The sequence below is a fragment of the Uloborus diversus genome, chromosome 2, assembly GCF_026930045.1.
Source record: "Uloborus diversus isolate 005 chromosome 2, Udiv.v.3.1, whole genome shotgun sequence".
Classification (NCBI taxonomy): domain Eukaryota; kingdom Metazoa; phylum Arthropoda; class Arachnida; order Araneae; family Uloboridae; genus Uloborus; species Uloborus diversus.
In genome coordinates, this window is record NC_072732.1 from 124,478,863 (window position 1) to 124,596,759 (window position 117,897).

The following is a 117,897-nucleotide window of genomic DNA, read 5'->3' on the forward strand; positions in this document are numbered from 1 at the left end:
TATACATATATCTACTCATATATGAACATGTTTACTCATGTTTACTCGACACGTATACACTCGTGTATACCCGCATATACTCGTGCATATACTTGTTACTACAAAACTAACCGAAATATACAAATATTAGGGTCATTTGTAACGGTTTTGCATCGATTTTTAACTATGACCACTCTTTCCCACCCCACAGGGCCGGCTCTAGTAGTTCTGCCGCCCTAGGCGATATTGACAAGTGCCGCCCCCTACCCTATTGAATAAAAATAATGATAATAATAATGTAAAATAAAAATATATTAATAAAATTAAAATAATAGTAAAGTACTTAAAATTAAAGTGAGTTATAGTTAAATTCAAAACTGGGTTTTGCATATCCAAACACTGGTACACACTTAGAGTTATTTTTTTTAGCATTGAAGCAGAATGAGTTCCATGGAGCTGAAACAGATATTCATACTTCAAAAATATTTCAATTTCGGAATTTGCCGCCCCTAAAATCTGCTGCCTAGGCTGCCTACCCCAAGAGCCGGGGCTGCCACCCCATGGGGTAAAGTGGTCATAAATACAAATGAAGGTGTTATAAAACTACTTAAATCAATATTTTTTTCCTTGAAATTTATTAACCGTGTTCTTTAATAATGCAATGTAAAATAATAACAAAAATAATTGAACTGTTTAAAGAATTTTATATTTTTTTATCCACCTAAGTTGAAAACTTGCGATTTTATGACCACTTTACCCCACCAAACCCAACTGACTTTTGATCAGCATGTATATTTTTTTTTGCGAATGTCTGATCAACAGTGGCTTCCTTGGGAGTTGATATCAATAAAAATATTTCAACTCAGTGTGCAGAAAATGCAGCTTCTAGATGAAGGCGAAGCAAAATGCTTTTTTTTTCTAAATACGGAAGGATGATTCTCCAAAAACCTGACATTTTCCAATCCCAAATATTTTTAAAATGAAAAAAAAAAAAAAAAAAAAAAACTTGCTCTTTGTTAGGAACTTATTAAGGGAAAAATGGAAGGAACTCACTTTTACTATGCTACATCCCTCAAAACTGGGGTCAAATTTTCACACACCAGGTGAGTGACAAGCAGTAAGTTTCATCGAAGGTTATCAAAAATTAATTGTAATAGAGAAATAACTGTAATCTAAACCAAAAAGTATGTTATTGAACTATAAAATACAATCTATGTAAAACCTCTCTTAACGGACATTCCCTAAAAACGAACATTTCTTCAAGTCCCGATCCCTTTATATACGTTTTTCCATATTGTTCACTCTGAATACCTTACACACCGAATAGTGGAGTTATTTTAACAATATTTTTTTTTTTCAATTGCTGGACTAAAATTCTAAACCAGCAAATAAATAACAATTTTCGCTATAAGTTTTAGTTTTTGTTATTTCCAATTCCCTAGTTCAGAAAAGTATTTACCTAATTCTAGAAAATAGTGCTTTAATTTATCTAAGTCAGAAACTAAAAGCAACTTCATTTACCTATGCGAGCAACATTTAAATTAAAAGAAAAAAAAATGTATAGCCAAAAAATCTCTTTTTGAAAGATTCGTCTAAACAAGAAAAAAGAAAAGGAAAAACGATTTAAAAAAAATTAATTTGAATTCTGAAATTTTGAATTCAAATTATGTTTTTCGCAATCACGAACTGAGATAGGACCCTACTCATTGGAGTTATTGTTTCTAGAAATGGCTCCTGTCACCCCCAAGCCTGCCCCTCCTCCTGGGCGGTTACGTGTGCATAGTTGTGTGTGTAAGTGGGTAGGCTTGTGTGTGTGCGTAGACCTGTGTGTATGCACATAGGCGTGTGTGTGTGAGTGTGTGTAGGATATGGTCGCCTCCGACCAGGAGAAGCGGATAGCTCAGGACCGGAGCAGCCGCGCAACGCCGCCTGCAGAGGACGGTGGGCGGTGGTGCTGCAGAGGCTTCTGGTCCAAGCTGAAAAAGGCACGGACCTCAAAAATGGTCAAGTGAGAACAATAAGCAATCGTGATTGCTCAATAAATATAATTTCTCTACTGCTACATGTTTTATTTATCGTTTGCCAAATTCAGTTTTTTAAAAAAAATCAAAATCTTATTTTCAAAATAATGTTTTGGAAATAAATTTTATTCCACTAAATGTATTGCGCTATAAATAATGTTAAAGAGTAACCTTTTTTCGACAGGAGTATGACATTTTTTAGGGACAGGAGAAAGACATTTTCCTTGTAATTTGCCTGTTGCGTAAGCCCAGAATTATAATTAAGCTAACTGATGTTATTTTTCGATTCTTAATTCAACTACACACTAGGATAGTTATTTTTCTTTTATTTAACACGGACATTTTGTCCTGGAGAATTACAGCAAAAATGTTACATACCCATTTTTGAACTTCAAAGTTTTAGTAAGAACAGCAAACAAATCATATTAACTCAATGCTCAAGGAATCTAACAAAACGGTGATAATTAACAGTGTTGTAGCGCAGAAAATCAAAAATTCATTTTTTTTAAATATATAATAATTGAACTTATTTCTAGGACAGGAGAATGACATGAAACCTGGGGACAAACTTTAAAATAATGTGCCTTGATTATTTGAATAATTAAATTTATTTAAAGGATGTCATTTTATACTTTCAAGTCTGCGTAATTTAATACTACTATATAAATTTGTGCAATGTTGATGTAATATATTTAAAAATTTTTAAAATTATCTTTGAGAAACGAATGGGGACACGTCAAATGAGTGACTTTCCGGCTGTTCAAAAACTTTTGTAGGAAAAAATAAATGAGTTATTGTTTTGATAAGAATGGAATAACATCGGAATAGTCATTCCTAACTATTAAAAAAAAAGAAAAAAAAAGTAGGTCAAACAATCCTTGTGTTAGGCTCCTGGGACATAATATTGTTAGAACTTCAGAGAATCACCGGATGGCTTTATAAAACGCTATTTGCATTTTGAATTCGTTCTATTATGATACAGCATCCTTGTCATAAAAAATTGTATAAACACTTGTATATCAGCTTTTTACACACGATTTATTTTTCTTCTAGAGGAAAAAAAACGATTTTCATCTGCAGTTGATTCGAAAAGTAATAATTTTATTGATTTCTAATTCTGTAATTTTTTTTTACTCTTTCAGAAGAAATTTTTATGGGAAATTTAAATGAATTGCATAAAACGCAAAATTATAATTTCACAAAAGAATCTATTACCTCATGACACAAAATAACTTATTCAAGAAATATGTTCAAAGTCTTCAATACCAAATCTTTAACCGATTCTCGTGAGAGAAAAAACAAAGTCCTTTCTCAGTCTCATGCAACAATTTCCTACTTGGAGATAATGTTTCATTTCATGTCACCTAATGCGTGTAACATTGAAAAAAAAAAGATGCCCAATAACAAGGCATGAAACGCACTGCAGCATACGTGATGAAGCTCACGAATGCACTGAGACTTAATTGCTGTCAAAATTTACATGATTGCCGTCTGGAAACATTTATTGAAACATCCTACTTAACGGACGGATTCGATATAAATCGATGCGAGACCCGACAGCATCTCATTTTCCAATACGGATGAACACCATCATGGTTGCTCTTGGTGCTCTTAATTTCTTGTTCCTGGTTATTGGAGTGTCGAGTGCGGCAAGTGTTAAAGGTAAGGATATTGTATCAAAAGATTAAGACCTTTACAAGCTTCCTAGCGGTAACCGCACGGCTTTGCCCGTAGTAGAAAACTAAAAGGTCATTTGGTTCGCCTGTATATTTACAAGTAATGGATGATAAATTTCTCTTAAAAATGCTATGTTAATTTACTTGACAAGAATAATAAACGGGGCTCAAATCTGGGGATTACGGTGGCTATTTTTGAGCTCTAATAAGTCCGGAAAATGTGTCTTGCACCAATCTTGAGTGTCTTTAGCTCAGTGTGCAGGTGCGGAATCCTGTTTTACGGTCCATCTTTTGTTTCTAAAGAACTTTTGCAAGAAAGATAAGACAACATCTTCAAAAGTGCGTTTGCGATATGCTTATTGATTATTCTTAATCCCTTGATCAACAAAAACAAGTGATATTTTCCCACTAGCACATATCGCACCCCAAACCATTAAATTGGGGTCTTTGACGCCGTTAAACTATGCGAAAAGGGTCTTGGAGAAAAGGGTGTGTGCTAAACCTCATGAAACTTTGGTATCCCTAAAGAAATTCTCAAGCAAGGCATGGGATAAAATATCAGTAAGTAAGTTGCAACCCATTTCCTAAAAATTTGTGAAAAGTTTAAAACTCTGTATTAAGACTAAAGGTAGCCACTTCGAAAATCTGTAAATAAATAGTGGACGAAATAATGTACTCTCTGACCACGGATTGTATGGAAAGACAAACATCCGTTTTACAGCCGGAAATGGGCGAATCTGTTATTTTTTAGTGATGCCAGCTTTTGCAGAAGCAGAGTCTCATACAAATGAGCAGAATACCGGCATTAAATTTTTACTCTTCCCCCCTTATTTAGATAGATTCGTCTTATCTGGACGTTTGAAAATTCTATATAATCCCGGTTGGACAGTATTCATTTTAATTTGGAAATTTGGTCTTAATATTTTAATCAGCACTAAAATTATAATGTATTATGTGTGTCCAAGTTATTTCTTGTCACCCTGCATATGATTCCTAACTGAAGCAAATATGCTCATGAAAAATATATTAATAATTGTTTTAGATACTACAGCATCAGGTCCGTTAATAATTTCTCCTTTTGAAACTCCACTGAAGAATTATGGCGTATCCTTATGTAATTTGACCTATCTTGTTTCAAATTCATTTTGCGAATATTCTTACAGATGTCGACAATCAGGGGACCGCGAGGGACCTTCGACGGGAACTGTTCCAAAACTACGACAAGCTAGTTCGACCAGTTAAGAAGCCTTCTACGAGCATACCATTTTCGGTCGATCTGGCTCCTTTACAACTAAATGCAGTGGTAAGAATTGTTTTTAGATTAATTAAAATTGAGTTTTAAAAATGTATCAATCATTAGTTACAGATATTAAGAAATCTGTTTAAAACTAAAAAATCGCCCGTCAAGATATGATGGGTGAAAATTGCTTCTACATTTGAACGAAGCAATTCTCAGTTTGATGATATTTTGAGAGTTGAAGTTTTTACTCTAACTCCAGTGGATTAACCCTAAATCTAGATAGCGTTCATTGTTGACCACTTTTTCGTTTCTTCATTCCCCTGAAATGACACAGACTTACCAGTAAAACAGTTAAGTTACCGGATTCAGATTAGCCTTGTCACAATAAAGCCTTTTCCTGCATTTTAAGCATTGCCAAAGCACATTATCAAATTATCACGGCGTGGCACGAGTTTCATTGTTGATGACATCAGGAGCGTTAGTCGATCATTGGCTATTATTTATATGAGGATAGCACTCCAACAAGTTTGTGTATGTAAGAAATACGCTGCAGTTGAATTCAGTTTCATATACTTAATAAGAACCACACGAATAGTGTAAAGATGGGAAAAAATAGGTAGCAATCAAAAGCATATTGAGACTTTTTTTCTTGCAATAATATTTTTCTCTCGTGCCCCGTTTTATCAAGATATAAGTTCATAAAGTATGCCGAAATTTTAAGATAAGTGCCAAATTTAAAGACTTGGTGAGAAACTGAAGATACCAATTCCTCCCCGACTTCCAGCACTCATTTGGCTGGGAGTACTATTGGCAAAATTAAAATTCCTAGAGAAGTTTCGTATCGAAGAGAGTCCAAGTGTCTCCATCTAGTGAGAAAACTGGGCTCAAAATTCTCGTGGTAAAAAGTATTCGTCGATAGTGATGCTCCGAAAAAGAATGAATGCTATATCAGGGGATCGTACTAGGTCTGCAAAATATTGGACCTTTAACGCAGCCCCACTGGAAAGAAAAAAAATTCTCTTCGACGATTTTACTGCCTGCATGTGGCTGGACATTTATCTGGAAAACATGTGAAACGTGTCTTCCACCATTCACTAAAACTTGCTAAATGTGGCGACTTTTTTTTAAATTTCGGCAGACTTTAAGACTTTATATCTCAATAACGGTGGCACGAGGGCTAATAACTTATGCGTTCAAAAACATGTTTTAGTATGCTCTTTTATTAGCAATTTAGATTTTGTTTTTCATCATCACAATACTGTATGGTTTCCTTTTCAGACTCTTACGCCCAAGCTCTTGGCTAAATTGAAATCCTAGTGCAATTTCACAAAAAAAAAAGCAGCCCCCCCCCAATGGAGCGATTGGCGCCAAAATTGAATCAACGCCTGTTTACATTGGACTCACATTTGTTCCAAATTTCAACCGGAACGTAGCATTACTTCTTGAGAATATGGCACTCACAATGGAAAAATAAAGAACGTTCGATTGCACCACCCCCTTTTCAGCTGTTGACGCCAAAATAGAATCAGCTTTTATACCCTCTAAGGGCTACATGTCGATAAATTTTCGTTTGACCGTTTATTATTTCTTGAGATATAGCAGTCACAATTGACGACAAAAAACGTTCTATAGCTCAACCATTGTTTGAGTTATTTACACCAACATTGAATCAGCACCTATACCTGTTAGGGGAAACATATGGACTAAATTTTGTTTGTTACTTCCTAGGGAATAGCAGGCACGCATAACTCAAGAAACGTCCCATTGCTCCACCCTCCTTGTAGGAATTCGCGCCAAAAACCAATGGGCACAAGTTGACATAGAGGCACATATGTGTACCAAATTTCGTTCGATTTCATGCAGTAGTTTATGCTGTAGCGCGACCACAAAAAACTGGTCACACACATACGTGACACACACACACACACACATTTTCCAAAAATAGTCGAAATAAACTCAGCACACCACAAAACGTTCGAATCCGTTAAAATTCGAAATTCGAAAATTTGCACGAATCCAATACTTTCTTCTGTATATTAGATGTAGAAGAAAGTAAAAAAACAAAACTTAACTATTGTTTGCTATTTGAGTACTAATTTTGCTTAAAATGTTTTATTTTCTTGGAATTACTAAAACAACAAAAATTTAGATTGTTGTATTCAATTTTGAACTTTAAAGGCTTTTTTTTCAGAAAGGATGTATGTATTTGTATATTGCTAAAAATAGTGATTAATTACAGGATGAATACAATCAAGTCATTGTTTTGGACAGCTGGATGAAACTGGTAAGTTTATATTGCCAGTTAAATGGAACTAAGTTTGACTGCATATTGTATTTACGTTCACTTTAAAAGACTGTATCAAGAGTAATCATATATTTCAAGAAGTGTTGAATACAAGATTTAAGAAACGTGGCACTTCTAATGGGGTTGTTTAATTCAGTCAAAATTACTTCTTTTAGTCACTGAAATTGATAGAATGAGTAAAAAAAAAAAATATGGACCCAGAAAATACTTTCATTTCCCAACAGTTATTTTTTAATTAATTTTTTTAAATGTTCAATTTTTCTAACAAAGCTTGGTCTTGATGACGTCACAAATGATGCATTTTGGCGCATCTTTCTACAGCATTTCCACGTTATGATAATCAAGAAGCGAATTAAACATTGTGCTGTACTCTTGCTATCAACCATATCGTTACCAATACACGTGAGTAAAGATGGGAATTAAATATTTTGCTCTGTGAATGGCAATACTGAGTGACATTTCATCATTTGTGATGTCACACGACAGAAATATAAACAATGGAAGCGCACCGATTTAAGTAATTATTTAAAAATATTAAACTTGAACAAATTATTTAAAAAACGGTCAGATCCTATATTTTTAAACATGCTCATTCAGAAAAAAATACTTTTAAAATTTCGGAAACGACCCCATTTGCGAGAGTATTGATAAAGTTATTTCTGTTACGAAATGCTTTAGGCAGGAACAAGTTGAAGATTTTATTAATATTAAAATTTGTTTGTAAATAACATTTCTGTACAAGTATTTTGCGCGATAGAAAACACTAGAAAATTGAGCTCTCAAAAAATTTCGAAAATGTTTCGAAAAGTCACATTGACTTTAAAAGCACGAAACAAAATACATTAAATATAGAAAAAAAATCAAACGCAAGAAAAAAAAGAAAAGTTGAATCATCAACTGTCTATATAGAGTAATTATTTTGAGCTGCGGCAATATAAAACAAGAAAAAAAAACGACAAAAAAAGTTGTGAATATTTTTAGAGATGAGTGAATAAAATTAGCATTCTTGCATTATTTCATATTGCATTACTATTAAATGAGTGAATGGAGATTCTTCAACGCTAAAACGTTCTGAATCACTCTGTTTTTTGAATCCAAACCACGAGTTTTTCTTCGAAAGAAGTGAAATTAAGCGAAAATACTCATCTCAATCAGACCTAGATTTCATTGGAATTTTCCCACGTTTTGAACAAATTACCTTATTACGGCTAGCGATTTAAGTTCTATTATTTTTTTCTTCCGAGTTTAGCATTTAGTTTCGCAGTTCATGCGTATATATTTTATGCATATATTCTTTCTTTTTTTGGGGGGAATTTTCAACATGTTAGCACTTTTCATAAAATGTTAATTTATTTTTAAACATTATTATTTTTAAACTAGATTTCATTGGAATTTTCCCACGTTTTGAATTATTTTTTATTTTTTGGTGAATTAATATTTTTTAAATCGCCGAATAAAAATTAAAGCTTACATATTTGTGCATAATTTTTTGAAAAAAAAAAATTGAAAATTGACCAAGAATATTTTGAGTTATAGCAATTTGAAGCAATCTCATAAAAAAATCAATAGATTTAAGCGATTTTTTTCTTCAAATATTTAAGTTATGAGTTTGCTTATTAAATAATGGGAAATCAATGCAAAAAAATTTCAAAACTCTAAATTGTTTAGAATTTTTTTTTCAAAATGTATCTAGGACTCCCTTACCTGTTAAATATTAAGCTCAATGCACATACGGTGAAAATACAAAAGTTTCTTTAAAAAAAAACTTTTGGTTTTTAGAAATGGAGCGATGAGTTTTTGAAATGGGACTTGGACGATTACAACATTACCTCTTTACGCCTTCCAGCTTCTGAAGTTTGGAAGCCTGATCTGGCTCTCTACACAGGGTGTGTGTGTTTTCAGTTCTTTAATAGTTTATTTTCTTCTAAAGAAAAATGCTGTACTCATATTTTATCTCCAAATTTAACTTAAATTAAAATGTACTTTTAAATGTATGCTTTTCAATGAAAAAGGTTAACCTTTTAAAAATTCACTGTAAAAAAATTCCGAAACATCACAGATAGTGATTGCAATACCGGTAAACCGAATACCGGTATTTCAAGCAATTTTGTAATTTCGTAATACCGGTATTTGATGAGGTAAAATACCTGTATTTCCGGTATTAACTGACAATAATAAATATAGTTTCAATTAAAATATTTTCAATTTAACTTATAAAATATCTACTTTTCTAAATGTATATTTCCTTTTCCATGATACAGAACCAAACTCAATCTATTGATATAAAAATTTGGCTTCAAAAGCACAAACTAATAGAATATCACTAGTCGACCCGTGCGGAACTCCGCACTGTGCTTTGAATCGTTTTATGTGGCAAATCACTCTTTACAAATTTCAAGGAAAGAGCATTATGAAGAAGAATCGAAAAAAGTAAACAGGTTAAAGTAAACGGAAAAAAGTAAACGCACAAAAAAGACATGTGATTTGAAGACAGCAGCAAAACCTCGTTAAATACAACGTTGTGATAATGTGATCACCTCCCACTTTTTGGTTGCACGTATTTTCAAGGCAAACATAAATACCATTAAAAGTAACTGAGTGACTCGTGAAAAAGCAGTAATTTTGCATGTGAAAAAACGGGGTGGAAAATACAATCCTGCCTAGCCTCTGACGGAAAAAAAGAAGCATTAAAGATATATTTATTGGCATGGATTCGAACTGGTGCCATTCTGATTATCAGCAAGTCTCGCCAACCAACCGAGCAATAGCGCGTTCGTTTTCGAATGCTATTCATTGAAGCAATGTATAATAGAAAACAGCAAAAAAGCTTTTTGCCAAAAAAAAAAAAAGGAAAAAAAACCCATGCGTCTATGTTTTGTCATTAGCCAGCATGATACGCTTTAAAATTATTCGTAAAACATGGAATTTAATTAAGAAATGATGAAGTGTTTTCATTCTTGAAAATTGATACAATTTCCTTCAGCAGGCTTCTTTAACCGTTACTGCTAGAATGCCAGCACATGTTTTTTTTTATTCGAACACTTAAAAAATCAAAACCAGTTGTAATAAGTCCGTTTTTTAATGTAATTTTTCGAACGTAGACAAATGCATTTTTTTCCCCACCGAAAGCAGAGAAGTAGAAAATGATTCTTTGCTTTTGAAGTTGATAATAATTTTAATGTTTTACATCGTATTCGAATAAATGGTTAAAGGTTTACTGGGTGAAAGTCGTAATTCCAATTTGGCGTAGTATTTTTTTTATTTATACGAAAGGTCGAACACTGCTATTTAAAAAATCTACATTTCAGCTTACAATGAAAAAGTTTTTCTGCACAAAAAGGATTCTTTTAAGGTCTGAATTTTTCTAACACTTTTTTTTATGCTTATATTATGCATAGTTATGTAAACGGAGTCAAAGCTTTTTTTAAAAAAAAAACACCCTTTGAGATTAATAGTCAACTTAACTAAATAATAGCATTACCCTGCATAAAGGAGTCGAAACGCGACGGAGCATTCCCGTCGCATTTATTTTATTGCCTTACGTGTGTTATCTGTTGCATGTTATGAGTACATGTAATGCGTAATACTAATCCACATTAGCTTTAGTGGCGGACAGCCCAGGCGGGCCCGAAGCTCAGCTGGTTTATAGCCGAACGCTCTACCGAAAAAACTTATCAATTTAACCGAACAGCTAAGTGCAGTGCTTTTAAGCTTCATAAATAAATAAATGAATAAATGAAAAGGGTAATTGTGATTTTCTTTCTTCCGAAAGCGACGCAAAAATTTGGAAATTTGTATTAGAAAGAGAACACCGGTTAAAAAATAATCTGTGTAGGAACTACAGGCCGCATCAATGTTTTGCATCAGATGGGCATTTCCGAAAATTTTATTTTATAGACAGCCGTCTCGATAAGCTTTAAAATGAGTGGGGAATTTCTTCAAGAAATAAGAAAGATCTCGCATACCGACAGAAAAATTATCCACAGAAATAATATATCAGATAAGATATTGAAGGGAAGTGTTTTTATTTTTTAACAATTTATACAATTTGTTTTCGCTGTTTGTTTGAATCGTTATGGCTTAAATGGCATTCAGAATTAAGTAGTCCTAATCAAAACTGAAATTGAAATTCCTACCTCATTCTGTCGTGTTTCTTTCCGGGGAGAGCTTGCTTCTTCGAGACATTCGAAGTGGCTGCAATTCACGCCTTATTTCTATTGAAAAAACTCACTATATATATATATATATATATATATATATATATATATATATATATATATATATATATATATATATATATATATATATATATATATATATATATATATATATATATATATATATATATATATATATATATATACGCGAAAACGAATAAGAGAAACTAACAAGATCAAATTTAGTCAGGTTTATCATAAATTTCACACCAAAGGGCTAATAATAAAAACCAAACATAAACCTCTCCTGATCAAGAGAAACTAATGTTAATATTGGAAAAGTATCGTCTCCCGGAAAGAAATTACAAATTACTGTATATAAATCTTAAAAAAAAGTTATAATAATAATACACAAAATACAAGAGAAATACACGCAAAACGATACGCAAGAGATCGAATTATTTGAAGATGAAGGACTTCTAGACTAGGAATGGAGGTATATATCGCGCATTGCGAACGGTACCTGCGTGAATTCAGAAAGAGTATTTTCAACTGTAGGAAAGTTGAGCACTAAATGAGCTTAGGCTTAGAGATAATTCAATAGATGCATTATGTTTTTTACTAGTATTGATTTTTTTATTATGACATTTTTTCCTTCATTTTATATTTGTTCACATTACATTTTCATAAATAATACCATTTTTGTACAAATTTTTCAATATGGCAATAAAACAATATGTTTTCAAGCATTTTTTGAAAAATTTAAAATACCCGTGAATAAAATTTTAAAATGTGATACCCGGAATACCGGTATTAATATACCGGTATTCCGGGTGTCAAATTTTAAAAATACCGAATACCGGTATTGAATTTTTAGTCCGGCATTGCAGTCCCTAATCACAGAGTATTTCCGAGCAACCTTCCGGGATTTCACGGGTTTCCACCAGTTTCCAGTGAAAAACATATATTTTTACGAAAACGTCACCTGAATCGCTAGACGTTTCACGGGTACAGACTTCTCAGCTTCTCACTGTAGTGAAAACATCTTTAGCTACCAGTGTTGATATATAAGTTTTTTCGTTAAGTGTTTCGCTTTAGCTCAGTTACTGAGTTACCTTTTAGATTGACTGAGTCTCAGAGAAGGGCGAAACTCTGGATACCGTAGCTTTGCAATAAATGCAGGAAAATACGCTGTCCGATATTTGTTTACAATTCTGCTTTAGCTCCGGCCATATTTGCTTTATTAGCTTTCTTGGAAAATCAGGAAAGTTTCAAGATACCGCTGTCAATATATCTAAGTTGTCTCTGCTCGTTCGTTTTTTATTGCAGAAACATTACGGGAGTCCGCCCGCAGATCGCCAATCCGCGTTTTATTAAAATACTAGCAAAAATACACGGCGTTGCCTGGGTCAGGAATAATTGTGAGAAACAATCGCTACTCTCATTCGTTTTCTGTTTTAACTGAAAGAACTCAAAACACACCGTGTTGACGTGATTAAAAATCGAGCTTGTTCCTTACCTATAAAAGTCAAATAGCAATAAATGTAAAGAAAATATAGTATTCAGTTAGAAACGAAAGCACGACATTTAAACATATGAAAATTTGATAAATTTCCAAAATGTGGAATTTCACTTGTTTAAAAAGATTTATCAGTTAATATTTCTTTCTTTCTTTTTCTATTTATTTATTTATTTATTTTTTTTAAACATCGTTTAAAACTTTTTCTATACGGCTATTAAAATACAAATGGTTTTAAAAAATATCTCCGCCCATAATCCCACTATGCTTGCTTTAGTTATTTTAGGAAATTTCAATTATTGTGGGTTCTTGATGCGATTAAAAATGTTACCAAACTTGCGGTAATTGTTTTGGGATACCTAGGATAATGTTCCCCCTCCCTACTTTGTAAAAGTGTCTGTTACTAATTTTCGTCAAAGAGATATTGTTGCCAAATACTGAGATATTTTTGGTGTCCATAAAATGATGCTAAACATATTCTTCCGAAATAAGTTGTAAAAATTGGCCAGTGTTTCAAATTGCGCACAAAGACAAACAAATGGAGGTTTTTGGGCTGCTTATACATTTGCCTAATTTAGTTAACGGATTATTTTACATTTTAACAAGTTTTAAAGATTATTTTAATTGGAATATTTTGGTTATATGGAGAAATGAAAGCCAAAAAACACTATTACGTAGTCTTTGGCTGCAAAATCAACGCCAGTTGAAAAGATTGCCTTACGTTATAATTGAATCGATATGAATAATTATTACTATGTTCTTATTTCTATGAAATTAATATCTATATTAAGTAACTGATTTTCAATTGTATATTTGATGCATAAACTCGTTTGTAAGTAATGAACTTACACACATTTTGAAAAGCCTCTCTCAGAATAGGAAAAAATAATCTTTTCTGCCTGTATGTTAAAGCCCAACTGGTCAAAATCTCATCTGTGATTGAGAAAAATGGATGTCATATTTGAAATCAGCGCATCCAATAGAAAAAAAGTTACTCATTACCGTACAATTACTTTTTCATGACCCGAATTTTGCAGGCCTGTGTAATGTTATACAATAAACACTTTCTATTTTCAAACTGTTGCCAAAATCAATTGTCTTTTTACTTAGCACCGTTATCGATTATTGGCATAGATGAGGACAAAAATCCTAAGAAAACAATAAATTTCATGCTTGCTCCAAAAAGATTTCATTCGAAATTTTCATTATGATTACTATTTATATTGCTGTTGTAAGGCAACGAATTTTTGTAACAATGGGTTTTATATTTAATCATTTAATGGGGGAAATCACATGAAATTTACTTTTTTCCATCATAACTTTTTTAAACTAAGTTTTTTAGGAATAAATTATAGCCTAGGTTGCTTCCTGATAATGTAGCTATCTGTGGTGAAGAAATGGTTAAAATCCATCCAGCAGTTTTGAAGCTTACCCCGGACATCCAGAAGTAGTCATTTACGTATATAGATGTCACAATGGGGTCGTTTCCAAAACTAAAAAAAAAAAAAAATGAAAGAGCATACTTAAAAACATAGGATATGACCATTTTGTGAATAATTTGACTAAGTTTAATATTTTTTTAAAAATATTTAATCGGTGCAGTTTTATTGTTTACGCTTCTGCCTATGACATCACAAATGACGAACAACCATTCACTGTTGCCATTAACCAAGAGCACAATATTTAATTTGCTTCTTTGCTCACATGTATTTGCAATGATATGGTTGATAGCAAGCGTACATCGCAATATTTAATTTGCTTTTTGATTATCATAACGTGGAAACGCGATAGACAGCAAGCTTAAACATTCAGCGCGGCAATGGAATACGCGGCAAAACTCATCATTTGTGACGTCATAAAGACCACGCCTTGTTTGAAAAATCGGAACTTTTAAAAAATTAATTAAAAAATAACTGTTGGGAAAATTAAAGAGTTTTCTGGGTCCATGTTATATTTTTTTGCTCATTCTATCAACTTCAGTGATTAAAAGTAGTACTATTGACTGAAGGAAACAACCCCATTGAAAGCCAATGTTTAAAAATCCCGGAACAAAATATATGCGTGAAAATATTCAATCCGTTCCGATAGATAGAGCAATTAAGGGTTCTTTGGGGCACAAACATTGATGCAGATTAATTTCCCGTATACCAAAAGGTTTTTATTTACAAAAAAAAAAAAAAAAACTTGCAAACCTTAAATATGTACTGGCAAAGTCTTTTTCCAGAACTGTTAACATTTGAACTAAGATCTGGTAGATGATTTAACTTAAATTAAAGCTCAATTAACAGGTCTAACTATCCAGAAATTCCGTGTCTATCACAGTAAACACCGAATATGGTGTTTTTGGAGTCCTATGCATTACTTTCGTTTCTTTTAGTATAAGTCCAAACGCACGAAATTATTTGCATTACTTAAGTATAAGATAAAGTCACACCATAATTTAAAAAACTCTTCAATTGCACTTTTTGTAATGCTCTGAAATTGTAAATTTTATTACAGCACGCCAGATACTTCTCTCTTCCCAATCACACATACCCAAGTACTAGTATACAACAATGGAGACGTTCTTTGGGTCCCGCCGTATACAATCAAGTCAAGATGTCCAATGCCTGACCTTAAAAAGAATCACAAGGGCGTCATCGAATGCTGTATTAAATTTGGTTCCTGGACTTACAGCGAAAACGAGCTCGATTTGCAGTTGCTATCGAAAAAGGTAATGTTACTACAAAAAAAAAAAAAAAAAAAAAAAAAAAAAAAAAAAAAGCACACTTTTACCGCTTACTACTAATTATTTTATCTTCTATCTGTCTGTTCTGGAATCATACATTTCATCAAGAAATTATCTAAAATTGTCTCATTAGAAACGATTAAAAAATGTGATATTTGTTTTGAAATGAAATAAAAAAGTATCTCCATTCATAGTGTTACAGCATGGAAGCTGCTTCTGTTTTCGTTTATTTAAGCCACCCAAGGACGCCCATATAGGGGGCAAGTGGGAGGTCAAGCCCCCCTTAGAAATTAGAACTTCCTTTTTTTAGTGCTTTCTTTTTTGAAAACATATATAAAAATTTCTTTTCCAGCCATTAATGGATAAGTTATTAAAAATATAAAATTTTAATATATCTAATCTGTACTAAAATCAGTTTCATGGAGAAATTTTTTTAACCCTTTGCGGGAAATTTTGTATAAGGGCACCCTTGAAACCACCTGTACTTTTGCGCATGCGTCAGGTCTGCTCTGAATTTATCAAGATAGGGTGAGAGGAGAGATATAATCCGACTATGATATGGTGACTTTCGAAGTGCGAAGGATTAAATGATTCCATTCGTCAAAACACATGGTGGGGCGCGGGAACTTCCTTTTTTGAAAATGAAATTATAAAGAATGTGCATACCAAAAAATTCTTTATTATTGTCTTTTTTCCTGTCAGACATAATGGGAGATTATGCGTTACACTGCTTTGAAAACACGATCTTGTAAGTGTTGCCATGTCAATACACGGATTCAGTCGAACTCGGAAGTTTCGATCAACTCTTAGGAGCATGTCGACCGGTGTTTTGGCAGTTTTATTTTGGATGTGGTTCATCAGGCCGTCCAGGGTTTGTGGACGATCGTTATGAACCCGTGACTTCAGATAACCCCACAGGAAATAGTCACAGGGGGCTAAATCAGGCGAACGTGCAGTCCGGTTTAAGTCCCCATTTCGATCGAACGGCTGTTAGATAAATACGCCTTCACAGTTAAAACACGATGCTGTCTCAACCAAAGCATTATGGCAACTGAAAGCATGATGTAACAAAACTTCCCATTCAGACCTTTCCGTTGAGCCTCTCCTCACCACTCTGTGACTCCCCTTTTTGCGCGCGAAATTCAAAAAAAAAAAAAAAAAAAAAGGAAGTTCCCGCGCCCCACCCTGCATAATTAAGAGAAAGGACGGGTTTAGTGATTGCAATACCGTTATACCGAATACCGGTATTTCGAACAATTTCGTAATACTGGTAGTTGCTGAGGTAAAATACCGGAATTTTCGGTACTAGCTGAAAATAATTAATTGTTTTAATTTAAGAATTTTCAATTTAAATTATTAAATATCTACTTATATTTTAAATGTACATTTCTTTTTCTATATTGCAGAATTAATAGATATCATTAAACAAAAGCAGCGGACAGATTGCAAAATAATGTTGTCCATTACTAGATGGTGAGATGAATCGCATTTTTGTACGCTTTTGTGCACCATGTTTTTATTTTTTCGATCTCCCAGATCACTCACTTTCGCTTTTATGAAAGTTAATTTCAAGTGTAGTTTTGAATACATGTGTCCTCCGAACAGTTTATTCCAATCATCAATTGCAGTAGTACTTTATGATTTCTTTCATAGTTATTTGTCTCCAACTGTACTAAATTTTGACAAAAACGTTTTTTTTGTTAGCATAACAAATGGTAATTTGTTATCACCTGTATTGGATTGTTGTCTTGTATCGCTATTTGGTTTTATACCTGGCAAGCTACTATTTAGAAATTATATAGTAGCTTGAAAGTTTGAATAGAGGTAAAGCATAATCAATTGAAACATCTTTGCATACAGTTAAATAATTATAATTGAATCATTTTGAAAAAAAAAGGCGAAAACTAATAAGAGAGACTAACAAGATCAAATTTAGTCACGTTTATCGTAAATTTCAAACCAAAGAGCAAAAGGGTAATAAAAAGCAAACACAAACTTCTGCTGCTCAAGAGAAAGTGATGTCAATGTTGTAAAAGTATCGTCTCTCGGAAAGAAATTACAACTAGCCATAATAAGATAAATAAAAAAACAATGATACACACACTTTTTGCGTTATTTGATTTTTTACTAAGACATTTTTTCCTTCATTTTATATTTGTTTACAATACGTTTTCATAAACAATACTGTACAAAATTATGAAATATGGCAAAGAAACAATATGTTTTCAAGCATTTTTTGAGAAATTTCAAGTATCGGTATCAATACCAGTATTACATTTTAAAAATACCAAATATCGGTATTGAATTTTTGGTCCTGGTATTGCAATCGATAGTCCGGTTGCTATGCCAATAACGGTTATAGGCGTGGTTCTAATCTAAAAATGACTCCTCTCTCAACTCAAACATAGATGGACTTAAAAGTCAGACGTCTCGTTATTAGAGCCATAATATAAATATAAGGAAATGTTTCCTTTTTTAAGAATACAAGCATTTACAGTGATATTTTTATTTTCTCTCAGCATATTTGATTTATATTGAAAATGGGGAACATCAACATGTGGAAAACAACAAAGAAATGTGCACAAAAATTATAACTGCTGTAAGAGCCCATCCTTCGTCCCCACTCCTTTATGAAATAAAATTGCTCGCGTGTGACAGTGACCACATTTGAAACGAATAGCAATGTGTAAAAGAAGAAGAAATGAGTTTGTAACACAGATTAGAATGTTAATTATTACAGCTTCTTTGTAGAATCTGACTCTCATAATTAAATTTTTGATCCGCTGTGGCTTAAAGGGCTCCATTCCTTAAAATAAGTAATAGAAAAATTGGTTTGCTTTTCCATAACGATTAGTGGAGGTGTGCCAATCTATGAATTTTGACTCTTTCAGCCTAATCATAAATCAGTTCGTCCAAGATCAAGCATCAAATTAACAGAGATGGATTGCATATTTGCGCTTTTAATTTTTATCTCCAGCATTATACGAATAATACTTTTATTCTTTTGGAACGCCACAGCTGAGTTACTAAAGCGTATTATGATGTGTTTCTTTCGAACGAAACTTACAGGATCGTCCATAAGTTACTTTACTATATACCTATTCATTCTCCTATACACAAGAAAACTATTGCTGTTGCCATCCGAAAACTTAAATCGTTCACTGTAACCGTAACTGAGAGCACTGCGTTGCTTAAATTCATCACAATCTCTAGCGCATACCTTCAAATAACCATTTCTAAAACTTTGTTTCGATTGCTTCAGTGGATAGTCCGCATGTATTATTCAAATGTTAAGGAAGCCATTTTTCGACCTCTCAGTATAATCAAGACTAGGGATTGCAATACCGGAACAAAAATGCAATACCGGTATTCGGAATTTTTTAAACTTGATACCCAGAATACCGGTATTAGAAATGTTGCAAATTTTTTTTCGAATATATTTTGTTTCTTTGCCATATTTTATTATTTTATGCGAAAAGTTCATTATTTACTTATTGTGAACAAATATAAAATGATGGAGCAAATGTCATGATAAAATATCAGTTATAGCAAGAATCATAATGCATCTATTTGGAACTCATTTTAGTCAACAAATTTCCTGCAGTTGAAAATATTCTTTCTTAATTCACGCAAGCTGAGGGTACTGTTAATAATGGGCAGTCTCCTGCAGTTGCCTGGAAGTTCTTCATCCTCAAATAATTCGGCCTTTAACTTGTTGGTTTTAAAAAGTCATTTTTGTATATGTGGGTGTTTCCTTTGTATTGTGGGTAGTTTCTTTTTGGTCATTATTGTGTATAAGTAATTGTAACTTCTTCCAGCGAAAGTTCTTTTCCAGCATTAACATCATCTTAAACGATTTCCTCTTGAGCAGGAGAGATTTGTGTTTGCTTTTTTATTAACCCTTTGGTTTGAAATTTACGATGAATTTGATCTTGTTAGTTTTTTTTTTTCGTTTACTTTTAGGAATTCTTTACAATTATGTAAATATCTGAATTGTTAATAGCACGGACACATTCGTATAAATACACTAAAAATTAATTTTCGCAAGAGGGCAAGTCCAGGAAATGGAGAAAATGAAAACGTGGTTCATATAAACTCACGAAAGTGCGATTCATAGCACCATCGAGGGATGAAAATATCATTTTGTTGTCTTTCCGCAAATTTTGTTTATTGATATTCTAAAAATTAGTGCTTTTGAAGCCAAATTTTTTACTTCATTAGATTGATTTTGGTACTATCGCATCGAAAAAGAAATTTATATTTAAAATAAGAGTAGATATCTCATTCATTAAATTGAAAACTCTTCAATTAAAAACTATTTGTCATTTTTAGCTAATACCGAAAGTACCGGTATTCTACCCCAGCAATACCGTTATTATAAAATTGCAAAATATCTCCTAATACCGGTATTCGGCATACCGGTATCCAGGTATTGCAGTCACTAATCAAGACTTAGTTTGCTTTTATGAGATTTTTCTCTCATTCCCTTCCGTCTAAATAACATGAAATATCACAAGAATTTGATTTTATTAAGTATTAGCTAAAAGGTTAAGCCTCCCCCCACCTTTGTTTTTTACAAGAAGGAACAATTTTTACGACTAAGCATTCGCATTCTCAAATGAAAATAAAATACAATGCATTCTTATTTTTAATAAGTTTTTATGCAACATACATTTTCGCAGGTTGATCTTACTAACTTCTATGACATCCATCCTGATTGGAAGCTGGTTCACGTGATTTCTGAGCGAAAATCAAAGAAATACCCATGCTGTGTCGAAAAATATCCTTCAGTGGAGTTTAATATCACCTTGCGCCGAAGAATATCAAATCTTATTGATAAGAAGATTTTTGAGTAGTGGAATGATTCGTGAAATTTTCGTAGTAAGTATTATCTTTTTGTAAAATAATGCTTGAAGCAAATGTAAATGAAAATTGTTTTTAAAGTATTAGTTTCGATGAAAAACAATTTGAAATATCGCATGTAAATGTCGTAATTTTAGTTCTAAAATAATTGCACCGGTATTAAAACAGCAACATTTTAAAAATGTCATGAGGAATGGAAATCTCACAACCATCATCTAAAAATTTCAATTAAAAAAAAGATAAGTTAAAAATAAAAGAGCAGACTCTATGAATCCAGCTTTATGTAATGGTGTTATGTAATAAAGCGTTTCACCTTTTTTGTCCTTATACTGTCTATCTACGGTTGCTATGAAATTGGCAAACTGCGAATTAAGACAAATCTGTCTAAATGTGGGGGGAAAGGGGAAATATTTGATGCGCGTATTTCGTTCATCTCAATGAGACTCTTCTTAATTTAGAGGCTGACACATATCTGCAAAAGCGGCAAACCTGCAAACTTCTAGATGCTTCTATTTCCACCTGTAAACCAGATGTTCAGGGTCACTTTCTATTTATTCGGTGGTCAGACAGTAGAATTTGCCAATTTGTGTTGCTAATTAAGCTGAGAGTAAAGTTTGAGACTAAAGTTGGTGGTTGAGACCAATTAAAAGAGCTATATACTTAAATGTAGTTTTAAAAATTGAAAGTAGACAGTTAAATGTATTATTTATAAAAAGTTATTATAAATTATTTAAAAAATGTTCATTAGGAAATTAAATAATCCCACGTTTAAAAACTACCATTTCTCGAAAAAGCCGCTCAATTGTCCCGCACGTGACAGCTCATATATTTCATTAAAAAGGAATAATTTCAAAGCGAAAAAAATGTTTTGCTTAAGAAAATACATGTACGTTTATACATTAATATATTAATATTTGTTTTTTTTTTTTCTTTTCAGATTCACGCTCTTCATTTTGCAACAAAACATTACTTAGTTTTATAAAGATATTTTTAAAGAGATTAAATAGAACAATATTTTGTGTACTTGATGCAAAAACTGTTGGGAATTTTTAATGGATTTAGAAATAAAGAGCTCATTACTCGAAGTATTTTTATTTTTTTCTCACATGCATTAGTTTGAAATTACTTTTGTAAAAATCAATCACACAAACTTGTGTTCAAAAGTAGGTGTAATATATTTCGATGTACCCAAATTTAACCTTAAATTAGCAGGTTTATTTTATATTTATTTCAGACCAAAACTGCCGAGTCGAAAGTCGTCTTTTAAGACTTTTAATATTTCGAAAGTGAGAGCTCAAAATATCGTGAAAAAATATTTAATTGTGCGATTTTTTTTGGCTATGCACGGTTCCTATATTTCCTGATTTCATATTCCTTCTTCTAGTTACGTTCAAAGGACTGATAACAGTAGTGTACACAGGATCATCCAGATAGGGATATAATTTTTCTAAGCCCTTGCATGTAGAAGATCCCTTCAGAACTGAGATCTTATGAAACATAGGTATCTCTGGTGTACCGAAATGGTGGGGGTCTAAAAAAAGTGGGGTAGGAAGTTGAAGGGGCGTGGCCCCTATAGCTGACTTGTTTCGAATGTTATGTTGTATTAATGAACTTGAACGCTATTACTGCTGAAATGACCTCCTCTGAAAAAAATCAGAACGCAGTCTCAAAAATCGCGGCTGGCGGCCGTAGTAGATTCCCTCTTACCACTTCAAAGCTTCTTCTTAAATTTTATGAAATAATGACAGAATTAAATTTCATGAAACATAAACAACATTTCTTAAATCAATTCTTCGTTCTATGAGCACATAAATCAATAAACACCATTATGTTTTAATGGATGAAGACAATTATCAATTCGTCAATTGTGTCAATTTATCAACCCCTCAGAGAGTCTTGAGGGGATCTTCTTTCATGCTGACCTCTTTGCTCATGTCAATAAGAAAACGGAAGAACCATGCTATCTAAGACAATTAGCCTTAGAGAGAATATCTAGCGCCCCCCAGGGACGCAGTTCACATGTATACTTAGATAGTAAACTTGATGATGATGGTACTGGCAGTGGCATATACACATTCACTTTCAAGATTTTGAAATTAAGATCCAGAGAAGAAATCCAGACTTTTGCTCAGTTTTCCGAAGCGAGCTTATAGCAATTTTGGAATGCCTGAACTCCCTCTTGTTACTCCCAGAGTTGAATGATATCTGGATCTTTACGGACAGCAGAAGTGCTATCTAGCACTTAGCCGACTGGCATAATGTAAGGAATGGCACTAGCGGGAAGATTCTCAAGATCTAGCGGCGGCTCGTGCCTTGAACAAGTGAGGGGGCCAGATGATGGGTGCACTCGCATCCCTCCCCCTGGTTTTGAAAAAAAAAAGAAATATTTAAACTTTCTGAAAATAGTTATTTGTGTTAAATACATAAAATTAAATTCATTTTAAACACAGGAAAAGCTACAAAATACTTAATCTAATAAGTAAATCACGAACAATATTAATAACATTCAAGGCTGTGTAAAATAAACAACATATATGTAGGGTAACGGATTCTTTGGTCTCGGCGAATTCTGCTGTAAATATTGAAGGTCAATGCGTTGGTGTTGAGAGAAAAAAACACACACACACAGAGATAATCCGCTGCAGCATATAAACTACACCTCATTAATTTTACTTTTTTAACAGACAATCCGCGGATTATAAGCAGAAAAATACGGTACAATCCATTGTTTTACAATTCAAGCACGTACGCAAAAAAAAGAAAAATAAATAAATAAATAAAAAAGCTATAAATTATTGTCTGAAAAAGCCGCCACCGTCAAGATCATAAAACGTCTTTCAACAGATTTACTTTCAATGGATCCCGTCCCATGTCGATGTCGCTGGTAACGAAATTGCTGATGCTTTAGCAAGAGCTGGTGCTGGTGAGACCATTGTTCCTGTTGCCTCTCTCACTTTCACGGAGTCTTTCTCTAAACAAAATGCAACGAACATAGCCATTTGGAAAGCCACGCAGGTGCATGGTTCAATGATCGGTATCAAAGTAAGCAGCCTGGTGGCTCTCTTACACGACACTATACTGCAGACGGAACCAACTGCTCTCACCCGTCTGTTTAGTGGACATTTATCAACAATGACTCTTGTCAATGGTATTAAAAAGTTCGATTTTTGCGCTAAGTGTTCATCTGCACAAGTTCCTCCTGCCCACATTTTATCCTGTTTGGGGTTCACCAGACGGGACCTGTTTGGTGATCCTTTATTGGTCTTGGACTTCCTCAGGGCAAATGTATTCATGGACCTGATCTAACTCTGCAGATCTCGGGGATGAGAAACAACAACAACATGTTTTAATGACTTGATAGTTTTTAACTTAGAAAAGTTTAGGGTCATATTTACTTTAAGAAGTCAGTGGGCAGTTGCTCTCCATATGAGCCGCCTAAGTTGGGAAATTCATCGATGACTATGTTTGCTCACTTTGGAGCTATTAAAACCTTTTCTGTTTCTTCCAAATTACTATGGGCAGGTTTTTAAAAATCATGCACAAAGGATATAATACAATCAGGGGCGGACTGCGTCCCCGGAAGGGCATCAATCTTTACTCTCAAAGGGCGCACAAGTTCCAGGGCGCAAAGAAAACAATAAATAAAACGAAGGCGCCCCGGCGGGACGGTGCACCGGCACTGAATACAGTACCCATTCAATTAGTTCTAAGTGACGAAAAACAGTTTAATGATGAAATAGCTTGCTCTGCTTCTTGATTGCGGATGAACATAGAGTTAATAAGAAACCACAATCAAGAAGCCAAACACGCTGCTTCTCCATAGCAGACATAGGAAGAAAGCATTGCTTAGCCTCAAGACAGCTGACGTGTTACTACTTTATTTTACAATTCAGGACTACACTCCAAATTACTGCGGGCAGCTTTTTAAAACCATGTACAAAGGACATAATACAATCAGGGATGGACTGAGTCCCCGGAAGGGCGCCAATCTTGACTCTTAAAGGGCGCGCAAGTTCGAGGGCACAAAGAAAAATATAAATAAAACGAAGGCGCCCTGGCGGGACGGTGCATCGGCCCTGAATACAATACCCATCCAATTAGTTCTAAGTGACGAAAAACAATCTAATGATGAAACAGCCTGCTTTGCTTCTTGATTGTTGCTGAACATAGAGCTAATAAGAAACCACAATCAAGAAGCAAAACACGCTACCATAGTGGACATATGGAGAAAGCATTGCTTAGCCCCAAGATGGCGGGCGTGTTACTACTTTATTCTACGATTCAGGGCTTCACTCCAAATTACTGTGGGAACCGATTTTGAAATCATGTAATTTCCAAAAAAACAAACGATTGAATAACATGATTCATTCTCAATCAATCACTTAGATACATAAATGCATTAATATGTCAGTCAAACTTCATTTAGGATTCCGCTGGTGAAAGTTCTATTGAAAAACGTTTTGTGACAAATCAACGGTAATCAGACAAAAAATGATTGCTACATAAAGTTTCCACTTCAACTGGGATACAAAACCTTTCTACAGAAAAAGTGAAAGCCACTTTTCTAGGTATTGTATAATCGCAAGAGCACATGATAAAGGTGGAAATCATATTGAAAGTGAAGCAACATAGGTATGGTGTATTTACATGGGAATAAGTGATAACGTTATCATTTTTAAAGCTTTCTTATCACCTGTGTTTCAACTACAAACTATTCTCTTCATTTATTTTATATTTGAATGAGAATGGGTGCATCCTCGAACATCGTAGTGTTTATTGTTTTGAGTTTAACAATTGGTAAGTGTCTTATTATATTTTATCATTTTCCTTTTGAATTTATTTGAGAAGATTGTTTTTTTTTAATAATATATTTTCCGAATATACATGTATATTTCCCGATATTCTCTGATGGAGACAAACTCCCTTGGGAGTGGGAAAACAAGCTGTTTAGTCATGTGATATTGTAGCAAGACTAAGAGAGTTGTCATTGAGGTGTCAAAGCGATGTATGCATGTTCTTTTGTTTCAGATTGTGGAATACTTTATGAAACTTTTTTCATTTACGAAATACAGTAGAACAGTGGTGCACTACCTTTTCTTTAAACCGGGGGTTGCACTTCATATTAAGAAGAATCTCGCTGGCCAGAACACAATTGAAATTCAAATGTGTGTGAAATGGGAATTCTGGATAAGAATGGGAAACGTGGGTAAACATAGAATTGTTGATGTCATTACTTCATACTTACTGTATCAATGTGAAGTTTTGTAATGATTTTTCACTGGGTTGCGGGGTCAGAGGTAAAACGACCGAGTTTTATAGCTCTCGACTCCGAGTCAGACTCCTATACCTCAAAATCAATCCGAATCTGACTCCGCTAGTACTGGTAGAGTTGCAGACTTAGAGGAAAAATCACCGACTCCGAATCTTGGAATTTTTAACTTTCGACTCTCGACTCTGGCTCCTTTACCCCAAAAATCAGCCCTATTCCGCAGCCCTGATTTTTCAGATACTAGTTTCTAATTTTTTCCTCTTTAAATTTAAGCAAAGAAGGAAAGTTTTCACCCGTCCCCAAAAAATGGGAACGGCTGGGAAAAAAATCTAAATGCTTGGTTCCAAATTTGTAACATTGTGACTATTTGACTGCGTCTAGGAAACTAAAGAAGTGATTTGGCTCAAATGTGGTTTTCAATCCTTAACGGGTCACACGGTACAGCTCTATGGGTCGCATTTGGCTTGCGAGAGTTAGGTTGAAAACCACTACAGTAAGAACCTTGATTAAACGAAGTGATTTGTACCGGAATGACTTCGGTGAATAAAAAAATCCGGAAAAAAGATGGTACTTAAAAGTTGCTAATAAGAGACAGCAGGAACTTGAGCTCTGAACTGAAACATATTTACATTTAAAAAATAACTACTGAAAATGATGCTTACTTGTGTTACTATTGTTATAAGCAGTAGATTTGTTTGATAAGTGTCAAACATGTCAAAAAATGTGATGTCAATTTTATAATGCATGTTATAGTAAACTTTAATATTTACTGTGCTCAAAATAAGGCAGCTGAGTCAATGTTTTTTTTCTTTGATTTTAAACAAAAATACACAGATAAAAATAATTACTAAATAAAACCATATTTTAGTTTCAGATTTGTTTTTTTTTTTTTTTCAAATTAAATAATATGTTACGATTCAGAAGAATTTAAACAATTCCAAAAAAATTCTGCCGGGTTTGAGAAAAAAAGAAAAGTGGATGAAACTCTGTGCTTGTGCAGCAGAAATGACTTCCTCTGGTGACCATGAAATGATGTTTATTGATACTAGTAATAAATAAAAAAGAAAACCACTGTCGGATAAAAGAAGTTTCGGCAAAAGATTTTCGGATAATCGATGCTCTACAGTACATAAGAATATATAGAAAGAGAAAGACATACTTAACGTCTTTGCCAACCCGTTCGTATAAAAAACATTTAGCTCCATTTCTTGAACTCAATGGCTATCCTTCATGCACACGATTACTGATCAGTCTGTTTTTTGCACCGCCACGGTACCTTTAAAATGACAGAGGAAACAAAAACATTAACTTTGAAAGATATTAAAAGGATATTTATTTTTATCCAACTGATATATAACTGACTGCGTTGTTATTCACAAAAACAAACCATATTATGTTACTTCTATTAGACAGTTTTGTTATTTTTACAAAAAAAAAAAAAAAATCAGTATTTTAAGCATATAATGTTTTGTAGCGAATTACAGGCTAAGCAAGCTTCAGCTCTTGAAAGAATAAAAACTCAAGTAATACTACGCATTACAAATAAATGATATTTTATTTTAAATTCAACTAATCATCTCATTTTTATCCGAGGTAGTTCTTGCATAACTTTGGAAGTTATAATTAAAAATTATCAACAAATACTGAAACTATCCGGCAAAATGATTCTTGTTATACGAGTAAATCTAATTGTGAAATCATTGAAATAGAAATTTCCATTTTTTAGCATCAGATACAAATTGGGTTACATTACATTTTGCAGGTGCACTGGCCAAAGAGGATTTTAGAAATCAAACCATCGAGTGTATATTTCGAGCGTATGATGCTTGTTATCACGGTATTGCATCGTTGGGAGCTAATTTTTCTGCTCATTATGACGACAGTCCAGTCTTAATTAACTCTACGTGCAAGTAAGTTTCAAGACAACAAACCCTTTTTTCTTTACTTGTTTCAAAAGCAAACAGAATTTGTGGAGTCATTTTTTAAAGTTGGACAAGTTAGATAGTTGATGCCTTCAATTTTCGGAAACATTTCTGGGAGTGTTAGTAGTACCTACTACGACAAGAAAAGTGAAGTTTCTTTTCTCTCAAATTTGACTTGTTGATTCTTGAGTGGAGGGCCAAATTTAAGTTCGCAAATGTTGATGCTAATTATGTGATTGTTTTACTTCAAAAGCAGCTGGCTCACGCATGGCTTTGAGGTCTAAAGTCAATTGAAAATGCTATTTTCGTTACATTTATTGCCTTGTTTGTGTCCGAATATCTGCTAAAGACGCGAATGATCCTCGGAAATAAGCATAAGATTAACTACTTAAAATAGTTTAGTACTCTGAAAAGCATAAAAGAGCATGTGTTTCTCTTGGCTTGATAGTTAAACAGTTCTAAAGTTAATGGTTTTGAAAATAAAAGGTCAAGTTTCAGGGCCATAACTCTGTGCGCGACGGATCAAAAACTTTGAGATACAGCTGTAGTTATAGTCCGTGTGATGTAGTTTTAGTTCTAGGAATAAAACCCATAGCAATAAAAGATTTCATAGCATCTAATCAACTTTTTAAATTACATGGTCTCAAATTAAAAGTTTGAAACAAAAAAAGTCAATGTTTTAGGTTTACTTTATAAGCTCTGAGTCAATGACAAAAACTTTGAGCAAAAGCTGGAATTATATTCTGCGTGGTATAGTTTTAGAATTATGTTAGAAACCCATGGAATCTGATCAACTTTCGTAATTTAACGATCTAAAAAATAATGATTTTAATATGAATGGTCTAGTTTCAAGATCAAGGGAGACTAGAGAGGTTTGACTAATTGGGAGACTTGACCCATGAGGATTTTTTCCATGAAAAGGATATTTAGGGAACATTTTAGTTTTATTATTGGTTGAACAGTCAAACTACAGTATTTTTCAATGACAAGCCATTTCAGAATTATCAGTGGTTTTCAAAAAATTCAGGGTTAAATGATACTGCACCTAAAACGTAAATTTTGGAGATTCCGGAATTTTAGATTTTATCCTCCAGTTTTGAGGGAAATAAAGTTTAAAGGTATACTTGTTTTAGTCACTTTTCTATATATATATATATATATATATATATAGCTATCTATTGATATACAGTAGTTTTATGTAACTTTAAGCTACTAAAAATTTAAGGTTAACTAAAGAAAGCTAACTAGGGAGCTTTGGTCCCAAGTTAACTAGGGAGCTTTGGCCCCAAGTTAACTAGGTGGCTTTTGGCCCAAGTTAACTTGGGAGACTTGACTAAAAGACTAATTTAATGGTTTTTCAATAATATTTTATTTTTGAATAGATACTATATTGTGATTGAGGCGTGATGATTTGATTTAACTGATCTAAGTTGCTAAAAATTTAAGGTAAACAAGAGAAAGCTACTTTTACCCAAGCTAACTAGGAAAACTTGACCCAAAGAATAATTTGATGTTTTTTGAAGGAATTTTTGTTTATGAATAGCTAAAATATTTTGATTATAGAACTTAATGATAGAACTTAAGATATGCTTAACTTTTAGAACTTAATGATATGCTTTAATTTCGCAATAACTTTAATATTGTGAATTTAAAGGGGGGATTTTTTTTTTTACTTAAAGAATAACTAAAATATTTTGGTCTAATAAATTGTTTTTATTTGACAAGTAACTAAAATACCAATGATCTTTAAGCCCAATGATTTGTTTCTTAATAAAATATCTGAAATATTGTTTAAGTCATAATTGATAAAGTTTCGAATTACAATTCTGCTTTTCTGCTGATGCGCAATAAGATTAATTATAAAAAAATCTGAAACGCTTCACCTAAAGATTGAACATTTGTTCATTCACTTCAAGTATCACTTACTAAAGCAAAAAACACCACCAAACCTGCGTTTTTGATTTCAATATCTATGAGTCTTCTTACATTCATGAGGGACGGTCCTGTCTCCCTTGGTGTTCGGTCAAATCTCCCTAGCTCTAGGGACACTGGATTCATTTGTCGACGTGATGAATATATTTTTTTGTACCATTTTTACTTAAAATTATGCTATTATTTTTGAACATAATGATGCACAAAATGGCAAAATATTTATGTACATTGTTTATTTCGTTCTAACTTTTCTACAGAAAAAAAAAAGGAAATTCTAGACACAGCTACAATTGTCCATTGTAAGAGATGTAGCTTTGGACACAGCTTACATACACCTGGGTCTTGTAATTGTTTTTAAATACAGGCTTATTTTTATCTCCCTATGTGCGGTTAGCATAATGTAACATTATGCAGAATTCATCTGCTTCTTTTGCTATTTTTACCCACCACAAACAAAGGGGTTATAAGTTTGACGTGTCTGGTGGAACTCTAGAGCCTGAACGGATGGACCGATTTTGAAAAAAGAATTTTTGTTCGAAAAGAGAGTTGATCGAGAGTGTTCTTAGCTAGGTTGCGTCTTCGATACTATATTAAAAACTTCTAAAAGGTTTTTCGCAATTTTAGCAGTGAAAACATATTTAAAAATTTAGTACCAAAATAAAGAGTAATTTTATCTGCCTATGATAGAATGTGTTTGGAACTTCCGTGATATGTAGAAATTCGAATTATAAGGTTTTTTTAGCAGATTTAAATACGGTTAAGCCTTTTATTTACGCAATTGGAAAGAAAATGCAATGATAAAATATTTTTATCTGTTTCCAACTTCGATTCGTTAACAAATAAAATATTTGCAATTGATTTTTAGTAGAATAAGGCTTTTAAGGGGACAAGGGACTTTATACATTCGGAAAATCAACCAAATTTCACAAAAAATGTTTTTGCGCCAAAAAAATAGAGCTTAGTACCAGCTTTGATAATCCATTTTCATTTTTGCGATATTATGATTTTTACGCATTTTATTTACATTTTTAAAAAAGGGGGCGTGGTATTTAAAGGGATAAAAGTATCAGCTGATTTTTGTTTACACGTTTTTAATCATCATTTTTGGCTCGAAATGCTCCCACCGCATTATTTTTCACTGTATCGCTTCAAAATTTTTTGAGCACATTAACAGTCTTATACTTCATAAAACTGGGCATTACTTTACCCAAATACAAAAATTTACTATTTATCCGCTGTTAGCAAAGTAGCATACGTATTAAAAAAACGTAAAATTCTATTCATAATTTGCTTTTTTTTTTTTCTAGTTTATATACGCACATAGATTGAATTCAATGCCCATTTATGTTCATACGGATAAACTACATCTGGAAAAAAAATATTGTTGGTTTTCGTTTACATGAATTGCGCCTGGAGTGTTTTCAATTCTGCCCATGTTGCGTTCCATATGCCTCACAAAACACCTTTTTTAACACTAAAATTTTTAAATTAACATTTAAAATGTCTAATATTGATATGAAAATATTATTTTTGTTCTATTACTTCAAATACATGGTGTAAAATTATAAAATTGAAAAGTAAAATTCAAAAGTCCCTTGTTCCCTTAACAGGATTTTAAATTTTCCCTTTTGATTCTACATTTGCGACTCAGTCGGAGGTTTTTAACTTTTTAATTTTATTGACTTTATAATGATTATAAATCAATGCTGTATTTTAGAAAGAGGATTGCAGTTGGATTAGAAATTGAGTAATTAATTACAGTAGAACTTTGTACATACACTACTAAGTAATAAACTTAAAAAAATAAATAAATGAGTGAGGACTAAAAAGTAAAAATATAAATATAGCGTCAAAAAAAAAAAAAAAAAAAGAAGTCCAGATTTGAAAAACCTTTCAGACATGTGCTTTGGAGTTACAAGGGGCAAGACAAAAATATGTGTGCTTATAGATATGACGAAAGTTAGCAACTTTCCTATGGTTCTAATGCACTTACTTCTCACGTAAGAGCATTAATCTCACTTTATTTTATCTTCTTCGTGGGGAAAATTAGTTTAATATTAGGTTTGAATTTAATCAGAAATAGTTTGCCATTCTTAAGTAAATTATTACCAACTATCTTTTTTTTAAAATTATTTATTTCAAAGTTGCCAAATTTGGGACCATTTAATTAAGTAACTTGACTAGATCCCATGGAATTCTAAGCTGAATTTGTTACTGACTCGAAGCTTATAGAGTAATTAATCTTGAAACTTGAACGGTCTTAAAATTGTATATCAATTTTAAGACCGTTTAAATAAGGATATTGATTATATCTCATCCCATAAAATTTTAACCTGAATGTACAACTATCCCATGTGTAGTATAACTAAAACTGTTGCTCAAAGTTACTGACTCGTGGTTTATAGACTGATTGACCTTTACTATTGGCCTTTTCCTTAAATGAGCAATTTTGATTTTGCTTAAAAATTTTGATTTGGTTTCTCCATAAGTTTTGCTTTGCATGCTATGTTCTGTGATTGGTGCTTCTACTAATGTCTAATATTGTGAATTACAAAAAGTAAGCTCTTTCCTTTTTTTTGGAAAATATTCATATCAGTGTTTTTATTTTTTAGGTTGTCTAACAGTACTATAGAGTGTTTAGGAAAAATTCCAACCTCCTGTTACGGCGCAAGTACACCTTTTGGTCTAAAGAATGCATCCGTTTTAATACAGCAGCTATGTACTAATAATTCGCAAGAGCAAATAAGTAAGTATTCAAAAATTTACTAAAAGGTTTTTTCAGCAGTTTGGCTCTCACGTTAAGAAAAAAAGTTTTAAAAAACACTTTGAACGATAAGAAACATATCATATAATTTAAACTGCTTAATAAATTTTAAATAACACAATAAGGAAAACAATACAAATAATAATAATGATGATAAAATAACTAATAATAAATAATAAAGAAAATTTGTACAATACCGAATGCTTTTCTAGAATTTATTATTATTATTATTATTATCATTATTATTATTCCTATGTAAATTTATAGATACACTAAATGAACGTTGAAGTTTGAGTATATTGACCAAAAGTTGACGATAGCCTGAATTGTAAAAAAAGATTAATTTAATCTTGAGGGCTTCTGAAGATGAATCACGAAATGCCTAAAATGTAAGTAAGTTTGAGGAAAGCTATGAAATCGCCCTAAAATTATACCATCAAGATTCATGAGCACTGTGATGCAATAGCTATGAAGTTAGCATTACAGCAGCTTCCAAATGTAAGACGGTGAGCTGAAAAAAATACTACTGAAGCTCCGGAGATAAATAGACAAATGGAGTGGCTAAGTTTTTCTGTAACTTCTAAATTGTTTAAAACAAATGCTGTGTCTTCTCTTAAATAAATATTTACTTTAGATGCAGATATTGACCTTCATTAATAGTAGAAATATGTAAAAAGTCTTCTTACTCAAACTTTTTAAAGCTATGAAGTACAACAAGGCTCCAGGTGTTGCAAACCAGGTCTATAAAATTCGTCACTCTCAAAAAATCCAACACCAACATTGGATCAGCCAAAAGATCCAATCTTGAAAGTCCCAGACAATTTAGTATATGTTCGGGGGTGGCCTGATGGTCGGCACACTTCACACAGGTTGGAAAAGTCTTTTTTTCATTGCAATAAGTCAATGATTTTAGGTGCCCACTAATGAGCCTAGTGATGGTCGTCTGATCTCGCCTACCACACTTGAGAGATAATGCACCTCCCGGGCACTTCGCCTGGTACCAATTATGGGTAGGAGGGACAGTCCAGGAGGACTTTGCATCTCTTTTAGCCTTAGAAAATAGCTCCAAGTAAGTCAAAGAATCAGGTGTATAAAGTGGTTCACCAGTCCCTTTTTTAGCCAAGATATCGGCCATCTCGTTACCGTGTACATCAACGTGAGATGGAATTCACTGAAAATGCACCTCTCGAAAAGAAGAAATATGCTCCAGTTTGTTAATAATAGAAACACCAGTACCATCACCCACTTTATGCCAATTAGAAAGGTACTGGAGGGAACTTCGGCTATCTGACAGAATCCAAATGGCTGAAGAGCCGGGAGAAGACAAAATTGAACCGAGCCCCTCATCGATAGCAATAAGCTCGCTTCTAAACACTGAGCAACAGTCTGGATTTCTTCTGCTTAATTTTGTTGCACACCCTTAGAAAAAACATAAACACCACTACCAGAGCAGTTACGTTCATCCTTACTACCATCCGTATACATTATAATAGAGTCCTCAGGGATATTGTTTATCACTTCTAAAGCCAATTGTTTCAAATAGGCCGGTCATCTGATTTCTTGTTCACCTGGGAAAGAAGATCTGTGTGGAAGTAGACTCTGTTTAAACCAATTGAGGGATTAATGCTTTGTTTCAAACTATGCTGAATTACATTTTTTGGGATCAAGTTGTCTGAGTCAGCCAAGCTTAAAGGGCTATTTTTCTTTAATCTTTTATTGTTGGTCCACCTCAACAAGAACTCAGACGTTCGATTCTGGGTCCCATAACTGGTGAGCTTTGAGAAATATTTCATCAAATTAGTTTTTCTCCTAAGGCTGAGAGGTTGCAGATCGGCCTCATATAGTACTATCTCATTTGGGCAACTATTACGAAGTTGTATCCTGTAATAATACGAGCCGCACTAAGCTGTACCCTTTCAAGCTTTTGTAAGTTGGTGTTTGAGGCACAGCTGTAGACTGGAAAGCCGTATTCTAGAATAGGCCTTATTAGGGCCATGTAAGTAGTTCTGAGAGTTTTAGAGTCGGCACCCCAGTCGCGCCCTGAAATATATTTTAAGATCATTAAGCGTTTTTTGCTTTTTTGTATTAAGTGATCGATATGTCTATTGCAAGTAACTTCGCTGTCCAGAACAAAACCCAAGTATTTAGTGTGCTTTTCCACCGCAAGCGGATGAGCATTCATATAGATTTTTGGCTGATAGTTAAGAAGTCTCCTATTTGTTGTAAAGAAACTAACTGTAGATTTGGAAGGGTTAAAACACAATTTGTGACCCTCTGCAAAACCACACACTTCATTGAGTGTAGAGTTGATGCAATGTTCCAATTTATGGATGTCAGGGCCAGAATCCCATAGCACTAAATCGTCTGCGAACAACCTCAGTTCGCATCTTTTCGAAACCTCTCTCTCAATTCCAGCTATAAATAATGAGAATAGGGTTGGGCTCAGAACAGATCCCTGAGGAACACCCTGAGAAAGCCCAAAGCTCTCCGACAAAGTGTTGTTGAACTTTACCCGGATGAATCTGTTTCTCAAAAAGTCGTAAATCCAGGCCAAGGCCCTCCCATGGATTCCAAAGGACTCAAAGAGTTTAGTTATGAGAGGTTCTTTTGTTTACTGAATATGATTAAAACCCAGACCCGTCATTTCAAAATTTCCAGTGGAAGGGGCAAAAAGCATTTATTCAGTATATTCGTGTATAAAAGCATCACAATACATGCGAAATGCATATTACAATACAGTCGGATCTCGATAACTAGAAGTTTATAGCTCGAATCTTCCTTTATCTCAAAGTCTTGGGTCCCAAACTCTTGAAACTGTTGTGGAAACTTCCAATTATTCGAACTACCAATATCTCGAACATTTTAGCCGGTCTCTTGGGACTTCGAGTTGTTAAGAGTTGACAGATTTTACAATCCAGGGGGGGGGGGGGCGTGTTTCCTCCCGTTTTGATCGTCCAATGACGAGTCCGCTTAAATTGTTTTTTTTTCTGTGGACATATCGTACATTTCTTGTCAAAGCTACTGACTCAGAAATAACTACAGTTACACAAGATTTTAACGAGTGCTGATTTAATGAGAATCTTTGTTTAGCGAGAAAAACAGACACACGAAGTTAGTACAAAATTGATTCAATGGGAGTATAACTCACTTTTAACAAGAAAATCCGGGTCTAGCGAGCAATATTTATGCGATTCACTAAATTTCAAATGACAGACCTCCTGCTCATTTAATGCTTGCTTGGAAAAATTCCTGTGACACTTCGAAGTCAATCAAAAGTTGGTAGTGCATCACACCCCAATCACCCCCAAAATATTGGTTTAGTGTACATGAAAACTTTTTTAAAATTTCGAACCAGGGTTGCAAATGATGAAGTTTTTTTTTTACCATGAGTTTGTTGAAAACAAAAAAATAAGTTTGCAGATGCAGTGTTGTAGAAGCACAGGATCTTTTTATTCAAACAAGACATGAACATCAAACTAACACGTTTGACGAAAATGAAAATACACTACCTTAAAGCGTGGTTCCTCATAGACGACATCAGGAGTGGCAGCCAATCATGGCTATAGAAACAGTCAACACGTAGTAGATAGGGCTTAACATTGAAGCTCAACAGAGTAGTGTCCGAAGAATAATAATACAAATACAAATGTAACGACCAGCAACAGGCTCGTGGCCGAGCTAGGCTAGTTCTAGTTAATTTATTAATCCCCAATGAAGATCAATGGCCCTCTTAATGCTATCCACCTCCTTGCTCATTACCACCTCTTCCGGTAAGCTGTTCCAAGTGCCCACAACCCTACTAAAGTAGTAGTTTTCCCTTATTTCCAGGTTAGCCTGATACTTGAATAGCTTAAAACAATGACCCCTTGTCCTGGTTTCTGTGCAGCAAAAATTTAATCCATTAACATCATTCATTTTGATAAATTTAAACAACTGAATCATGTCCCCTCTGATTCTCCTTTTCTCCAGGCTATACATATTAAGCCTATTAAGTCTGGTATCATAATATAAATCTGACAGTCCCTTTACTAGTCTAGTTACCCTTCTTTGAACCCTTAGACAGTTCCAAGGAAATTAAACAATTTCTTTGCTACTGTAAAGGAATAATTTTAAAAACCAAAACAAAGTAGGTATGTATGAGTTTTCTGATTTGTTCACGAACCCTTTACGAGCACACTGTAAAAACGAACAAGTATAGTGGAATTGTAGTCCCTTCGCACTTTTTGTAAGAGCTTGAGTTTACTAATAACCTTCAGAGAAAAGTTCATAAAGATTTTTTCAGTGTTACCAATCTAAAAATTAATCAGTTAATGATAAAACAGTAGGTCAGGAGAGTTATGTTGATCTGTAGCAAGTTCCAAACACTTTTTTATTATTTAAAAACTTGTCTTTTACTACTCAAAACTTTCATGCTTCTGGATCTGCATTATTTAGCTTCTGATTTCTTTCTTTTCTTTCCAGAATTTTTAAACTCCAGTCATTGTTACAACAAGCAAATTATGCGAAGGCGAAATTGCGTTAAAAAATATTCCAGCGAAGGCAAAACTGATGCTAAATCTCTTTGTTGGTAAGATTTTTATAGTTTTTAGAAAGTTTCACTATTTTACTTACTTCACATTCGCTTGAAAAGTGAAAAGCTGCGTTTAAAAATTTCTTGATTTATGGCGCGGATTGTACGCTAAAGTGATTGCATACTGTCAGGAACTTAGTATGGGACAGGTATAGCTTGACCACGAAAAGAAGGCGGATGACCTTGAAGGATGAACATCATTTGTAATTGTTTGTTTGTTATTTTGAAACAGATAGGCTTAGCCCAACCATGCCTCTTACTATTCGGTGCTTCTGGCAGATTCTACCTATTACAAACAATACAAATGATGTTTCGCTTTAAGGTCGTCCGCCATTTCTTTGTAGGCAAGCTTATTGTTCTTACGCAAACTTCACCTGTGTTCATCACACTAAATTCAAACTCCTCAAGTGAATTATCCAACTGGTCGCGACAAGTATCCCAAAAAGGTTTCGCCAGTTGAGGCATCTTTTAAAAGCTTTATTTTTTTAAATTGTTCAGGGCATTAGGCAATGTTTCATTACTTTATTTTTCTTCCGGGCTTCAAATTTCAGGATATTTTAGCCACATTTAAGGCATATGCGCAAACGAAAGATCTTATGTAAAAGCGATAAAATAATTTTTTAGGTTCAAAATCCGCTATATACTGACAATTTATGGCTGTTGCCTTATAAAAGTATAAAAAACTAATTTTATTATTTTTTGAAAAATTCAATTTTTAACATACTTTTTCAAACTTTCAGCCTAGTGCGCTAACTGAAGATGTCAACTTAGAATTTTTTTTTTTTTAATATTTTTCTCCAATTGAGAATACCAAACTATAAAATTTGAGAGGTAACGCAATTCCGAAATAAGAAAATCGATATTTTCCAACCACCCTACTGTGTAGTTTCTATATGACTTGAATTAATAACATTTTGAAGCAAAATTTTAGAAAAAATTTCAAAATATTTCTCACATTAAATGGTATCAACAACGTTTTAACACACAAAATTAGTATATTTAGCAGATAGCCAAAATGTGTTTCGGAGTTACAGGGAACACCTTTTAAATACAATGTTGATTACCATTTACTTCTTTGTACAAAGGTTTAATTTCTTAGTTCTCACATTATTTGCTATAACTGCAGGTCCATCCCTGGTGCTATTCTAAAATTTTTTTAGATGTATTCATTAGAATATATTAAAAAATAAATGTTTTTTAAAAACGTTTAAAGGACGCTATCTTTAAATTATTCAATTTTCAAATTTTAAAATTTTGTGAAAATATTTAAGAAAAATAAAAATTTAAATCTCTATTAAATTAAAGTGTTTATAATTTTCTGCTGTAGCTTCCATAGAACTCAACATTTTTTAAAGCACTGTTGGAATGTTAAAAAAAAGAACTATTAAACGAATTAAAAAAAATATTTACTCATTAATTATTAATGATAGATTAAAAAAAATTATATCTAACTTTAAGATTTTAAAAAGTAATATTTCTTTTATGAAAATCTGACATGGTCAGGTCAACTGCGTTGTTGATTTTACATGGAATGACCCAATTACAATTAGATATTTAAGCTGTAAATAAAAATACTGAATGTAGAAAAAACAAAGATTATAGGAGTTAGGTAAATTTGATTACTATATAACCCAATAATAAGGAGCTGCACACATAGGTTGTTGTTGCACCGAAAAATTTACCAATTCGTGGACAGATTTCTATTATTAAAATTATTCTAAATTTGGTTAAAATCTGACATTGGTAGTTCTTTCTTCAAGGTATAGATTAAAACCAAAACATTTCTAATTTCATAAATAAGCATTATTTAACGTTAATATGTTTGGTGTAATTAGTACTTCACGGTACATAATGTTATTTTTCATGCTTGTAACACTTGGTATTTGATTTTAGTTCAAATTTAAAGACACAAAAGTGCCTCAGAGAAGAAATGAATGTATGTCCAACAAATACAACAGAGTTCCAGAATACAGTTATGTCTACTTACAGAAGCTATCATAACTACATTTGCCAAGACACTGAAAAACATTGTGGTCATAGTGTGAAACATTTTGTATCTGCATTTGTCTTGTTTCTAGCGTTCTTGTTTACTTTTTCATTACATTAAACCTCATATTTATGTTTGAGAGCCCATTTTGTTATTTACTGAACCAGTTTGTTTCAGAATTCTTTCTTGAGTTTTAATTTTGTAGAGTATAAACAGAACATTTATGTATTAAGAAAATATTTTCTTTGCGAATTTGAAAGTTTTTGCTATTTTTCCTTTATACTAAAATTGTAGTTTTTTTTCTTTTTATTTTATTTTATTTTATTTTTTAGCAATACACAAGAAACATTAAGTAATTAATGAAACAAAATAAGCAGAACTTCAGCTTGTCGAGTATACACATCACATATCTAGCGCCGGCAACAGAAGTGAAACAGCTCAAAAATTAATAAAATCAAAACAAAATTACAAATTATTGATTTTAATGCTCATTCTCGAATTGAAACACGCACAAAGTTAGTCTACGTAACTGGTGCTCAGTGACGTATGAGTATACAATCATTAATGATATACCAATAATTTTTCATAGTTTAGAGGAAAAAAATTCAAACTTAAATGTTTTGCTCTTATTGTAGTACTTTAGATTAAATCAGTTGAAAGCAGTGGGGGAGAGGGGGGCACAGTGTCTCGGGGGGTATAGTAGGAAAAATGGAATTTTTCCCAGAATTCTAACACTAAAAATTAAAAAAATATATGCTATGCTTTAGTTAACCCAAATGACAAAATCGTAGAGACTAGCCATTGCTACAATTCAACCTGTGGAGAAGCTGCAGCCTTTTTAATTTTTGCTATCGCTGTTGGAAAAAACATGCGAAGGTTTTCTTTCTTTTGTTTTTGAATTTGAGGTATAAATTATTATTTAATAATCAGTGAATTAATTTAAAGTTGAAGCTTTCTTTATTGCATGCATGTAATGTTCTTTATTTCATTGATTAATTTTGCACAACTTTTGGCTCTTGGCTCAAAAATGCAATTATGTGGATACCAATGGGTGGGAGTGTCTCATTGTACCTTTCACATTCCCCACTATAAAGTAAGCGTTTTAGCGCAAAGTACATATATTTTACTGCATTAAGGTTTAAAATTAAATTACGATTATTAATGAACATTGATTTACGTACATCTAAAAACCGCATTTACAAGCCCATTTATATGTTGATACTATTATTACTCAGAAATACTTCTTAAAAATTGTAATCTGAATACAATATTTTGAGTTTTTGTGTTTCGAAACATCTAATAACACTCTGAAGTGACCAAAACTAATGCCTTGTGGCAAGCCATAAACAACACAGAAACATATTATAATTTCTTGAAGACTATCGATGTTTTCTACGTTAAAACGACGTTAAAAGTTTTGATTATCTTTTATTCTATCATTTCCATTATCTTATCATTTCATGTTCTTTTTTATTACGACATATTTTATCATTTCAGATGCATCAAACGTTATTTTACAAATAATTTTCAACTCCCACACGTAATTTTTTATTAAAAATAGTTTAAAGTCTTGTCGTTTAGAAATTGTTTTCATATTTTCTGTGTACAATATATACCTCAATCTCTATTTAATAATAACAATATGTTGAAAAATGTATCTTGTCTTTATGTGCCTTTCTCAATGTCTCACTGAATGCAAGGCACTGTCCCACTGTACCCTCACTTGGGCACAGTGTGACCACTTGAAAACCGTGTAAAATAATATTTTTTAAAAGGTATTAAAAATATTAAGGAGAAAAAAAAAACAGTGAGAACTGAAAAGTTCAATAATCATGTTCTGCAATTTAAATGTCTTTAAAACTAAAAATAAAGGAAGTACAAAAAAAAAAAAAAAAAAAAAAAAAAAAATTGAAAATTGTCCCACTGTGTCCCTTCTTCCTGCTGCATACAACCTTGATTTTCTTCAATGCCATTATTATTATTATTATTTATTATTATTATTTTTTTTAAGTTGTGTCACTTCAGTTCACTGAGTGTGATGCATTTTATGAACTCAGGAAATAAATATTTTTAGCACAGAATTGAAAGTTTTTATATTTCTTTTGTACTAGAACTTAGTTTTACATTAAATGAAGAATGAAAAAATTGTTAATCAAATAAAATAGCTTAAAAGAAAGGAAACAAGAGAACCTAAATATAATTTTAAAAAATGATTAAAACCAGTAAAAATAAAATAAAATACAGGAAAATAAAAATAATTAAAAAAAAATCCCCACATGGTTTAAGAGCCGTACAAATTAAGACTCTGAAGTGAGGAGGTCATACCCTCCTCCTCTCCTCCAAGAAGCAACAAAATTATGTGCATGAAAGCATGTGCAAGGTTCCATGCGTTTCGGACTTAAATTTCGAAAAATTTGAAATGCGCCACTACCCTGGGTGCTATTTCCTTTACTTTTGTCGGAAATCTTTCTTGAGTGTGTCCAAAGTTGTAATTAATCTTCTTTGTATGTGAAGTTGTTTAGTTTCTGTATAAACAAATAAAATAAATAAACAAACTTCTCGTCACAGTTTATTCTGTTTCTTGATTGATATCTCTTTTTGAAGATGGAAATTACGTAATAAATAAGAAAACACATAAAAATACAGTAAAAGGATTTTGTAATGATATGGGTCTGAGTTAAACGATACGATTGGTTATTTAGTCAAGTTATTGCAGTACTATATTATCACCTGTAGCCAGGAGAAATTCATTCTATATTTTAATCTACGAGCAGATTTTTTCTTTTTAACAGTATGCAACACAGACTAAAAAAGCCAAAAATAGTTAACAAGGTAAACCAGCATTAGATTTGTTGTAACGCGAAAGAATGGCCAAAAACAAAATGCTTTGCTTAAAAATTAAGAGTGAAACTTAGATTAAAAATCTCGAAAATAAAATAACAAACTGAGGCTCAGGTAGCTACCAGAGCAAGTGCATCCAACCTTTGAGATACCGAGGATTTCTACATATATTTCGGGCATTTTTTAAAACTATTTTTTTTCTGTTTCATCCTATTTTACATTTTTCAAATTTGGGCCAAAAGTATCTTTCCAGTTCAGAAATAGTCTTCAGGGCACTTCAAGAATCTGCGACGAGCATCGCATCGTCCAATTGCTTCTGCAACCAGATTCTTTAATTCCAAATAACTCAAATTCTCAAAAACGCCTGAAGGGCTCGCGGAAGAAATGTGACAAGCCACAAGGAGTGACTATGGGATCAAAATTTTTGTTTCTCATAACTAAAATTGAAACGTTAAACATATCTGGTTTCAGTATTGCAAAATATAGAAATGCATATAATACCTTTGAAAAATTCCACAAATATTTTTTATACTTTGGAAATTGGCCGACTGAAAACTCACATCATGTGGCATATCACATTCTTTCCTCGAGCTCTTCAATTACTCAAAAGTTAAACAGTATACAGTAAGAAAGTAGGTGGCGTAGTGCTTAGTTTTTTTGCGGTATTACAATTGCTTTATATTGTGAAGTCAAAACGGTGCTCACGATTCAAGGCATTTACACTCACGAAAGAAACATGAAAGCGACATTGGTAATAGTTCTACTTTCAGGTAAAAGAAGCGAATATTTTAGTGGAGTTAAAAGTAGTTGCATGTTCTAAGCTTTAGTTCATTTAATTAATTTATAGCATTGTAAATATGTGTTTATAACTACGCTGCCTTGTGTGTCATTGGACTTTAAATACTAGTAAGCAATTGCAATTGATTGCTGCTTCAGATTGTTTACTTAAAAAAACTTTTTTTTGTTTGTTTTTCAAGGAGTTAAAAGTGACTTTTATAATTTAGCAATTTTCTATTAAATTAGCTGCAGAGGAAATGAGATTAATCCTTGTCAATGTGATTCAGTTTTATCGCATTTCATTTCGTAAATCAGAAGCTCTGGTTTTGTTCGAAATTGCCATTGGTTTGAACTTCAGCTATTAATGGTTCACGAAATTTAGGCATTTTTTTAAATCAAATTAGCTACGAATGGAATAAGACAAAACCTTGTCATTGTGTCTTATACATATTTTCGTCCGCAAATTATAATAGCTTTTTCTTTGTTCGAAATTGTTTTTATAAAGTCCCTTGGTTTGAATTTTACTTGCAATAAGCCAATCGAAGAGAAAATTTTTAATTTTAGCAGTCTTTCCAAGTTTAATCTATTGATTTCTTTTTTCAACGGAAGATTTTTCAGTTTGGCAAAACGATAAAACATTGAAACGTGCATAATGTTTCGAATATAAATATTGCATAGAGATCAAGTTGCAAAACAAATTATTTTTTCAAGGTGCTTGGTTAGGGAAAGTAAATGCGTTGCGTTTTTACTTTTGCTATAGTAAACTATTTTCAACTCACTTTTGAATTTTTTTTTCTTGACTGTCGTGACAGAACCGGATGCATTTTAATTTTCCGTAGTATCCTTTCTTGATAAAAATGCAAAGGGTTCAACTTTTTTATTCACTTGAATTTATTTCTTTAAAACCTCCCTCAAAATTTGTATACTTTTTTGTTTTGTAATTCAAGGACTTGTTTTTCTAAGCACTATTTTGTTTCAAAGTCGAATATTTAAACCTTAATCTAAAAACGATGCTCTTTTAATGTGCGTGCATAAAACCTTGAGATGTATTTAAAATCTTGTAAAATGCGATCACACGTTTATGAAAGCTTTTTCGATGCAATTTATTTTATCGCTTGAAATCCAAAATTTGGTTTTAAATGAATAATATTTACTCAAACTATGGAGTACTCGAAAGGGAGCGAATAAAACACAATCAGTTTTCTAAATAATGCCTTCTTACGTGCTGGTTTTGAAATACGTAAAACAATGGAATTGAACAAATTATTTATTCTCAGTGCGTTTTCCTCCATTAAACAGTTTCAGTATTGTTTTTACTTTTCAATGTAAAAAAATAATCTAATAGTATGATAATTAAAAATACTAAATTTTTACTTGCTTTTGTTTTAGCTTTTCCATTGACTAATGAGTATTTCTAGCAAAGTTTAAAATAAATGCTAATTATTAAAACGCATTGAAATTAATTTTTCAGCTACTCATAGAAGCAACATTTTAAACTAAAAAACTTTGTTTGATTCATTACTAAAGTACTAAAAAATGGTTGTATTTCATAATTGCAGTCTATAATTTTCTTTGAAGTCAAATATTGGACTACTTTAATTTCAAACTCTGACAATCTATATTAGAGGGCTCTAAATAAATAACAATATTTTTTCTTTTGTAAATAAAGAAAATAATAGTGCAGCGGCAGGGGAAGAGTCATTTCTCTGAGCGTTCCCATCTGAAAATAAATGGATTTCCTAATATTACTTATTAGGGGCGTAGCCTGGTAAGGTTTTTTAAGCTCGGCTTGTTAAGTTAAAGTTGCAGGGGGGGGGGGGGGCTGCCAAAAATGGCGCATGACGTCTAATTTGTTTTATTATTGACTTAGAACCTTGTTTCCGGGCATGTTAGTATGGTGGTAGTCGAATTCATTTTTGCTTCGTTTCGCCTTTTAATCCCCGAGTTTTAATCGTAACATTTTGAAATATTTTTTAGCATTTTCATCTTCGGTTTTTGCCGAATGTGACTTTGAGAACTTCAGATGCTGTATTACAGAGTTTTTGAGATTTGTCAGCCCGTCTGGAATAACACTAACTGAGAAAAATTTGAACTCTTCCTGCACGTAAGTGTTATTTTTGTTTTTCCGTACTTGAAATTTAAAAATAGTTCTTGAGGCATCCCACAAGAATATAGAAATACTAAACGATGTGATGAATAATTGTTCTTAAAATTTCATACCATATCGCAACTTAACAGACGAGACATAACTTGGAAGGGGGGGGGGATCACACTTTTACCGAAGGCTATTTTAAACTTATTTACTCTGTGATACTACAGTACACACAACACGTGATTTGCGTGCTTGTTGGTTTTTGTAATTTAACAATGTAAAGTTTAAGTTGATTTTTTTCCTGAATCACGAAATTAATGACAGGACACCGCTTTTACGTCACCAAGCACCTATTTTAATATTGCATATATATCCAAGCAATTATTCAAACTAATTCTGTGAGGATTTAAGAGAAGGAAAGAGCATCGGGTTTAAGTTTTAAATAAATTAGTACGTTAAAAAAATGTCACTTGAGTTAAGATATCTTCTTAATGTATATATCTGTCCTTACATCATCTGTCTATTAACGCAAGACGTTTACGTGTAAAATAAGAATTGTGCACTTGAAGTCTGTGACGGAGGCATAAAATTCCTTAGAAATAAATATAAAGTTGAAATCAAAACTGCGAATTCTGTCTCGCCTGAAAGGTAGTAAACCTGGGAATGTGTCACAAACCTAGATAGTTTTATGTCATCGTATTGAATTTGAGGATATTTCTGATCATGAAAAGTGATGAAAAACTTTCAATTTTTGCTTGTCTTAAATATTATGCATAACAGATCAAAAATCAAAGTGAAACTTTTATTTTAAAAACTTTATTCATAAATGGAATAAATCAGTTAAAATGATTGTTTATTTATAACAGATCCTAAAAAAATTCAATCATATCTGTACCTCCGAGGCAGTAGGACGTAAGTCCAAAAATTGAGATTTTATTTTTATTAGTGCATTGTATGTAGAAGCCTATCCCGCATCGAGCCAAGTGAACGAAATTCTTTATAAAAAATTTTTCAATTTTTTACCAGGGTTAAAAGAGCACGCGTCCCATCCTTTGCATGCTCCAGAAAAGTTTTTCCTCTCTACTGTAAAACTATCGAATTTGTGACTAACGTTCCTCTGATTCCGAGGTACAGATATTATCCAGAATGTTGACTTAGATGTACATGTTAAATTGAATGAAGACCGTGGAATCTTTTCTTAGCACAAAGCAATGGTGTAAGTTATGGGCATTAAACCAAACAAACAAATGCTTATGCTAAAGCATGAGGAACAGTTTGCAATCAATTTCGAAAAGTGTATTAAGAACATTTGAAGGGTAATGCCGCGCACGGTAGGGTAACTATGCTCAAACTTTATAAATACAGAATTTCAGTTCAGGTCACATACGTTAGTTGTATGAGTTGTTCAGGTCACTAAATGAGTGACTACTATTCGAGGCTTTATGTAACCACTTTCGAACTTTTTATTGTAGTGAAATCTCGTTTTGTAATCCATCACAAAAGCAGCGCATTTGTCTCCGTATTCTGTCAGATTTGAAGAAAATTATTTAGGTGGTCATCATGCAGTTGAGTATCATTTAATGTTTTCTTTTCAACTGGTTTCAACATTTATCAACTTACGTGAGCGCTATAACCCTTCATGGCCATGTTGGATTTTAATACAATGCAACAAAGCAGGCTTAACAAAGTACCGTAAATATAAGCATGAACGTACGGCTGAACGTACATACTTTATAGGTGTAATGAGTCAATTAACATCTGAAAATGGTTTTAACTTGCATTCAAATAAAATGCTGTAGAATTTTTTAATTAAACTAAATTTGTTTCGAACAATAAGGTGAGATTACGAAAACAGTTTATAATACTGTTTCCTTCCAAAAATGACTATCCTAGACATTTTCAATGGATTTTGCTGCAAGCGGATATGGATCACAGGTTTCCCATGTAGTTCTGTTTAGAAATATTTGAGTAAGAGGGATTATCCGCTGAGCGTCACTACCCAATTTTCCCCCAAGTAGCGCGGGAGAGAAAACCATCTAAAACAACCGGACGAAAATTAGCTTTCAATAATGGTAATTCAAAATTGTTTTACTTTTTCCTCAATCGGAAAAATTGACACATTAGTAGATCATAAACAGAGAGAACACGACAAAATAACTGTTCTAGACGCCTCTAAGTAAAACCCTGGTTTTTTGAGGGGACACCAGACAGTAAAAGTAAAATATATATATATAACTATGTTTTGAAGAAAACTAAGGAACTACAAATTAGGTTACCTAAAAGGACTTCAGCTTTTGTAGAAATTATCTTCGAAGTACTTGTACTCTTCCAAGATTACAAATTAAGAACATCTAAATTAATCGCCTTAGTTTCCTCATTTGTCAAGTGTAAAATAATTTTAGTTAGGTACTACAGTTGAACCTCTATTATCCGAAGTCGCGTTTTACCGAAGTCTGTTAATTGGATTTTTATCTTTTCGTAAGTAAACGTCACTTCAAGATCATCGGAGGCAACAATTTCTACTGCGGAAAAATCATCCGTGTCTATGAATTTCTATAACTTTTTTCTCAAACACACTAGCAAAATTTTTGAAACACTATATAATTCTATTTTTCTGTTTAAATCCCATTAAAATTGAAAGCGATCGAGTGTGAAAGTAAGAAATGTTATAAAGTACAGTACTTATTTGTTTACTGCGTATAATGTTAAAAATTAAGGTACGAAAAATAAATTGAACTGTATTACTAACGATACGATAAAAATTGTTGTCGTGTCGAATGAAGTGCAGAGTGCGAAAGGTTTAGATACCTTCAAAAGTCTTGATGACTAGATCTGCTAACTCTGGAGCCCAAAGGCTGTAGAGTATTTCAATTGAAGGTGCTCAAAGTTGGAGGAGGGAGCGAATAATGGCCTGGCAATTAAAAACAAGATCAGAGGTTAGTTGTGAATGGGGACAGTGCTTGCAGATGGAATAGAATTTAATATTAGTTGGTAATATTTTAATGTCCTTGAAATGCCCAATACGTAGCCTAGTTATTGTAGAAGAGGTTTCTTGGGCAGTGAAGGTCGGGGATTGTTGCCTTGAAATGCTGATTGTAGATCCTTCGCCTGGCAAAAGCATTCACGTCTGTGAAGGTGGCTGCTAGAGGTTGATCTTGGTTACATGCTTCCTTTGCAAGAGCATCTGCACACTTATTTCCCTCAATTCCGACATGAGCGGGGATCCATGAAGAACGCAAGATATCTTGAGTGAATGGAGAAGAAAATTACCATACCATTACGTATGGCTTCGAGTGCTGATTTTGATTTGGAAAAAATCAGTTTCTTCCAGGTCTTTAGGAGTAGGGGAAGAGAAACAGTAAGAAAGAGCCTCTTTAACAGCAATAAGTTCGCTAGTCAAGTTTGAGGTGATTTGACGAGTTGATATTTAGGGCTTGACGTTATTTCCCGAGGGATAAATGATGGAGATGCCTGCGCCTCCTCTATTAGTCAATGTCAGAGGAACCATCTGTAGATTAATACAGTTTTCTTTAGCAAGTGAACGAACAGCGTCTTCACCTTTCTGTAATAAAATTTGAGATAGTTCTTTCTTGGAGCATGGTTCGAGTAATAAGTATTGATTTATATTATGTCTTAAGTATATATTGCATTTTTTTCACTTGTGACATTTACTGAAAAAATTTGCTTACCTTGGTATCGCCGAAATTTTTTTGTAAATGTTTTGTAAGCATGTGTGAAGCCTGAGTTCAGTTTCTACTATCCCCTGACATGCATTTTCAATAGCTCTTTTATACAGAATATTCGATTTACCAAAGGAAGTCAGATTCAAGTCACAGTGGTCAATAGATTCTACTGTAATTTTAACGTAACTTTTTTAACTTGATGCTATGCTTTTAGCCAGGGGTGCCCTGAAGGGAGGTCAATGACCTCCCAAAAATGAGCTTATTCGATAAACTTTTCTGAGAATTGGGCAAATGTGGGAACACAGCAGCAATATTGCAATTTTTAAGTTCCCGAACGGCCCGTTTCATTCGATATAATTGGGTGCTTACCCCATTTTTTAACATTTGGCAAAACTTCCGAATTCCATTCGGCAAATCGGAAATTTCTGAAATCCCAAAGTAAGCAACCTTTAAAATGTCTACTTTCGTGAGGTACTCATTAAATACTCCATTTTATCCAGAGTGCGCAACGAAACGATAGAATGTTTGGAAGATTTTGAAGACCAATGCCTGAACGAAGATAACAAAGACTTTGGCAAAACGATCAATGATACAAAAGCATACGTTGACGAGATGTGTACTCCAGAATCGGATTTCATATTGGGTAAGAAAGTTTGAAATAAACTGTAATCTATTATAATAAATATTGTTTGAAATGTTTTACTTAATGTATTTCTGCTAGAATAATTGTTTGTAGTAATAAATCAAATGCTCAAACTATTTACATAGTTTGTAGGGTGACAAAAAGTAACTTAGGCACACATAATACACCATAACTTTAATGCTAATGAAAATATTACAACCAAACTTCAAAATAAATATGAATACATTATTTCGTCTAACATTTTACAAATTTTCTAAGCCTTTCTTTAGCCTTAATACAGAATTTAAAACGTGACTCAAAATTTTCAGCTATGGGTCGCAACAGACTTGCTATTTCATCCCATTCCTTGCAAAAGGATTTCTTTAGCGATGCCAAAGTTTTAGGAAGTTTAGCACACATCCTTGTCTCCAAGACCCTTTTGCATTGTTGAACGGTGTCAACGACCCTAATCTAATGGTTTGGGGTAGGATATGTGTTAGTTGGAAGATATCACTTGCTGATCAGGGCATAAAATTAGTCGAGAAACGTATAGCAAAAGCATTTTGGAAGATGTTATCTTACCTGGGTCACAATAGTTCTTTGGAAACAAAAGATGGACCTTCCAACAGGATTCCACGTCTGCACACAGAGCTAAAGGCACTCAAGACTGGTGCAAGACACATTTTCGGACTTCATTTTAGCTCAGGAATGGCCACCGTTTACCCCAGAATTTGAACCCAATGGATTATTCTGTTTGATCCATCGTAGAGAAAAGAGTGTGCGCTAACCCTCGTTAATCTTTGGCATCCCAAAAGAAACCCTTAAACAAGGCATAAGATAAAATAACCGTGAGTTGCGGCCCGGAGCCGAAAATTTTGTGACATGTTTAAGGCTCTGTACTAATCCTAAAGGTAGCCACTTTGAAAATTTGTAAATTGTCACTTTCTTTTCCATCTTTATGTATTGATTTAAATCAGGGATTTCTTAACTGTTTGGTTTCGCGGCATCCTTTGAATAATCTATTATATAACATACGTACAAATACCATGGACACTTCGCGGCACCCTTCGCCTCTCTCAGTGGCACCTACTTTGAGAATCCATGATTTGCGTCCGTTTTGGTAAAGTAGTGTGGGAGCGAATCATCTCTCTGCTGGAAATCTAAATTCATGAATATGATGAAAGTTGACACATTCCAAACATGACTCGGAACTTATTAAAAATGTAATGCTGTGAGAGTGGAGAATGGGGAATTCTGGCTACTTGAAAAATTTGTTTCATAAGAAAAAATAATCAGGGAAACTCGCCATAAATTCTATGGCGAACTTGGTGCTTTTTCATTGCTATAATTTATTATAGCAGATTACAAAAAAGCACATATTGTACTCCCAATAGTAAACTCTCGAAGCCTTGCAATTTGAAATATCCCTTCCATAACTTGAATCATATATATCTCAAGGTTTTAGCTGGTTCTTCGGGATTTCAAGTCATCAAGAGTTGGCTGTACGTGGGAATACACTGTGCAATAAATTATGAAAATACGATACTTCTGTGGACAGGTAAAGGAAAGTAATAGTTACGAAATTCAAACGTAATCGTTCCCTTTTTTCTCAAGAAATTGAATTTTTTAGTGATTAAAAATTCATATTTAGTTTTTAAAGTCGGTCTGAATAATAGTAATAAAAATTAAAATAACCACCTTTAATTTGAAAAATAAAGGGGTGGAACAACTTAAGGTAAGAGCTTTGTGAAAATACAGAAGATTAGTAGCAGCCTTAAAGCAGTATTAACAAAGTTCCGTCGACAACTAAACGAGCCTGTTCCCCTATTCCAACATCGGCTTTTTAGAATCTGAATCTATATTCTTTTAATTAACAGACTGCCAATTGTATCAATCATACCTTTAATACTTACAGCTGGTTTCTAAACACAAAGTATGCCTCACTTAATCTGAAATAGATACGTAAGAAATAAACAAAGCAGCAGCACCTTTTAAACAATAAAAAAGCAGCTAATATATATTAGTTTCTCCACAAAAATTTCTATTTTGATTTTTTAAAAACTATTAGAAGTTTTATCACAAAGAAAAAAAAATAGTTTGAAGCCCTTCTATTTGGGAAGAATAATGCGCCACGGATTTCTCTCCCCCTCCCCCCCGTTGCTGAAAATTAAAAAAATAAACAAAAAATATAAAAATAAACTTAAGAAAATAAGTAAAAAGCGATCTAAAATAAATTTTCATCAAAAATAAAATAGTTTGCAGCTCTTTCCATCCATTAAAAATAAATCGCCCAGAATTTCTTTTTATTTTCCGTTGCCAAAAGAAATATATATATATTAACTTTTTAAAGAAAACAATAATGCATTATAATAATATTTATAAATTATACATTAATACTATGAGTTAAATATTATAACTATGCATTATAATTAATTCATAGTAAGTACATTTACGCTTTGAATTTGGTTGGTTTCTCAGATAAAAAGGCTAGAAATTATACCGTATGCGTTAATGTTAAAACAAATTTAATTGTTCAAATATACCCTTAAGATAACTAAATCTGAAAGGTTATCTTTATGTTCTCAAGATCTTTTTCCAACAAACATTTTTATTAGCAAATCTGCCTTTAAGTTTGGGATGTAAATTTGCTTTAAATTCCCTCGAGGGTGCCAGTGTTAATTTTTTTGGACTTTTCAAAATTGAACAAAAAATTGCTGATATCAAAAATCAAGTATTGGAATGAAGTGTCCTCGCCGAGCTCTTTCGGACAAAAAACAGTAATTCTTTGCCGGACTACTTAATTAACTTATTATGGGGAGGGGATACGATAAACATTTTCCCCATCTCAAAACCACTTTCCAATTTTTCATTAATTATATTTTTTGACGAATTTTGGTTTTCAGCATTAAGCAGCATCTGCATTAAAGTCTTTCACGCTTTTCCTCCAAAAAAGCATAAATAATAAATTTCGTGAAAAGACTTATTGGAAAAAATGCCCATTTTTATTGATTGTAGTTTAGGTTACCTGGCTCATAAATATCTTCCAACAGGTGTCAGAAAGAATGAAAATTGCTTCAAAAGTTCAAGTACTAGTTTTGAGCAATGCCTAAAGACTAAGATAACTCCTCAAAGCATTGGAGATAAGGAAGAATCGCATTGGAATGCAATATGTTGGCAAGTATTTTGTTTTTTGTTAAACGAAATATATTTTATTTTTCAGAAATCCCTTTTGAAAAGAAGTTTTTTAAACAAAATAATTGTAAGTTGCTCCCCTGTCACCCGCATGCACTTAAATTTCATTCTTTATAGTGTTCGTTTTAACCGATTCATTTCTATAATTATAAAGAATGAAATTAATGAATATGACGCGAATGTAATTTTCTTTAGTTTAGGGAAAACAACTGTTTAATCAGACATATATTTATGAATTTGTATAAGGGAATTTAAAGCCCAGATATTTTTTTATTTCTTCATAGAATACGAAACCTGATAATCGCCTGTTTTCTCTTTGTCGAGAAAAGTCTTAATACCTTTTATGGATGTTCAGGTACCCAAAAAGGACTTTATTAGGAAAGGATCAGATGCGAAAACGCGCGCAATATCCAACTGTAAAAGAGCTCGATAAAACATAAGTAAAAAAGTGTCTGAGATTCAATGACTAACTATAACCTTCAGTGTTGGCAATTTGCAAGCACCTATAAAATTGTGGTCAACCAGTGAATTCTGGCAATCTCCGCTGTTCTTTTCTGGCAATGACTTATATTTACATTGTGCTCTTGTAACTGCATTTTGTACTCGATTCTTACAAATGTGATCTTTTAGGGCATTGGAAAATCCTAATCAAATTAGAATTTTTTCTCGCCGCAGCTAAAAAGGAGATTTAACAGAACCTTTTATGCAAAAATGAGATTACTGGCTGTCAACGCAGGAAATTGATCACCTTCTTTTAAAGAACTAACCTTAATGCTCTATGATTCATTAAATACGTTAAAATCAAAAATAAAGTAATGGATTATATTACATGCTACTGCCTTTTTAATTTAAATGCACAATTTACAAATGTAAGATGCTTTCGGAACATAGTTCTGTTTATATTGGCAGGACAGCTCATTTTGTTGTGCAGGTTCAAGATGACTAAAAATTTAAAACAAACTATGAATGGGACACTTTTATGATTTGAGTTTTTAATTTCTACTGCAAACGAACACAAATTAGTTTCAACTTTTTTAGAAAAAACTTAAATGTTTCGATTTGTTGAACTTGGCAACATCTGTTAGTCGGGTCAGCAGAACGGAATTTTTGCGTATAATTATTTGAACCTGCGACAGTTGTGAGTTCTCCTCGTTCTGAGAAACTTCTTTTTTTTTTTTTTTTTTGCTTCTTTTATAATTTTTTATTGGTTATTGAAATTTCCGGTTTTATACTGCAACGAAACTATAGTGCTCTTTCTAGGCACTATAACGAAACTTCATTCCTTCAAGTTTGAAAGTTCCCTTTTCTGTATTTACTTTATAAGTATGGGCAAGAACTTAAGAATGCATAAAATAAATGTATAAAAATATGCATTTTAGAAGTAACTTCATATGCACTTGCATAAGGACATGTACCCATTTCTCGTTGGTTACCAATTTAATGTGTGTACAACAGGGGGCCAAACAAAGATTTTTTTTTCCTCACTTCACTTAGATTCCATACTAACAATGGGGAAATGTTACAATTTTACTTTTTTTTTTGGCGCCTTTTTTCAGCGGGAACCAAAAAAGCAAGCCTGTGCAATTAAGCTAACTTACAATAGATAACAAAGACGCAAAGAAATGAAAAATCGAAAAAGTTGCTGTTTTCTTAGAAAAGTTCTTTTGGAATTCAGAAATTCGCTATCTTTATGAACTTGGATAAGAGGTACAAATGGCGTTGTTTTTCCTAGTCATGAGTAGTCATAAAAGAATAACAAAGATGCAAGAACGCAGTTAAAACTAACTTCTTCTGACCAGGGAACGACTCGAATAGTGAAAAAATGAAAATAAGTTTGAATAGGTAGTAAAGGCAGTAATTGAAAAAGCATATTTTTTTTTGACGTAAAAATTAATTGCCCTTGTTTTTCAGTTATGGATATATAAGGTCGTCAAATCTGCCGAAACTTTGAGAAAAGAGCAGAGTTTAAAAACTTGGCGAGAAACTGGACATAACTCTCAATTTCAATCTGCAAATGGCAGGACATCCATCTGCAAAGCGTGTGAAAGAAGTATTCCATTATTCACCGAAACTAGCTAAATTTGTCGACTTTTCTCAATTTAGCTAGACATTAAGATCTCATATTTAGAAAACTAGAACATGAGGGCAAAAAATTTATCCTTTCAAAAACCTGTTTTACTAAATTCTTTAGCTTGATACTTACTTAATTTTTCTTTTTTTTCATTATTATACTATCGTATTTTTTCTTGGTGCTATATAGAACCAGGAAAAAAAGTAATTATGTGGAATTTTTTTTCCCACTAGCCCGTTTTTCCATGAGCGAATGATGAGCAAATATATTGCTGTCCTTTTGTGTTCGTTATAAGCTAGCTCTACTGTATTTACAATTTGTATAACACAATATTGGTTTTCTGATAATAACCGGTTTGTTTATTGCAGAAATAATTTACCTTGATGACAATTTTCAAAACTTCAATTACTTAAAGATGTACTTACATTTAATTACTTGACTGAGTATATTAATTTATCAACTTTTTGATCTGAGATTTGTAAAAAATATTTTAGAAATTACCATTTTTATTTCAGCGAATATAAAAATCTTGGAAGTTGCGCCAAAGAGGCAGTAGAGAACACTTGTGATGTCCAAGCTTCAGAGTTGATATCTGAAGAAATACTTCATACGCATGGGGCTGGGTTAGAGACTCTGTGTAGCGATAATGTTGACCAGTGCTTAAATTCTGCTCCAAGCAGAAAATTTTCTGTTTTAGTAATGTTTTGTTTTGCTGTTGCATTTTCAGTTACATTGCTTTAAACTATTTGTGATACTGTTGTAAATAACTTGATTAAGGTAACTTGTTAAAAGGTTTGTTTTAACTACATTGTAAATAATCATTTTAACTTTAATAAAATTCATTTATACTTTTACTACGAGGATCTCTTCAATTTTTTTTAGCTTAACCGCGACGTACTGCAACAAACTAATGCAGCGTAATTTTCTCTATCATGAAATAGAGAACTTAATTCAGATCCAACCATTGAGAAGATATCAAATTGAGGGAGTGAATACTTTCATTCGTAAAGCAAAGACCCAAAGTCACATGATAAATTTTAAAGCATCGGAAGAAATAAGTTTCTTTTGCTAGTTTCACATAAAAAGTATCAACCCACTAGTCGTTGAGTCACGTGACTTGGGGCCTTTACTTCAGCTCTTGCTTGTTCTCTCATTTACTAATTTCTGCAGCAAGGGTCCAACCAGTTAACAGTTAAAATTAAATTCGGTGCTGTAGATGTTGGGAGAGAAATTTAAAGCAAAACTAATTACAACTTCTTACACTTATAAATTTTATTACTTATAAAGTTACTGTAGTGTTTACAAGAGAATTTTACTGTCTTGAAATCTTCGTAACTTTTATCTTTGCACTCGATAACCCAATGAATTAAAGATTTGGCTAGATGCAGTAATAAGAAATAGTACCAATGTTGGAAATTAATTACTATCCTAATGCAATATCGCCCAAGTGAAGCTTTTGATAAAGCATAAAAATTTAGCATAGCGAGTAATAGAAAGAATAACTCCAATTATGATACTCGTTGAAATAGTTTGATCAAGCGTAATTGTAGAAGCAATGCTTCATAATTCCTTACTTCTGAAATCTTTTCCTGTTGCTTAACATGGATCATAAGAAATCAAATTATTGGCTTGATAATATAAGATTTGTTAAGTACAACGATGAAGACACGCTTGTCAGCTTTACTACTAAATAGTTCAACGCTAAAGCCTAAATTATTGACGCCTCGGCTGATGGAATTTGCGAAACCTGTTTTAGAAATTCTTGCATAAAAATAAACATTAGAAGGAATGTTTCAAACGGAATACGCTCGGATAAAAGAAAACATTTTCTTAAAAAGAAATAGATTTTTATCTTATCTTACTATAGTTTATTTGACACGAATTAGAAAAGTCATTTTAAATGCCGACTAAAAGACTATGGGGAAATCAATCGAGCACCTCAGAGTGCCATTGGAAATTCAGAAAAAATCAATACGTAATGGTCGGCCTACTCCTTTAAGCACAATTAGGTTCAAAGAAATGTTTATACAGAGTTAGCATTAAAGAATATTCCGGTTCTAAAAATTTTATATTTCATGAACTATTACACTTAGCACTATAAATGATGGATAAAGATAAAATGAAAGTTTTTTTTTCACTCGCAAATGTTCGAAGTGTGCATCTTTCGTTGTATAAAATTTACTAAAAATAGGACGAAACAGAGCTTCTGCCATTTAAGGATGGGTGTTTCCAGTTAACTGAAAAATAAGAGGAATGGCAAACTAAGAGTAGAAAGACGAACACACCGCTAAAAGGGAAAAGATTTATTACTAGTTAAAAAAAAAAAAAAAAAAACTCTCGCTTTACTGCTATTGACTGATGGTTGGAGATAGGTACGTGAACTCGGGAATACGTCATATTTGATTTTAAACTAGAGTTATGTTATTTATATGCTATTTTATGTCTTTGGAGTAGACTTCTGGAGATCAACCAAGCACTGGTGCGTTTACCCTACATTGACAAAAAATTTGTAAAGGCACAAGTTATAGGTAGTTCATGGCTACAGAACAATTGAATTTCAAAATTTTATTCGTGACAATCGGGCTCCTATCATGTATTTGAAATGAAGTCAAACAGTATTTACATTGATTTTCTCCATTTAGGAATGACAGAACACGAAATGGGATCATGTATAGCGTGGGGATTCTATCTTCTATTTAGAGAGGAAAAATAATTTAGTATGTACTTGTTTCTTTAAGGAACTCGGAAAGTTGTACATAACTCGTATATAAATATTAAATCATCCCTCCGAATAACATCTAAGAACATTCTTAATAATATCCGATTAAATGCACCAGCATTGCCAATATACTTTTCAGACATAAACCACCTTTTTTAAAAGTGAAAACTCTTGACCAATTGTAGTTTCAGTTTTTGTTTCATTTTAGTTTCGCAATATCTTGTTACTAAGTGCCACCTGAAGAAAACCTTAAATAATTACGTTAAAGATGAAGTTCCAAAATGCCCAATGTCCCTCCAAGTTCCGGGTTTGTTTCTATAGTTCAAAATTTGTGGGATTTTGCATCTGTAACTGGTATTTTCTCCATGGTGCAGTCCTAGAACAGAATACGTCATGAATCGTTCTACTAAGACCCCATTACACTGTTCAATATCTCGGAGGACAGGGAGGATTGGAGATTTCTCCTATGAGTTATCAATTATTCAGATACATAATTTTAAATAACGCTTTTCACGAACGTATAAACGTTATTTGCCATTTTATCACGAACAACACTATTCTATGAAAACTTCTACAATTTTAATCGTTACAGGTGACAGCACCGTACATTTAGTACATTAAACTTAAAATGAATTCGTGTGGGAAGTTTTTTTCAGATGCAACTGCAACAATAAGTTTTTTGCAATCAGAACACAAAGTTCATCAAATGCAGTGATTTAAAAAACTGTAAACTAAAGTCATACCCCAAATTGGTACATAGCAGATTCAAAATTTTTTCCTTAAACTTATAATTATTGAACACATTTCTAGGCCAGGAGAGTGACAGGAAAACCTTAGTACAAACTTTAAAATGATGTATCTTAATTAGGTAAAGAATTAAAAACATTTAAACAATGCTATCTTATCCTTACATAATTTATTAGTACTCGTTTAATTTGTACAATGTTAATGAATTTTTTAAAAATAGTTTAAGTACATTTGTAAAAAAGATTCAGACATCTCTGGAGAGTGACTTTCTGAAATTTAAAAATTTTCTTTGGAGAAAAATAAATGAGTTATTTTTTAAATACAAATGGCAAGAAGTTAATAAAAAAGTGTGTATATCGGTTTTAAAAAAATCTGGGACAAGCAGTTCTTTTGTTACTCTTCCCGGTCATGACATCGTTAGGTTATTGCAGAATCACCTCGTATTCTATGATCAAAACCACGTTTTTTAACCTTATTTCATATTTGTTACTCACCCTCAAATGAGCCCTTCATGAGCTTTGTGCATGAAGTAGATGAAAGTCGGAAACGACGTTTAAAAGCACAAATAAAAGATTGAAAAAGTTTAAAACACAAACATGTTTCAGAGGCATAGCCTCCTTTCTCAGTGCAAAGCACGCAAATGGGCCATTTGCTTGCTTTGCACTGAGGAAGGAAGCTATTTCCTCTAAAACGTGTTTGCGTTTTAAACTTTCCAATCTTTTATTTGTGCTTTTAAACGCTGTTTCTTACTTTTTTATACAAAGGATATTTTTGCTTCAAGGTCATCCGCCTTCTTTTCGTGGTCAAGCTATAACGCTTCCATTTGGACTGTGGAGTGAAAGAAACTGTACAGGACTTCTTCAGGAATCAACCACGATCTTTGTACAGACTAGCTACTACTAGCTGTAGGCTTCTACTGAAAATATGACATCTGTTACGCTCATAGCGGTTTGTTTTGATTTTAATAAAGGAACAAGCGTGCTCCGCCCGCTGCGGTGGCCGAATGCCGTCTGTGCGTCTGCGGAAGACGACAGTTCATGATTTTGATGCTTTGACCAAGGGCGGATCCAGGCTCCGGTTAAGGGAGGTGTCACCAAACGTGTACCCACAAACAACGGTATCTTGGTGGGGGCCGGGTAACAACATGGCCATCAAAAAAAGGGGGTTTCTTCGGTCTAAATTGTAGTTTTACCATATTTCGTTTTGTATGAAGAATCTGAAAATGTTGGTATTGAAATCTTGTGCTTGTTTCTTTCTTACCAACAAATCGTTGTTGCATTATTAGCATACAGTGGCTCCCAAAAGTGTTCGTACACTTTGAAATTGTTTAGTAAAACCAAAATAACTCGAAACTGAATTCGAATATGAAGTCCAATATTTTTTCACATCATTCCTTTATCATTCTAAATACAACCTATTGGTTTTTTCAAAATATTGACGGATCTTCTTTTTGAAATGGCTCAGAAAACGAAGATACAGAGAAATAACACGCCACAAAAGTCATCGTACACTCAAATATTTTCGAATAAATTCATGATTAAAATTATCATATGCCGTTTTATTAATATTTTTGCATTGTGTTGACCCTTATAAGTCATTTGGCTTTACTTTTTTGTTAATTTATTCCTTAATATTGTGCTTATTAGTGTAAAATGGCTGGTATTCGTAAAAAACCGCAAACACCATTCAAAATTTGATTTTTTTCCCCACAGTAGTGGTAAATTGGTTTGAAATGTCTCTAAATTAGTTAATTTATTTGTTTGTATAGTAAAGTGCTTGATAAAATGCTTTAAAGAAAGGAATCGGACCGAAAACAAGGTAAGAAAGGGTCAACCGGCAAAGTTGACAAAGCGTGATCGGAGATTTAAAGTTAAAAAATTTATGAAAAACACACATTTGAGTGCTGTAACGTTTCTGCAGCATTAAATGAAACATATTACATTTAATTTTCACCTAAAATTGTTCGCCAAGCTCTCTGATTAGCTGGATTAAATGGGACCTCTTCCCGCAGAAATTATCTTGATCGTGCGAAAAACAGAAAGCTTACGTTTTTCGTCGCAAAATCAATTATAAATAAGTTAAAAACGTTTTAGAATCACATCTTACTTACAGATAAAAATTAATTCAACATTTTTTGTTAAATTGTTGTATAACTGTAAGTATAAGAAAAAATTAGGCACTTAATCTTAAGAACTTATTTGGATCAGTTAATCAGGACGGTGGAGGTGTTCTAGTGTGAGGGTGCATATCAGCATCAGGACTTGGTAGTTTGTAATTTTTTGATGAAATAATGAATCATGCTGTTCCTTTAAATATTTTAAAAACCAATTTTGAACTCTTAGCCAAAAATTTGGTTATTGAAACAACTTTGTTTTTTATCAAGATAACGATAAGAAGCACAAGGTTTTCAACATTTGCGTCTAGTGCCACGAAAATTGTCCTAAAGTTTAGAAAACACCCCCTAAATCTCCAGATTTTAACTTAATCTAATGTATTTAAAGATATCTGGAGGCTAGATTACGAAAATAGGGCTTTAAAACGAAAATAGAGCTAGAAACAGGAAGACTCGAAGTGTGGTAGAACACTTACTCTGAAATTACGCAAAAAAAAGAAAGAAAAAGAATGAAATCTATTCCCAGACGTTTAAAAGGTGTTATGAATACTGTATGATATTCTACTAATTAATAACTTAATCAAAAGTTAGATTATTCAGTAATATATAGACATTTTATAAAGTGTACGAAGACTTTTGTAAGATAAAATTTCCGGCACTTTTTGGTTTTTGATTAAAAAAAAAATTAAATTTTAATATTTTTTAAAAACTTTTCATGTAGTTTTGTTAAAAATTGATCATAGATCTTATAATTAAATACCTATTCCGAAATATTAATTCTAACCAATTGATTGGGGACTATTTCGTTGAAAGTCGTAGGTGTACGAAGACTTTTGGGAGTCACTGTATATAAAACAAAAAATACAGTATGCTTCTAAGAAAACTATGTATATTCTAACCGTTACAATTTTTAAACTTTGTGGAGGCTTGATTTTTCTAATTTGAACTAGGAGCAGCAGCAGTCATTTATGTTGGTCAACGCACTAGATTATACTAAAATGAAAATGAAAAAATTATAAATCGAACAAGAATTTCAAATTGTACAAATACCATACTGAATAGTCAGTAGCAGAATTTAGGGGAAGTCCAGGGGGTTCAGACCCCTCCCAAAGAAAAAATTAATGCAACTATTTCATTTAATTTTTTAATTGACTTCTCTTTTACATAAATATAAAACTTTCAGTCATGAAAAAGAACACAAAACACACAAAGCATATTTGATCAAAAGTATTTTGTTTGCTAAGGAAGTACAATAGACTCTCTCTATTCTGAACACTCATTGGACCGAACGAAAGTCTTCAGTTTAAGAGGGTGTTCAGTATAGGGGGAGACGAAAGTAATGCACACGTGATTCCCGGGATCATCAAAATGTGTTCAGAATATCTGGGTGTTCAGGTAAAAGAGTCAACTGTACTTCAGAAGTCAGAGGCCAGAGCGGCAGAATACATTTAATTCATCGAAGAACCTAATACCGCGTTTCGTCTGTTAATTCCTCTTTGAGAGAATCAACTATTAACATTTTAAAATAATGTGTAGCCTAGAAGAGTCATTTCTATCCAAGAAGCTATTTTGGAAACAATAGATTTATTTCTTAGCTTATAAAAAAACGTAGAATGAAAAAAATCGCATGGTAGTTTCTTGGCTAAGCCATATAATATTAATAGAAACGGCATTTAGTATCAAAATGGTATGTCATCTGCATCAGGGTATTAAGAACAAATCGACAACTACTTTGAAAGAAATAATTTCTACATAAAATAAAATGTAATACAATACTACTAATGTAAATATACTACAAACTAAATACAATAAAACTTACACATTATGAAGGTATGATTTTCTTAGTTACATAATATTTTATAGTTAACACATAAATTAATTTATAAAAACTCAAATGAAGTATGGGTATAATTAAAAACCTTACCCTCGTGTTATAATCATTATGACAATGTTTCTAATTGAAACCGCTTATTTTATAGCATCTCGGTGAAATTATACAGGGTTTTTAATAGGGGAATGTGGGGCAAAGTGAAATAGTTAACATGACTGAGCTTTTTCAAAATGAACAAATTTGAAATTTGTTTTGAAAATTACAGTATATAAAGAAAAAACATTGTATTTTATAACAAAACTTGCATTGAAACCTTATTTTTGATTTTTGGCAGTAAAATTGTTTTTTCAAATAAAAAAGTGGAAAATGTTCACTTTTTTTTTTCCATGGGGCAAAGAGAAAATTGAAATATTTTTCGAATGAAATATGTTCTATTCGATTGTGAAAAATATTTTTGATCAAATTACTAAGTAAATAAAACGTGGGTGATTTATTAGATGATTGAATGAGTGACTTTGACTAATTGTGAGAAATATTAAAAACACAAGTAAACTAAATATTAACTAAATAAATACTGCACCGAATATTGGAAGGTCCCAATTCATCATTCGATAATATCAAAATAATTTTTGAGTTACAACAAAATATTACAATTTGAGTATCATTTTTTAAAAATTGCTTGTATTATCATACGATTAGATTTTCGGAGGTAATTTTTTCTTGACTGGAATAGACTACACATGACACATCTTACTACATAGTTATTTTTATGTATTAAAAAGTAGTTAAATTAACCTTAAGGGATCCTAAAAAACATTTGAAAATAAATTCATGAAAACTTTGTTACGAAAAATAACATTGGTGAAGGTGAGCGCTTTTCAATTTCCGGGGTCCTCTCCAAACATTATTTTAGTATTTTTGAACGGTTTTCTTCCACACATTTTCTCATAAGACAAAGTTTAACTTCCTTTTTGACTTCTTTGCGAATCTAGTGATTATGTGGTCAATGTTTACATCAATGTCTCTGTGGATATTTAAGAAAGTCCCACAAGGCGTTCCTCACATTTTTAGGCTCTTAATCAGGTTTTTAAACGCCGCAATGTCGAGAAGGTTCGCTCACTTGTGGCAATACTAACTGGCAATGTAGCTATGAGTCGAAGAAGGCAATTTATTCCAGGATACATGTCCTTGTCACATTCTTCGATAAGTTTTATGATACATGGAGGGAAATCTTTAACTGGATTTTGATTCTTTTCCCGTGTCCACTTCGTGACCCACAGTTGATATTCAACTTGCAGCGATGATGTATTTATTAACTGGCAAAAGTCCTTTATAAAAATCCCCCACTTTGTGCAAAACTTCGTTATTAGTACCTGCTAGCAGAGTTTGCGGCAAAAATGCTTTAATATTGAAAACTAACCACATTTCGCCAAAATTGTCGAAGAGTGTCCGTTTTAATGAGAGTAAAAATCCTTTTTACAAGAAAAGTTGTATCCGTGACCGAGTTTGAGAGCCTCCACTTTAATAAAGGGAAATTTAATGTTTTAATCCTAGAAAATGGAGGAAATAAAAATAAAAAAAAAAAAACTGTCCGAAATGAGGGGTGTACGTTAAGCGAGGTTTCACTGTTTTACGAACACTTTAAAGAAATTTATTTTCCGCCAAACAACTCTTTTGCGAATATTAATAGTTTATGTGCAAATATAGATGTAACTGCAATAGAGGTTTAGCAATGATCTGTTCAAACACTATATTCCTCTTTTTAAAAAAATAAATAAAAAAAACTAAAGAATTCCAGGTTTTTAAAGAAAAACCTATTTGCCAGAATTTGTTTACAAATATCCAACAAAAATTACTTTAACCCCTGCCCCACCCCCCTCTTTACTTTTTTTTTTAAAGCAAAGCCTCTACATTGTCTCGTTTCTTAGACGTACCAGGTATTTTGTGTGGAGATATGCATTGCAGTCTATTATATATAACTGCAATATGTTGCTTCAAACTGCTTAAAGCCAGAGCTCTCAGCACGAAAATCTTTCTAATTTAAATACAAAAACGCTTCCCCCACCCCACTTGTTAAGAGGAGTAGGCTCATGATCTCCATGACCCCCCCCCCCTTGGATCCACACTTGCCCCTCCCCCCTTAATTTTGCACTTGGATATAGTTTCAATTTGTTCATAAAGTGGCTGATCCTCAGTTTCTCTTTCGAAAAAATCTGTAACTGGAAAATTATAAAGGCTTTGTTGGGTTATGTTTGGTCTAACTGGGGGGGGGGGGGGTCCTGACCCCATGGACCTCCGCCTTGACCCACACTTGCCCCCCCCCCCCATAATTTTGTGCTTGGATATAATTTAAATTTGTTCACAAACTGGGTGGTCCTCAATTTCTCCTTCGAAAAATTCAGCAACAGGAAGATTAAAAAGGCCCTGTTGTGCAATGTTTGATCTGGCTTAGGGGGGGGGGGTCATGACTCCCATGACCCCCCCATTGAATCCGCGCTTGGCTTTGACCCCTGGATGCTCGGCTCCTTTAGGTTTAGAGAAGTGAGACCAGGAGGAATGACTTACCCTTGATGTCGTCTGTATCTATCGGTAGGACTCGACCGATGCATCGGCCTGGCCGATGCATCGGCGCCGATGGTTCAACAATTTTGCAATCGGCATCGGCATCGGCATCGGCCGCCGATGCTAACTTGCAGGAAACATCGGCCCATCGGCCTTAAAATACATCGAAAAGCCGATGAAATTGGCCGATGTTTTTGAAAAAAAAAAAGGATCTTTGTTGTTTTACTTTTTAATACAAAGTAAAGGGAGTTATTGTTTTCATATAAAGTTGTTTACTTAAATTTCAATATGAATTTCTTATTTAGTCACACCTGAAAGAGTTTTTAATACTGCATTCAGGTACCAAACAAGTTAATTATTGCGTTGTTTCTTGCGGCTGGATGTACGTGTGTATCTCTCATAAGTCATAACCCAAAAATGGTAAGCTGTAGAAGGCTAAAATTGTGCATGTGGGGTGTGCGTACGTTCCAGTTGTGCACTTCCCTTTTTTGTTTTCGATCGGGTGTTCTAAAAAGCCTATTTACTCATCTTTTGTGGCTATTTATTACTTATTTCAATGGAAAACTAATATAGCGTCTCAGACTGACGATCATTTGGTGATATATTGCCGAATTGGAGATTATGGAAAAAAAATTTGAGATGGCGAAACCGGTTCTGTTTCATTTTGTTAGATTCCCGTTGAACCGACGGTAATTTTCAGTTTTTCGATATTTGTAATATGAATCACAGTAATGCATTCTTTTCTGTATCGCTTCGGCTGAATTAAAAGTTTGGGGCCCGTCGAAATGCATTTTGAGGCCCTATTTCTCTATCACAGAAGTTGTGAAACATTTATCATAAGCGTTTTTGTAACTCTTACGGTGCTCCTATGGTTATGGGGCTTCTCGCGCAATTGCAACATTTGCTGTGTTTAAAATTCGCCACTGCACGTCAAAACAAACTCGGGTGCAAGTTTTAAAAGGGTTTTTCAGCTCAATGTTTATGATTGTTTTGAACTCTATTTTTTACGACTATTTTCTGTATTTCCGAGAACGCTTGCGTGCCCCTCATCCCACTCCCTCAATTTCTGAAATTAAACTCTAGTTGTACTTCTTAGTTGCTTAAAACTAACACTATTCATAAAATTAAAGATATTTTTTTCAAGCTTTATCTATTGTTTAGGAAGAATTTAGAGCATTAATGTAAGAAATTGATTAAAGACACTTTGAATGGTGACGTAATTCGGAAGTCAAAGGGAGTTTTGAATTTTTTCTTCGATAGTGCTGAAGTAGATTCAGAATCTCTCGAAGCGTTGTTGGTAGCGTTTCTGTACTAAAAAAATGAGGCCGAACTTGTGACCGAAGTTTAATGTTGTGAGTTACTCCAAAATCAGAGGGTGACCCTCCTAACCCACCTTCGTCGTTTCAAGTATTTCTTAAATATTTAGCGATTATTTATTTTGGTCAAGAAATGTCATTTTGCGTATTTCTTATACTTGTTTCACCTATATTTCGTAATGCACCATCTTCTTTGCATCAATAATAGCTATCGATTTTTTTTTCTGTTGTAAGTAACTATTTCTATGTATTTATATAAAATCAATGAATGAGTTATTTTCGTTTTCATCATATTTTTAATAATATGTTATAGAAAAGTTTCAAGGATTTTCTATTATGCAATTTTTTAAATTTCAGAAAATTATTGTTACTTTGAAAAGTTTAATTTGAACTTGTTTGTAGTGCTTCATGAAAGATTAAACAATCAATTTGTTCAATATTACGTGTGCAAACATCAGATCAAGTAGTATATGTATTCAGTTATTAACTTGGTGTAAATATTGAGTTTGTTTATTGTAGCTGCGTTTTAAGAACCTCGCTCTTTTCATGGCTATTTCTTTTTTCCGCATAATTTATGTCACTGTTTTGCTTTTATAAAAAATGCAAACTTTTCTATTCATAAATTTTAAATAAGTATATAAATATTCCTATTATGATTTAACATTGTAATTTATCTGTTACCTTTTTTGTTTAATTTGATGACTAAAAAATGTCTACGTGCAATCTTTCCACTTTAATTGTGTAATTTGTTGACGGTTTCATAGTTTTATTCTTAATTTTTTTTGAATGATTAAACTACATAATTTAATGTTTTTTAACTTTGTTTAATGTACTTAAATCCATACATTATTACAATATTAATGAAATCTTAGTGTTCAATATATATATGTTCAATTTAAAAAAAAACAAAAACAAATCAATTGGTTATCAAACAGTCTCTTTGTTTTTCTTCTTTTTTTCTCTTGTTCTTTGTTTTCCATCGTACAGCAGTCAAAAAAGGAGAAGCATAACTACACCCTATACAGATTGTACGTATTACGATCCAAAAGTTCGGGGGACAAGCTGTATAAAATCTTACCCAGAATAGTTCACATTACCGAAGCACATCCACCTTCAAAAGGTCACCTTGAGGGACTATGTACTTCTTCTGTCAGTGTTCATATAACTTTTGGAAACACTTCTGGAAGCCATTTTTGCTAAGTTCTGTGATGCAGAAGAAAGCTGCGTCATTGATTTTTTTTTTTTGCTGGGAACAGGTAAAAGTCACACGGAGCTAAGTTTGACGAAACGTTATGTTATTTGTTTGTCATATCAGAGTATTGACCAATCGAACCGTGCATCCTCAACATGAAAGTCGCCTTCTTCCCCACGATGAAATTAAAACAGCAGCACTAGAGGCCTTACAGGAGGTTGCGATAAATTTCTTCCAGGAGTCCTTTTAAAAGTTATACGAACGTTGGCAGAAATACATAGTCGTTTAAGATGACCATTTTGTAGATAGATGTACTTCGGTAATGTGAACAATTCAGGGTAATATTTTTTTAGGTACATATGAATGTACTCATAAAATAGAAATTTAGGTAGAAATCTGATTTTTTTTTTTTTTTTTTTTTTTTGTGATTACAATTCATTATTCGTAGAAAGGAAGTAAAGTGAATTGAATCAATCAGTTAGGTTCCACGGCACACAGATTCTGGGTTAAATATCGATTTATTTAGTTATATCTATGTACACAACAACTATCCACATATGTACATATGACACGTTGATACCATATACGGTGCTCAGTCTTTCACGGTTTTTGTAAATCCACCTTGGGGACCCGGGCACTACTCTCCCGTTCGTAACAGTCCACCTTTACGACGGGCACAATCTCTCCCGTCTCTACAGTTCTCTTTCAGGATCACAGGCCCAACTCTCCCGCTCCTAAAGTTCAGTTCGGACCTCGCTTGGTCCCGTAGAAAAACCGGCAACCTCCGCGACCGCAACTGTGTCGCTCTCTCTTCGATCTTCTCCCCCGTCTCTCCGGTGGGTCCTATTTATAGGGGGTGCCTGACCTTCGGTCAACACGGAGGGCTAGGGGACGCACGTATGCAGTTTTTGGGTCTCGTAGCCCCTTCGCCCTGTCACGTACGTACCTTCTAGGTCACGTATGTCGTGCCGACCTAGGCCTAGCCTGACACAATGATCCTTTTAATCCCTGACAAACTTATAAATTTATTTCTGTTAGATTTTTTTTGAGCAATCACGATTGCTTATTGTTCCAGACCTGCCAACTCTCCCGTTTTTCACGGGAGACTCCCGTTTTTTACTCCATCCTCCCGGTTGTACGTTTGAGTATCCATTTCTCCCGTTTTTTTACTCTTTTCGGGTGTTTTTTTCTTTTTTTTAAAATTAAACTTAATTTTTTTCCTTAAAATAGTCACTCACAGCCCTAATAGATGGCCTGACTAGCAGAGCAAACCTGCACTGCTCAGTGAGCTTACGTTCGACGAGCACGACCGGTTAGTTAATCACGTGACAGCTAATGGTCACGTGCTCCAATCAACTGCTTAGAATGGTAACGGATGCGGTAACCGGTTGATCACAGAACGCTGCAGTTAGTAACCGGTTACTTACCGGTCGACCGGTGAGGTTCGTCGAACGCAAGGTGAGCGGCAAACATTCGATGGGTGCGTTCGGAGTGTCGACCGAAATGCTTCCGGCGATGGTGTTTTGGTTTAACTCCACGTTCGCACTTCCACTTCTATCTCACGCATGCGCCGTTGCTGTTTACGCGGTACCGTTCAGTTTCAGAGGCATGCTAACTGCGCCGCGTGTTTTCATCTTGTTCCTTGATCTACCGCGTGCGTTGTAGTTTAACATTCATCTATAGCGATGTCTGAAAAAATGAAATATCTACAAACTTATAAGAGCTATTATACGAGTGAATTCTCTTTCATGAAAAAATCAAATAAATACTTGTTATAACAGTGTTTTTTACTTATTATAGCATCGTTTAAAATCTCCCTTTTTCTCCCTTAAAGCTTTGACTGGATCTCCCGTTTTTTCTTTTCATAAGGTTGGCATGTTCTCATTTGACTGTCCTTGACGTTACGCTGATTTTATTCCCTCCCCCCCGACTCTGCAGCACTCCCGCCCACCGTCCTCCGCAGGCGCGACTCCTCCGATCCTGAGCAATGTCCCCCGAAATCCACTTCTCCTGGTCGGTGGCGTCTATGTCCTACACACGCTCATACACACACACACACACACACACACGCTTTATGTGCATACACAAGTCTATGCACACACAAGTCTACACATGCACAAGAACTTACACATGCAGAGAAACACACACGCCTACGTGCATGCACAGGTCAACGCACACATAAGCCTTTACATGCATGCGCGCCTACACACACACAACTATACACACGTAACCGCCCAGGAGAATGGCAGGTTTGGGGGACAAGAGCAGTTTCTAGAAACAATAACTCCAATGAGTAGGGTCCTGTCGCAACTGGTGATTGCGAAAAACTTAATTAAAAATATCAGAATTCAAATTATTATTTTTTTTTTAACTTTTTTTTTTGCCATCGGCCAACGGCATCGGCCATCGGCAATCGGCCATTTGAGGGAAACAATCGGCCATCGGCCATCTGTCATCTTTGAACAATCGGCCAACAATCGGCATCGGCCCATCGGCCAAAAAATGCCATCGGTCGAGCCCTATCTATCGTTATAGTACTAACTTGGCATACATTAACAGTTCGGAGGAGATAATATTACAAACACAGACACACACGCACAAGTTTCAACAGCGTAGATTCTTTTTTAAATCAATTTGTTCACTTTTCCATTTGATCAACTCTTGTACAGTGACGAGTCTAGGCGAGAGCAAGTCTTTGCCCCGGGCAGCAACATCTGGGGCCAGTAAATTCGCCATTTTCCTGTAGGTTTTCTTTTTGTTGATTCTCGGTATAAAAACGCGAAGATACGTAGATGCAAGGGCATGCACGGGGGGGGGGGGGGGAGGGGGGCACCTGTTGGCCCGAACTTGAAGGGGGCCCGAAAATTTTAAAGTAAGGAGTGAAATATATGTAGGGACGTAAGGGTAAACAACATGGAGAGAGACCCGTAAAAGTCGAGTGTGACGGGCCCCAAAATTTCTGTGCACGCCAGGGGTGCCCATCCCCCCCAAGCTCAATGGCGCAAAATCCCCCCCAAAAATTTTCTCACTTTCGAATCGGGTCAAACATAAGTTTTTGGAGTGTATAATTTCCAGTCAAATTCAAGGGGGGGGGGGGATTAGCGCTAAAAAATAACATTTGAACTGAAATATTATTGAATTGTTGACCTGCCTTGCCTCCCCAAATTTTACAACGTGGACCTTGAGTAAACAAGTTTTGGGTGCTCCTGAATTTTGCTTCACCTTATTTTTTTTTTTTTTCTTTTTTCAAACGTATGAATAATTACAGGAAGAGTGGATTCAACTTTCTGGCTTGGGATGAAGTCATTATTAAATGTATATAATACGAATCTATACAATATGAATCCTATTTTATTGTCACTTAGATAGCCCGGGGGTTTCTCCCCGGAAAATTTTCAAACTTGCAGTTTTAAAACCAGTTTTAGACGATCTCTGGTGATGTTAGGGGGACAAAAGGGTTGGTTACCCCTTCCCGGTAATTTTTCAATATTGAAACTTTAAAAGTGCAATTGTAGATAGTTGAACGTTGTGTTAAGGAGGGCTCTCCTTTATTTTCAAAATTGTGGTTCTAAAAACGAGTTTTAGACTATTTGTGGCAATGTTAGATAAAGAAGAGATCCTAGGGCTCGCCCCAGGAAAATATTTAAAATTAAAGTCTTAAAAGGGGCCGTGGTAGCCCGATCGGTAGAGTGTCGGATTCGGGGCCGGAGGGTCCTGGGTTCGAACCTCGATGGTCGAAGACCCACCGTCGTCATTAAAGGGGACTGGGCGACGTTAAATATGCTCGTGGTCTCAATGTCCTCCAAGTGAAACGATACCTCTGGGGGTGCTAGTACTAGGTAGCTATTAGCTCCTGGACTAGTTCTAAATTCTCATTAACTGTTCGATCCGGTGATGGTGCTGCCATCTATCGGTATATAAAATAATGGAGGCAAGGCACTTAGTATGCAGTCCTCGACATAAATACAGTTGTAGTCAGTTGTGACTCTGAATAGGAATAGGAATAGGAAAGTCTTAAAAACGTTATCTATGGTTGAGGGAAAAGCAGTTTTCTGAAATCGAAGCTCTAAAATTGCAATTGTAGCCGACCTTTGTGACGTTAAGCAAAAGAGTTTTCGGAAGCTCTCCCGTAATTTTCTAGAAATTGAAGCCCTAAAAACCAAATATAAGACGATTTTTTAAATAATGTTGACGAGATTGGGGGGGGGGAGGAAGAGGGGCTCTCCACTTAAATTTTCGAACTTGTAGCTTTAAAAACGCAGTTTTGATAGATCTTGATAATATTAGTGGAAGGTGAATTTCAGTGCCATTCCTCCGGCAATTTTTTAAAAATGATATTCCAGAAACGCAATTCTAGGCTTTTTTTTGATCGTGCTAAGGAAAAAGGTGGGAGTTGGGGGCTCTCTCCTATAAATTTTTCAAAACTGCAGTACTAGAAACGGAGTTTTAGATGATTCTTGATAATAAAGAGAGTCTTATTCTGGCGTTACAGTGGGGGAGCTCTTATGGAAGTTTTCCAAAATTGAAGTCGCATAGCCAAAAAAGATGGATCACGCACATTATGAGAGATCTTTGTCGGAAATCCTCAAAAATGGATTCAGCTATTCAGCACACATCGAAAATCAGAACTCGGAAATTTTAACGAATCAAATATCCTTCTATACATATCAGATATAGAAGAAAGTAAATATGATTTACGAAAAATAATTTAAACACCTTGAGAACAGACTGTTCTACTTCCATGAGCGAAAACCAACATCACTGAAAGTTTTAATGAAAATGATCTAATGATAAATTGAAACAATCAGTTTAAAAATGGTAGAGAAGATGGGAGTAAAGTGAAATGAGAAAAATTCTTCATAAGCTTAAGCTAGTTAATGAATAAAATATATTAATTATCGAGTGGAGTGATAAAAAATACGTTATTCGCAAACTTCAAAACTGGTTCTTAACGATTGTCAAGGTGCAAATGAATCAATTGTAAACTAGAGCATATGATCAGAATCATTACAAACACTAAAATATTTTTGACCTCTCTCCCTCTCATCACTGTCACACGTATTCATCATGAAAAATTGTGCTACTTCCAGAAAATTTATAAAAAATTGAAAAGATATCAAATCGTCTGATCCAGCTTTGAAACGGACACCAACTTATAGCCGTCTGTGATATTCCCTTCATTGAAAAGGAGACACGGTTATTAAATTTTGGAAAGAGTACCGGAGCCGTCGCTAGGTCAAAAAAAACGGGGAGGGGACGCTTTTGGCGGCCCCTTAATTGTTTCGAACGCATGTTTCAATGCTCAGAGAAAGAGAGAAGATTTGGCTTCTGATTTAGCAGGGATAGTCATATTACTAGACCTTATTACTAGCAATATAAATTTAATCGTAAGGATAATATTCAATCAGAATTAGGGGGTGTCGGAGGGTTACCTTCTTGCATTATTTCGAAATTGAAGATATAAAAATGCAGTTTTAGAGTATATTTTAAGTTTGTGAGGAAGGGAGGTCCAGGATAGCATCTCCCGATAATTTTTCCAAATTTAAGTTCCCAACAAAATCGTACGTTATATTTAACTATGTTCCGAAGAAGGGGTCCGGGGGCTCCCCCCCGGGAATTTTCAAGATTGTTATTTAAAAAATAGTTTTAGACGATCTATGGTGATGTTGAGAGAGGAAGAGACTCGGGGTCATCGTTCTATAATTTTTCAAAATGTAAACTTCAAGCACGCATTCCCGATTGGGAATTATTTCTGATTTCGTAAAGGGGGGTCCGGGGACTCCCCCCGGGAAAATTTTCAAAATTGTCGTTCAAAAAATTCAGTTTTAGACGATCTATAGTTATATTAAGGAGAAGAGGGATGTGGCCCCCCCCCCCGAAATTTTGAAGCCTTAAAAACACAATTGGAGACATTTTTTGTTAAAAATTTAGTGCACCGCCAGTTTCTTGAAACTATAGCTCCGAAGACGTATTTAAGCCTACCTTCGATGAAAGGGGGCGGGGGGAGTTTTGAAGGGGAAGGCATTCTCTTGAAAAAAATTCGATCTGTTGAAACCGCAATTTTAGAAGATTTTTGTTGATGTTAATGGGTGGAGATATTCGGAGTAATCCCCTGGCAAATTTTTACAAATTGAAATTTAATTAACGCAATCGTAGACGATTTTAAATACTGTTAGAAGGGTAGAAGGTTTTGGAGTTCTCCCCCGAAACATTTTCTGAATTTAAGTCTTAACAATGAAATTTTTGAGGATCTTCGGTAATATTTGGAGGACGACAGTTTTGGGAAACCTTAGGGAGTTTTTTTTTTAAATTAAAGTCCAAAAACAAAATTTATTCGACCTTGAATGATGTGAATGATTAATTGACAGGGCGTTTTTCAGAGGTTACGTTGGGAGCACTCTCACGGTTTCCCGAAATTGCAGTCCTAAATACTCAGGTGTAAGCCATCTTAAATGACGTTAGGGTAAGAATTGGGGTTGGAGAACGTTTTCCCGGGATTTTTTCAAAACCTAAGTTTTAAAAACTCACTTCCAGGCCAGCTTAGGGGACGTAAAAAGAAGGATTTGGAGTTCTCTACTCTTCCTTTCAGTATGGTCCCTCCTATCTTCATTGTAAATTTTAATTATTGATAAACACATTGTGATTTTTTTTTTTTTTTTTTCTAATTTTCCTTTGCCAAACACGATTATTTGCTTGGATTTTCCATAATAAAGTTTTCAATTTCTCGCCGAATATATTTTGGTTTTCTTGCAATACAAGCGTTTGCGGCTTTAGAGAAAGGACTTTTAACAATTTGAACGGATGTGGTAATTTTCTGCGATACCTTAGGTCTCTATTCCACTTCATTTTATTTTAAATATGCAACCTGCATCTCTTGATCAAGCTTTGATTTACTTACGATTTTTACATTCAAACATTTAGTACTTTTGGTGTGAGTATTCATTACAATACTTTTAATCTCTCTTTACATTTAACTGTTTTTCTTTCCTCTCTCTCTCTCTATTTGAAATTTATTTTGGCGACCCATACATTTTTCTCCACTTAGCAATGATTTTCATTACAACATTTTTCATTTAAAAAAAAAAAAATACATATGGGAATGTTTCGGCGACCCCTATCCTGTGGGCTGTCCTATTTATGTATGTGTTTTATTTTTATTTTTTTTAACTGAAGAACCATGAAGCATGATTTTGTATAACCAGGACCTCCGAGAGACAAGGCGTGCAGAATGTTAGTTTTGTCGCCGGTCATCCCCCCCATTAAGCTAATTTTACTCTAAGCGCAATACTTTAATCTGATCCGAGCCCATAGTTTCCGACTAGGCAGACATACCCACTCTGCTGCCTAGTGAAGAGTGTACTGTACTGAATACTTTTTTTTGCGTTAATAAAAATGTTTGAAGCGTACATTTTTGCGGCCTTTACTTAGATACTCCTAATAAAAGAGAATCACGGATGCTCCTAAATTGTATTTTAAGATTACATTTGCTATTCAAATTTTACAGAAAAAATACTTTTTTTCACTATTATTTCAATTGTTCATTTATAATTACTATTTTAATTTTGTAAAACAACGAAGAGTTTCCCTTTTTCTTCGTTAGTTGCATCGCTAAAATGAAATTGGCAGCCCCACTTCAGAAAAACTAGGGGGGGAGGGGGTGCTAGCTACTGCGACGGCCCGTAAGAGAGTACGTGAAAAAAGCATTATTAATGCATCTATTTATTATTGAATGAGTTTTAATATTTTTCATTCGAAATTTCGAAAATTTCATGTTCTAAAGAAAAAAACCTTCTGGAAAAAAAAATCCCCCCCAAAAATTTTGATGGCGCAACTTGCGCCATAATCCCCCCTTGTGGGCACCCCTGGTGCACGCCCCTGGGTAGAGGCGGCAGTTTCAAAGTTTGCCCCGGCTCAGAAAAATCGTAGATACGGATTATTAGGCCCTTATTAGGAATGTTTATGCATCATTAATTGTGTTAAATAATACAAAAGACGAACGAAAAGAGCTTTAATTACAACGTCAGAGCGCTGATGTACGGAAAATGAAAAAGGAATTTACAAACGTTACCTTGAATTTTCCCTCTCTATTACGTCACCACCTAAACAAAACAGGTGCATCCGGTCATGCTTTCCTAATAGAACGAGTTCCAGTCACGGCGGAAGAAGGCAGTTTATATGAAAGTGGAGAAATAGATTTCTGAATTCTTTTCTACGCAACTCATCTTCTTAAAATTTCGCAATTTTAGAATCGGATGTGACGCTTCTTGCTAATAATTTTTGCACAATCATAGACACTTTAGAATTGTTAATCGGAAATGATTTAGTTCTAGATGTGATTTCAAGAAATTTTATCTTATCTTTGTTCCTCTGCATTAGTGTTGTTTGCAGAAAACATGAACGCCGCTTTGTTGATTGTAGCGCTTTCAGGTAAGGAAGCATTGTTTTTTTTTTTTAGCTTTCCGGTGTAGAGGGTGGGACTAGATTCATGTGCTTTTATTGTTGTAAAAACACTAATGTTTGATAATATTTGGAAAAAAAATTGTCAATTCTCTGAAAAATACTAATACTACTTCATTCTCAATTTTTCGGAATGTTGGTGTGCAAAAAGAGTGGCACGAATCTATACATATAATAAAATAAGATGTTTGTGTGTGTGTGTGTGTGTGTGTTTGTGGCGCGCATCCCAGGAAAACGGTAAGGCCTAGAAAGATGAAATTTGGTATACAGGTGCAGTTTTTGCTGAAAAAGTGCACCTCGGGCTTCGATTTTTGATATTTTTATTAGAAAAAAAGTTATTTAATGTTTTATGCGTTTTTTTGCACTTTTTAGTACTTTTTACGTCACAAACCCCGAACCAATCGCACCACACAAATATTTTTTGTACTATAATGTAGGAAATTTAGTTTTAAATATGATGATTGAAAAAATTTTGAAGATAGAGCAATTTTTGTATTTTTTATTGATTTTTGAAAAAACCTTTATTTTACATTTTTTTCTGGGTTTAGTTTTTTTCGAAACCCATCCTGCGACAAGTATTGAACCCTCAATTCTAAAATTTTAGTTGGTAATAGTAAAAACATTCCGCCCTCTTCAGAAGAAAAAAGTTTTGAAAAATACGCAATAGTTTTTTTTTACAATTTTTTTAATGGCAGAACACAACGCGCGCTGTTCGCTTGCCGGCTGAGTTCCGAGTTTACCTCATCACGTGATCCAACTGAAATCGTTTGCCTTCTCTTCACCTTTCTTTTTCTTTTTTTTTTTTTTTGCAAGCGCTACTTTTTGAACACTACGGGGAACAAAGAGCTTTTATTTTTGAGGGCTATTTTGATTAAATAAATAAAGTCCGCGATTTTTTGCATGATCTTCGTTTCTGTTACGAATTGGCGGTTAGGTTAGGTAGATACAGAGATAGATAGAGGTTGAGTGGACAAAAAATGTTTTTGTTTTCGAATTAATACTTATATAAATAAAAAAGATTGTACTGTCAGGAGGTAGATATGCGCAGATCGTATAGATTGATAGATAGACAAATATAGAGTTCGATATAGCAGATGGACAGCAAGAAAGAGGCATGTCCGTCATTTAAGGAATTTCAACGGGGTGTCAGTGCCCCCCTCCCCACACACACCATGACTTTGAAAAAACAATGCTTTCACATAAAAGTGGAAGTGCTTTTTGTTATTTTTCGCCAAAATTTGCATGAAGAGTACGTCGTACCCCCTCCTTTAAAAATATTCCAAACGACGGAACTGGAGATAGATCTAGAAAATATTTTATTCAAACTACTAATGATATACATAGATATAGATTGATTGATACCGCCACGAAATTTGTTTAAGCAGCCGCCGAAGGCGGCAACATCGGTGTAAAATGGCGAATGATAATATTGAGAAAAAAGAGAAAAACGTTGATTAATACCGTCGCTAAGTTGTCTAAGCAGCCGCCGAAGGCGGCAACTCTGGCGCAAAAAGGCGAATGGCGTAAAAAGGCGGACCAGCTGGTCGCCGCAGGCGGCTAGTACTCTAATAAAAGTGTTCGAATGAGTAGAGGGGTATAGTGGAGCTGGAACGCGCTGGTACTGCGATACGGTACTTTTCTCCAAGTTTTCAAAAGGTTCCGAAATAATATTCTTGTTTCAAATAAAGCAATTTTTTTTAAATTTGAAAATCTGAATTTCTCTTCAAAATTGTCCAATTTGACTCTGTTCAAATCTGAGTCCTGCCTAAAATGGACAAAAAATATTTTCAAACCATAAAACAAATATCGTTGTTTTGAAATGTGTCAGCCAGACTTGGAAGAGAAAGGGATGCCATCCATGTGTTACATCTTTTGAAATTTATTTAGTATTTAGCATATTTTTTAGTTTTGATATTGTCTAATAGCAATCAGTAAATGACAATTTTTATTAGTAACAACGATTTTGACAACAATTTTAATAGTAATATTAATTTACATGAGCTCCGGCAGAATCACATGTAGGGGTTGCAACCGCATGTAACCCCCCCCAAATAGTATATTTTTTTATATTTATTTATTAATTTTTTAAAGCTGAATTCTGTGACAAATTTTCATCTTTGTTAATTTTATTAAATTTATTAGTTTTATTTATTTGATCACAATACTATTTTTATTTGTCCTTTGCATAAAATGAATGCAAATTAATTTATTTTAAATTAATAATTTATTAAAGAAACAGCACTAAAAAGTATTAAAATTAATAAAATTCTGATTTTGAAAACCAGGGGAGTGAACCCTTGCTGCCCCCTGTCGGCGCTCACAGACATAAACGTGAGATTAATAACTTTCATGATGATTCTTATAGTTTTTAGCCTACTTTCCCAGTAAAAGTCAGAAAAAGAAGAAAAAAGCATGAAAGAAGGCTTAATGCATCTTAAAAATATCCCGAAAAACAAAAAAAAGTCAAAAATAAAAAAAATAATTAAATAAATATCGAAAAATTAAAAATTGGAAAGTAGGGTATTGAGATGGGGAAAAATGTCTGTCGGTCTGTCTGTCTGTCTGTCTGTCTGTCGGTCTGTCTGTCGGTCTGTCTGTCTGTCCCCCCCTAATAACTTTTGAATGAATAGTCCGATTCGAACAAACTTTTTTTTTGTTCGAAAGATCTCGGCAAGGACACCTCATTCCCATATTTCACTTTTTGATTTGAACCATTTTTTGTTCAATTTTGAACAGTTCAAAAAAACTTAACATTAGCTCCTACGGGGAAATTCAAGGCAATTCCGAACTGTGAGGCGAATTTGCTTCAAACAAACTTTGTAGAAAAAAGCTTTTGATGAAAAACTTGTATATAAAATATCTTTTTGATTTGAACAATTTTCTGTTCAATTTTGAACAGTTCAAATCCCTTAACATTAGCGCCTACGGGGAAACTGAAAGTCAATGTAGATTCCGTACTTGAAGGCGGATTTACTTCAAACAAATTTTGTTGGAAATAGCTCTTGACGCCGAACTCCAGACTCCGACTCCGAGAATTTAGGGGCACCTGAATCCGAATCCGACTCCTGTGCCCGACATTTAATCGGACTCCGACTCCCCGACTTCGACTATGACTTCCTAGCTTTGGCAAAAATTTATACACGGACAAATGACTGACTCCGATTCTTGGATATTCGACTCCGACTCCTTCATCCCAAAATTAGATTGACTCCGACTCCGACGCTATGGTTTTAACTGTGAAATAATTATTGTTGATGTGATTTGTTTTTATTTCAACGCTAAAGTTTTTATTTAGGTATTCAGTTTTCGGTGAATAAACTCGAAGTCATTTATGTTTCTACAAAAAGATACGCGCAGACGATTTTTTTTTTTTTTTTGACAATGAAAAGTATTTCTTTACGCTGACATTTTATTGTTTTTATTTATCTTGATAAGTGCATTAATTCATTTAAAAAATTATTTTTGGCAACAGGGGAAAAGAAACGATTTTTTTTTTTGATAGGATGTATTTATTTTAATGAGCTTATTAATTTTTATTATTTTTTTTTCGTTTTGAAAGCTGTTGAAGAATTTTTTTTAAATGAAAAAAAGTGTATTAGCTGCTTTGTTTAAAAGTTGCTGCTATTTTATTTGTTCGTTTTGTTTTTTTTTCTTTTTTTTTACGCATCTAATTTTTTTAGATGAGTGAGGAATATTTTATTCCTAGAAAGTAGCTTAAAATATTGGAAAAATATGTTTGAAACAATTTGCGATGTTAGCTATTTTGAGAACATTGATCAGGTACTAGAAAGTAGTATGGGTATACGGGAAAGTAGGCTCGTCTAGTTCTAGACAGAACTTCTTGTTTTAAAAGCGTTTTGTAGTTTTTCCTTGTCTATTGAATATAATTTTATTTTTAACTGCCAAGGTGTATAAGAATGCATCCCTTTCCGACGCTTTTGGACATAAACATGATGTACTAAATTTTCGTGATGTATAGTTTTAAAATGTATTGAAGTTAGTTCCTTCGTTTTTAATATTTTATTTTAAAAGCTAGCACCCCTCTCATGACCCCCAGCCGGAAATCATAGAAATAAACATGACTTAATATTTTTCCTAATGCACATTGTAGTTTCAGTATTTTGTGATTTGCCCTTTATTTAAAACGAATTTAACTAAATTTATATTGCGAACATAATGGGGTCGTTTCCGAAATTTCAAAAGTATTTTTTTCTGGAAAAGCATGCTTAGAAACATAGGATCTGACCATGGTTAAATAATTTGTTTACGTTTAATATTTTTAAAAAAATACTTAAATCGGTGCGCTTTCATTGCGCTTCTGCCGATGACATCACAAATGATGAAATGCCATTCAGTGTTGCCATTCACAGAGCAAAATATTTAACTCGCGTCCTTACTCACGTGTATTGGCAGCGATACGGTTGAAAGCAAGCATAGAGCGCAATATTTAATTCGCTTTTTGATTATTATAACGTGGAAATGCAGTAGAAAGATGAGCCCAAGTGCATCATTTGTGACGTCATCAAGACCACGCCTTGTTTGAAAAATCGGACGTAATTAAAAAATAACTGTTGGGAAAATGAAAGTATTTTCTGGGTTCATGGTATTGTTTTTGTCCATTCTACCAATTTTAGTCACTAAAAGTAGTACTTTTGACTGAAGGAAACAACCCCCATTAGTTTATTCATTTATTATTATTTTTTTTATGTCACAATAAATAAATAAATATCTAAATCAACTTTCAGTATTTTGTAGTTGGTCCTTTTGTTTAAGATGAATTAATTTTAGTTTTCTGTTGTGTAAAAAATTATTATTTTTTATTATGTTTCAAATAAATAGATAAATAAGTAAATACGGGATTTTTTAAATTATTTCCCCCCCTCAAACGCCAAGTGGATGCAAGTACACCCCCACCTTGTAACCCCCTGCCGTCACTCCTAAGCATTAGCATGACTTAATATTTTTCTTGATACACATCGTAGTAATTTCTTTTTTTTTTTAATTAGGTTTTTCTAAAGCATTATTTTCGTCCCTTTACACCTCCCTACTGGCGTCCATGTTAATCTACATAGTGACTTTATGCAAGTGTATCGTATTTAGGACTCAAACATTTTGATCTCAGCTGAATTTGCGATTACAATTTGAGACATTAGAATCTCTTTCTTTTTTTTGTTTTTTTTTGTTTTGTTGTTGATAAAATTCAGATTCTAATGTCGCAATAATATGGAAAAAATATTTGTTATATATTATTTGTATTAAAATATTTATGAAACAAATTTTGATCCTGGGGGGACACATCCTATTGTCCTAAATCTTATGGTCCGTAAAAGGTTAAAGTAAAAAAAAAAATCCTTCCCTTATTATTTATTTGAAGGAGGCAAATTTATACGTTTGTGAATACTTGCATACATCTCGTTCTTTATTTCATTAATAAAGTTTCGCAATATTTGACTACAGCGGAACATGTTGATGGGGAAGGGGGGGGGGCAGTGTCTTATTGTGCCTCCAATCCTATCTACTATCAAAAAGTGTTTTAGATTAATCCCAAGTCTAAATGTTTTAGAGCAGTGTTTCTTAAATTGTGTTCCGCGGAACCCCAGGGTTCCACGGAGCTCTCTCAGGGGTTCCGTGAGATTTGTATATTTTTTTTTCACACCTTTCAAATTTGTCACTTAAAAAATTGAAAGGAACAACGCCTTTTCAAAAATACATTTACTCTCATTTTCGCATTTTCTCTAAGCATTATTACCCATCTGGAATATCCACTATGGAAACAATTTTTATTTCTCGCCTAAAATAATGCAAATTTTTGACTATCAAAAATAGTATGAAATGGTGCCTTTAAGGTTTTAACTTCGAAATTTTTTCCAGATCAATCCTAAAATGCCTATTTTCACCTAATGTCACCAAAGATAACATAAAATTGGGTTTTAAAAAAATCTTCAATTTTGAAAAAGTTTCGGAAGGAGCTACTGATTCCCTAATATCGCCAAAAATAGTTCAAAAGTGGCTTCAATTCTGAACAAATTTCAGGAATGCATCCCAAATCCCTCTCCTACAACATTACCAAATATTGCCGTAAATTGCGATTTTTGACATCAATTTCAAATATTTTGCCACTCTCGCAGTATCTACGACAAGGCCGTGGTGGCCTGATCGGTAAGGCATCGGACTTTTGACCGGAGGGTTTGACCTATCCGGTCGAAGATCCACCGTCTTCATTAATGGTGACTGGAGGACATTAAATATGCTCGTGGTCACAAAGTCCTCCAAGTGAAACGATACCTCTGGGGGTGCTGAATCAGGGATTTCTCGGTTACTGGTCTACCAGCAAAAAAACAGAGCTGTCTTCAGGGCCCCGTCCAACTGGTTAAACCACAAACAGTGGTAGGTACGGGGGACTCTGGAGTGAAAAGTAACTGTGGCAGCACTTGAAAGGACAGTTTAAGCATTTAACGAGTGATGACCAATTTAAGGAGCAGTACTGGTCACGAGGGTCTAAATGGTTTAGTTCTCTCTAAGGTCCGTATATATACAGCGACTCTATATCTGTCTGAGGGAACACACAGTGACATCAAAAACTCGGATTTGTAAATAAATAAAAAAAAAGAGATATTTTAAAAATTTTAATTTTAAGTTTTAAAACCTTTTCTACATAAATTTAAGTGAAATATTAACACTTTTGTAGGGAAAGAAAATCAGTATTTCTTTTCCTAATTAAGAAGATTTTAATCATATAACTCATGCATAAATTCTGAGGTTATTTATCCCTTTTAAAAAATCTGAGTATTTCTCAGAATCACAAATAGGAGTGTATTGATGTTTTACAATAATAAATAATAATTAGCAATTATCAATAATTAAAATGATCTACTGTTATGTGTATTTAATTAGCGATTTAATGACAAATAGTTAATGTGATAGGCTCTTTGAGGTAAGAACCTGGGCATTCTCTGAAACAGAATACTGGCTACGCAACTGCAAACTGTTGAAAGCACAAGGATTCCATGAAAAAAGTGAGCATTCAAAAGGATTCCACTAATAAAAAAAATTAAGAAACTCTGTTTTAGAGTATCAAAATTTAAATTTAAATTATTAATGAGCAGCGATTTTACTGAAGATGTATTATAATTTCAATGCATTTACATGAATCTAAAGAGTGTTTACTAACCCATTTATCTACTGATGCTGTTATATTATTGCTAATGAATATTTCTTATAAATAATAATCAAAATGCATTAGTCTGAGTTTTTGGGTTTCCAAACATGTTATTACATCAATGATTTGTGGCGGTTCAAACACAAAATTATTTCTTTCGATGTTTTTCTACCTTAAAATGAAGTTTAATTGTCTTTTACATTCTAAAATTTACATGTTCTTACACTTTAATGTGTTATTAAATGTTACTGTATTATTCGCAATGCATCGAACGTTATTTTACAAATATCTTTTTAACACTCACATGTGCTTTATCATTGGAACTATTTTTTAAGTTTCGGCCTTTAATTTAAAATACTGCTGTCACATTTCGTGTGCTACTTAATAATAATATTGCGTCGTCATAATCTAGCAGATTTTTATGTACGTTTGTCAATGTCTCATTCGGATTTAAATTTTATTAAAAGAAAAATAACGAGGAAAAAGTATTTTAAAAAAATTAAAGGTAGTGCTTAAAACTTCTCTAATCTTCTTACTCAAAAAAATTTCTTTTAAACTAAAACCAAAGAAAGTATAATTGAAGAAATAAAAATCGTCCCACCTTGCTCCTCTTCCCTATAAGATAATAATTTGAACAGGTCTAAATCCGACTTGATCGCCGTGATTTTAATTTTGGTTATTTTTCAATGTACTGTTATTTCTTTGAGATGTATATTTCTTCTTGTTATACATTTTTGTCTCTCTGTGTTTCATTTTTAGCCTGTCCGTTGTTAGTTTCTTCGGATTGTGATTTCGAAGACTTTAGATGTTGCTTGTCTGGTTTCTTAAATTTTATCGATCCATCTGGAATAAGACTCACAGAACAAAATATCGCAACTTCTTGCACGTAAGTTTAAAGACTTTAAAGACTATTTGCATCCTTAAGTTAAGTAAATTTTCAATTATTTTAAACCGCACCCTATATAACCTTTGTTCGGGAACTTTTCACCGGTCACCCGCGAGGTTGGTCAGGTTGCAGTTAGTACGTCGCTAGAATTTTTCTGGTGAACCCGGTAGAGCAGCTGTGTTTCCAAACACTCGCGGTTACAGAGCGGTAATTCTAGTTCAACAGCAGACGACGCTCCAATCAAACAGAGTGGAAAAACTGAAACACGATTGGGTTGACCAAAAACTACCACGTGGTTTCGCTAACCACGTCGAGATGGCGGTGCGAACGATCGCAACCGGGTTGACCGCCAGAGCGTTTCCGAAAGCTAGTAGGTGACGTCACCGTTCGAAAGCGCTTGAGGTGGCGCCGCGGGCGGCGCCACACAGTGGGGCGATCTTATAGTAATTTTGGACATTGGGCGGAAAATTAAACCATTTAGTATTGCCTTTTTACTGTGGTATTGATAAACAAAGAACATATTCCCACTAACATACTAGTTTTTAACATTATATTTTACCCGAAGATAATGACTGGAATTCGAAGAATTTACTTGCTACTTCGTTAGTTGACAATTTAGTAAACAGTAGGCAACTTGTTTAAGAACTTAACAAGTTTAAAGTTGTAATGTGCTGGGCTTTATGCACCCCTAATAATTAACAAAAACACTGAAAAAAGTATCTTAGAAAATAAAAAAAAATTGGGGATAAATTTCAAAGTATTTTTAATATATTTTTGAATTACGAAAATCGTTAACAAACGCTAACAAAACTATTAAATCCATACATTGTAGAGAGTTTAACCTTTTATAATCCAGTTTCAGTTCTTGCCTAAACCTGCCTATTCAAAAGATATTGACAATTAAACATGTTTACATTTTTCAGTTTGTTTACTTTTTATTACAAGTCCTTTCAATTTAATCCCTCGGAGAATTAGTTTAATAGTAATAGAGATAACAATAGGGATGCATTTAATAATTTATTAATCAATTCCGATCCTCAGATTTCAAATTTGCGACCAAAAATTTACAATTTACAACAAGAAATGCCCCAAGTAGTAATGAATTTGCTTGAAGATGATGTAATGGAAATTAGATAAACTAATGCTTCACATCTCTATGAAATTTGGCATTAATTGTTAATTACTTATTTCATTTTCCATTAATTTTACACTTTAAATGATTATTTTTACACTTTAAATAGCAAAATATAATCAAACTGTTAAGTTGAAATTGGTTTTACTGAAATGTTCAACCTCTCCATACACTTGCCCCAGTGTGCGCCACCTCAAGCGCTTTCGAACGCTTGCGGTGGCACCGACGCGACTATTCCTTGTTTCCGAACGTAGTCAATCACCCTAGAATAATGTGGACTTCTGCATGCTAAACGTTTTGTTTAATTGCTTAGTTAAAATTAATGTTACATAACAAGTAGGTTTAACACTGAATAGGTTTCGGGGGATGAGAGTAAAATATCGTTCTATTAAAAACCTTGTCATCTTTTTATTTCTTTCTCCTTTCTTTTGTAAGAAGCAAAGTGATACTTTAGGACATAAGTGAACAAAGTCTTTTTCCTGTTTAGGTTTTTTGCGTCAAATTAAAGTCAAAAATACCTTTCAATACTACTGTTAGTGCATTATAAAACTGCAGAATATTTGCATGCATCATAGTTACATATTCTGTATCCATAATGGCATTCTTTTGATAAACTAATGATCTATGACTGATTCATAAAAAACTATTGAATACCCATTCATTTCGAAAACTTTGAAGCAAAATTCTCTTAGCAACATATACTCTATTTATTTACTTGTTACATTAACTTTTTATTTGAAAAAGTATTATTTAGACTGGAAATACATGCTTAAACCAAATGAATATTTTGTAGCTGTCATAGTGTTACTACATACGCATTTTAGGTTCAAAATATAATGGGAAATTTCATTAACAGGGTTCAAAATAATATGTATATAGATTTTTTTTCGTTCTTCAAAATGAGGAAACAAAATTTTATTCGCTTATTTGAATATATTCAATATATCAATCGATTTTCATGCATATATTTATTTTTACAGGTTACGCGATGAAGCTTTTGAATGTTTCGACAATTTCGAGGATCAGTGCTTGCTAGAAGAAATTGAAGTTCTGAAAAAAACTATCAACCAGTCCAAAGAGTTTTTAACAAATGTTGTATGCTCACAAGAATCAGATTTCATTTCTGGTGATTTATTTATTCTTTTGATATACCAACATATGAATTTATCTTAAACTTCAACTATGCATATTGATTAATATATAATTTGCTTTCAGTTATAAGCTTTTACAACTTTAAAGCAGGAGAAGACAGATGCAAATAAGGGTACATGAAGGAATTTTTTTATAACGTTTGTTTATAATACCTATGAGGAGGTTAATTCAGTATAATGTTTGCTTCTAATGTCTATGAGGAGGTTAATTCAGTATAATGTTTGCTTTTAATATCTATGAGGTGGTCATTTCACTCTAACGTTTACTTCTAATATCATTTAGGAAGTTAACTCTGTCTAACGTTTGCTTTTTACATCTATGAGAAGATTAATTCAGCATGACGTTCGCTTCTAATATCTATGAAGAGGTTAATTCAGTATGACGTTCGCTTCCAATTACCCGACTGCGCGTGCGCGACGCAAAGGAGGGTTAGTGTGTTTATCAGTCTATGTATGTATGTATGTCTGTTCCTATGTGGCGTTCTACAGGCTAAACGCCTTGGTCAATTTTCGTAATTCTTCCGTCAATCGATTTGTCTTAACCTTAGGAGTGTCACTAAACACATGACAGTAATCAGAAGTACCATTTCAAAAACCAGTTGCCATTTTGTCAGTTTGGGATCGGCTCACGCTGGGTGTCGCACACTGTGTCGCACGCTACCTGCGTGCGACAAATGCAAATAGTTTTCACTGCCTGAATTTTTTGTTTACTAAGTCTACTAATTGGGATCTCAGTGGCCGAGTGGTCTAAGCGATTGCTTCTCCCACAGGGGCGGTGGGTCTAGACACCCTCGCTCTGGATGTACTTTCCCCTCTTTCTGATGTAAATTCTTTCATGTGTTCTTTATATGTATTCTGTACTGTAATAAAAAATATATATCATGCGTAACGAAGGCTCAGATTCTAGTCCTCATCAAAATAAACCTGTGCAAAAAGCACCAAAAGAAAGAAAGTCTACTAATTCGATTTTCATCTCTAACATGTTGCATTTGTTTTTGCCTTGATTCAAGGGACTGAGTTTTACGTCGTGTTCTTTCTTGAGAGGCTTTTTTTAGTATAAATCATATCAATCATAACTCTTCTTTTTTTAATTTTGCGAGAATGATTTGATTGACGGGACGTTTCCGATTTCGTGTTATCATGAGTTATACAGGCTGTTTATATAGCTGTGCTGTGGTTGACTTAAGTTCGCGCAATTTTGTCGAAGGTCAAGCACATGTAGCTTTTTTAAGTCGAGTTAGGTCCCTAGGGGGACTAATTATCAGTAGTTTAGGCCACCGCAAGTTAGTTAATAAATCTCACGATACAAACAAACTCTGTCAATGAAATGACGAGGTTGCGAAATGTATCGTCTTATAATCATAATAACTAAGTCAATGAAAAGTAACAAAAAAGTGTAAAATAAAAAAATATTAAATAAAAACAAAAAACCCGACTGCGTAAAAACCAAAACAAAAAAAAAAAAAAAAACAAAAAAAAAACTAAAAAGAAAAATGTATAAGCCCAGTAGTTTAGAATGTATTAAGTACTACTGAATAACTACACTGTTGAAATAGTTTTATAACCGTACACAGATAAGACAAATCATAAATTCAAAAGCAGAATAGAAGGATCAACAGTCGGGGCTCATTCAAATTTTACGGGGTTCCTTGAATCAGAAAGGAATGGGCTTCGACTGTTGATCCTTCCATTCTGCTTTTGAATTTATGATTGGTCTTATCTGTGTACGGTTATAAAACTATTTCAACGGTGTTGTTATTCAGTAGTACTTAATAAATTCTAAACTATTGGCTTATACATTTTTCTTTTTAGTTTTTTTTTTTGGTTTTTACGCAGTCTTGTTTTTATTTTTATTTAATAATTTTTTATATCTATGAGGAGGTTAACTCAGAATAACGTTCGCTTCTAATATTTATGAAGAGGTTGATTCAGTATAAGTTTGCTTCTAATCTCTGCGAGAAGGATAAAAAATCCGATTTCACTAATTGCTCGATAATGTGCAAGCATATTGTAATCTAATTTATTAATGTAATTTGTAACGATTGTCTAGTAATCAAAATGTAAAACAAAATGTACCGGATTAAACTCCATTTCGTGACATACTTTATGGAAAGTAATAATTATGAAACGTAAATTTTCAATTCAAACCTTAAACATATGTTTTTAGTGATTTAAGTGAAAAATCAACGTAAATAACGCACAAATACTGAAGAAAACTTTTCTTCAGTATTTGTGCTTTATTTACGTTGGTTTTTCACTTCAATCATTTTGTAGCACAAAGCTTATATAATAATTTTTCAGTGTGTTTTTAGAAAAACTTTCTTCATAGCGTGTATTAATGAAAATCAGTAAAATATTATTCTGTGGTGTTAGAAAAAATATTTTAAAGGGAAAGATTTCTTTACACCATAAGTGCACAAAAGCGTATGGAAGTGCTATTCAACATTAATGCTTTTTTTCCCTGAAATGTTTTTAAAAAAAGCTCTTTCTTTTTACAAACAGAGACATATTTTAAGAGTTTGCATTGGTAAAGAGTTAAATGACAAAAAACAAAATGTTTTAAAAGAAGGAAAATCGATTGGGAGTCATTAAAATAACTGATAAAATCTTATTAGTGAATCCTTTTTTCTTCAAATCAGACTATTTACTAGCTACAAGCTATTGATTATAATAGTTTTAGCGAGTATTTTCATAACTCCTTATTGTGTTTTCTCTTCTCCTGTAAAAAAGTTTACTTTTGTCACTTAACTCCCTTTCAATATCGACTCATCATTTCATAATGGGGTCGTTTCCAAAATTTTAAAAGTATTTTTTTTTCTGAAAGAACAGGCTTAAAAACATAGACTGTAACTATTTTTTTAAATAATTTGTTTAAGTTTAATATTAAGAAAAAAAAACTTAAATCGGTGTTCTTTTATTGTTTATATTTCATGCGATGACATCACAAATGCTGAAATGCCATTTCGTGTTGCCATTCACAGAGCAAAATATTTAATTCGCATCTTTACTCACGTGTATTGATAACAATATTGTTGATAGCAAGCGAGAGCGCAGTCTTTCATTCGCTTCTTGATTATCATAACGTGGAAACGCGATAAACAGATGCGCCATAGTGCATTATTTGTGACGTCATAAAGACCACGCCTTGTTTGAAGAATCGGACATTTTAAAAAATTAAATAAAAATAACTGTTGGGAAAATGAAAGTATTTTCTGAGTCCGTGTTATTTTTTTTTGCTCATTCTATCCATTTCAATGACTAAAAATAATACTTTTGACTGAAGGAAACCATCCCATTTATCTATTTTCGTTTTTTGTATTTTTAGTGCACAATATTAAGAGAAATACGTGCCTTATTATTTTTAAGCACTTGCATTTATTATTAAAATTACTTATTAACGCTTAAATTGTTTTTGTGATTTTAAACATTTTTAATACTTTAGGTGTAACAGAAAATCAGGCTTGTTTCGAAAAGTCTTCCAAAAGTTTTCAATCTTGCTTTAACCGAAGTATTATTCCTGAGCATGAAAATGATGATGATGAAACGCAATGGAAAGTTTCATGCTGGTAAGTAATCAGTGTAATTACATAACTAAGAGAATCAGCTGACCAAGTTTTTTACATTGCTAATATTTAGAGGAAAAAAAAAAACGTTTTACTAAATGTTTGATTGGAATGATCTTTTCTTTTATTGTTATTTTATTGATTTAAATTCAAACCACTTAAAAAATTGCTCAAAGGTCATCTTTACTAGTACATCATTCCAAGCCAAATCTGTTACTTACTGTTTCGGATTTTAACGGCACAAGTTTTGATGACGTTTGATTAACAGTTAGTAACCATAGAAAATTTGAAGAAATTGTGTGATGTTTATGGAACAACGGTATTGTAAAGAAACTTTGCAATATGCAACAACTGAATTTTGCTGCCTTGGCAGCATGGTTTTACTTTCTTCAATAAGTTAAAAAAAAGTATGCTAAAGATTTGATTCATCTATCATTTCAAATCTTTTTCTGTTACCTTTAATGCAGAGTGGAAAAAAATAATTTTGCGTCGCACCCAGAGATGAAAACAATCGGAAAAAGCTGTAAAATTTCGGAAAAAAAAACAGGAAAAACCGATATTTTCCGAAAGGGTTTATTTCCACTCCCGAAAAATTGAAAAAAATTACATTTTTCAACTTTTCAAAGAGTTTTAATTGACATTATCAGCAAAAAGTGATTAAAAATATCTCACAATTAAATTCTGATGAAATTTCTCCTCCCCCTCCTTGTATGTTAAAATACTGTCTAACTTTGATAATGCAAGTTGTTTTATGATAATATAATTTGCATACAGATCAAAAACTACTTTTTGCAAAAAAAAAAAAAAAAAAATTACTATCCTTAGTGAAGAATTTATTTTTCTTCTACATAAAACAAACAAGTATAACTTTAATCACAGAACTATGTTTCCGCTGACTCTGGCGAACCAGATGTATAGAGTGCGGCACAAAAACCAGGGCAAGCAATTTTCCATGTTACTTTATTAAGAATAAATAAATTTACAAAACACAAAAAATAATATGAGAAGACTTTTAGCAATAAATAAATTAATTGGTTTCAAACTTGCCGCCTTTTGAAGTAATACAGAGGTGCAGTTGCTTACTAAAATTTTCATTCAAGCGCCGCAAGTCATTTAATCAATTCTATTCCCTATAATGCAATTGGTTTAGAGAGTTCAAACTTATGTGTAGTTTAGGGTAGACCTTTGACTCTAAAACAGGCCATACAATGTTATAAATGGGATTGAGGTCTAGCGAGTAGAGCGTCTACTCTAAAGATGATATCATGTTAAAAACAATGCGCCTGGCACCACTCTTATCTTTTTTACCGTATGAACTGGTGTGGAGTCAAAATGAAATGTCCAGTCTACATTGCTATACTGAAGTACTTTTAGGTCCACAGAGGTATAATAGCTTCCAAACTTTCTGTCTGGTACACTTTTTGATTCATTTTATGGCCCTCATCCACAAAAAAAAAAAAAAAAAAAAAAAAGAGTTTTTTGTCGCTTGTGCTGATTTCTTCACAGACAAATCCTGACTTCGGATTTTGGCGATGTTTTAAAATTTTTTAAGGTGCCTGGAGTGTCTACAGACTAAATCCTATTGTTCTGGCGGTTATGAGCTGGTAGAATGCTAAATCAGTGAAAATTATCTCTTCTACCGTCTTGCATCTTTGGAGTCATACGAATGCCTGAACTTTTTGAAACTCTTGAAAACTTCTGTTTCAGCTGTTTTTGCCTTTAGTCGCACTTATCGGTCACAAATTCCCATCTTACAAACGACTTCTTTCGTCGAAACCCAAGGATTTCTTTAAACTCACTTTTGGACGACCCGACGATTAACTGAAAAGTTCACTGTTCGTTTTTGTACACATTCTGGACATCGGCTATCATTTCCAAGCCACTTGAAGCGGCATACCGCATCAAATACTATTTCCGAAGCACAACAAGCAATTGAACTGTCGTTTTACTTGGTTAAGCAACTTTAAAATAGCAGGTTTATTGCTTAAAATTCTAATAAAACCGAAAAACAATGCATAAACTAGGAGATATATTGTAAATTATTTTCTAATAAAGTGGGAAATAAAAACAAAAAGACACTCATTAAAATAAAATTACTTTACTTTCGAGCTTTTTTTTTTTGCCGCATCCTGTATACTGCCGTACTAAGCACAAAAGGGGAATCTGCAGTTAAGCTCAAGTTGGGTTATTGCGTTTTAAAGTTTGGAACTTCCATATATTTGACTCAGATGTTATTTTTGTTTTTCTTCTTCAGATTAAAAAAAAATAGTTCCGGATCAAATGACCCGAAAACATTTTATTAATTAAGTAAAATACAAAATAGAGAAAAAATTTGCTTATAATAACGCAGTTTTGTTCAAAAGTGCAAGTATGACTACTTTTACTACTGTGCTTAGCACGGCCGCATGAATAAACTGACACTCCAGTTTAAGTTTTGGTTCAGCTTTAGAGATCATTAAGCAATTTTGGTTTGGGGTTTCTGTTGGAAAGAAAAAGAAATATCGATTTAGATTTGATCTGGACTTAGACTGGATTGGAAAAAATCAAAACTCAATAGCTTTCATTTTCTGACAGCAAAGATACATTGTAAGGAAGGGAAATCATTCTTGTTTTTCTTTCAAACAATATCAATCATGTTTGGAAGTCAAAAATTAAAATTATTCTATTAAGTTTCAAAGGCAATCTAAAATAGAAAATGTAATTGTTATGATTAGACACAGCTTACCCCATATTATTGGTTGAACGACGACTTGACCTATTTCTGGTCTTTGACCAAGAAAGCTCTCATTTATAAAACAAAAAGGTTTTCTTTCTAATTGAACCTACCTTTATGTGTATTTCTGTTAAGCAGAAAAAGAAAATGTGTGGATTGCAGATAATTTTTAATGCTTAACCCTTTATATATTCCAAGAAACACATAGCTATTAAGAAACCCTTTTTTTATTCATAAAAAATCAATTTTTCCATTTTTTCCACCACTTCAAAATTTTCGGAAATTTTACATCTCTAGTCCCACCAAAATATTTTTCACATTTATTTTTAAAATTTAAAAATTTTAAGAAACACAATCTTCAGCTAAAAAATGAGAGGTTATTTCACCCGTTTTGATTCAGGCACAACTTTTTAAGATAAAGAAATAATTGTGATTTCAAAAATCAGTTTCAAATAAGACTGGTTCAGATGCAGGAAATAAATATACAAAGAGGAAATGCTACATTCATAACCGCTTTATTTTTTGAAATTCGCTTGGAAATCGGAATAACTTAATGTTTTAAGTAGCTTTTATAACATATAAAAATCAAACTTATAGTAATTACGAACTTTAATTCCTCTGTTTTCTCAATTGTTCATTTTCGCAAAGTCCAAAGCAGTGTTCCACGCAGAATCCAACCTACGACCCGTAGGCCATATGCTGTCCACGAAGCTGACCTGCATGACCTGTTGCTTTGTTTAATGTTACAAATCTAAAAGCAAGATTGGTTGCAATGTTGTTGTTATTAACATTTGAAACATTGAGACCTACTAATATTCAGTGCAATATTTATTTGCTTAATATTAAGCTTATTTGTATTGTAAATGCTTTGTACAATTTGGCATGACTGTGTTGGGAAAAGTGGATGGGGCAAAGTGAAATATTTCGTTTCATTTACTTAATTAGTCTTTTATCAAATCACTTACGTATTCATTTATTGATCAGTTCATTTTCATTCCTTCATTTAATAACTCCCTTATTTATCCATTCATTATTTTCTTATTGATTCCCTATTCACTTATTAATTTATTTTTTCGTCTTTTTTTTCTTTTATTTATTTATTCCCTCTTTTTTTTACCCATTTAATTGATAAGAAATATCTTTGATGATCAAATAGAAAATACTTTATTAGAAAAATATTTTATTTTTCACTTTCTCCATAGAAAAAAAAGGTGAAAATTTCCACCTTTTTTTTGAGGTACAAACTTACTGCTAAAAATAAAAAATGTATCGATGCAAGTTTTATTGTGAAATATAATGTTCTTTCTTTATGTACCGCAATTTTCAGAATTATTTTTCAATTCGTTCATTTTGAGAAAGTAAATTACCTTAAATGTTTGACTTTGCCCCACATTTCCCTACTTATCTCTTTAGCTGCTAAATAGTACTATAAAATGCTATGAAACGAAATATTGAGCTCTGCGTTAGCATCAGAGATTCAACACAGTTGTAAAGTAATTAAGAGGGACTAAAATACTCAGAATTTTGTGAGACCAGTAATTTATTTTATGATGCGGGTCCAAATAACTCTTCGGGCAAACTTTTTTACTTCCTTTTACAAAAAAGGAAGTATTGTATTCGCGAAAAAATTTTCACTCGAAAATTGACCTTAATTTCTATTTTACTCACCCCCAAATGAATGTTGAGTTTTTTTTTTTTTTTTTTTCGACTCGACCACACGTGGATAAGTGCCTAAGAACGTATAGAACCCCGAAATATCCATTTCGGCGATTCCCGAGTTAATTACAACGAGTATTTTCGTGACGTCTGTATGTGCGTATGTATGTCGCATAACTCAAGAACGGTATGTCCTAGAAAGTTGAAATTCGGTACGTAGACTCCTAGTGGGGTCTAGTTGCGCACTTCCCTTTCTGGTAGCATTCGGGTGTTTCTAAAGGGGTCTTTTTCCCCTTTTTTGGGGGAAATCATTGTTAATTTCGATGTAAACTCAAGTGGTGTTATAATTTGGCTGACACTTGGCGATATATCGCCAGTACTTTGGTCGCCAACTTGGCGACAAATTTGGCGATTTTTTGATTTTTTTTTTTTATAAATCTGGTTTTAATTTGCCTACTGTTGGTGATATTTAGAGAGTAAACTATTGAATCACATTAAAAATGCCAATAATGGGGAAATGACATTAAATTAGAGTAAAATGAAGTCATGTGATGCACACATCAGCTCGTTTTTTTTTCGATTGCGGTCTCAGAACATTCGTTTCTGAGATCGCAACTTAAATTTCAAAGAGTAATGCAGTGACATTTTTTTATTTATTTATTTATTTTTGTAGCGAATACAAGAATCTTCGAAATTGCGCCATTGAAGTGGTAGAAAACAACTGCGGTGCCAAAGCTTCTCAGTTAATTCATGATGAAGTGATACACATCAATGGGGCTGGTTTGGAAGCATTATGTGGCAAGAGATTTGATCAGTGTACTAACAGTGGTGTAAATTTAGTATCGTCAATCGTTACTGTATTATTAATTTACTTTGTAGCAACTTTTTCTATGTTGTAAATATACAATGTTTTATTAAATATTTTGTTTTTTATATCTTTTATTTTATTTTCTATCTCAAAAATTTACTTATCACCTCTTATGTTGAAAGATTTTGAACTGTGGTAAACGCATTCATTAACAAAAACCAGTGAAACCCTGATTTTACGTTTCTCAAAGGACTGAATTCAAAGAACATAAAATACGGAAAATACATAGGAAGCGAAAATCAAATACAAAAACTAAAGGTATTAAAGATAACTGTTTCAAAAGGTATAATACCTGCATTTTACGAAAACAACATTAATATAGGTACCATTTTAGATCACTGTAATATATTTAATAGGGAATCGTGCATTTAAATTAAAAACAGTCGATAATAGTGGACTAGCTGCGTCGCCCGGCTTTGCACGGTCTACCTCGAAAATAAAAGTTATTAGTACAGTAAAATTAGGCCAAAAAATGGCCAAACCCAAACATCCAAAAAAAAAAAAAAAAAAGAAAAAAAAGGTAAAACCTGTTGCAAATTACTTCTTACCCTTCCAGAAAGAAGGGGTTAAAAGTCCCAGCACTTTGCGCGTCGGGTTTTGGGGGGAAGGGGGGGGGGACGAATTAGTCCTCTATTTAAATCAAAATAATTTCTATTACTTAAAAAAATTCTCAAACCTCGCAGAAACCACTCTATAATAGTAAAACAATAAACTCTCACAGAAAAAAATTCTAATCAACAGGGGCACACAGGCGGGGGGGAGGGGGAATGGAGGGGGGTCCATGGAGCAGCTTTGCGTCATGGGAATTTTTAAGGCAGTTTCTTCAAGGGGTATTTCTTTCTTTTTTGAGGACTTTTATTGTGGATGGGTATTCCGTCACACTTAAGGGAAGCGCCATCGCTTTGAGGGGGGGGGGACCCTGAATTTACATTCTAAAATCAACTATTGCAGTGAAGTTCACGAAAAAATTTCCCTAACTTAAACTTTTCCGAAGTACAAAATGCCTCACAATGATCTGGTAATGTCAGAATGATAATTCTAAAAGATCTAAGAGAGCTCAGTAACAAAATTATTTGTGACTGGAGTTATTAACTGTTTAGAGCGCTGGAAAACAAAATTCCTGTGCAGCATGAAAAAAGTCTAAATTGACCAAAGTTTCCCTACTTCTTCTTGATTAACTTACTTCAACTTTTCTACATTCTTTTGCCATCACCGTAAGGATGAGACAAACCGGAATTGCCAATAGTAAGACGGGCAATGCTGCAATTCTGCACCCTCTAAGTCGGGGGGGGGGGTTCTCATTTGCAATCACCAAGCTACCTCTCTTTTACGCAGCTGGTTATGTGAATTATGCTAAATATGCGGACATATACTTGCAACACTATCTGAAACTTTTGAGTACATTATGCGATAAAAAAAAATTGATCACATCAAACATCAGCTAAAACATTAGCAACGACCTAACGCAGTGACAAATTCAGGTGGTCTAGAACCTGTAGTGATTCAACGATAGAACAAGTCTTGATGAGAGCAATGAGCAATACAACAACAGAATGCTAAATATTTTCACCTTTTTGTCTCCCAGTTTGGAAATCACAATCCGTTTCTAAAGCCCCCAGAAGTTTCTTCCCTCTCATGTTGGTAATGGTATTGCTCGCTGATGATAAGATGAGTTGCGATGAGACCTTTAACGTTCGGGTAGTAACATCAAAGGATATTGAAGGCAAACCATTTTGTAGCATTTCTTTGTAAAGGAGGTAAGCAGTTATGTCTTTAGCTTCTGTTACGAGAGTAGTTACTATCTGTAAAGATGTGTAAACCCAAACCATCTTTTACACCGAATGGTATGAACAAATATGGGATAACAAGATGGAATAACAAATTGCTAAAAACTTCTGGTACGAGTTATGCGCTGATCCTCCATCAGTATTCGATGAATCTGGTTTCAGAAGGAAAGAAATCCTGTATCGTTAAAGTACTATTATCTGAAGCAAAAGGTTCATCTAACATCACAGAACGAACAGATGGTGTCATATATGAGGCAGTGAGAAGCTAAGGGATGTAAGTGGACATTTTCAAGTTTTGAATAAAACGCGTTTAAAGATAAGATCCTAGGTATGCTTTCATTGGTTTTCTTTTCTAAATCATGCTGTATAGAAGCAACTACCAGGTCTACTAGTACCATTTCTCGCCACAAGATAGAGGAGAGGTTCAACTACCATTTGTACTGGTTATCTCCAAATTTTTAATTTTGCCACTTACATCCTTTTGCTTCTCACTGCCTCATATGTAATAGAAGGATACAAGGAAGGATCAACAGGAAGATACCTGTTTGATCATATTTTTGGTAATGATATGTAAGCTTCAAGGAAATATGCCAGCAATGCAGTGTATAGGTCACTTGTAAGTGTGGGAAAGCTAGTGTCATTTTTGATGGGTGCAAAGAAAGCACCACAGAAATATAATTTGCGTCCTATTACAACAGCCAAGCCTTCTGCTGTAGAAGACTTTCTGCGTCTCAAATCTTGTGCTTTTTCTGAGGGGTTCATTAGATATAGTGAATGTTTGAAAAGTCTGAAAGTGGATTGAAGTAAAGCCCTCGATCAGGGCTTTAGATTGAAGTGCTCAATTATATGCACAAACTGTGTTAGACATAGCTGCAACAATAACGATTTTGCTGAGGATCTAGATTCCAAAAAACATCTTGATAACGAAGACTTTTTGTTACAAGCTTAGGAGAAATCATTTGAAAGCAAAAAACAGTTCAGCGTTATTTTTCTGGCCATTTAATCAAATGTGCACCATCAGAGGGGAGGGGGGGAGGATAATATTTTAGTATATAATTTCGTTTTGGGACGTGAGCTACTGTTCTTATGGGGTGACAGTCCTTATTTAAGGCATTTTAGATTTGCATAAAATAATACTCCTACTTGAAATAAAAGGTGAGGGGGGGGGGGGAGGTTGAGGATTTATTTCATTTGGCAGAGGGGAAGGGGGGTGCTGTAGCTTTGAGAGGAGGTGCACCATCGCTCTTGGAGGATGGACACACTTGATTTCTATCAATTTTCTAAGCGTAAAAAAATATTTCCCTATGAAATGTATGGAGGGGGGTTCGGGGGTACTGCTTCGTTTTACGGGGATAGGGGGGGGGTTCTATAGCATTGGTGGGTTATGTCATCCCTCTTGGGGGTCAAACACCATTAATTTCATGCTTTTAAATTTAGTATAACATAATATTCTCACTTTAAATTTACTCTAAAAATTCTGGGAAAATGCCCAAAACAGCAGTTTTTACATGCCCCCCCCCCCCCATTCTAATACCCGACGCATAATGGGCTGGGGCTTTTTACCTGTTCTTATTGGGAGGGTAATAAACAATTTGAACTAGGTTTAGTTTTTTTTTTTTTTTTTTGGATGTTTGGGTCCGACCCCTATTTTTACTGTACTATATGTCAAGTGACGAGTGTTCAAAAATCACGCTTGAAAAAAAAAAAATCAGTTAATTTTTGCGGCAGATTCCGGAAAAATAACCAAAAAGAAAACATTTTATGAATTATGTTAAACAGCCAAACATAAAGACGGGGAAAATTACGAATCCATCGATATCTGGTTCGATGTTCAGTTTACTGGCATTCGGGAGAAGTAATTCGGACATAGATACATAGATAGGTACATACGCTCAATTTTTAGTTATGTAAGATTGCTTTTAATTATTGAGTTCAAAGTAAATTCAGTCTCTTCAAGGATTGAAATATTTTGCAAGTTTTTTTCCTGGTCTTTCTGAGAAATAAAATAGTCTTTCACTATTGGGAAGATCTTCAATGCAATATTGAAGGAAGTGACGTGCTGTGCTTCTATGTTTTTTATAGTTCATCTTCATTGGCCGGCAAAAAGTTCAGTAGCATTTCTGTTTTCGTACATTAACTTTCAATAACGCGGATTTTATTTTTAAGTAGTGGTATCCGCACAGTTTTGCCCGTAGTAGAAAATTAAAAGGTCCTTTGGCTCGCCTGGATATTTACAAATAATGGATGATGAATTTCTCGAGAATTTGCTATATTCATTTGCTTATCCATGTTACGGTTCCACGTTATGATAATTTCGTAATTTAATCGTCCACGTTGTGATAAGTTGCTTGGTAAAATTTTCTTAAATTGGAATAAAAAAAGAACAAAATCTAATTTTTGAAAAATTTCTTCGGGGTGCACGACCCCATGCTACAGACTAATTATGTACCAAATTTCATGAAAATCGCCCTAACGGTCTTGGCGCAATGCGCGTCACAGAAATCCAGACATCCTGACAGAGAGACTTTCAGCTTTATTATTAGTAAAGAAAACGCATAAATGAAACATATTGTTTGTTTTAGAATATTTATTTTCTTTTTACATTTCAGGAAAAATGTAAAATGCGGGAAGTTCACAAATAACAAACTTACAATGCGGGTTAAATTAGCATTTTTTGTTTCCGGAAAAACTGGGATCTGATGAAAAAAATGTAGATACACGGGGGACGTATAATCGGGGTTATTAACTGTATTTTTTTTTAAAGAGGCAAATATTTATATTTTACAATAGAGCTTGTATGCGTTTATTTGTAAACGTTGCAATTATTTCAAAAGCACAGAACAGCAGAATCAATAATAGTGTTGCAGATCGCCCTTAAATGATGTCACGGTTCAAGGGGAGAGAGGGGAGGGATTTCTTGAAATTTTGACAGTTTTTAACACGGGAGAGGGACGTGACATCACATCCTGAAGCGTGACATCACACATATTTTTATAACAATATGTTTTTGAAAAATAGCATGAGATATGAAAATGGGAGGGTGGGGGTAAAATGAAACATGGCACTTTGTGAAAAAATGGATGGGTGTTAAAAGTACTGAAAAAAGTGTGACATCACTTATATATGGACTGCCCTTTACTGGAAAAGAAAAGTGTATGAAATTACTCGACTGGCTTAGAGAAATAGGGGAAAAGGGGCACATGAGAACATGGCATGTTTTAATAGGATAACGTCAAGCAAAAAATCTTTAAAAAAATCTCAAGTAATGGCAGTACCAGCCCTACTTGACCAAACTTTTAGAGCAATGAGCCAATTCCTGTGGTGACAACTTCTTTGTTTTGGCAGATGTTGATGTAATTTTATCACTGTCTTCTTCACGTAAAAACACCTTTTAAACTAATTAAATAGCTACACTTAATTATTGCAAACCATCATACGTACATTCAAGTAAATTTATGACAATGTTTAAATTTTTTAACGAAATAAAGAATTCTTTATTTTTGAAAATTAGTTCTATGGTATTTCACGGGGCACCATGCGAACAGTTCCCAAATCCTTTCCGTAATATGAATATTAGTGTAGGGTTATTATAAGTGTTAAAAAGGGTGTAAAGATTTATAATTACTATTTTGCTACAATCTGTAGTCAAATTTTAATTTTAAATCTTATTATACATCATTATTAATTATTTACTTATTATTATTATTATTTTTTAATTTTTAAATTCTTTTGTTACTGAATAGCTAGCCAACAATTAAGTGTCACATAATATTTACAAGAAAAAGAAAGACAAAATATTTTCCTTTAAGTAAAAACTTAAGTTTAAAATAATTTTAAAATTCATCATCATATATGTATGAAACTTAAACGCACTATATATCAAGAATAAACTTTACTTAATAATATATTCTTTGTAAATTTTTAGTCTTATAAATTTTCATCTTGTCGATCCAGTAATTACAACATGCTACGTAACTTTAAAAGTTTGACATTGAGCAAGGTTACACAGTTCGAAAAAATATTTTTTAATTGAGTTACTGTACTGTTTGAACTGATATAGCATTGGTTACATACCCTTCAAAGTATTTGGTATATACTCATATGTTTTATGTTAAAGGTTTTTCGTTGAAATATGTCTTAATATATGCTTGTCCTGCATTTTTCAATCATGTTCATACATGCTAAAGAAAATGTCTTAATTATCTTAAGGCAACTATCTAAAAACATAAATTAACTTTATTTGGATTCTACATACGAAAGGGCTTCCAAATTGCCCTTGCAATGCGAACTGCCACGAATTCACGATACATGAACAGAAAGACATCTAACTAAATTGAACCGACAGGTGGGAAATTTGCATATCGAAAAACGCCCTCTTGCGCACAGGTATACTTCAGGATTTTATGGAGATTTTCCACAGCTCCCCAGCATGAACTCTAAGAGTTTACCAATAGAACCTATAAAAAGAACTATAACAAAGGCAAATACATAAGGAAATTCTTCTCCTCAGTAAACATAACAAATGCAATAAATATTGTTCGCTAAATATAAAGATTAAAATACCATAAACTATATGGTTATGAACTTATATAAAATATAATTCCTATTTTTGAATTTTATATTCAAACCATTTTACAATTTTAAACTTAAGTTAACAAAATTAATTTTACTATAAACAAGAGTTTTTTTTTTTTTTCAAAATTAATGAAATATTTAAGCAAATAATTTTAAGAATTTAAATTAAAGTCCAACATTACAAATACTTCAAAATTTTGAAGGAAAAAAAAAGAGTTTTTAAAATCAAATTATTTTAAATAAACTTTTCGACTGATTAATCATAAAAAGGATACGTGAAACCAGTTCATTCACAAAGTTCAAGGGGATATATCAACTGCACTGGTTTTCTGAAAAGTCCCTTTTTGGTTTTGACGACACAAGCTCTGATATGTCCATATGTACCTTTAAAAGTTTCTTGAACGATTCCCAAGTCCCATAGTAGTTTAGATTTTGAAGTTCCTTCGACGAGCACTACATCATTCATCTTTACTTCTTTGTGAATGTTATTCGATTTGAAATGGTGAACTGTTTTCAAATTAAGTAGATATTGTTCTTTCCATTTAATCCAAAAATGCTTCAAAAGTGTAGTTTGATATTGCTTTCTTTTTATTAAAGACTCTCTAGTTGACACTTTATTAACTAGCTCAACAAAATTAAATGGATAATCGTGATTTTTCCTTCCATATTGCAAAAAGTCAAGAGGAGTTAATGGCTTGGGCTCAGAAAAATTATCAGTAACGTATATTAAAGGTCTCGAATTAACGACGTATTCGATTTCAGTCAAAACAGTTGAAAGTTCTTCAAACGTGAGAAGAGCTTTTCCGAGAACTTTTCTGAGTGGATCTTTCACTTATTTTACGAGACGTTCGTAAAATCCGCCCCACCAGGGCGCCCTTTCTACGATAAACTTCCAATTAATGCCACGTGAAGATATAAAATCTTTAAATTCCGAATCTTGTAGAATATTAGATCTTTATTTGCGGCTTTGAATGATTTTGCGTTATCCGAATAAACAACGCTGCAACTACCTCGCCTGTAAATGAATCTTCTAAAGGCTAGTAAGAAATGCTTTGTAGACATGGAGGACACTAATTCTAAGTGAATTCCTCTAGTTACAGCACAGGTGAAAATTGCAAAATAGGCCTTTTTAACTTCCTTATCACATTTGTAAAGTACAGCTCCTGCAAAATCAAGGCCACAAATTTCGAAAGGGGGATTTTCTACAATTCTGTCTTTCGGAAATTGCGCTGTTATTTCGTTTGCTGGTTTGGATTTGTATTTTCAACAAATGAAGCATTTTCTAAGTACTTTCTTCACGAGTTGTCTCCCCTTCGCTATCCAAAACTTTCTTCCAAGCATTACTAGAGTAGCTGTTACTCCGATATGAAAGTTCTTAGTATGCTCATGTAAGATTAATAATTCCGAAAATTTCGAGTTTTTTGGTGAAAGGATGGGTTGTTTCTCGTCTAGAGAAAATTCTGATTCATCTAATCTCCCTTTTATTCACAAAACTTTCCTGGGATCTAAGAAAGGTACTAGGGCACGAATTTTTGAACTATCGTTAACTTTTTGAGATCTTTCTAAATCGATTATTTCTAACCAATAAGCTTCTTTCTGGGTTTCTTTAATCCAGTATTCTTCAGACAATTTAAGCTCATTTGTTTCGAGAGCACCTTTCTTTTTCGACGTGTTTCTTGCGTTGTGTATAAATCGAAATACGAAGGCAGTTACTCGCAATAGTTTGAGATAACTGCTAAATTTATCAATGTTAATGAGCTTTTCGTGATTTTCGAGGATTACTTCATTTTGCGAAACTTCTCTAAATTTACTCTTTAGTTTTAGGTCATGATTGCTGACGTTTTGGGCCTCTATTTTTGGCCAAAACTGCCTGTTTGGCTAAGCTAGGGTGGTCCGTGCCACCAAAGTTGACTATCTTTCAATTCCCGTACAGATATTCCTCTGCTACAATATTGCTTGGATTGTCCCTCCCAGGACAAAAATTCCATTTCGGTGGTTCAGTCAGTCTTTGAATATCCTCTATCCTATTTTTGACGAACGGTTATAACAGGAACGGTTCCCCTCTAATCCAATGGTAAACAATAGAGGAATCCGTATGAAAAAAGCAGGACCTCAAATTTTAAAGCTTTAGAGACTTTAGCACACAACCTAGCAGAAAGCAGTGCTCCCATCAATTCCAACCTCGGCAAAGAAAGAGTCTTTAACGGGGCAACCCTGATCTTGGAAGTGATAAAACTAGTTGTTATAGTCCCGCCAGTCTTAATGACTCGAAAATATATTACAGTTCCGTAGGCCCTTTTAGATGCATCCGAAAAGGAGTGCTGTTGCACATCAACTGTGTAAGAGTTCGTGAAATGATAAAAGCGAGGGATTTCAACTAAACTTAAGTCCTTCAGTTTAAGACACTATTGTCTGAAAGGTTTTTTGAAAACTTGGGGCATTTCCTGGTCCCAAAGAAGACCCATTTCCCAGACACGATGAATGAGAATCTTCAAACGAATTACGAAAGGAGCTACAAATCCTATAGGATCAAAAATTCGACCAGCAACTTGCAACAGGAATCTTTTTGTATCAGTTCCATTCGATACAAGGGATATCAGATTTTCTACGTCAAAATAAAACAAATCCCTGTCAGCGTCCCAGGAAATGCCTAATACTTTATAGTTTATCATGTTTTGACCAATTGGGTTCGATGAAGTTTCAGTAGAAAACCCGTTCTTCTCCCACAGTTCTCGCAATTCAGCCGAATTAGTAGCCCACTTGTGCAAGGGCATATTTGCTTCTCTAAAAATCTGGACGCATTCTAAACTGGTTGCGTATGCCGACGCAACAGTATTTTGACCTCCTATGATGTCATCAACGTAACAAAATTTGTTTAACAGTTCGTGAGTTTGTGGAAAAATAGAAGAATACTTATTTAAATGGTGTTTGGTAGTAGCAAATAAGAGAAAGGGGGAACTATTTATTCCGTAGAGAACACGATTGAACTTTAGAACATCTAAAGAGTCTGAAAATGAATATGGATTTTCAGTCCAAAAGAACTTTGTTACATTTTTATCTGACTCGTCAATTGCTACATTCAAAAATGCCTGTTTAATATCAACTGTGAATGCAATTGGATGCTTTCGAAATGATAACAAAAGTTCAAACAAATTAGGATACAAATTAGGTCCAATATGCAAACTATCATTTAATGAAAACTTGCCCTTTTTATGCGAAGATGCATCGAAAACAACTCTGAGCTTGCTAGACACCCTATCATCTCGAATTACTGCCCTATGGGGCAAATAAAATTCTGGGCTATCTGCTACACTTGATTCAGGAACACGCTCTACTATGTTTTGCTCTATGTAATTATTTACAACCTTCTTATACTCAGCATATAAAGAACGATCATTTTAAAACCTGAAGCACAACTTTGAAAATCGTTCATATGCCCCTTTGTAATTGTTTTCAAGCGATTCTTTAAAATTATCCTTCCAAGGGAGTTTAACTACATATCTACCATCTTGAAAGCGAATACTATCTTCGAATTCTCGTAAAATTTTGTTATCATTACAACTTACATCATCATTTGCTGGTTCGATTCCAAGATTTTCTAGTTGCCAAAATGTTTCTAATTGTTTCGAAATGTTTTCCTCAACCATTACTTTCATGGCGAAAGAATCACCTGAATTTTTATTTGGAAAGCCTGATATTCCAATTAAACACCACCCATAGAGCGACTTAGCAGATACAAGTTTTCGATTAATACGTTTAATTGTACCTGTCATGACGTCATAATAGTTATCAGCACCGATTAAAACTGAAACACTAGCGTCCTTATTCGAAGTATCAGCTAATTTCAAACCTTTCAAATGCTTGCTATAAATGAAAATATCTACTGCAGGCGGCTGAATATGTGCCGCAAATATTTTTTCTATTTCTAACGCCTCGATTTCCAAATACGAATTCGGATCTTCTTTATTTTCCAATCTTATTTTTAACTACATTAAACGTTTTTTCAATAGGAGACTTATCTCCGAAGGAATAAACTAAGATTTTCTTTTCGAATGATGGGAAGTTTCAACAGTCTTGAAAATTTCTTATCTACAAACTTCTTTGAGCCGCTGTGTCGGCTAACAAACGACAATTTCTATATTGATTATTATAACGAGCAACGACCGATGCGGTTTGCAATAAAACCCTTTGCGATTTGTTTTCAGTTTGGCAAGAAGAAACGTTAGTAACATTATCATCAGATTTTTCTTGGGGCGGGGTGAAAGTTGTTTTATCCGAATTCTGATAAAACCGATAACAAAGTGTTTTCTGGTGCGATTTTAAGCTACAAAACGAACACCCTTTTTCTTTCTTAAGCTTTGGACAAGAAGAAATTGAGTGTCTATTCGAAAAGCAAAAAAGGCAAAGTCTATTTCTTTTCAAAAAATCCCGTTTCATTTCTATGCTTACCGAATCACACGAAACTGAAACATGCAAGTTCGAGCCACAAAACATACATTTTGAACTAGCAACTGTATGATTGACTAAGAGTTCAGCCGCTGAAGAATTGTAACTTGTCTGTTTTCGAAAAGTATCTCTGGTAAAAGATTTTGACCCGGAAGCGCCTCGATTGCGTTCTTGGAGCGGATGGGCCGAATTTTGTTTTTCTTTTATGCGAGAATGAAAAGATTGAGTTCTTTCGCGACTTTGTATTTCTTCACCTAAGTACTCGAGAAGAGCTTTCAAATCCCAATTATCACTTTTATTCTTTCTACTAAATTCAAGAGTTAATTCAGAGGACAATACTTTCAAAATTATCGGTGTTAAGAGATTACCGTACGATTCTGAATTTTTTCCCAAGCTTTCTAAATTCCTGATTTCAGTTTCAGCTTTATCGTATAATTTTCTCAAACTGTTCGTATCACTTCTATTTTTCATGGGAGTCATATTCAAAAGCTATCCTAAATGCGCATTAATGAGCAAATTCTTTTGTCCGAATCTAGATTCTAAAAGTTCCAAGGCTGCATCATAATAACTTTCTGTCAATGCGAATCCGGAAATTGCTTTAGCTGCAGCACCTTCTACTGAATTCCTAAGGTAAAAAAGCTTCTCAATTTTAAATAGGCCACTATTTTTATCTATTGCATTTTCAAACTGACTAATGAATTCTAGCCAATATCTGTGGTCACCGTAGAATTTATTAACTGTTAGTTTTGGCAATTTAATCGACGATCTAGTTTCTTGATGTACTAGACCACTAGTTTCCAAAGTTGAATTGGATAAATTAGCGGGTTAATAGTAGGAGGTACAGCCGGAGTTAGAGCTGCTATTCTTTGAGTAATTTGACATTTAAAGAAAATTAAATTTTCCATGAAATCTTCACTCTGTTCAACTTCTTTTTCGATACCTTTTGCTTCGATAACATTAAGAAGCTCATTATCAGTCACTTTAAGTCAGTCAATTTTGTCAATTAATTGATTGTATAATACTTCTAAATTACGAACATTAGTTTCATTTACTAAAGTGACGTCTAAACTTTTAACGAACTTAGTGACACTGCATTTAAGCGCTTTACACTTATTTTTTATCTTTTCAGCATCCATACTAACTGACATACAAATTGAAAACAAATAACTCACCCAAATTTCTTCAGTTACTATGTCCAATGGTACGAAACAACAACGATGTCAATGTAACATAAGAAGCACATCACTATTCGACGAATTCTAACTATCAAATGGTTGTGCAGTACCTTGCGGCCGATGCACCATAAAGAAAATGCTAAGGCAACTATCTAAAAACATAAATTAACTTCATTTGGATTCTACATACGAACGGGCTTCCAAATTACCCTTGCAATGCGAACTGCCACGAGACGACCAACATCAACAAAAATCGAGCTATCGAATGCCACGAATTCACGATACATGAACAGAAAGACATCTAACTAAATTGAACCTACAGGTGGGAAATTTGCATATCGAAAAGCGCCCTCTTGCGCACAGGTATACTTTAGGATTTTATGAAGATTTTCCACACATGCCTCAGGCTTGTTTACATGTACATCTCTATAGGGGCACATGCAAACAATTGAAGACATTTTTGAAATTTCTACAACGTTAAGAAATATTTTTTTGAAAAATCTGAAAAAATTAAGGGTACTAAGAAAAGACTATTCAATCATAGAGACACGTTTTCCCCGAAAAATTGATAATTTCTCAGAAATTAAGAAAAAAAAAATGTTCACATGTGCCCTCTTTTCCCCTACGTAAGTTTTTTTTTTTTGTCAGCAAGAAAAATCTGTATATTTTGGAACTTGACTGCAAGTAAGGATTAAAAAAAAAATGAATTGCGAATTAATTAAAAAATATTTTGAAGTTTGACAAAGTGTCAAATGTCTCCTCAAATTTCAATATTTGATTCAAAGCAGATTTATAATAATTAATGTAAAATGAGCTCGTTTTCAAAATATTTCATGGAGATAAATAAATTAATCAGTTAGATTCACAAGATTTATTTTCGGAAAAAAAATTCTGAAAATCGTTGAATTTATGAAAGTATTAGTTTTTGTCAAATACACTACACACACGCATAAAAAAGAAAAAGAGATAGAGGGAGAGAGAAAAGAAACCATAAATTTAAACAATTTATTATTTCAAAACGTTTCGATTTACAAAGAGAACTAACCAGTAATGTTCTGCTATTGGGTCATTGCTTAGTTAGTTTTCAAAGAATGCGTTATTAAAGAATAAGTGTAAATAAAATAGTATATGTTTCGATGAAGAACTCTTTCTCAAGCGATTGTATAAGTCCAAATCCTTCATAGCAGAGAAAAAGGAGTTGCGTCCGAAATTCGAGTTTCGCGACCTTCAGTTCAATGTTAAATTTTTCTTACAAATAGTTTTGTAAGAAAAGTATTGTAAGAAGAAAATGAAACATTCAGTGATGAAAACAGTTGTAGATTTGATTCATATGTTAATTGTATGTTTCTTTTTCGTCATGAATATTCTTGAGTAAAATTTAAAATTGAATTCAAGGTGGCGAAGACTTGAATTTCAGATTAACTAATCTGTTTCTAATATGATGAAATAGTGTTCCATTGCGCTGCCTCTCCACTTTCCACTTCTAATAAAAAATAATTAAAACAAAAACAATAAAAAGAATAAACAAAAAATTTTAATAACGTGAAATGTTAATTATTTGCGCTGCACACTTAACAAACCACGAACTGGAAGCTGGCGGCTTTTGTTCTTGCATCAAAAAACTCATAGAGTGTTGTATTTTTAAGGCATCTTGTTACATTATACAATTTCGGTAGGAACGAATTCTATAAAATATATTATTTTTTACCTTTTGCATATAATGAAATTACAACACTTTTTATTAAAGTATTCAACTTCACAAATCTCTCTCAAAATGATATCTTGTTCAAAAATTTCTAAATAATTCATTATTAAAAAAAAAGTTTTGCTCAAGTATTAAGCGATTCACTACAAAAAAGCAAATATGTATTCCTTTTTCTTTGGAAAAGTTTGAAAACTTTCAGAAATAGATTTTTCTTTTGAAGTTTTGCCTGTTTTAATTTCGTATTAGTTACAAATAAATCCTTATACTATTTGGGACTTAAATCATCAGGAAAGTAAAAGTATTTTAATTACATTTCTATTCGGAATCCAAGAATTTTCTATGTTATTACAAAAACATTCATGAAATAGTTAGCATTCAATTTTTATGCTGTTCTAGTTTGTTTATAGCCAAAAATGGTATTACAAATAGTTGTACTACATTAAAACTTATTTTAAGAGGTTCTCTGTTCCAGTTCAAAAGTTAAATTGAATGAACGGACATGCACCGAACAGGATACCATGTAAAAACACAGCAAAAGAACAAAGTAAGCTCTAGCATAAAAAAGACAATTGAACATAACAACTTTATTACAAAAATACAAAAATCTTAAAAACGCTTTTTTTTTACATAAGTTTGCAGAAGTTGTACTTCAAAAGTAAAGACGCGAAGCAAAATAACACTTCAATGAGGACATTTGATGAAACGTAATTAGCACTGCCTTTTATTGAAGTATGAAAGAACCTGGTACGTGATTTCCAGTCATCAGCGACAGTTGTTCTACTCCAATCGTCCCATTCTGTTGAGCCACGTCTTTTCGAAGGATAACCAACTGTTGTCTTTTTGAAGACATCTTCATTGCCTTCGCGTTCTCTAGTAGTACCATAATCAACATGAGAAAAGTGATCACCAATGTTCGAACAATTACGAACGGTTAGCCCAGAACATATTCTCAAATCGTTTTGAAAGTATTTTTCCAGCATTGAATTAACTACTTCTCTAGTTTCGCTGCCACATTTTTCTTCTGTTACCATGAGCATGCAGTCGTGGTGAGACACTAGGGCACTGGAAAGTAAATAAGTAAATGACTATACTTAGTTATGACAACTGATAAGTTCAGCGTAGTGGTGTGATAGTGATGAAAAAGTATAGATGTTTCAAAACATCCATGTTAAATTTAAAACATCGATGGTGTCGATACATCGATCCAAAAACACCAATGTTTTGAAACGGTGATGTTCTGTAACATCGAACGTTTTAATGTATATTCCTGCATATTGAATTTTTATTGAGGTGTCCTTTGCACTGGTAAAAAAAAGGATTTTACTTAGTTTTGACTACAGATAAGTACTGGGTAGTGGCGTGAAATTGATGACAAAACATAGATGTTTCAAAACATAGATGGTAAATTTCAAACATCGATGATGTCGATACATCGACCCAAAATGATCAACGTTTTAAAACATTGATGTTCTTACGTTTTAATGTATATTCATGCATACTAAACTCAAAGAAATGTTTTAATGCTGGAATTAAATTCATTTTTAAAAGGTGTTTGAACTGCCAAAGAAAATCTAATAACAATTATGATAATTAATCATTAACTGCCCCAATTTAGTAATTAAAAGGGATAAATATTTTCTGATTCAGCTTCAACTCTTTCCGATGCAATGGATCTTGTTATAACTAATTATAAACAAAGCTTTCATCATAATTGTGAGCTGTAAGCATATTCACATTTTTGATGGTTATATTTTGTTCAAATATATAACATGAAAATAGAAATGATATCAAACGCAAAAACATCGAGGTTAAAAAAAAAAAGACCCTAAAGATCGATGGTAAAAACATCGACAATTTAGCAGAGATTATTACCGGTTCGGATAAAAATTCCAAGAAATCTCATCTCACCAGAATAAAAAATTTTCTTACCCTCTCACGCCATACACGCAGCAAATACTTTCTACTTTCTGAATTTAATGCAATGCTCACTCTATCTATTTTTAGAACTTAATAAATGATAGGGTACAACCAGACACTTGTTAACTCAAAAAGCATATTTCTTGTGAAGGGGGGGGGAAGGGTGGAATTTTGAAAATATTACATTTAAATGTTTTAAAAGTTTTTTTAAATTTAAGATGTCAAAAAAGCTCAAAGTTAAAGAAGTAGAATAGCTGTACACACACACACATACACACACAGATTTTCTTTTCCTTACCATCTTCCATCTCATTCTAGGAAAGTCGATTTTTCTCCATTGGAATTGATCGCCAATAAGGTCTTTCCTGTTTTCGTATATTTTCTTCCTCCAAAATGCACTTATCTCCTCCAAAGAAAAGAAATCAATGGAGTATTTTCACTCCCTGAAAAAAGAACTGTAGGGGGAAAAAAATCCAGCGCACAACATTTAGCATCCAACTTCTGGTGTTCATTTTAATTTTGACTTCTTGAATTCAAATTAGGTTTTTCATAACCATGAATAACGATAAGACCCAACTCGTTAGTTCTCTCGTTTCTGCAAAGTGCTCCAATCGCTATTATGATTACGAAAAACATAATTTGAATTCAAGACGTCAAAATTCAAATGAATGCCAAGAGCTGCATGCTGGAAGTTGTGTGCTCGACGGGGGGGGGGGGTCTAAATGATTGTGTAAAGTCGAGATGGTCGGGTACTAATAAAGTCGATTCCGGAGGACAAGGACTCTATCGCACAGGAGGAGCACCCGATTGCGGATGCCGGTAGATCTCAAAGGTGACTTAGATTGCCAACTTCAACAATCAAGTGAGAACAGTTATAAGTTCATGATTGCTCAAAAAGAGAAACCTTTATCAATGTCTCTATGCATAAGTATATTCTTCTTATGATTATTCAATCTTATTATATATTAGCAATACCCGCACGATTTTGCTCGTAGTAGAAAATTAAAAGGTCATTTGATTTGCCTGTATATTTAGAATTAATAAATGATGAATTTCTCGCCAATATACTTTATTAATTTGCTCGTACATATTATGGTAATTTGCTTGTCCACGTTATGGTAATTTGTTCGTCCAATGGTTATTCGCTCGTTATTGCTGCAGAGGAATTAAATCCACCAGTGGTGACTTTTAATTGGAATAGAAAAAGAACAGAATCGATTTTCCAAAAAATCACTTCGAGGAGCTCCCCCCTATGCAACGAACTAATTTTGTGCCAAATTTCATGAAAATCGACCGAACAGTCAGGACGCTATGTGTGTGACAGACATACAGACTTTCAGCTTTATTATTAGTAAAGAAGTTACAGAACATAAGAACACTTACCAACATCTTGCTTTTTTATCATTTTTCATCTTGAAAGTGGACAAGTCCGGCAAATACGATCCGCACTCAAGAATGTGATCTTTTATGAGTTGAAAGCAAGGAGCATTAGCTTGATATTCTGTGAAAACGTAATGTTTAAATTACAATAAGAGAACAATTGAAACACAAAAGGTAATTATCAATCATTGCACAAAATCGCACGATTAGAGTTTAATTCATGTAATAAATAGAGTAAAAAAGTCTGAACATACTTGGAGTCAAATTTGTCCCTGGTGGACAAATATTGAGGTAAAATACTGTTACTCCGCCAGTCTTCACTTGATACTCTGTATTTTCCTCGAGTGAGAGATAGTGCTCGTTGTCTCTGATACATTTTTTCAAAGCAGAAACTTCCCTATAAAAAGTGATGTTACATTATTGTGAGAGATTGGCAAAAACCTTCGGAAAATGTAATGCTGTTTACAGCATTACATTTTAAGAAGCAAAAAACTTTTACTTGGGTTTCAGTATATATATATATATATATATATTTATATATATATATATATATATATATATATATATATATATATATATATATATATATATATATATATATATATATATATATATATATATATATATATATATATATATATATATATATATATAAGAGTGAGACAACGTGGGATTTTTTTAATCTCCTATAGTGCATTTTAACATAGTTCAAGAAGTTTGCACTATGAGACATTATTTCTAGTGACAGTATATGAAACAACAATATTACTTGTTAGCATAAAGAAGGAAATTATTATGCAAATATGATTTTAAACATTTAGTCTTTCAGAGTCTATTTGATGAAATACAATCTAAATAGAAATTGTAAAACGTGCATCTTTCAGTTGCTGCTTAAGTTTTGTAGTTTTTTTCCTCCACGAAAGTCCCCGTTCCCGTCAATTCCTTGACTCAACTATTGGTTTATTTGTTCGATTTTGAAATTTAAATGATTGTTAAATTTTTTTCTATCTTTTAATTTTCCATTTGAACTTCACCATGTTAAGGACTCTCACTGGTGAGATAAATTTACTTTATCTACTAATTCGTTAGCACTCTCAGCTTACATGAGATGACATCTATCTCCAGATCGGTTATTCACTCTTTCAGATTAATGAGTTCATACCAAGGACGAAACTAGTGTCTAGATGTAATAGCCAGGCTGTCGGTAAATTGCATGCATTTAATCATTATCACAATTTGATTGAATGTGAATCAGTATTAAATGCTCTTGAGAATCACCCCCGATTTTTAAAGTGACATATTATTGATTATTGATGACAACTTCGTTAAATGTAGTATATTTCAAACAATCTTTTTTGATACATACGAGCAGAAAGATGCAATTTGCTTAGGAGTTGAAACATCGATGAATAAGCTCGTGATATCTCCTTCAGTTGCTAGTTCTGTGTAGCAGCGAATGGCAATATCCCTACCGGATTCAGTCGTCCACTGACATCTGGCCCATCCTGATTTGAAAAAGATTAGAATTTAAAATTGGCTTATATATTCAAGTATATCATCTTGTTTTTAATTTTCAGTTTGTTCTGATTTTAATTTTTAAAATTTGCTAATAATATAAAAATTAGACTTTGTGTAAATGAGTTCACTAGTTATACATATCCACATATAGTGAGGAATCAATAATATATTTAATTTACTGAATGAAAGAAAAATGTGCTACTTAACTCTCAGCATCAATTCTTTTTTGCTAAATAGTCATTTGCATTCTTCACTTCACTTCAAAATATTCAATGGCAATATTTTTTCATAGTATTATTATCATCTCTAGCAAAACTGAGTAATTTTGCTGATGTTCATGCAATCATATACTCTCTCACATACTTACATTCTCATACACAACACACACTCATCATTCTCAAACACTCATGCGCAGTCAAACGCTCATACATACACACAGTGTCATGCCAGCCAAAGAAAAAAAAAGCAAACTTACCCCGTTTAAACACATTTCTATCAGGACTATGAAAAATTATTTTCAACTTCTAAATTGAATTAAATGGCAGTTCCAAGTTTTTCAAGGACAGAACACCTAATTACACATAACTGAAGTAAAAGTTACCTATTTTTTGTGATTTTGGATGTTCTTTCCAGTCGAAATGATACAGATTTTATTTAACAGTTTTATTTTAGGACGTTTCCGAGCAAGCACCCTGCTTCATTAAATTTTTCTGTTCTTGCTAGCAATGGATTCTCGCTGTGACATCCATAATTTGAAGATTTGGCGAAAATCATGCTCAAATCGGAAAGTTTCCTGAACTAACATTAAAGAGAATTTCATGTCTAGAGGGGAAGGTTCTTTTCTTGGTGTTTGAAACTGAGTTCTAGTTGAGAAAGGATTCGAAATAAAAAACGTGCTTGAGAAAAATATAATTTTGCCCTTGTTTAAGAATGTAAACCTGGAGAGCAAGATACAACTTTGAACTGCACAGACTTTATAGAAAACAACAACTAACCTTTCCAACAAGTCACCTTTAGCAATGCAAGGTGATTCAGAAAGATGGACAAAATTTCAAATTGCTATATTTCTTGTACTAAACGTTGTACTTGGAATGTTTTCGGTATATTTACAAGAGGATGCTGCAAATTCGAATAATACCACTAGAATGCTGCAGAACCGTACTGTACTGAACTGTCAGCTGTTGGAAGCGACATAGCTTGCAGTTAGCTAGAGGTCGATCATTCTGATATTGCATATGGGGCACATTTCTATTTCAGGCCCCCCACTCCCTAGGGCCCGATTAAGATTTTTGAAGACGCTGGACACGAAAATCATTTTGTGACCCCCCCCCCCCATTTTCACTTATTCTATATAATGATGCTATAAAATATTTCGATCCTTACGTAGTAAGACAACCATGCTAAATTTTGTGGTACCTCATACGTTTAAAAAGTAGAAGAGATATAGTGTACGATAGTTAGGTATATAAGATGTGGTTAAACTTTGCCCGTTGCAGTAAACCGTAAATATCAAAATTATCTGTGATATAATTTTTAATAGTAAATACAGACTAAACTTGGAGTGGTTTTGGCAGGGTTCGCCGATATTCATCCGATATTTATTTTGAAAATATCATGATATTTTGATATTTTCGATATTTATTTTTCAACTACGGTATTTTCAACCCAAAAAGTATATTAATCACAGTAATATATTTAATTAATTATTAAAAATAACTAAACAGTTATGTACTATATTTTTAAGATGTATTAATACATCATTAATATAACAAAGTAATATAATATTAGTTTTTACTTGTATTTTATATTCATAAAATTAGTAATAATATAATAATTTTAATTTATATTAAAAGTGTCTAATTAAATATTAAACATTGCTCAGAAAAAAAGAAAATGTCTTATGACTGTGCACCAACTAATGCATATTATTTATTTCTGAATTATATAACTGTAAAAGTAGCTAACAGAAAAAAAATGAGTAAAACAGCTAATGCTAAATTAACTCCATTAAAAGTGATAGAAATGTAAAATGAAATATTAGATGTAAATAATGAAAAAAACCCTTAATTTTAAGACTACAAATTTTAATTATAATATAAGAATATAAAGCGTGATTTGAGGATGTATTTACTATTTTTAGACTAGTTTGTGCAAATTGAAAATATCGGATACATATCAAAATATCCGATATGTATCAAAATATCGAATATTTTCGAAAATATCATGATATTTTCGAACCCTGGTTTTTGAGATTTGCAAAGAGATCAAATTTTTAAGGGGAATTTTTATCAACAAATAAGGGATTATTCTCCTTGTCTAGGCATTTTCAGAAATATCAATTATATCATTGTTATTAAGATTTTGAGGGAATCATTAATTATTTTCAATTTGCATGATAAATAAGGGGATTTTGGGCCCCCTGAGATCAAAGAGGAAGGGCTTGTGCCCCCCATACCGCTGCGGTAATCAGGCTCTGCAGTTGGCTCTTCGTTTCTGGCCACCGAGATCCCCTGATCTCATACCCTGCAATTTTTTCATGTTGAGTTTCCTGATGACTTACGAAATCGTATCACAGCGGTCGTGAACTCAGTGTCGTAAGACGTAAATCCTCAAGTGTAGCATGAATTAGTTTACCGTTTATTTGTGCAGCCAGAGGAAGGCATGTTGAGTATACGTAAACCTTTAAACATGTATAATCGCATGTAATTCACAGAATTCAAGTACAATATATAATGCATAATGGACAGAAATTTCAATTTGCGTCCAACCTTTTGAAGGTAATCCCACTAAATTCTTGGCACTCAAAAAAACCTGAGGGATCTCGAACTTAAGAAATTCCGCCAAATTGATAGTTTAATAACATAAAAACAGAATAAATGAACCTAAAACTAAAAAATTGGTACAGTGTCGCTGATGGCAGAAGGGATAAGAAGGAACAAGGCAGCAAAAGACTGTAAAGGGCTGTTGTGCTTTTGAAGAAGGAGAAAACTGTATTGGTATTCGTAAAAAGAAGGTTCACTTACATTATACTGTATGTAAAATCATAGAGGCCGCAAACTATTATCATTGTAAAGGAATTTAACATTGAATCATATTATATAGCAGCGAATTTTGAATATATAAACATATTGAAAATCTGGAAATGGTTAATAATAATTTCAAGATCATAACAATGACTAAAATTAGGTAGAATGGTTGCTGAAGCTGTACACTGGATTTTGATACCTGATAAATTAGTACTGTATACAAAATACCTTGTTACACATTACAAATATTTCAGTTATGCAGGAAAAAGAAAAGTGTAACAAAAAACATTTGTTTTTAGACGAAATTAAATTTTTACGCCCAAAAAAGAAGAAGAAGAAAAAAAAGAAACCACTTACCAAATAAAATCGTTAGAGGTAGTATAGTCAATATCTTTTCCATTGTCTTCATAGGATGTTTTGTTATAATGACATTACTTCTTCGAATGTGGAATAAGTTTACAGACAGCTATTTAAGATAAGCCTTTTTATTGTGTGTCCTGTCTACGTCACAGGAAGCTTAATGCAGCATCCTTGTTTTAAAGAGAAAAATCATTTTTCGCTTTTCGAAGTTTATGTTTTCATTAAGAGCTGTCTTATCGATTGTTCTCGTCACTCTCTGATGACATGTGCTAAAAGTGAATCGTCGCGTACGATTGCACGCTAAGTCGAATTCACTATGACGGTGTTACTTTAGAATGCCTGGTAATTAATAAAAATGACGTTGACAAATTTCTAGAAGAGAATCTTTTGTATGCAACAGTAGGCTCGTCTTGGAAGGGGTGGAGAGGGCAATATCCCTGCCTTCCAGAGGTGCCCCATGGGAGGTTACGATACATCACTGTGATCTTCCAAATAATTCCTTGTTGTTCAAATTTTGTCTGATGATTCGGAGAAATTGTCATCAATTGACAAAATTTGGAGCTCTATTCAGCAAAGTTATCATCATGAAATACACCGCCAGCTCAGTCATTTCCAGCCGAGGACTGCAGTTTCGTGCTTATTAGCACTCATCAGCCCGGCATAGGAAAGTGACTGAGCTAGAGATGGAAAACCTCTTATGGAAGCCAAGAGGGCAAACAAACTGGTAGCTAATGTAGAATTAGCGCAGACCAGTACATTAAGCTACCAGTTAATGTACATTAGCTACCAGTTTGTTTGGCCCTCTTGGCTTCCATAAGAGGTTTTCCATCTCTAGCTCAGTCACTTTCCTATGCCGGGCTGATGAGTGCTAATAAGCACGAAATGCAGTCCTCGGCTGGAAATGACTGAGCTGGCGGTGTATTTCATGTATTTCTGCCTTAGCCCTGGCTAATGGGCGGTAATTTACTGAATAAAGTTATCATCATTCGACGAAATTCGGAGTTCCATTCGGCAAATTGAGATTTTGCGTTCTCCCAAAAGTTTAAGTTCGGAGCGCCCCTGCTGACTTTCTGAAATATAATGTGTCTATTTGCACGTTAGCTTTATTGGAATCAAATCCACTTTTTCTATGTATGTATGTATGTAAATGTTTTTTTTTTTTTTTTGGTTCTTTATAAAAGAAATAATATGTTGAATAAATATTCTTTTCCCAATGTGAGAAATTATAAATGACTGGAATGTGCTGCATTCTTTTCTTTTAATGCAGAAATGAAACCAAGTTTAGAAACAGAAAACAATAATAAAATATAGTCACAAAAAAAAAGCAGTGTCACAAACTGTTAAATGTTACCATTTTAAGCATTAAAATATCTTTTTACTCCTATTGTATTACTACAACATATTTTTTAGTACATAATTATTTTTTATTTGTTCAGTTCGATCAAATATTTTGGTCAAACGATTAATAAATTTTAGCGTTATTAACTCTAGTAACTAAACTGGATTAAAAAAAAACGCGTTTTCCCCCCAGAATATATAATATTACGCATTGTTTATTTTAGTTGTATATTCACTAAAATTCTTTTTTGTAAAAATATATTTTCTATTTGATAAAATATTAAGTAATTTGGTTTTGAACACATACATTATTAAAAGTAATAATACATGGTTTTAAATAAAGTTTAATGTAAGTATTTACATCTTTTGTTCATTTATTTTAAAAAACGTAACGT

General features: G+C 33.3%; 4 protein-coding genes across 4 annotated transcripts; 3 read left to right on the plus strand and 1 right to left on the minus strand.

Annotated features, from left to right (window-relative positions):
- Positions 1-3,512: 3,512 nt before the first annotated feature.
- LOC129217309 (neuronal acetylcholine receptor subunit alpha-7-like) lies at positions 3,513-21,567 on the plus strand. The gene is made up of 7 exons (XM_054851585.1): positions 3,513-3,662; positions 4,840-4,979; positions 7,156-7,200; positions 9,001-9,107; positions 15,397-15,610; positions 20,308-20,506; positions 21,426-21,567. The coding sequence occupies exons 1-6, from the start codon at positions 3,545-3,547 to the stop codon at positions 20,479-20,481; spliced, it is 798 nt and encodes a 265-aa protein (XP_054707560.1). The 5' UTR covers positions 3,513-3,544; the 3' UTR covers positions 20,482-20,506; positions 21,426-21,567.
- A 3,544-nt stretch (positions 21,568-25,111) lies between these two features.
- LOC129217310 (uncharacterized) lies at positions 25,112-41,488 on the plus strand. Its single transcript, XM_054851586.1, has 5 exons — positions 25,112-25,285; positions 27,520-27,667; positions 32,224-32,357; positions 36,837-36,942; positions 38,839-41,488. The coding sequence occupies exons 1-5, from the start codon at positions 25,228-25,230 to the stop codon at positions 39,050-39,052; spliced, it is 660 nt and encodes a 219-aa protein (XP_054707561.1). The 5' UTR covers positions 25,112-25,227; the 3' UTR covers positions 39,053-41,488.
- Positions 41,489-42,501: 1,013 nt separating this feature from the next.
- On the plus strand, positions 42,502-94,349 carry LOC129216523 (uncharacterized). The gene is made up of 10 exons (XM_054850737.1): positions 42,502-42,543; positions 44,528-44,654; positions 48,826-48,968; positions 51,998-52,125; positions 56,665-56,689; positions 75,067-75,117; positions 83,066-83,192; positions 85,305-85,450; positions 88,918-89,041; positions 94,081-94,349. Exons 1-10 carry the CDS (start codon positions 42,510-42,512, stop codon positions 94,304-94,306), a joined length of 1,131 nt encoding a protein of 376 aa, XP_054706712.1. The 5' UTR covers positions 42,502-42,509; the 3' UTR covers positions 94,307-94,349.
- A 14,193-nt stretch (positions 94,350-108,542) lies between these two features.
- On the minus strand, positions 108,543-116,297 carry LOC129217311 (uncharacterized). The gene is made up of 5 exons (XM_054851587.1): positions 116,162-116,297; positions 112,627-112,765; positions 111,515-111,657; positions 111,264-111,381; positions 108,543-109,025 (listed from the first exon to the last, which is right to left on the minus strand). Exons 1-5 carry the CDS (start codon positions 116,211-116,213, stop codon positions 108,587-108,589), a joined length of 891 nt encoding a protein of 296 aa, XP_054707562.1. The 5' UTR covers positions 116,214-116,297; the 3' UTR covers positions 108,543-108,586.
- Between the last annotated feature and the right edge of the window lie 1,600 nt (positions 116,298-117,897).

What these genes read in the sequence shown, in the direction of transcription:
- LOC129217309 (XM_054851585.1), top strand. Translation starts at nt 3,545, where the DNA reads ATGCGAGACCCGACAGCATCTCATTTTCCAATACGGATGAACACCATC. An exon ending in GAGTGCGGCAAGTGTTAAAG is followed by an intron (nt 3,663 to 4,839) that starts GTAAGGATATTG and finishes ATATTCTTACAG; the next exon opens with ATGTCGACAATCAGGGGACC. An exon ending in CTTTACAACTAAATGCAGTG is followed by an intron (nt 4,980 to 7,155) that starts GTAAGAATTGTT and finishes GATTAATTACAG; the next exon opens with GATGAATACAATCAAGTCAT.
- LOC129217310 (XM_054851586.1), top strand. Translation starts at nt 25,228, where the DNA reads ATGAGAATGGGTGCATCCTCGAACATCGTAGTGTTTATTGTTTTGAGT. An exon ending in TAATTCGCAAGAGCAAATAA is followed by an intron (nt 32,358 to 36,836) that starts GTAAGTATTCAA and finishes TTTTCTTTCCAG; the next exon opens with AATTTTTAAACTCCAGTCAT. An exon ending in GATGCTAAATCTCTTTGTTG is followed by an intron (nt 36,943 to 38,838) that starts GTAAGATTTTTA and finishes ATTTGATTTTAG; the next exon opens with TTCAAATTTAAAGACACAAA.
- LOC129216523 (XM_054850737.1), top strand. Translation starts at nt 42,510, where the DNA reads ATGAAAGCGACATTGGTAATAGTTCTACTTTCAG. An exon ending in AATATCGCAACTTCTTGCAC is followed by an intron (nt 83,193 to 85,304) that starts GTAAGTTTAAAG and finishes TTATTTTTACAG; the next exon opens with GTTACGCGATGAAGCTTTTG. An exon ending in CAATGGAAAGTTTCATGCTG is followed by an intron (nt 89,042 to 94,080) that starts GTAAGTAATCAG and finishes TTATTTTTGTAG; the next exon opens with CGAATACAAGAATCTTCGAA.
- LOC129217311 (XM_054851587.1), bottom strand. Translation starts at nt 116,213, where the DNA reads ATGAAGACAATGGAAAAGATATTGACTATACTACCTCTAACGATTTTA. An exon ending in CAAATTGCATCTTTCTGCTC is followed by an intron (nt 111,658 to 112,626) that starts GTATGTATCAAA and finishes CACTTTTTATAG; the next exon opens with GGAAGTTTCTGCTTTGAAAA. An exon ending in GATAAAAAAGCAAGATGTTG is followed by an intron (nt 109,026 to 111,263) that starts GTAAGTGTTCTT and finishes TTTACTTTCCAG; the next exon opens with TGCCCTAGTGTCTCACCACG.